At 42.6% G+C, this 144,179-nt stretch overlaps 7 protein-coding genes across 19 annotated transcripts; 1 reads left to right on the top strand and 6 right to left on the bottom strand.

Annotated features, from left to right (window-relative positions):
* Positions 1–30,006: 30,006 nt before the first annotated feature.
* On the bottom strand, positions 30,007–41,103 carry LOC115107564 (potassium voltage-gated channel subfamily S member 3-like). Of its 3 annotated transcripts, none has more exons than XM_029630981.2 (2): positions 40,779–41,103; positions 30,007–32,301 (listed from the first exon to the last, which is right to left on the bottom strand). In XM_029630981.2, exon 2 carries the CDS (start codon positions 32,181–32,183, stop codon positions 30,666–30,668), a length of 1,518 nt encoding a protein of 505 aa, XP_029486841.1. In that variant the 5' UTR covers positions 32,184–32,301; positions 40,779–41,103; the 3' UTR covers positions 30,007–30,665. The 3 variants fall into 3 exon arrangements, with proteins under 3 accessions (XP_029486841.1, XP_029486840.1, XP_029486839.1); XM_029630980.2 differs by lacking the exon at positions 40,779–41,103 and adding an exon at positions 40,056–40,174; XM_029630979.2 differs by lacking the exon at positions 40,779–41,103 and adding an exon at positions 36,092–36,267.
* A 20,398-nt stretch (positions 41,104–61,501) lies between these two features.
* On the bottom strand, positions 61,502–67,438 carry LOC115107563 (uncharacterized). 3 transcript variants are annotated; one of them, XM_029630976.2, is made up of 21 exons: positions 67,347–67,438; positions 67,203–67,273; positions 67,029–67,148; positions 66,828–66,952; positions 66,443–66,586; positions 66,233–66,322; positions 65,984–66,148; positions 65,794–65,881; positions 65,496–65,713; positions 65,193–65,349; positions 64,754–64,962; positions 64,427–64,544; positions 63,951–64,162; positions 63,534–63,648; positions 63,249–63,418; positions 62,757–62,851; positions 62,549–62,679; positions 62,216–62,405; positions 61,909–62,050; positions 61,706–61,826; positions 61,502–61,616 (listed from the first exon to the last, which is right to left on the bottom strand). In XM_029630976.2, exons 1-21 carry the CDS (start codon positions 67,364–67,366, stop codon positions 61,534–61,536), a joined length of 2,784 nt encoding a protein of 927 aa, XP_029486836.2. In that variant the 5' UTR covers positions 67,367–67,438; the 3' UTR covers positions 61,502–61,533. The 3 variants fall into 3 exon arrangements, with proteins under 3 accessions (XP_029486836.2, XP_029486837.2, XP_029486838.2); XM_029630977.2 differs by having other exon boundaries at positions 67,029–67,124; XM_029630978.2 differs by lacking the exon at positions 61,502–61,616 and having other exon boundaries at positions 61,738–61,826; positions 61,909–61,997.
* An 11,267-nt stretch (positions 67,439–78,705) lies between these two features.
* On the bottom strand, positions 78,706–88,908 carry matn3a (matrilin 3a). 3 transcript variants are annotated; one of them, XM_065008658.1, is made up of 6 exons: positions 88,633–88,908; positions 85,744–86,319; positions 83,676–83,801; positions 81,096–81,195; positions 80,657–80,729; positions 78,706–80,576 (listed from the first exon to the last, which is right to left on the bottom strand). In XM_065008658.1, exons 1-5 carry the CDS (start codon positions 88,796–88,798, stop codon positions 80,672–80,674), a joined length of 1,026 nt encoding a protein of 341 aa, XP_064864730.1. In that variant the 5' UTR covers positions 88,799–88,908; the 3' UTR covers positions 78,706–80,576; positions 80,657–80,671. The 3 variants fall into 3 exon arrangements, with proteins under 3 accessions (XP_064864730.1, XP_064864729.1, XP_064864731.1); XM_065008657.1 differs by having other exon boundaries at positions 78,706–80,579; positions 88,633–88,907; XM_065008659.1 differs by lacking the exon at positions 85,744–86,319 and adding an exon at positions 87,160–87,645 and having other exon boundaries at positions 78,706–80,579; positions 88,633–88,903.
* Positions 88,909–93,373: 4,465 nt separating this feature from the next.
* Positions 93,374–106,780, bottom strand: LOC115107561 (lysosomal-associated transmembrane protein 4A-like). 2 transcript variants are annotated; one of them, XM_029630972.2, is made up of 7 exons: positions 106,580–106,780; positions 100,712–100,850; positions 98,390–98,466; positions 97,343–97,465; positions 95,892–95,987; positions 95,461–95,559; positions 93,374–94,368 (listed from the first exon to the last, which is right to left on the bottom strand). In XM_029630972.2, the coding sequence occupies exons 1-7, from the start codon at positions 106,706–106,708 to the stop codon at positions 94,294–94,296; spliced, it is 738 nt and encodes a 245-aa protein (XP_029486832.1). In that variant the 5' UTR covers positions 106,709–106,780; the 3' UTR covers positions 93,374–94,293. The 2 variants fall into 2 exon arrangements, with proteins under 2 accessions (XP_029486832.1, XP_064864728.1); XM_065008656.1 differs by lacking the exon at positions 106,580–106,780 and adding an exon at positions 105,147–105,242.
* Positions 106,781–109,154: 2,374 nt separating this feature from the next.
* On the bottom strand, positions 109,155–116,206 carry LOC115107560 (syndecan-1-like). The gene is made up of 5 exons (XM_029630970.2): positions 115,780–116,206; positions 113,346–113,427; positions 113,099–113,241; positions 112,862–112,976; positions 109,155–112,751 (listed from the first exon to the last, which is right to left on the bottom strand). Exons 1-5 carry the CDS (start codon positions 115,846–115,848, stop codon positions 112,585–112,587), a joined length of 576 nt encoding a protein of 191 aa, XP_029486830.1. The 5' UTR covers positions 115,849–116,206; the 3' UTR covers positions 109,155–112,584.
* A 101-nt stretch (positions 116,207–116,307) lies between these two features.
* Positions 116,308–141,054, bottom strand: LOC115107557 (pumilio homolog 2). Of its 6 annotated transcripts, none has more exons than XM_029630961.2 (23): positions 140,930–141,054; positions 139,075–139,429; positions 138,283–138,351; positions 138,038–138,143; positions 133,273–133,460; positions 132,860–133,032; positions 132,264–132,579; positions 129,311–129,404; positions 128,762–128,869; positions 128,436–128,572; positions 128,125–128,245; positions 127,202–127,369; positions 126,604–126,894; positions 126,186–126,413; positions 125,555–125,822; positions 125,155–125,284; positions 122,851–122,985; positions 122,261–122,398; positions 121,559–121,684; positions 121,150–121,221; positions 119,819–119,940; positions 119,324–119,516; positions 116,308–118,810 (listed from the first exon to the last, which is right to left on the bottom strand). In XM_029630961.2, the coding sequence occupies exons 2-23, from the start codon at positions 139,414–139,416 to the stop codon at positions 118,679–118,681; spliced, it is 3,657 nt and encodes a 1,218-aa protein (XP_029486821.2). In that variant the 5' UTR covers positions 139,417–139,429; positions 140,930–141,054; the 3' UTR covers positions 116,308–118,678. The 6 variants fall into 6 exon arrangements, with proteins under 6 accessions (XP_029486821.2, XP_029486820.2, XP_029486822.2 ...); XM_029630960.2 differs by lacking the exon at positions 140,930–141,054 and adding an exon at positions 140,565–140,799; XM_029630962.2 differs by lacking the exon at positions 140,930–141,054 and adding an exon at positions 140,565–140,799 and having other exon boundaries at positions 122,857–122,985.
* Positions 141,055–141,897: 843 nt separating this feature from the next.
* Positions 141,898–143,811, top strand: LOC115107559 (rho-related GTP-binding protein RhoB-like). The gene has a single exon (XM_029630969.2). It carries the CDS (start codon positions 142,092–142,094, stop codon positions 142,680–142,682), a length of 591 nt encoding a protein of 196 aa, XP_029486829.1. The 5' UTR covers positions 141,898–142,091; the 3' UTR covers positions 142,683–143,811.
* The last annotated feature ends 368 nt before the right edge of the window (positions 143,812–144,179 follow it).

Genomic DNA, 144,179 nt, shown 5'->3' with positions numbered 1-144,179 from the left:
AGTGTATCGATATAATCTTTCTGGCAGTGTAAGCCACTCTTTTTCCTCTCTGGTTCTATTTGTTTTAAAACAGTGGTAATAATTTCGTTCTTCAAAGAAGCCTTTATATTTCAGGTCTCCACCCTGTACCCTGCCTTGAAATTAGTCACTGTCACTAGCCGCCGACCACCCAGTACCCTGCCCTGAACTTAGTCACTGTCACGAGCCGGTGTCATGACGTTGCCCTCTTTGGGTACAGCGAGCACCATCCCCCTCACTCTGTCTCCTACACTCAGGCTGCTGCGACCTCGGGTCATAAATTCCTGGAGGAGATTATCTCCTCATGGCCACAGTATAGAGAGAGAGTGAGTATTTCATGGAGAGAACAAAGGAATTTCTTCTACTTCACAGAACTTGAGGTCCGAACAACATTTATGTTCTGGAGAAGGTATAAAAGATCGGTGAAGAATCCAGCTACGAACTGGTCCGTTTGGTACAATTTTGTGAAACTCATGAGAGACAATACGACCACATTACCATAACGCTGTTTATACAATAGCCTCAGTAATGAGGCTTACATCTAATTGTTGTATAAAATGGATGAGTGAGGATGGAACTGTTTGTGAAATTGTGTTATGTGATTTTGGACTGTTTAATGAAGGAAACTCCAATTCCCTAAAAAGTTTCACTAAGTCCTTGGGATGCCCCCAGGGGCACAGACAGGACCGGGCGTCATGAGACAGCCCTTTTCGATGTTCCGAATAAAACCCCCACCTGGGTTTTCTATCACCAGACCATGTTTCTCTGAATTACGAGAGGACTAAGGTTGAGACCAGCTTACCCCACCACGAGGGGGCCAAGGTTTGAGACCAGACCAGTTTGCCTTCTAGGAATTCGGTATCATTGAACGCGAAGACCGACAACCGCCGAAACATCCATTCTACAACAACATCGCTGAATGTAACTCTGAAGTATCCATTCTGACCACGGCAGAGAGAGAGACGGATAATTCTACAAAAGAAACAAACTTTTCAACAGCGATCAAGAACAACACACTGAGTGTAAATACAGTATATACAGTGGGGAGAACAAGTATTTGATACACTGCCGATTTTGCAGGTTTTCCTACTTACAAAGCATGTAGAAGTCTGTAATTTTTTATCATAGGTACACTTCAACTGTGAAAGATGGAATCTAAAACAAAAATCCAGAAAATCATATTGTATGATTTTTAAGTAATTCATTTGCATTTTATTGCATGACAAGTATTTGATCACCTACCAACCAGTAACAATTCCGGCTCTCACAGACCTGTTAGTTTTTCTTTAAGAAGCCCTCCTGTTCTCCACTCATTACCTGTATTAACTGCACCTGTTTAAACGTATTACCTGTATAAAAGACACCTGTCCACACACTCAATCAAACAGACTCCAACCTCTCCACAATGGCCAAGACCAGAGAGCTGTGTAAGGACATCAGGGATAAAATTGTAGACCTGCACAAGGCTGGGATGGGCTACAGGACAATAGGCAAGCAGCTTGGTGAGAAGGCAACAATTGTTGGCGCAATTATTTGAAAATGGAAGAAGTTCAAGATGACGGTCAATCACCCTCAGTCTGGGGCTCCATACAAGATCTCACCACATGGGGAATCAATGATCATGAGGGAGGTGAGGGATCAGCCCAGAATTACACGGCAGGACCTGGTCAATGACCTGAAGAGATCTGGGACCACATTCGCAAAGAAAACCATTAGTAACACACTACGCCGTCATGGATTAAAATCCTGCAGTGCACGCAAGGTCCCCCTGCTCAAGCCAGCGCATGTCCAGGCCCGTCTGAAGTTTGCCAATGACCATCTGGATGATCCAGAGGAGGAATGGGAGAACGTCATGTGGTCTGATGAGACAAAAATAGAACTTTTTGGTCTAAACTCCACTCGCCGTGTTTGGAGGAAGAAGAAGGATGACTACAACCCCAAAAACACCATCCCAACCGTGAAGCATGGAGGTGGAAACATCATTCTTTGGGGATGCTTTTCTGCAAAGGGGACAGGACGACTGCACCGTATTGAGGGGAGGATTGATGGGGTCATGTATTGCGAGATCTTGGCCAACAACCTCCTTCCCTCAGTAAGAGCATTGAAGATGGGTCGTGGCTGGGTCTTCCAGCATGACAACGACCCCAAGAAAACACAACCAGGGCAACTAAGGAGTGGCTCCATAAGAAGCATCTCAAGGTCCTGGAGTGGCCTAGCCAGTCTCCAGACCTGAACCCAATAGAAAATCTTTGGAGGGAGCTGAAAGTCCGTATTGCCCAGCGACAGCCTCGAAACCTGAAGGATCTGGAGAAGGTCTGTATGGAGGAGTGGGCCAAAATCCCTGCTGCAGTGTGTGCAAACCTGGTCAAGAACTACAGGAAACGTATGATCTCTGTAATTGCAAACAAAGGTTTCTGTACCAAATATTAAGTTCTGGTTTTCTGATGTATCAAATACTTATGTCATGCAATAAAATGCAAATTAATTACTTAAAAATCATACAATGTGATTTTCTGAATTTCTGTTTTAGATTCCGTCTCTCACAGTTGAAGTGTACCTATGATAAAAATGATAGACCTCTACATGCTTTGTAAGTAGGAAAACCTGCAAAATCGGCAGTGTATCAAATACTTGTTCTCCCCACTGTATATTGATTGCAATTATTCCCTAATGAGAGAGCGTTCATGTGCAAAGGATCACTTTCCATTGTTATAATGATCAACTTTGTAGTGTTATCGATCTACCCCCATTTCCCTTCTGTCTAACAAGCCGCCATGTCCGTTTAGCCCACTAAGGCACATTCCCCTATCATTTCTTGTAACCAAATTTACTTTGTTTGTTTGTGTGTGCACTTCTGTGATTATTTAGTTAGTTCATAAATAAATGATTGAGACAATTGATGTATGGATGACTCATAGTAAAGGCTGCGTTCGTGCAGATCAACAATTTACGACATTCGGAATTAGACTAACGTGAGGTAAAATAAATAATTAATTAATTAAGAAGACTAATTGATCAGATATTAAAATATCTGAAAAGTTCTATTAGGAAAATTATAACTTTGTAATCTGAATATTTTCCTTGGTGTCACGTTCGTCATAACGATGAGACCAAGGCGTAGCATGAGTAGAGTTCCAAATAATTGTAATAAATCGAAACTCACTGAACAAAACAACAAACAACCGAACAAAACGTGAAGCTACTGATGTGCACTAAGGCAATTATACATAGACAAGATCCCACAACACAAATGAGGAAAATGGCTACCTAAATATGATCCCCAATCAGAGACAACGATAAACAGCTGTCTCTGATTGAGAACCAATTCAGGCCAACATAGACATACAAAAACCCTTGACATTCAAAAACTAGAGTACCCACTCTAGTCACACACTGACCTAACCAAAATATATAGAAAAACAGAGATATCTAAGGTCAGGGCGTGACAGTACCCCCCCAAAGGTGCGGACTCCCGACCTCAAACCTGAACCTATAGGGGAGGGTACGGGTGGGCATCTACCCTCGGTGGCAACTCCGGTTCTGGACGCAGCCCCCCCTCCTTACGCTGATCCCTCCGCTTTTGTGGAACCGGACAGTGGATCATCGCCGGAGGCTCTGGACTGCAGTTCGTCGCTGGAGACCCCGGACTGGGGATCGTCGCTGGAGGCCCCGGACCGTCACTGGAGACCCCAGACTGGGGACCGTCGCTGGAGACCCGGACTGGGGACAGTCAAATAAGCAAAGCGAAACGACAGTACATCATTACTTTAAGACATGAAGGTCAGTCAATCTGGAACATTTCAAGAACTTTGAAAGTTCCTTCAAGTGCAGTTGCAAAAACCATCAAGTGCTATGATGAAACTGTCTCTCATGAGGACCGCCACAGAAAAGGAAGACACAGTTAGTTACCTCTGCTGCAGAGGATAAGTTCATTAGAGTTACCAGCCTCAGAAATTGCAGCCCAAATAAATGCTTCACAGAGTTCAAGTAACAGACACATCTCAACATCAACTATTCAGAGGAGACTGCATGAATCAGGCATTCATGGTCGATTTGCTGCAGAAAAAACACTACTAAAGGACACCAATAATAAGAAGAGACTTGTTGGGCCAAGAAACACAAGCAAAGGACATTAGACCGGTGGAAATCTGTCCTCTGGTCTGATGAGTCCAAATTTGAGATTTTTGGTTCCAACCGCCATGTCTTTGTGAAATGCAGATTAGATGAATGGATGATCTCCGCATTTGTCATTCCCACAAGAAGCATGGAGGAGGAGGTGTGATGGTGTGGGGGTGCTTTGCTGGTGACACTGTCAGCGATTTATTTAGAATTCAAGGCACACTTAACCAGCATGGCTACCACAGCATTCTGCAGCGATACGCCATCCCATCTGGTTTGCGCTTAGTGGGACTATAATTTGTTTTTCAACAGGACAATGACCCAACACAACTCCAGGCTGTGTATGGGCTATTTGACCAAGAAGGAGAGTGATGGAGTGCTGCATCAGATGACCTAGCCTCCACAATCACCCAACCTCAACCCAATTGAGATTGTTTGGGATGAGTTTGACTGCAGAGTGAAGGAAAAGCAGTCAACAAGTACTCAGCATATGTGGGAACTCCTTCAAGACTGTTGGAAAAGTATTCCAGGTGAAGCTGGTTGAGAGAATGCCAAGAGTGTGTAAAGCTGTCATCAAGGCAAAGGGTGGCTACTTTGAAGAATGTAAAATATATTTTGATTTGTTTAAAACTTTTTTGGTTACTACATGATTTCATGTGTTATTTATTCTACAATGTAGAAAATAGTTTAAAAAAATATGCACTAGGCCTCTTAGTCGCTTTGGATAAAAGATTTTGTGCCATAGCATATATTAAAGTAACAAAGTCGGTCTTGATAGACTGACGGTGTCAGACAGAGCAGCTCCACTGTTCATTATTTTACAATGATGCTGTATAGCCCCATTTGATAGCATCATAGATCAACCAATGGAGTGTCTGTAAGAGAAATGCATATACAATACACTATTTAGTGTCTCAAATAAGGATGCAGAAACTGCTGTACGTACTAGCCTTTGGGTTGAACACCTGACCTGCCTGAGTAAACACTTAGGGGTCACTCTACTCAATCAGACCCGCTTTATCCAGCATCTGCATAGTGGTTGTTTTGGCAATGTCAGAGGTGTAACTGTGTTAGAGCTGTCAAATCCACAAGTGGCTCCTGGCATTGTACCTAAAGTGGACATCCCATGCAGCCTTGTTTACAAGTTTGAACACTGGAATGTGTGATGTAATCTACACCTCCATTTGGCTGATAGAAATCCTCATTGTTTTGTTGAACGGGTGTGGCTTCCTGAAAATGATCAAGAGCAGCTGTTCACCAATTTGACAGCTCCAAAGTAGTTACACTTCCGACCATGGCAGAACATCAGCTATGCGCGTGTCGGCTATCGCTGGTTAACGCTTGATCTCATTGAATGTAGGCCTTAGCTAATTAGGTGGTTAATATAATTTGGCGCAATGCTGGAGGCCAACAAGGTGACGGTTACATTTCAGACACCTCCAGATTGGTTGGAACAATAATGATGTTCAATTAAAGCAGGTAAATAATGTGTATAAATACATTTTTGGCAAGGTCTTCTGAGGGCTATCAAGACATTTATGTGGACAAGAAAACTGCATTGAATGCATTAGGGAATCTATCATTGAATAATTGCTTCTGAAATGCCTTTGGCCTGCCGGAATACAGGAGTCTTTTTGAAATTTAAATGTTCCCTTGACAGCAAAAAGCCAAGGCATGTAATTGATATTAACACCTTGAAACGCAATGTGAAACATGGTACCACATTAACAAATGTTTGGAGAGTTTTGCTGTTTCACAACAGTCAGGCAACACCCGGTTCGTGTTCAGTGGGGTGCACCATAGCATTAGGTTTTGCAAATTACAATGAAAATCTGTGTAGTACCTCCCCCTGTTTCACTCAGTTTCAAAAGTATTTCTTTTTCTTCTTAGGAACACAGCCCAGGACAGCAATACCAACATGGACAGAGGGCAGATGAGCCCTTGAAACAGAGTTGACCTTTGAAAGATGACTCTGCAAAACAACATCATTTGTTACTCGGGATGCCAAGGAGCAATGGTGCCAAAACTCGGAATTCCACCCCCCCCAAAAAAAAATATTTCAGGGCATTTGAAAGGGGGTGGTGCTCACTCCTTCAAGGTAGAATTGATCCATCTATCCAGCCTCTAAAACTTCAGCGCTGACGTTGCATTTAATCTTTTCTATGCCCTTGTAGTAATGGAAAGGCTGAAGTTCTCCCCTGAGGCCTCCTGTGTATGGGAGGGTGTGTGAGACAGAGAGAAAAATTCCCTCCTCCCATGTGCTTGATAGCTTGTCGCCATTAAACATTAACCTTTCTTCATGGAGGGAACGGTTATTCTGTCGCCTGCCTCTCAAAAAATATGAGTGATGACAATGGCCATCTGGGCTCGAAGCTGTGGGGGAATAGAATGGTGTGCATCAGATCGCCGTATTGGGGTACTCTGGCACAATTACAGTGGCAAAGGACAGGAATCTATGAATATCCTATATATCATTATAAAGTAAGTTCCTAATTCACTTTCAGCAGACTGCAAACTGACTTATGCATCACCTTGATAGCGATACAATATAGACGTAACACATTCATCATACTCAATGACAATAGATTTGACAGAGTGCTAATTTGAGAAGAAATACAACACTACAAATTGCGTTATCTCTGTCATAATATGAAGTCAATGTGTACAGGCAGAGAGAAAGATAGAGGGAGAGACTTCCCACTGGGCACAGACGTCAGTTGAACGTCTAGTTTTGGTTTACATTTGGTTGAGTTGTCAACAAACTTGAATTCAGCGTGAAATCAACAAAACATTTCACCATGTCATTGGATTTAGGTTAGGTAAAAATAAAGACGATTACTTTTTGCAAACCCAATCAGTTTTCCACGTTGATTCATAGATTTTGGGGGTTGAAATGACGTGGAACTAGTTTATGCCACGTGGGTTGATCAGGGTCGAGGTCATTCAAATATGTAATGAACAAAAATATAAACGCAACATGTAAAGTGTTGGTCCCATGTTTCATCAGCTGAAATAAAAGATCTGAGAATTGTTCCATATGCACAGAAAGCTTATTTCTCTCAAATGTTGAGTATAAATTAGGGAGCATTTATCCTTTGCCAAGATAATCCATCTACCTGACAGGTGTGGCATATCAAGAAGCTGATTAAAGAGCATATTCATTACACAGGTGCACCTTGTTCTGGGGACACTCTAAAATGTGCTGTTTTGTCACACAACACAATGCCAAGTGCAATTGACATGTTGACTGCAGGAATGTCCACCAGAGGTGTTGCCAGAGAATTTAATGTTAATTTCTCTACCATAAACCGCCTCCAACGTCTTTTTAGAGTATTTGGAAGTACATCCAACCGGCCTCATAACTGCAGTCCACCTGTTTGGTGTCGTGTGGGCGAGTGGTTTGCTGATGTCAACGTTGTGAACAGAGTGGTGGCAATGTGGTTATGGAATGGGCAGGAATAAGCTATGGACAATGAACACAACTATGTTTTATCAATGTCAATCTGAAGGAACAGGGATACCGTGACAAGATTCTGAGGCTCATTGTCGTGCCATTCATCCGCTGCCATCACCTCATGTTTCAGCATGATAATGCACAGCCCCATGTTGCAAGGTACACAATTCCTGGAAGCTGAAAATGTCCCTGTTCTTCCATGGCTACATACTCACTAGACATGTCACCCATTGAGCCTGTTTGGAATGCTCTGGATTGATATGTATGACAGAGTGTTCTGGTTCCTGCCAATATCCTGCAATTTTGCACAGCCATTGAAGAGGAGTGGGACAACATTCCGCAGGTCACAATAAACAGTCTGATCAACTCTATGCGAAGGAGGTGTGTTGCGCTGCATGAGGCAAAGGGTGGTTACACCAGATACTGACTGGTTTTCTGATCCACTACCTTACCTTTTTTCTTAAGGTATCTGTGACCAACAGATGCATATCTATATTCCCAGTCATGAAATCCATAGATTTGGGCCTAATTAATCTATTTCAATTGATCAATTTTCTTATATGAACTGTAACCCAGTAAAATCTTTGAAATTGTTGCATGTTGCGTTTATATTTTTGTTCAGTATAGTTGCTCTAATGAAATTGTCGTTTGTCAAAAGCCGCTCTGATTCCAAACATGGCTGTGACCAATTGTCCAAATTAATGGATTTTTGGTTAATAAATCCTCTTTGGGCTGAGATCCCGCTAACGGGATCGATATGTCAACAGCCAGTGAAAGTGCAGGGGGCCAAATTCAAAACAACAGAAATCCCATAATTAATATTCCTCAAACATACAAGTATTTTACACCATTTTAAAGATACACTTCTTGTTAATCCCACCACAGTGTCCGATTTCAAAAAGGCATTACAACGAAAGCAAACCAAACTATTATGTTAGGTGAGTGCCTAGTCACAGAAAAACAAAGCCATTTTTCCAGCCAAAAAGAGGAGTCACAAAAAGCAGAAATAGAGATAAATGAATCACTAACCTTCGATGATCTTCAACAGATGACACTCCTAGGACTTCATGTTACACAATACATGTATGTTTTGTTCGATAAAGTTCATATTTATATCAAAATATCTCAGTATACATTGGCGCGTTATGTTCAGTAGTTCCAAAACATCTGGTGATTTTGCAGAGAGCCACATCAATTTACAGAAATACTCATAATAAACATTGATAAAAGATACAACTATTATGCATGGAATTATAGATACACAGAAGTCAGAAATAGCATTATAAATATTCACTTACCTTTTATCAAATCAAATCAAAACTATTTATATAGCCCTTTGTACATCAGCTGTACAGAAACCCAGCCTAAAACCTCAAACAGCAAGCAATGCAGGTTTAGAAGCACGGTGGCTAGGAAAAACTCCCTAGAAAGGCCGAAACCTAGGAAGAAACCTAGAGATGAACCAGGGTATGAGGGGTGGCCAGTCCTCTTCTGCCTGTGCCGGGTGGAGATTATAACAGAACATGGCCAAGATGTTCAAATATTCATAAATGACCAGCATGGTCAAATAATAATAATCACAGTAGTTGTCGAGGGTGCAGCAAGTCAGCACCTCAGGAGTAAATGTCAGTTGGCTTTTCATAGCCGATCATTAAGAGTATCTCTACCACTCCTGCTATCTCTAGAGAGTTGAAAACAGCAGGTCTGGGACAGGTAGCACATCCGGTGAACAGGTTATTCCATAGCCGCAGGCAGAACAGTTGAAACTGGAGCAGCAGCACAGCCAGATGGACTGGGGACAGTAAGGAGTCATGCCAGGTAGTCCTGAGGCATGGTCCTAGGGCTCTAGTCCTCCGAGAGAGAGAAAGAAAGAGAGAAAGAGAGAATTAGAGAGAGCATACTTCAATTCACACAGGACACCGGATAAGACAGGAGAACTACTCCAGATATAACAAACTGACCCTAGCCCCCGACACATAAACTACTGCAGCATAAATACTGGAGGCTGAGACAGGAGGGGTCAGGAGACACTGTGGTCCCATCCGATGATACCCCCGGACAGGGCCAAACAGGAAGGATATAACCCCACCTACTTTACCAAAGCCCAGCCCCCACACCACTAGAGGGATATCTTCAACCACCAACTTACCATCTTGAGACAAGGCCGAGTATAGCCCATAAAGATCTCTGCCACGGCACAACCCAAGGAGGGGCGCCAAGCTAGACAGGAAGATCACGTCAGTGACTCAACTCACTCAAGTGACGCACCCCTCCTAGGGACGGCATGAAAAAGCACCAGTAAGCTAGTGACTCAGCCCCTGTAATAGGGTTAGAGGCAGAGAATGCCAGTGGAAAGAGGGGAACCGGCCAGGCAGAGACAGCAAGGGCGGTTTGTTGCTCCAGAGCCTTTCCGTTCACCTTCACACTCCTGGGCCAGACTACACTCAGTCATATGACCCACTGAAGAGATGAGTCTTCAGTAAAGACTTAAAGATCTCACATGGGTAGGCAGACCATTCCATAAAATGGAGCTCTATAGGAGAAAGCCCTGCCTCCAGCTGTTTGCTTAGAAATTCTAGGGACAATTAGGAGGCCTAAGTCTTGTGACCGTAGGAGCAAGCCCATGTAATGCTTTGTAGATTAGCAGTAAAACCTTGAAATCAGCCCTTGCCTTAACAGGAGGCCAGTGTAGGGAGGCTAGCACTGGAGGAATATAGCAGCCGTATTTAGCACTAACTGAAGTTTATTTAGTGCTTTATCCGGGTAGCCGGAAAGTAGAGCATTGCAGTAGTCTAACCAAGAAGTAACAAAAGCATGGATTCATTTTTATGCATCATTTTTGGACAGAAAGTTTCTGATTTCTGCAATGTTACATAGATGGAAAAAGCTGTCATTGAAACAGTCTTGATATGTTCATCAAAAGAGAGATCAGGGTCCAGAGTAACACCGAGGTCCTTCACAGTTTTATTTGAGACAACTGTACAACCATCAAGATTAATTGTCAGATTCCACAGAAGATCTCTTTGTTTCTTGGGACCTAGAACAAGCATCTCTGTTTTGTCCGAGTTTAAAAGTAGAAAGTTTGCAGCCATCCACTTCCTTATGTCTAAAACACAGGCTTCTAGCGAGGGAAATTTGGGGCTTCACCATGTTTCATTGAAATGTACAGCTGTGTGTCATCCGCATAGCAGTGAAAGTTAACATGATGTTTTCGAATGACATCCCCAAGAGGTTAAATATATAGTGAAAACAATAGTGGTCCTAAAACGGAACCTTGAGGAACACCAACATTTACAGTTAATTTGTCAGAGGACAAACCATTCACAGAGACAAACTGACATCTTTCCGACAGATAAGATCTAAACCAGTCCAGAACTTGTCCATGTAGACCAATTTGGGTTTCCAATCTCTCCAAAAGAATGTGGTGATCGATGGTATCAAAAGCAGCACTAAGGTCTAGGAGCACGAGGACAGATGCAGAGCCTCGGTCTGATGCCATTAAAAGGTCATTTACCACCTTCACAAGTGCTGTCTCAGTGCTATGATGGGGTCTAAAACCAGACTGTATACATTGTTTGTCTTCAGGAAGGAAGTGAGTTGCTGCGCAACAGCTTTTTCTAAACATTTTGAGAGGAATGGAAGATCCGATATAGGCTGATAGTTTTTTAAATATTTTCTGGGTCAAGGTTTGGCTTTTTCAAGAGAGGCGTTATTACTGCCACTTTTAGTGATTTTGGTACACATCCGGCGGATAGAGAGACGTTTATTATGTTCAACATAGGAGGGCCAAGCACAGGAAGCAGCTCTTTCAGTAGTTTAGTTGGAATAGGGTCCAGTATGCAGCTTGAAGGTTTAGAGGCCATGATTATTTTCATCATTGTGTCAAGAGATATGGTACTAAAACACTTGAGTGTCTCTCTTGATCCTAGGTCCTGGCAGAGTTGTGCAGACTCAGGACAACTGAACTTTGAAGGAATACACAGATTTAAAGAGGATTCCGTAATTTGCTTTCTAATAATCATGATCTTTTCCTCAAAGAACTTCATGAATTTATTACTGCTGAAGTGAAAGCCATCCTCACTTGGGGAATGCTGCTTTTTAGTTAGCTTTGTGGCAGTATTAAAAATACATTTCGGATTGTTCTTCTTTTCCTCAATTAAGTTGGAAAAATAGGATGATCGAGCAGTAGTGAAAGCTCTTCGATACTGCACGGTACTGTCTTTCCAAGCTAGTTGGAAGACTTCCAGTCTGGTGTGGCGCCATTTCCGTTCCAATTTTCTGGAAACTTGCTTCAGAGATCGGTATTTTCTGTATATCAGGGAGCTAGTTTCTTTTGACAAATGTTTTTAGTTTTTAGGGGTGCAACTGCATCTAGGGTATTGCGCAAGGTTAAATTGATTTCCTCAGTTAGGTGGTTAACTGATTTTTGTCCTCTTGTCATGTTCTGACCTTTATTTCCTTTGTTTTGTCGTTATTTAGTATGGTCAGGGCGTGAGTTGGGGTGGGCAGTCTATGTTTGTTTTTCTATGATTTGGGGATTTCTATGTTTCGGCCTAGTATGGTTCTCAATCAGAGGCAGGTGTCATTAGTTGTCTCTGATTGAGAATCATACTTAGGTAGCCTGGGTTTCACTGTTTGTTTGTGGTTGATTGTCTATGTTAGTTGCTTGTGTCAGCACAGTTCTCATTATAGCTTCACGGTTGTTATTCGTTTATTGTTTTGTATAGTTTGTATTCAGGGTTTTCTTTAATTAAAAAATCATCATGAACACATACCACGCTGCATTTTGGTCCGTTCCTTACGTAGGCAGAGGGAGTCTGGAAGGGCATCAAGGAATCTTTGTGTTGTCTGAGAATTTATAGCACAACCTTTGATGCTCCTTGGTTGGGGTCTGAGCAGATTATTTGTTGCAATTGCAAACGTAATAAAATGGTGGTCCGATAGTCCAGGATTATGAGGAAAAACATGAAGATCCACAACATTTATTACATGGGACAAAACTAGGTCCAGAGTATGACTGTGACAGTGAGTAGGTCCAGAGACATGTTGGACAAAACCCACTGAGTCGATGATGGCTCCGAAAGCCTTTTGGAGTGGGTCTGTGGACTTTTCCATGTGAATATTAAAGTCACCAAAAATGAGAATATTATCTGCTATGACTACAAGGTCCGATAGGAATTCAGGAAACTCAATGAGGAACGCTGTATATGGCCCAGGAGGCCTGTAAACAGTAGCTATAAAAAGTGATTGAGTAGGCTGCATAGATTTCATGACTAGAAGCTCAAAAGACAAAAACGTCTTTTTTTTTGTAAATTGAAATTTGCTATCGTAAATGTTAGCATCACCTCCGCCTTTGCGGGATGCACGGGGGATATGGTCACTAGTGTAACCAGGAGGTGAGGCCTCATTTAACACAGTAAATTCATCAGGCTTAAGCCATGTTTCAGTCAGGCCAATCACATGAAGATTATGATCAGTGATTAGTTCATTGACTATAACTGCCTTTGAAGTAAGGGATCTAACATTAAGTAGCCCTATTTTGAGATGTGAGTTATCACGATCTCTTTCAATAATGGCAGGATGGAGGGGGTCTTTATCCTCGTGAGATTGCTAAGGTGAACACCGCCATGTTAAGTTTTGCCCAACCTAGGTCAAGGCACAGACATGGTCTCAATGGGGATAGCTGAGCTGACTACACTGACTGTGCCAGTGGCAGACTCCACAGCCTGCTGCCTGGCCTGCACCCTATTTCATTGTGGAGCTAGAGGAGTTAGAGCCCTGTCTATGTTGGTAGATAAGATGAGAGCACCCCTCCAGCTAGGATGGAGTCTGTCACTCCTCAGCAGGCCAGGCTTGGTCCTGTTTGTGGGTGAGTCCCAGAAAGAGGGCCAATTATCTACAAATTCTATCTTTTGGGAGGGGCAGAAAACAGTTTTCTACCAGCGATTGAGTTGTGAGACTCTGCTGTAGAGCTCATCACTCCCCCTAACTGGGAGGGGGCCAGAGACAATTACTAGATGCCGACACATCTTTCTAGCTGATTTACACGCTGAAGCTATGTTGCCCTTGGTGACCTCTGACTGTTTCATCCTAACATTGTTGGTGCCGACATGGATAACAATATCTCTATACTCTCTACACTCGCCAGTTTTAGCTTTAGCCAGCACCATCTTCAGATTAGCCTTAACGTCAGTAGCCCTGCCCCCGGGTAAACAGTGTATGATCGCTGGATGATTCTTTTTAAGTCTAAATTTCTATTTGTCAGAGCTAATGGTGGGAAGCTTCGGCGTCTCAGACCCCGTAACGGGAGGAGTAGAGACAGGAGAAGGCTCAGCCTCAGACTCTGACTCGCTGTTTAATGGGGAAAACCGGTTGAAAGTTTCTGTCGGCTGAATGAGCGACACCGGTTGAGCATTCCTACAGCATTTCCCTCCAGAAGCCATGAGAAAGTTGTCCGGCTGCGGGGATCGTGCAAGGGGATTTATACTAACGTTACTATCTGTACTTACTGGTGGCACAGATGCTGTTTCATCCTTTCCTACACTGAAGTTATCCTTGCCTAACGATTGCGTCTGAAGCTGGGCTTGCAGCACAGCTATCCTCGACGTAAGGCGATCGTTCTCCTGTATATTATGAGTACAGCGACTGCAATTAGAAGGCATCATGTTAATGTTACCACTTAGCTTTGGCTGTTGAAGGTCCTGACGAACCCTGTCCAGATAAAGCGTCCGGAGTGAAAAAGTTCAATGAAAAGAAGTTGAGGGAAAAACTAAAAATATAAATGGTAATTAAAAAGTAAAAATCGTATAAAGTTGTCAGGTAGCAAAGTAAGGTTGGCAACAAAACGCACAGCAACACGTAAACGAGTCTGCAAGTTGTGACCGGAAATGACAACAACACCAACACTTTGATGATCTTCATCAGAATGCACTCCCAGGAATCCCAGTTCCACAATAAATGTTTGTTTTGTTCGATAATGTCCATCATTTATGTCCAAATACCTCCTTTTTGTTTGCGCGTTTAGCCCAGTAATCCAAATTCATGACGCGCGATCACTAGGTCCAGACGAAAAGTCCAAAAGTTCTGTTACAGTCCATAGAAACATGTCAAACGATGTATAGAATCAATCTTTAGGATGTTTTTAACATAAATCTTCAATAATGTTCCAACCGGAGAATTCCTTTGTCTTCAGAAATGCAATGGAACTCAAGCTAACTATCACGTGAACGCGCGTGGTCAGCTCATGCCTCTCTGGCAGACCTCTGACTCATTCCCCTCTCATTCACCCCCACTTCACAGTAGAAGAATCAAACAAGGTTCTAAAGACTGTTGACATCTAGTGGAAGCCTTAGGAAGTGCAATTTGACCCCATAGACACTGTGTATTCGATAGGCCAAGAGTTGAAAAACTACAAACCTCAGATTTCCCACTTCCTGGTTGGATTTTCTTTCTCAGTTTTTTGCCTGCCATATGAGTTCTGTTATACTCACAGACATCATTCAAACTGTTTTAGAAAGTTCACTAATAACATGCATATATTAGCAACTGGGCCTGAGTAGCAGACAGTTTACTCTGGGCACCTTATTCATCCAAGCTACTCAATTACTGCCCCCAGCCATAACAAGTTAAATGAGACACACTTTATTGAAATGGTGCCAAAACTTTTGTCTCACTAATTGTTTTCACTGATTACAAATTAAACCGGCGCTGGTAAGAACTAATACAGAATCATAGTTGATCAGATGGAATTCAACTACAGATGAAAACATACCGCATAAAATGCATTGAAATATGACTCTGTAAGAGAAAAACCAAACGAGTTCCATTTAATTGATTTTCCATTACATTGCTTTATTGGAGTTGTGAGAGGTTGAGTGGGCTCAATTGCAAGGTAAAAACCACCACCCCAGAGATACACTCACTCCTGTGCATAATTCATACAAGGGAGGGTTGTAAACATTGCAATTATGGTAAAATACTCCTGCAATATTTTATATTACACTCCAAGCCCTGATGAGTTTTAATGGATACCTAGATCTTAGGTAAGCAAAGCATGCACAGTAATTAAAAAGTCAGTATATAACTTTCCACTCAGAAATCAATCAATAGATAAATATACACTATATATACAAAAGTACGTAGACACCCCTTCAAATGAGTGGATTCGGCTATTTCAGCCACACCCTTTGCTGACAGGTGTATAACATCGAGCACACAGCCATGCAATCTCCAAAGACAAACATTGGCAGTCGAATGGCCTTACAATAGAGCTCAGTGACTTTCAACATGGCACTGTCATAGGGTGCCACCTTTCCAACAAGTCAGTTCGTCAAATTTCTGCTCTGCTAGAGCTGCTCCGGTCAACTGTAAGTGCTGTTATTGTGAAGTGGAAACGTCTAGGAGCAATAATGGCTCAGCCCTCGAAGTGGTAGGCCACACAAGCTAACAGAACGAGACCACAGAGTGCAGAGCACGTAGCACGTAAAAATGGTTTGTTGTTTGCCTCTGGAAGCAACGTCAGCACAAGAACTGTTCGTCTGGAGCTTCATGAAAGGGGTTTAAATGGCCGAGCGTCGGCTGGAGTGGTGTAAAGCTCACCGCCATTGGACTCTGGAGCAGTGGAAACGCGTTCTCTGGAGTGGTGTAAAGCTCACCGCCATTGGACTCTGGAGCAGTGGAAACGCGTTCTCTGGAGTGGTGTAAAGCTCACCGCCATTGGACTCTGGAGCAGTGGAAACGCGTTCTCTGGAGTGGTGTAAAGCTCACCGCCATTGGACTCTGGAGCAGTGGAAACGCGTTCTCTGGAGTGATGAATCACGCTTCACCAACTGGCAGTCCGACAGACGAATCTGGGTTTGGAGGATGCAAGGAGAACGCTACCTGCCCCAATGCATAGTAACAACTGTAACGTTTGGTGGAGGAGGAATAATGGTCTGGGGCTGTTTTTTATGGTTTGGGCTAGGCCCCTTAGTTCCAGTGAAGGGAAATCTTAGTGCTACAGCACACAATTACATTCTAGATGATTATGTGCATCCAAATTTGTGGCAACAGTTTGGGAAGGCCCTTTCCTGTTTCAGCATGACAATGCCCCTGTGCACAAAGCGAGGTCCATACAGAAATGGTTTGTCGAGATCGGTGTGAAAGAAATTGATTGGCCTGCACAGAGCCCTGACCTCAACACCATCGAACACTTTTGGGATGAATTGGAACGCAGACTCTGAGCCAGGCCATCTGACCACTTCCACTCAATATGGAAGTGGTCAGATGACGTGGTTGCTACGCTACAGGACTGTTTTGCTAGCACAGACTGGAATATGTTCCGGGATTCATCCAATGGCATTGAGGCGTATACCACCTCAGTCATCGGCTTCATCAATAAGTGCATTGACGATGTCGTCCCCACAGTGACCGTACATACAGTGCCTTGCAAAATTATTCACCCCCCTTGGTATTTTTCCTATTTTGTTGCAATACAACCTGTAATTTAAATTGATTTTTATTTGGATTTCATGTAATGGACACACACAAAATAGTCCAAATTGGTGAAGTGAAATGAAATAAATTGCTTGTTTCAAAAAATAAAAAAATAAAAGATAAATGGTAAAGTGGTAGGTGCATACTGTATGTATTCACCCCCTTTGCTATGAAGCCCCTAATAAGATCTGGTGCAACCAATTACCTTCAGAAGTCACATAATTAGTTAGATTGCACACAGGTGGACTGTATTTAAGTGTCACATGATCTCAGTATATATACACATGTTCTGAAAGTCCCCAGAGTCTGCAACACCATTAAGCAAGGGGCACAACCAAGCAAGCGGCACTACAGGTCAGGGACAAAGTTGTGGAAGAGTACAGATCAAGGTTGGTTTATAAAAAAATATCAGAAACTTTGAACATCCCAAAGAGCACCATTAAATCCATTATTAAAAATGGAAAGAATATGGCACCACAACAAACCTGCCAAGACAGGGCCGCTCACCAAAACTCACGGACCAGGCAAGGAGGGCATTAATCAGAGAGGCAACAAAGAGACCAAAGATAACCCTGAAGGATCTGCAAAGCTCCACAGCGGAGATTTGAGTATCTGTCCATCGGACCACTTTAAGCCGTGGACTCCACAGAGCTGGGCTTTACAGAAGAGTGGCCAGAAAAAAAGCCATTGCTTAAAGAAAAAAATAAGCAAACATGTTTGATGTTCGCCAAAAGGCTTGTGGGAGACTCCCCAAACATATGGAAGAAGGTACTCTGGTCAGATGAGACTAAAATGGAGCTTTTAGGCCATCAAGGAAAACTCTATTTCTGGTGCAAACGCAACACCTCTCATCACCCCAAAATTATCATCCCCACAATGAAGCAAGGTGGTGGTAGCGGTATGCTGTGGGGATGTTTTTTATCGGCATGGACTGGGAAACTGGTCAGAATTGAAGGAATGATGGATGGAGCTAAATACAGGGACATTTTTAAGAACCTGTTTCAGTCTTCCAGAGATTTGAGACTGGGACGGAGGTTCACCTTCCAGCAGGACAATGACCCCAAGCATACTGCTAAAGCAACACTCGAGTGGTTTAAGAGGAAACACTTAAATGACTTGGAATGGCCTAGTCAAAGCCCAGACCTCAATCCAATTGAGAATCTGTGGTATGACTTAAAGATTGCTGTACACCAGCGGAACCCATCCAACTTGAAGGAGCTGGAGCAGTTTTGCCTTGAAGAATGGGCAAAAATCCCAGTGGCTATGTGTGCCAAGCTTATAGAGACATACTCCAAGAGACTTGCAGCTGTAATTGCTGCAAAAGGTGACTCTACAAAGTATTGACTTTTGGAGGGATGGGGGTGAATAGTTATGCATGCTCAAGTTCTGTTTTTTTGTCTTATTTCTTGCTTGTTTTACAAGAAAAAAATATTTTGCATCTTCAAAGTGGTAGGCATGTTGTGTAAATCAAATGATACAAACCCCCCCAAAATCCATTTTAATTCCATGTTGTAAGGCAACAAAATAGGAAAAATGCCAAGGGGGTGAATGCTTTCGCAAGCCACTCTACATATCCCAACCAAAAGTAATAGATTACAGGCAACATCCGCATCAAGCTAAAGGCTAGAGCTGCCGCTTTCAAGGAGCAAGACATTAATCCGGATGCCTATAAGAAATCCCGCTATGCCCTCAGGTGAACCATAAAACAAGCAAAGCGTCAATACAGGATTAAGATTGAATCCGACTACACTGGCTCTGACGCTCGTTGGATGTGGAAGGGCTTGAAAATGATTACGGACTACAAAGGGAAACTCCAGATGCGAGCTGCCCAGTGACATGAGCCTACCAGATGCGCTAAATGCCTTTTATTCTCACTTCGAGGCAAGTAACACTGAAGCATGCACGAGAGCACCAGCTGTTCTGGATGACTGTGTGATAACACTCTCGGTAGCCGATGTGAGCAAGACCTTTAAACAGGTCAACATTCACAAAGCCGCGGGGCCAGATGGAGTTCGAGGACGTGTACTCAAAGCATGTGTAGACCAACTGGCAAGTGTCTTCACTGACATTGTCAACCTCTCCCTGACGGAGTCTGTAATACCTACATGTTTCAAGCAGGCCACCATAGTCCCTGTGCCCCAGGAAGCGAAGGTAACCTGCCTAAATTATTACTGCCCCGTAGCACTCATGTCAGTAGCCATGAAAGGCTGGTCATGGCTCACATCAACAGCATCCTCCTGGATACCCTAGACCCACTCCAATTCGCATACCGCCCCAACAGATCCACAGATGACGCACTCTCAATCGCACTCCCCACTGCCCTTTCCCACCTGGACAAAAGGAACACCTATGTGAGAATGCTGTTCATTGACTACAGCTCAGCATTCAACACCATAATGCCCACACAGCTCATCACTAAGCTAAGGACCCTGGGACTAAACACCTCCCTCTGCAACTGGGACCTGGACTTCCTGACGGGCCACCCCCAGGTGGTAAGGGTAGGCAACAACACATCTGCCATGTTGATCTTCAACACTGGGATCCCTAAGGGGTGTGTACTTAGTCCCCTCCTGTACTCCCTGTTTACCTATGACTGCGTGGCCAAACACAACTCCAACACCATCATTACGTTTGCTGACGACACAACAGTGGTAGGCCTGATCACCGACAATGATGAGACAGCCTATAGGGAGGGGGTTAGAGAACTGGCAGGGTGGTGCCAGGATAAGAACCTCTCCCTCAATGTGAGCAACACAAAGGAGCTGATTGTGGACTACAGGACCGGTTGCATCCTGACCGGTTGCATCACCGCCTGGTATGGCAACTGCTCGGCATCTGACCGGAAGACGCTACAAATGGCAATGCTTATGGCACAGTACATCACTGGGCCAAGCTTCCTGCAATCCAGGACCTACAGTTGAAGTTAAAAGTTTACATACACCTTTGTCAAATACATTTAAACTCAGTTTTTCACAATTCCTGACATTTAATCCTAGTAAAAATTCCCTGGCTTAGGTCAGTTAGGATCACCACTTTATTTTAAGAATGTGAAATGTCAGAACAATAGTAGAGATAATTATTCCAGCTTTTATTTATTTCATCACATTCTCATTGGGTCAGAAGTTTATATACACTCAATTAGTATTTGGTAGCATTGCCTTTAAATTGTTTAACTTGGGTCAAATATTTCAGGTAGCCTTCCACAAGCTTCCCACAATAACTTGGGTGAATTTTGGCCCATTCCTCCTGACAGAACTGGTGTAACTGAGTCAGGTTTGTAGGCCTCCTTGCTCACACATGCTTTTTCAGTTCTGCTAACAATTTGTCTATGGGATTGAGGTCAAGGCTTTGTGATGGCCACTCCAATACCTTGACTTTGTTGTCGTTAAGCCATTTTGCCAAAACTTTGGAAGTATGCTTGGGGTCATTGTCCATTTGGAAGACCCATTTGCGACCAAGCTTTAACTTCCTGACAGATGTCTTGAGATGTTGCTTCAATATATCCACATCATTTTCTTTCCTCATGATGCCATCTATTTTGTGAAGTGCACCAGTCCCTCCCGCAGTAAAGCACACCCACAACATGATGCTGCAACCCCGTGCTTCACGGTTGGGATGGTGTTCTTAACGATGGTCATTATGGCCAAACAGTTTTATTTTTGTTTTATCAGATCAGAGGACATTTCTCCAAAAAGTACGATCTTTGTCCCCATGTGCAGTTGCAGTCTGGCTTTTTTTATGGTGTTTTTGGAGCAGTGGCTTCTTCCTTGCTGAGAGGCCTTTCAGGTTATGTCAATATAGGACTTGTTTTACTGTGGATATAGATCATTTGTACCTGTTTCCTCCAGCATCTTCACAAGGTCCTTTGCTGTTGTTCTGGGATTGATTTGCACTTTTCGTACCAAAGTACGTTAATCTCTAGGAGACAGAACGCGTCTCCTTCCTGAGTGGTATGACAGCTGCGTGGTCCCATGGTGTTTATACTTGCGTACTATTGTTTGTACAGATGAACGTGGTACCTTCAGGCGTTTGGAAATTGCTCCCAAGGATGAACCAGATTTGTGGATGTCTACAATTTTTTTCTGAGGTCTTGGTTGATTTCTTTTGATTTCCCCATGATGTCAAGCAAAGACGCACTGAGTTTGAAGGTAGGCTTTGAAATATTTCCACAGGTACATCTCCAATTGACTCAAATGATGTCAATTAGCCTATCAGAAGATTTTAAAACCATGCCCTTTTTTCAGGAATTTTCCAAGTTGTTTAAAGGCACAGTCAACTTAGTGTATGTACACTTCTGACCCACTGGAATTGTGATACAGTGAATTATAAGTTAAATAATCTGTCTGGAAACAATTGTTGGAAAAATTACTTGTGTCATGCGCAAAGTAGATGTCCTAACCGACTTGCCAAAACTATAGTTTGTTAACAAGAAATTTGTGGAGTGGTTGAAAAACTAGTTTTAATGACTCCAACCTAAGTGTGTGTAAAGTTCCTACTTTAACCGTATATAATAGGCGATGTCAGAGGAAAGTCCATAAAATTGTCAGACTCTAGTCACCCAAGTCATAGACAGTTTTCTCTGCTACCGCACGGCAAGCGGTACCGGAGCGCCAAGTCTATGACCAAAAGGCTCCTTAACAGCTTCTACCCCGATTGGCCACCAGACTATTTACATTGACACCCCCCCCCCCATTTGTTTTATACACTGCTGCTACTCGCTGTTTATTATCTATGCATAGTCACTTCACCCCTACCTACATGTACAAACTTCCTCTAACCTGTACCCCCGCAAACTGAATCGGTACCGGTACTCCCTGTATATAGTCTCCTTATTTTATTGTGTTACTTTTTTATTATTTTTTACTTCAGTTTATTTGGTAAATATTTTCTTAACTCTTCATGAACTGCACTGTTGGTTAAAAGCTTGTAAGTAAGCATTTCACGGTAAGTTGTATTCAGCACATGTGACAAATAGTTTGATTTGAATCGCCCAACATTATTGCCTGACCTCACTCATGCTCTTGTGGCTGAATTGAATCAAGTCCCTGCAGCAATGTTCCAACATCTAGTGGAAAGCCTTTCCAGAAGAGTGGTGTCCACTCTCTGTTATAGTAGAAAAGGGGGGGACCAACTCCATACTAATGACCATGATTTTGGAATGAGATGTTCGAGCAGGTGTCCACATACTTTTGGTCATGTTGTGTATGTTGGATGTCTGACCGTATTCACTGTCAATAGCTAGATGGGATCTGATGATTGGACTTATCCCCCCTCCAATCCTTATAACCCTTCTCTTTATTAAAGAGCTACAGATGAGAATGTATAGGCTCTGTTTGAAATGCCACCCTAATCCCTCTTTAGTGCACACTACTTAGGGTGCAAAGGCATAATATACTATCTTTCTATGTGAGTTGTGACCCCCACTTCTCTCTGCCACCCGCCCACCTTCCTCCCTTCCTCCCTCCCAATCATTAGCAAGGCTCAGAGAGTTCTCCTTCCCTCTTTTTAGTACCTCCATAAAAGCCTTGATCTCTCCACCTCAGACCACCGTGTAGAGAGAGAGAGAGACAAAGTGTGTGTGTGTGTATATGTGTGAGACAGAGAGAGTGTCACTCTATCATCTGAACTCATGGCAGCCTGGCCACTCTCTCATATACATTTTTCAACCTATTCATTTTAGCCCAGCACGTCTTGGCTCGGCTCAGCTCGTTCAGATTGGTTCATCAGGATTGTTGGGGCCAGATTAATGAGGTGTACATTTATACCGCGTCTGGGCTGCTGATGCATGCTGTGTAAAGGGTATGACCCAATCTGTCCCTGACTGACATCTGATGATGTACAGTGTAGGTAAAATGGAGATAAATGTGATGTGGATCAGTGAAATATCTCCCGAATTTCCCCTTCAAAAGTTGCTTTAAACTTTGACTGTTGCATTTATAACTGATTTCAAACCTCTTCATATTCAATATATGCCATTTAGCAGACGATTTTATCCGAAACGACTTACAGTAATGCGTGCATACATTTGAAGTATGTGTAGTCCCGGGAATCGAGCCCACTATCATGGCATTGCAAGATCCATGCTCTACCAACTAAGCTACAGAGGACCACTCTTCAGTTTCACTCTAATTATTTGACTTAGAAAATAAATAATGACATAACAACCCCTGCTGCAACCTCACACAACCTTTACTTATCTGCCAGTACAGTTGAATCAGCAAGCGGTAAGTACCAAAAGCCCCAAGAGATGGGGGTGTTTTACTGTAGCGGGGCATGTGGACTCCCCCATGGGAGTGTATAGTAGGGCCCATCTGGGACAAGGCATTCTCACTCTAATCCCCAGCCTCTTAATTGGTGAGGCTTCCTGGACACGCCTCTGATTGGAGGACAGTAGAAATGTCTGTGCACCAAATGGCACCCTTTTCCCTGTATACAGTAGTACACTACTTTTGACCAGAGCCATATGGACCCTGGTCAAAAGTAGTGCACTAAACAGGGTATAGGGTTTCATTTGGGACGTACCCATGGTCAAAGAGGTTAATTGAAAAGGCCTTACTTGTTTTCTTGTCTGTGATGAAGTGAAATGAGATAAGTCACACTCACGGTTCAAGGAGACGAGGTAAGGAGAAGGTCTAAAAGGACTCGAGGGGGGACCTGAAGTTCAGTTAAAATATTAAGCTAATGCTTTTGGGATATAAACATCAAGGAATACTTATGTATGAAGGGAAAATGTAGTTTATGGTGTTGCACCAACAACAACCGCAGCACAAGCTGTGGTCACTGTAGTAAATAATGATTAAGTGGCACAATAAAAAATGTTTCCAAACCCAGTGTGACAAAATGGAGCTGGGAGCTTTCCATCTGCACTGAGAAAGTAGAACTGAGAAAGGGCAAGACAAAAACAATGTAAACAGTTTATTTCTTGCAACACAAGCCTATAGCTAACAGACAACCATCAGTAATAGCCTTTGATGTTGGACTGAATACAAAGTACACCGATCAATATTCTGTTTATTAGGCTGGAGTCCAGAAATGTAATAATCAAAACCTTACAAAGAGTCATCGGACCAAATCGGAAAATGAATGCACAAATCAAACAGCTTCCTGGCACCAAACCTTGTTGTTTTCTTTCCTCTTAACCCCCAAAAGGAAAAGTAGTACTGTATTTTCTTCCCGCTACTCCAGACCTAGGTTCAAGTACTATTTGAAATCTTTCAAATACTTCTAGCGTTTGCTTTAGTTTGAGTCAGCCCGAAGTGCCAGATGGGTGGGGATTGCACTTTTGTGACTAATCTATTGGTTCCATTGTGCAGGGCAAGCTCAATCAAGCCCAGATAGTCTTTGAAATGATATCAAATAGTATTTGAACCCAGGTCTGCTCTACATCTGAGTTCAGCCAAGCACCACCGAACACTTTCCAGCTCATTACGACTTCAAAAAGACATAAACATATGAGGTTGGCTGAGTGCTTTTTCTCGGCTATAGGGCCATTATCTCGCTGTGGGCTAATACTGTATGCTGCTGAACTACAGGCAGTGTGTTCTTGGAAACGCATTTTATATATACCATGATATAATACATTAATGTTTATATATCCATCTGGGTCATTGTGTGCTCAAGTGAAGTGAAATCCAATGTTTTTTTATGGAGATGATTGGCACAGGTCTGTTTGAGTTACCTCAGGGGATGTGCCACCTCTATCCATCACATCTGACGGTTAACTGGTCCTATTAGCTCTGAGGAATGTGGCCTGGTATTTCTGGTATATTCTGTGGGTGAAATACAAACCCACAAACAGTAGACACATAACATAAGGACAAACACACACACACAATGTGCATTCCCCTCTGCTCAGGGGTCAGTGACCTTTTCCCAGTCCAATCTTGGAGAGCTAAAAAGGTAACAATAGTTTTTGCAAACCCCGGGGCACTTTTTGTACATTACATTACTGTATGAATTCTGGTTCTTTACCGCCCTGAAAGGAAATAGCTCTTTAGGAAATGGAGAATAGATTTTTCTGATATACAGCTGCACTCATCGATATAACTTCCATTGAAACTGAGCCATATACTGAAATATTAATATTCTTGATGGATGACATGAACTCCCATTTTCTTACTCTGTAAATCAACTAGTAAACAAGACAGTGGTTGAAATAAATGTCATTCATGTCATTCCTGCTTTACGATATTGTCACTGTGAAAGGACAGTGTTTTATCCTTCTTCGTAACTATGTCTGAGAAACCAGATTGATAAAACATCTTACCCATGCACTATATCCAAGCATATAAAGGAAGGGAACGGAATGGTTATTTGCCACTATAGTGTATGCATTTGGGGGGCCGCCATCACAGATTCGATGGGTTTGCAATGTTCACATTCATCAATATAAAATAGTCCCATGTGTCAGAAGGTTTCCCCAGTCTCCCATGTACTTCATTCTCCCGTTCATCAACAATACCAACAGAGGCAAACTTTTTGTTTAACATGTCGAGCCATGAAGCCAATATAGCTCCACGGCCTTTATAAAACAAGGCCGACTACCCTGAAACACACTGACATCTGAGAAACAACAACCATCTTTCTGTTAAATCCACTAGGACCACTTGGTTAGAAATTGAAGAGTCGCACTGCACTGTTGGGCATTGATTAGAAATAAAAATCATAATGGAAATAGCTGCTACAAATTCCTCCTACACTTTTTATTCCCTGAAGAACCTTTGGTTTTAATGGCCATCTTGACCGCAATGTCTTTGACTGAACTTTTTCTAAACTTAATGACACTACATACACTATTAATTGAATGCCATTAAACCACTACCACATCCAAACAGTAATGGATGTAAAAATCCGATTTCTTATGAAAGAGAACTGCGTATGAACGGTAAAAACAAAAACCCAGACTCTATACATATATATATATATAAAAGAGAGAGATGACTCTGCATAAACCCATGTACTGAAGATTTACCTGAAACCGAGAAAACACACAACATTGTCTCAAAGTTAGGGTTGCAAAATTCCAGGAACCTTCAATAAATTACCTGGTTAGAGGAAATAAATTACCTGGTTAGAAATCGTGGTTAGAGGATTCCCAGAAGTAATAAGCAGGAAATCCAGAATCCTTCAACCAGGATTTCTGAGGAAAAAAAAGTGAATTTATTGAAAGTTCCCAGAATTTTGCAACCCTACTCAAAGTTGACTTAAAGTTATTGACCTCAACGTGAAGGTGCATAAAATCATTTAAAGATCCTTCCAGTCTATGCCTACTAGCTGTGGGTCGTGTTCATTAGGGTGTGCAATGGAAAACGCATTGAAATGACTGTTGCAGTGGTTTGGATTCATTGCCATCTGAAACTCCAGGGATGGTTTCTATCAGAACCAGACTGACCTCACTGTCAACTAAAACACAGAATCAAGGAGAGTTTATTTGATAACGCACTGTGATTAAAAACTCATTGAAACCAAAGGTTGTACTATGAATGGTTGTACTAACTGTTAAGTCATATGTTGGTAGTTTGGCATTTGACATCAGCAGAAAATAAGTAGATTAAGTGATTAAGCAATTAATATAGCTTAAAAGGGATGATTTGCCCAAATTACATATTGGTTATCCTGTTAGCAGTCCTTGGACAAGGAGAGACAGCAATCAATGCTTTGGTTTGGTTTACCTGGCTGCTGTCACCAAAAGATTGCTAACTTTAGCATTTTTTTGTACAAAAACCAATGCAAGTCAATATCCCCAAAGTTAGCATACACTATATATACACAATTATGTCAACACCCCTTAAAATTAATGCATTCAGCTATTTCAGCCACACCCGTTGCTGACAGGTATATAAAATCGAGCACACAGCCATGCAATCTCCATAGACAAGCATTAGCAGTAGAATGGCCTTACTGAAGAGCTGTGACTTTCAACGTGGCACTGTCATATGATGCCACCTTTCCAACAAGTCAGTTAGTCAAACTTCTGCCCTGCTACAGCTGCCCTGGTCAACTGTAAGTGCTGTTATTGAAGTGGAAACATATATGAGCAACAACGGCTCAGCCGCAAAGTGGTAGGCCACACAAGCTCACAGAACAGGACCGTCGAGTGCTGAAGCGCGTAGCACGTAAAAATCATCTGTCGGTTGCAACACTCACTACCAAGTTCCAAACTGCCTCTGGTAGCAACGTCAGCACAAGAACAGTTCGTCGGGAGCTTCATGAAATGAGTTTCCATGGCAGAGCAGCCACACACAAGCCTAAGATCACCATACGCAAACCAAGCGTCGGCTGGAGTGGTGTAAAGCTCGCTGCCATTGGACTCTGGAGCAGTGGAAACACATTCTGATGAATCATGCTTCCCTAACTGGCAGTCCGACGGACACATCTGGGTTTGGCGGATGCCAGGAGAATGATACCTGTACGAATGCAGTGCCAACTGTAAAGTTTGGTGGAGGATAAATAATGATCTGGGGCTATTTTTCATTGTTCGGGCTAGGCCCCTACCTATCGCTTCAGCATACAATGACATTCTAGACGATTCTGTGCTTCCAACTTTGTGGCAACAGTTTGTGGAAGGCCCTTTCCTGCTTCAGCATGACAATGCACAAAGCGAGGTCCATACAGAAATGGTTTATCGAGATTGGCATGGAAGAACTTGACTGGCTTGGACAGAGCACTGACCTCAACCCCATCGAACCCAACCCCCCACAGCAATTGGCCCAAGCCCCCCCCCCCCCCTGCAAAATCTGGATCCCTACAAATCAGCCGGGCTAGACAATGTGGACCCTCTCTTCCTAAAATTATCCGCCACCATTATTGCAACCCCTATCACTAGTCTGTTCAACCTCTCTTTCGTATCGTCTGAGTTTCCTAAAGATTGGAAAGCGGGACAAAGGGGGAGACACTCTAGACCCAAACTGTTACAGACCTATATGCATCCTGCCTTTCTAAAGTCTTCAAAAGCCAAGCGAACAAACAGATCACTGACCTTTTTGATTCCCACTGTACCTTCTCTGCTATGCAATCTGGTTTCCGAGCTGGTCATGGGTGCACCTCAGCCACGCTCAAGGTCCTAAAAGATATCATAACCGCCATTGATAAAAGACAATACTGTGCAGCAGTCTTCATCGACCTGGACAAGGCCTTCAACTCTGTCAATCACTGTATTCTTATCGGCAGACTCAACATCCTTGGTTTCTCTAATGACTGCCTCGCCTGGTTCACACACTACTTCTCAGATAGAGTTCAGTGTGTCAAATTGGAGGGCCACAGGGCTCAATTATTGGGCCGACTCTTTTCTCTGTATATACCAATGATGTCGCTCTTGCTGCGGGTGACTCTTTGATCCACCTCTATGCAGACGACACCATTCTGTATACATCTGGCCCTTCTTTGGACACAGTGTTAACAAACTTCCAAACGAGCTTCAACGCCATACAACACTCCTTCCGTGGCCTCCAACTGCTCTTAAATGCTAGTAAAACCAAATGCATGCTCTTCAACCAATCGCTGCCCACACCCGACGGCCCGACTAGCATCACTACTCTGGACGGTTCTGACTTAGAATATGTGGACAACTATAAATACCTAGGTGTCTGGCTAGACTGTAAACTCTCCTTCCAGACTCACATTAAGCATCTCCAATCCAAAGTTAAATCTAGAATTGGTTTCCTATTTCGCAACAAAGTCTCCTTCACTCATGCTGCCAAACTTACCCTTACCGATCAACTTACCGATCGCTGCAGCTGTACACAGCCCACCTGTAAATAGTCCATCCAACCAACTACCATCCCCATATTTGTTTGTTTCTCTGCTCACCAGTATTTCTACTTGCACATCCTCATCTGCACATATATCACTCCAGTGTAAATTTCTTAATTGTAATTACTTCGCCACTATTGGCCTATTTATTGCCTTACCTCCTTACTTCATTTGCACACACTGTATACAGATTGTTCTATTGTGTTATTGACTGTATGTTTGTTTATCCCATGTGTAACTCTGTGTCGTTGTTTTTGTCGCACTGCTTTGCTTTATCTTGGCCAGGTCGCAGTTGTAAATGAGAACGTGTTCTCAACTGGCCTACCTGGTTAAATAAAAAAATTATAATAACAATAGCCTTTGGGATTAATTGGAACACCGACTGCGAGCCAGGCCTAATCGCCCAACATCAGTACCCGACCTCACTAATGCTCTTGTGGCTAAATGGAGGCAAGTCCCCGCAGAAATGTTCCAACATCTAGTGGAAAGCCTTCCCAGAAGAGTGAAGGCTGTTATAGCAGCAAAGTGGGGACCATATTAATGCCCATGATTTTGGAATGAGATGTTCGACAAGCAGGTGTTCACATACTTTAAAAAGTCTGAAATTGACTTTAGCTAAAACATGCTAATTACATAAATACATGTTGCCTAATTATTATTTTCAGCAAAGCTATGTCTACTGAGGGAGAGGAGCTTCTTAACACCTTGACAGAATCCTTTGTTTCTGGAAATCAGTTATCTTGCTCATTGCACCATATCATTGTTCTTATGGCCGGGAGAACACCACAATGATTACTACGTAAATGTGCCAAAACCTACAGTGGTTTGGGCTCATTTCCCACATTTCTGTTCTACTGGGACAGCAGCTCATCCTTCCAGAGAAGATGACACATGACAGGAAATCAGTGAGAAGAAGCCAGAGAAACGTATAAGGAGTCAAGAACCCTGCCTAGGAGTTGAACGGGTAATGTTTTTTTTTTACAGGATTTTACGACTGTTATGACTTTTATTCTGATGTAATCCCAAAGTGGATTTGTTCGAAATTGTTTGATTTACTGTACCGCTAAGTGTAACCACTAATTTAAAGGGAATACGTATTTCACAACTAATTTGTGTACATTCCTAGTCCATCAATGACTTAAAACGCATGAAGCAAAGGCTCCGATCGATGTCAAAATAAAGAGACATAATTCAGCTTTCGCAGGTCTGATTTTATTTGATTAGTACGTCCATACGGCCTAACCCAGGGAGCTAGCATGCCATCATATATTTCTAAGACAATGTCTCAATGACTTTCTAATCAAATGACCTGTACATCAGTGCTTATAGCATGAGAGGTTTTGGAGAGAGGTCATTTCTGTCTCTTTATCTACAGTAACTGTGGTCTCAAAGTAATGATCCACTACCATGATTGATGACTTGTCTTATGTGTTTTTATTCATGCAGAGATTGAAACATCAATCGAACCCGGAATCTGATCACTCTTTCTTTTTTTCTCAAATCAATTTAGTTTTTCTTTGCATATGCAAACCTTTACTGAACTTTTGAGCGGATAAATCTGTACGATATAATGCAAATTCCTTAACATACGCATGCAACGTTGCAATATCTGACCTAATAGATGAATTACATTCAAACCTTTATAAGGGGGATCCAAGTCAGTCATCTGTGCCCTCTCAGTTCAGGGATATATTTATCAGAATAGAAAAAATCCCATGGCCACAGTGTTGTGAAAGTCTAGAGTCAGCCATGAAAGGAAGACATATTAAGAGTTAACGATGGAGAGCTTGATCCTGAGAACCATAAAGGGCTCCTTTGAGGTGTATTGAGCTTTCTAAAGCCTCAAGCTTCATTTCGCTGCCCCATTGTCCAGAGTGTCTGTGTCACACACCTCCTCTATGTCCTGTAGGCTGGAGGCATCCGTATCATCCCCACCGCTACTCTCACTGTTCTTGAAGGCGAGGCCACCCATGAAGGGGTACACGCCCAGACTCTGTGCGTAGAGGTCTCTGATGTTATGGTAAGGGAGCTCCAGGTCATGTCTCTCGGACGCCTTTTGACTCAGACACAGGCCCTCCTCAATGGCTTTGTTCCTCTGGTAGTACTTGGAAAACTTGTTAAAGATTATGGTGATCGGCAAGGCAACCACCAGCAAGCCGCAGAGGATGCACAGGGTGGCCACTAGCTTCCCCAGCAACGTAACCGGGCAGGTGTCACCATAGCCCACGGTGGTCATGGTGATGGTGGCCCACCACCAGCCCATGGGTATGGTGCCCAGCTCAGTGTCCTCCTCCTCTTTCTCTGCTGAGTAGATGAGCACGGAGAAGATGGAGATGCCCACAGATAAGAAGAGGAGAAGCAAGCCCACCTCGTGGTAGCTATGGCGGACAGTAGCGCCAAGCGCACGCAGACCCACCGAATGGCGGGCCAATTTTAGGATCCTGAAGACGCGCATCAGCCGGAGGACCTGCACCACCTTGCCCACGTTCTCAAGGTTCTCGTTCTCCTCGCTGTTCTCATCATCCACCGTCTCAAAGGCCAGCGTGATATAGAAGGGCAGGATGGAGGCCACGTCGATGATGTTCAGGGTGTTGCTGAGGAACTTCCTTGGGGAGGGGGCTACGATCAATCGGATGATGAACTCGGCCGAGAAGCAGACGATGCAGACCACCTCCAGGATGGCCAGTACGGGGTCCTCGATGTGTCTCTCGTTCTCGTCCAAGATCTGAAACTCGGGCATGCTATGGACGCACATGGCCACGATGGAGGTGAGCACAACGCTCAGCGAGGCCACAGCGATGATCTTGGATGAGAGCGAATGACCGGGGTCCTCTAGCCTAATCCACACGTAGCTCCGCACCTCGGCACACCATGCCCCCTTGAACTTCTCAAGGTCCTTGTCCATGGCTGAGAGCTCTTCGAAGGACGAGTCCAAGCTGGGCGGCTGCACGTCGTCACTTTGGACGTCCCAGTCGCGGTCCTCAATGTACTCCTTGCGCTCCTGGAACCAGTTGCTGCAGCAATCCCCTAAGTGAAGCTCCTGGATGCCCCAGTACTCAATCTCCTGGCTGAAGGAGAAGACGCATACCTCCTCCATGATGTGGATGCGGCCTGTGCGGTAGAAGTTGATCACGCTGATGAAGATGTGGGGATTGCGGTCAAAGTAGTACTCGCGCTCGGTGGCACTGTAGTCGTCGCATAGCTCCAGGATGGCGTCCTCACTCCGGCAGTGCAGCAGGCGGCCCAGGCGTGTGTGGGGGAAGCGGAGCAGCGTCTCCTCTGCCACCTCGTGCCGGACACCTCCCACGTTGAGGTATACCTGGTCTTCCTCATTTCCGCATCGGTGGAGGACTTGCCCATATCCCATGTTGGTGATGATGAGCCATAGGCCACATGGGCAAGGAGGGGGAAGTGCTGGTGGGAAATGTAGTTTGGGATGATCAGCCTCCGGTGGCTAGCGGTGAGGTTAAGGCTCAAGGGTCCATCTATGAGGAGGAGAAACATTCCAATTATCAATAGTCATTCTACCACCCATTTTAAGTTTAAGGAATAGGGTTGTTCCATGTGATATCAATGACTTTCTGACTGCACCCCTTTTGATTTGAACAAAACCTTCCATACATGTTTTCCCATGGTATAAGTGGTCAGAAAGTGACTTTTAGGGCCTGAATGCCATAACCTTTAGGAGATGAAGGTGCTCATATTTCACACTGCACCCTACCATTAGACATCCATGTCTTCATCACTGAAAAGGATAAACGGATGAGTTTGATATCATTTGAAAGCCTACAAACAGGGTTGTCAAACAATTAGATAATTTCTTGAATTAAAAAAACAAACATTTTTATAATAATGTCTTTAACCTTTAACATCAATTATCAAAAAGCTTCATCAGAGGTGTTTGTACCCACCATCAGTTGAGACACAGCGTGTTCTTGAATAGGTGTCATGTTTTGGCTGATAAATGTACTAGTGTCAATAAAATGTACATTTCTACTTTAAAATGGTACCACAAAGATGGTTGTAGGTCCACACATCAGATTATGTTGACTTGAGTGGGAATATCCATAGTCTTCAATGAAACTGTCAATTTTGAAACATTTACATTCAAATTGACATTTGACAGCGGGTGGATATCTTTCTGGTAGTAATTAGAAGTTCAAATTTCAATTAAATGTCAATGGTGTACCATCTAAATTGCATTGGTCTGAAGGGATAACTCCATTCTATGAATTCTGTTTCTCTGATTGAAATAACACCCTCCGTGTCTTCACGAACATGCTGTCTCAGCCAACACAAACACCTCAGATGATGTACAATAGGGTCTAACATACTTTTGGTCATGTAGTGTATGTTGACACCTGCTCGTCGAACATCTCGCTCCAAAATCATGGGCATTAATATGGAGTTGGTTCCCCCTTTGCTGCTATAACAGCTTCCACTCTTCTGGGAAGGCTTTCCACTAGATGTTGGAACATTGCTGTGCGGATTTGCTTCCATTCAGCCACAAGAGCATTAGTGAGATTGGGCACTGATCTTGGGCGATTAGGCCTGGTTCGGAGTCGACGTTCAAATTAATCCCAAAGGTGTTTCATGGAGTTGAGGTCTGGGCTTTGTGTAGGCATGGCCCGAACAATGAAAAACAGCCCCATACCATTATTCCTCCCCCACCAAACGTTACAGTTGGGACTAGAGGGTCTCGGAGGGTTGAGGGGAAGCTCTAGGGAACTGTTGGGGGATCTTGGATGATTGGTGGCCTAGCTGTTGGGAGCTTGGGCCGGTGGCCAATAGGTTGCTGGTCCGGCTCCCCGATTTGACTTGGTGGGAGATCTGTTTGATGTGCCCCTGGGTGGGGCACTTGACCCTGGTTGCTCCTGTGGGTTACTCTGGATGGGAGTGTCTGCTAGATGACTGAATGTAATGTAAATGTTGAGCGGTTTCACAGCAGGTAGATTGAATATTAAAACATACAATCAAATCAAATAAAAATTAAATATTTCCGTTCACTGGCCTAGCCCAAACCATGAAAAACAGCCCCAGACCATTATTCCTCCTCCACCAAACTTTACAGTTGTCAATATGTATTGGGGTAGGTAGCATTCTCCTGCTATCTGCCAAAACCCAGATTTGTCCGTTGGACTGCCAGATGGTGAAGCGTGATTCAGAGAAGGGGTTTCCACTGCTCCAGAGTCCAATACACCACTCCAGCCGACGATTGGCATCGTGAATGGTGATCTTAGGCTTGTGTGTGGCTGCCCGGCCATGGAAACCAGTTTCATTAAGCTCCAGACGAGCTGTTCTTGTGTTTAGAACTCGGTAGTGAGTGTTGCAACAGAGACCATTTTTACGTGTTACGTGCTTCACCACTTGGCGGTCCCGTTCTGTGAGCTTGTGTGGCCTACCACTTCGCGGCTGAACCGTTGTTGCTCCTAGACGTTTCCACTTCACAATAATAGCACTTACAGTTGACCGTGGCAGCTCTAGCAGGGCAGAAATCTGACTAACTGATTTGTTGGACAGGTGGCATCCTATGATAGTGCCACTTTGAAAGTCACTGAGCTAGCTCTTCAGTAAAGGCCATTCTACCGCTAATGTTTGCAAATGGAGATTGCATGGCTGTGTGCTCGATTTTATACACCTGTCAGCAACGGGTGTGACTGAAATAGTCAAATACACTATTTTGAAGGGGTGTCCAAATGCTTTTGTATATATAGCATATGTGAAAAATCTGAGTTTACACTTTTTTTTGCATAAATGTTTATTACAAAACATTTTCAGTCAATTATAAAATAGTTTGACAACCCTGTTGGTAAGCTTTCAAAAGATATCAAACTAAACCGTTTATAATTTCCAGTAATGAAAACGTGGATGTCTCATGGTAGTGTGGGGTATGCAAGAACTTCGAGCACCTCATCTTGTTTTGGTGTTCAAGTCCAAAAAGTTAATTTATGACCACTTCTCCCATGGGCAAACATGTTTGGAAGGATTTGTTCAAATCAAAAAGGGTACAGTCAGAAAGTGACTGAATTCATATAGAATGAGTCAATTGCTGTATAAACGTATCTGTCCTCTTGAATCAGCCTGGTGTCATAGACTAGACATAGTACATGTAAATCCAGGACACTGAAATAGTATGATATGTTACGTTTGGTATGGTTAGACGTAGACGTATAACACATCTAGTAACCCAAAGGTTGCATGTTTCAATCTCATCACGGACAACTTTAGCTGCTAATTAGGTCATTAGAAACTTATAAACTACTTACTACATTTGAACTATTTAACATGTTAGCTAACCCCTTTCCCTAACCTTAACTATTTTAGCTAATCCATCCCCTAACCCTAATCCCTTTAACCTAACTCCTAAATTTAACCCGTACCCCTGCCTAGCTAACGTTAGCCACCAAAGCTAGAATTCGTAACATATACGTTTTTGAAAATTGGTAACCTATTGTACGTTTTGCTAATTCATAACATATAATATGAATTGTAATTTTAAACATATACGAAATGAGTTATGGACAGCCACAAATGAATACATACCATACGTGACATAACATATCATACTAAATGGTGTGGTTCGGATTGATGTACTGAATAATACGAAATGCTCTGAGACCAGGTTGCTTGAATAGCATTCCTAGGACACATTTGACTGCTTTTAAAACCAATAATATATTACACCATGAGAAGTTTCTGCCCTGAGCCCACCAATGTTTATATCAACATGCAATGGCTAGCATCAATGGGAAGAATATAAGAATAGAGTGCGTGTGTGGTGTGTTGATAGTACTGAATCACCGTTCGATGCCTATCACTTCCTCAACTCAAGCAGGCTAAAGTACTAGATTATCACCAAGGGAATCGAATTACAGGCCCTCAGCACCAGAGAAATAGGATTTGACAACAGGATGAAATGGGATTTAACATCGAGCAATTATTTGAAAAATATATCTTGTTTTTTTGCGGACAAAACTATTTCGACAAGTGTTATTATGGACCCCTTCATCCGACACCGGGCCGCTAAAGGACTATTTTGGTTAGACTTGAATGGCGACTAACTTTTATGTAAAATTAAACCTGATAGGCTACAATTGTTTTATTTAGCATATACTTGTTTTTCTCTTTTACATTTGCCTATATACTGTCTCAAATACCAATTAGACACAATGTAGGCAATCAATTCTATTATATTCTATATTAGGCAAGCATGTTCAAACAAATCGACATGGGCTCCCCGATAAGTTCAACATGATAATAATACATAAAGCATACCTGCTCCTGTGCACTTTCTTTCCATTAAAATAACTTTCCGAGTACTGATTATCCGATTATTCTCATCTCCAAATAAATAGTAGTCCCATGCTTCAGAAGGAAGTATCCCTAAACCGAAACGTTGTTGGTGCTCGGAGCGCGCCCGCAATAATGATCGGACGGGGAGTGTAAGCAGGCTGAATCACGCAGTCCGCTACTCCGACAAGAACGCACCAATAAAAACGGCGCGAGGATTTTGTGGTCCAAAGCCAAGCAATGGTTTCCTTCAATCTCCGAGAGGGGAGGTGCATCGGATTTGGTGGAGATTTTAGCCTTATGATTAAGTGTACAAATGTATTTTTAATGCCTCGTTTTTTATTTCAGTAAAACAAATCTGTAAATATTTGACCTACATCGTTGAATTTTCCGTTTTCACCTTTAAACCCGCATAGTGATTGTCTGGCCCACCATTGATGGGCAGATAATCAATTAGGAGTGTCACCTGTTGTGCTGCTATATAAGTATGAGTGTGAGGTACAGGAACTATAGGATATACCTTTGGTCAAATATAGGTCACAGCTATAGCATGGTTCTGAGACAAATGAAACGGCTGTTCTACAATGGGTCATTTTCTTGGATCTGGGTTAGTAGCGGGCCTAGAAGATCCCTATGCAACCTACACATTGGACTTGTCTTCATTTTCGATTTAATCATTTTTCAAATGCCTTACAGGTGGTTTTGCCTATTGATGGTAGCTGGGAGCATACAAGCACAGACACATTCTACAAGTAAGATTACCGTATATTCAGGCACTAAATGTTTGACAACATTTGGACTCCCATTTCCAGATGACCTCAACCCTGAATGCCTGGGGAACATTATTTGTTTGATTGTGGATCCCCTTTACAGGAGGTTTGAAGTTGACGTTATTGTCTTCAGTTTGACTCTTTGAATCTCTTTCATAATTCATGCATTGTAATTGTACATGTATTTGCAAACTTATGCTTACACCCTCGCCAACCCTTCCAGATGACCCGAAAGTCATAAACCTGATGCCCAGCCTGGCTACTCTGTGTGGAATGAGCGTGAAAATGGACCCGATGGGCAATGTCATGTTTGCTTCTGTTCTCCTCTGAGCGAGTACTCTGTCAGTGTTGCCAACTTAGCGACTTTGTTGCTATATTTAGTGAGCATTCAGACCTGTCTAGCGAAACATTTTCCCCCCAAAATAGACTAGTGACAGATCTAGCAGTGTTATTGGAGACTGACGTGAAAGCACTTAAGGTTCTTACTCTTCTCAATGAGCAGCGGGCGCTGCCGTGGGCCCCACCCCGTCCCAAAGCACTTCAGGCGGCCCAGTCCTCGCACAACAGTCCCTCCCAGCTGCAGTCAAAGCAGGAGATGTTCACCCCTCCGTGTCCAGACTGCAAATGAATCGTGCATGCGGGAAGCCGCCGCTGGCTGATCTCGCCCTGGCTTACATTCAAGGCAGGATGTAAAATGTTCTTTGTCTAAAATAAAATCGCTGCACAAAAATAAATCACTGCATTTGACTCACACAGCCTCAGTCACTTACTCACCTTGTCCACTGTGTGCCTCTCTGTGACATAAGCTAAACATCTAGCTGGCTAGCTCATGTCTCAGTCTAAACTGTACGCTCAAAAATACAGAAAGCAGTGAGAATCAAACCCTGAATTCAAAGGCTGGTTGACGCAGTTTATTGAAGATGCTACACGGGCACACTGCCTGTATTGTAAGGTTGATTTCTACACTTAACTTAGTGATGTAAAAAAACATGACAACTCAAACATACTCAAAAGACAAAGCCTTAAAATGGTTCCAGCCAAAACAAGCTGCCATTTATGGTTAAAAAGGCCACCATGGCATTAGCTATCGCTGAACACTGTACCATGCTGGCATGTGATCACATTGGAGAAGCATGTAGAGCTGCTTTCTCAGACTCCACTGCTGCTACCCACTTCAAAATGCACAGGACAAAGTGCACCAACATGATTAATGGTGTTCTAGCACCATACTTTCTGAAAAAGTTGGACGCAGATGTGGGTGACCAGTGTTTCAGCCTTGATGAGTCCACGAATGTAAGTGTTAAGTACCTGAGGGTTGTGATAAGGTACTTTAGTGACACCAAGCAGACAATTGTATCAACATTTCTGGGGCTTGTTGAGTTGGAGGGAGGAGATGCCAAATCCATAGCCCGTGCTGTTGTGGCTTTTCTCGAAGTGATGTCTCCTGGGGATAGGGACTGACAATGCCTCTTATGACAGAGATTAACAATTGGGTCCATAAAGAGCTGAAGGATAAGTATGGCCTCATATCTGATTCTTATTCGCTGTGTGTGCCACTCTGCAGCTTGCTGTAAGTCATGCTTCCAATGACACCATCCCTTGTAGTGTGGAGTACTTGGTACGAGAGACTTAACTGGTTTTCAGTGTCTCCAAAGCGCAGGGAGACCTACAAGGCCATATATGAAACCAACTGTGGGGAGAAACCTGTACAGATATCCAAGGTGTGTGTCACACATTGGCTCTCCATTGAACCCGCGGTTTTATGCATTTTGGACCAGTGGGAGGAGCTTAGGCTGCATTTCGCAGTCACCAAGTCCAGTGAACACTGCTACATGGCTGAGGTTTTATACTCCATGTACAGTGATCCTCAAAACATATTGTATCTGACTCTTTTGAAGGTAGTGCTAGGTGAGGTACAGTTGGCCATCAAGGCTTTTGAGGGAGAGCAAGTAGATCCTCTTAAGCTACTTGACAGCTTGGTTAGCCTGATCAAGTCTGTGAGCAGCAGGGTGCTGAATCCACTGGCAAATGTTGATGTACTCAAAGGGCCAATAGATGGATACATCAGTCCCAAACCATACCTTGGTTACCTTTTTGAGTCAAAGGCAGCTGAGCTCCAACTTGCGCCTGAGGATGAAAACAATGTCCGAAAGCGGTGTGTAGCCTTCACCATCTCCCTCACTAATGAGTTGAGGGTGAGACTGCCAGACAACATCGAAGCATTGCAGTATATGTCAGTTTTCAATGCGGAGGAAACTCTAAAGCACAATAAGAGCCCTGGAGAAATAGAAGAAATAGCCAAGCTCCTTGGCTACTCCCTTGCAGAGATAGACAAGATTGTCCAGCAATGATGTGCCATCCATCTTAGTAAATGGAATGAGACAAAAAACACACTGGGCTTCTGGGGTGAGATTTGGAAGTTCAGGGATGCAGCTGATATCAACCCGTTTCAAGAACTTGCCATGGCTGCTGTGTCTGTGTTGTCCTTACTACACTCGAATGCTGAAGTTGAGAGAGTATTCAGCCAGATGAGTGTGGTAAAATGCAAACTTAGAAATCGGATGTCCTTGCAGACCCATAACTCCATCCTGTACATTCGATATGGACTGAAGCTGTCTGGTGAGACTTGCTATGAGCACCAGCTACCTGATAATGTTTTGCAGCTTTTTGGCACATCAGCTGCTTACTCATTTAAGTCAGCTCCCTCAGTTGCTGAACCTGCCATAGAGAGAGAGCCTTGACCAAAATGACGATGACCCACTCTTTCTGTGAGCCAGCACAGCCTGTGTGTGTGGAGGGGCCCTAATTCACCTGAATTAGGGCCAGACTAGTTACCATAATTTTCTCACATTGCCATTGACAGTTTTTTCTATGGTCTCTTTTTGGTCCATTTGGATTGTATACATTTTTTTTTTTTTTAATGTTATGGTTAAAAATGTTAATGTTTTATTGTGACTTGTTGTAGGCTCCTAAGTGGACCATAAGGTTGAAAACCAAACCAAATTAAGAAAAAAAAAAAAAAAACTAAGTAACTCCACCAGAGTCTCTCTTTTGGGTCACTTTTGCCGGTCCCAAGCCTAGATAAAGGAGGAGGGTTGGAATTGTGACAAAAAAAAACACAAATCGACAGAAGAAAGTTCTTTGTAGTTCTAAACATATTTAGGGTGTTTTTTACTCACTTTTTTTGTCTCTCCCACCACGTTATTCCTCTCTCCCACAGCGTCCATCACAATTACATGCACATGGACAATTATGCAAATTAGGTGGTCATTTAGCGACTTCTAGGACAGCCAATAGCTGCTTTCCTTACTGAGGAGTTGGCAACACTGCTCCGTGTACAGAGTAGGCAAAACCTGTAGCTACACCCTATGGGCTTCCCGAGAGATTCTGTGTGACCGCACCTACACGGAGGTAAGTGAGCAGAGCATGCCCCAATGGACTACTGGGGGCCAATGTTACGCCAAAGGCCTTACATGTTCTGTTTTAAAGACATATGCGTTGGAAGCCAAATACTCAATCTACATGTGACTCGGTTATTATTGCAGTATGGTTCTAGAGACATACATCCCACTACTTTCATATCGCATCAATAATTGCCAATGCAAAATACACACTTGCTGTACACTTAACAGTTGCAGCGGGCAGTATTTTTCAGTAACATGTTTGTGGCGTCAATGTTGTGTACACAGATGTTAGGAGACGCAGATGACTAATTAGCACAGATGACTGTCTTGTCTGTTTTCTGTAACAAGGCGGTGTGTGAGCCTTAACCCTACAATGGTATGTAGTAATCAAACCATGTTTTTTGATATAAGATATTCCTTATGTTTCTGAAACCGTACTGCAGCGACTAGTGTTAACCTTTTTAGAGCAATGTTAACACTAGTCGCTAAACAACTCACCTGGCTAGAAGATGTTATCGTCAATAGGCGCTTAAGGTAGTTGACGGCTGACTGGGCTAGCCCCTATGGAGAACTGTCGCGCTTGTCCTAAATGCCTGTAGGAATGATCTGTCTAGCTCTACAATTCTCCACTTTAGTTTATTCTGCAACAAAGCAGAGATCTTTGCTTTTTCTCAACTGTTTTTGATTTCACTCACCACCTCAAAAGGCTTACAGAATATAGTCAGAGGAACATTGGCTCTTCATTGCGTTTTTAGGAGAGCAGACTCAAATTGACAAGACTATTAAGAAATTACCGTAATTTCCAGACTATAAACCACTACTTTATTCCCACGCTTTGAACCTCGCGGTTTATACAATGACGAGGCTAATTTATGGATTTTTCCAGCTTTCACAATATTCATGCCGCCAAAAAACTGAGCACCGTCACATAATGTGACGTAAATCGAGCGCGCTCAAACTTCCCATCATTCTGATTACGGTAGTAATTTTGTCACCCTCATCATGGCAAAGACACGGAGAAATGCATATGATGCAGCTTTCAAGTTGAAGGCGATCGATCTGGCTGTTGGAAAAGGAAATAGAGCTGCTGCATGGGAGTTTGGCCTTAATGAGTCGATGATAAGACGTTGGAAACAGCAGCATGAGGAACTGACTCAGTGCAAAAAGACAACAAAAGCTTTCAGAGGGAAGAAAAGCAGATGGCCCAAAGTATTTGCAGCCACTCGACATCAGTGTAAATCGTGCATTTAAGGTGGCGCTCCTTGTTCAGTGGGAGGCTTGGATGACAAGTGAGGAGAAATCTTTCACTAAAACGGGCCGCAGGCGAAGAGCATCTTATGGTCAAGTCTGCCAGTGGGTCCTGACAGCGTGGAGCATTGTCAAAAAAGTCACTATCATCAACGGGTTTCGAAAGGCTGGACTGCTGCGTGTTGAAGGGGGCAGCATGAGCTCAGCGGGGTATTTGCCTCCGGATGAAAGTGACGAGAGCGACAATGAAAACGATCCAACATCGGATGAAGCAATTCTGAGGCTATTCAACTCCGACACCGAAGGAGAAGACTTCACTGGTTTCAGTGCACAGGAGGAGGAAGATAGTGACCAATGACTTTCTTGGTAGGCTACTGTTTTAATTTTTGTTACAAGCCGTGTTTCGTTTAAAGGCTGTGTAAAGTTAATTTGTTTCAATGTACCGGTAGGCACCTGCGGCTTATAGACATGTGCGGCTTATTTATGTACAAAATACATTTTTTTTTAAATAATTCAGTGGGTGCGGTTTATATTCAGGTGCGCTTTATAGTCCAGCAATTACGGTAGTTTCCTATTTCCTATTGTATGGGAAGGAGAATATATTGCCATATACTCTATGGGGAGTTATGGCCTTTCTCCCCTAGGTGTAGGTCAGGAGTATTCCAGTATTCCAAACCGTCCTTGAGCTTAAGGCAAGGAGCGGCAACCTCAGAGGTGCTGAGGTAGCCATGTTTCTTTAATTCCACTGCAAAAAGTTGGCACCGAACAGTTTGCCTTTAGTAAGAACTTGGTTAATTCATGTTTCCATTTCCTAAAACAGGATCTTGCTTCAGGATGCATGACAGCAGTGGTCTTCAGTCCTAACAAGAAGGTCATGAAGGTGGGTGAGCTCCAAAGAAAGGGCTATGCAATAGGCAACACTCCCACACAGCTAGTGTTGAGGAGCCCTGATAATGCAGAGGAGACTTACCTACAGGATGTAAGCAGACTTTCTCCACTTCCTCCATGAGCTAACTGTTAATCCCCTATGTTTTCTATGACTGGGTTGTGTTCATTAGAGCAAACGTTTGGAAACCAAGTGGCCCTACCTGAACTTGTCAAAGTGTTAGTTTTTACTACACAGTGCCCTACTGAGCACAGCCCTGGTGTGGTTGCCCACTGAACAGGTTGCTGGGGTTCCAATGAGGCTGATCTCAACCTTTGAGCAGAAGTAGCTGGTGACTCGAATAGATGCCACTGCTGATTGTACAACACCAGGTTGAGTGAACTATTGGCACTACATTCATTTGTTGCTTGGTCTACATAGGTAGTGTTCAGTTGGGAGTTTTGAAACAAAGAACTACCTGAATTTGTCAAAGGGCACATTTTTTTATTTGCTACAAGGTTCCCTGGTCTACTGAAGATGTCCTTGGAATCTTGTTTCAATGCAGGGGCAGTGGCCTTCACTCCAGAAATGATCACCTGGTACATACCCAGGCACCTAGACCCACTGATCTCCTCTGATGCCTTCACCATGTTGGCGGTATACATGAGGATTGATGCCAAGAGACTGGACGCTGAGGAAATGGCTGCCAGAAAATACTACTTTTCAGTCAGTGACGCACTTGTCAGTGCTTTGCAGTAACACTTCTCCCTTTGCCTTCTTTCAGGGGAAAACTCTTAAACCTGTCTTGTGTAAAATATCTTATCAAGCAATATTACTAAATGATCACTTGACTATCTAACCGAGCCATATTCAGGATGACCACTACTTCGTCACCTACACCATTGAGTCCATGCTTGAGTTGCTGTGGATTGAGGAGAATGCAAACAAGGACACCAGATACAAAGTCCTCCTCCCTATCACCACACCTCTGGCCAGGCCTCCACAAGTTCACAACTGAGTAAGGTTTAGATTCAAGGTGCTGTTGGGATGCTGGGTCCTGTTCATTAGGCACTAAAAGGTAGACACTGTACTGAAACATGGTGGGATTATCCCCAAAATGCAGGTTTCTGCTAAGCATTTAAATGATTTATTTTGTGCCAATGAACAGACACACCCTTGGATGCTGAGCAGCCAGTGTTTGTGTTTGAGTTGGGGACTTTCAACATTGATGTGGAGCTGCTGAATGTCACCTTTCCCATCGGTATGCTAACTGTTGCAGAGTGCAATGCCAGAGGCTTTAATGTTCAGGAGCACAGATCCCTGGACAACACCTTGAAGACCTTCACAATGGAAGTTCCCTTTTCTGACCCAGTGGTCTTTAAGGAGGTACTTTTCGCTCTCTAAACACAAAGCCGCATTGCCTAATAGGTATGGGTCAACAAATTGAGCGACTCTCATGCTGTCTTGACATGCAAATGGTGCTTGATTTTAAGATGCGTAGTAGTTGAGGAATGTGGCAACATTGCTTTTTAGAAAGATTATAACTTGTTTTCTTATTCTTCAATGTACTTGACATTATCCCTTGATATTGAATAGTTACAACGCTATCAGTTGACCATTGCTTTTAATTTACAGTTGAAGTCGGAAGTTTACATACACCTTAGCCAAATACATTTAAACTCAGTTTTTTACAATTCCTGATTTTTAATTCCAGTAAAAATTCCCTGTTTTAGGTCAGTTAGGATCACCACGTTATTTTAAGAATGTGAAATGTCAGAATAATAGTAGAGAGAATGATTTATTTTGGCTTTTATTTCTTTCATCACATTCCCAGTAGGTCAGAAGTTTACATACAGTCAATTAGTATTTGGTAGCATTGCCTTCAAATTGTTTAACTTGGGTCAAATGTTTCATGTAGCCTTCCACAATAAGTTGGGTGAATTTTGGCCAGTTCCTCCTGACAGAGCTGGTGTAACTGTGTCAGGTTTGAAGGCCTCCTTGCTCGCACACACTTTTTCAGTTCTGCCCATAAATGTTCTATATGATTGAGGTCGGGGCTTTGTGATGGCCACTCCAATACCTTGACTTTGTTGTCCTTAATCCATTTTGCCACAACTTTGGAAGTATGCTTGGGGTCATTGTCCATTTGGAAGATCCATTTGCGACCAAGCTTTAACTTCCTGACTGATGTCTTGAGATGTTGTTTCAATATATCAACAATTTTCTTTCTTCACGATGTCATCTATTTTGTGAAGTGCACCAGTCCCTCTTACAGCAAAGAGCCCCTAAAACATGATGCTGCCACCCACGTGCTTCGTGATTGGGATTGTGTTTTTCAGCTTGCAAACATCCCCCTTTTTCCTCCAAACATAACGATGGTCATTATGGCCAAACAGTTCTATTTTTGTTTTATCAGACCAAAGGACATTTCTCCAAAAAGTACCATCTTTGTCCCCATGTGCAGTTGCAAACCGTAGTCTGTTGGAGTCATTCACTTGTATGTAAACTTCTGACTTCAACTGTATCTACAGAAAAGACCGGAACAAGGAGTCACATCCTTCACTCTTCAATTGATCTACGGCCTGGTCATCTTGCCGGAGTACGCCCCTTTCTCTCACCTGCCGTTGTGTACGCCGTACCGCAGGACGTTGTGTACGCCGTACCGCAGGACGTTGGTATGGAACTGGGTTCTCTGGACTATGCACCACTTATATTGACTGTTTCCTCTTGTTAACAGTGATTGCCGTGAATGCCATATTTGACTTGAAACCATGTTTTCTTTTTTCCCATGCAGTCTCTGCAAAAAGGGTTCAGCTGTGTATTTGGAACCTGTTCCCAACTTGCCAGGGTCGTGTTTATTAGGGCGCACTGTAGAAATCAATGTTTTATCATGGACAAGTTCAAGTAGTGCCTCCCTGTTTTTGTACTTTTAGTTCCACCATCAGTCACTGGAAAAAGTTCTCCTGCTCAGTTATCACTTTGAACTATGGCAACCAGGAGCCCTTCGTGGTTGTGGTTGGCAAGCGGCTGCTGACCAAGGAGCTTGCTCAACAGTATTTAAGAGGGTGACTCAAACATCACTATCACAGTGCCCTTCTCTTCACCAAATACAGTGTTTGAGGTATGACGCGCTCCCTGAACACGTTAAGCTAAAATTCTAAATGAAATTGACTAATGAATGCCCAAACTGTTTCCCAGTCTGTTCACTCTTCATTTATCAGGAGCAGACTGGATGTGACTGAATCCCTACAACATTACCATCAAATACTTCACCCTGGCTTGCAGCTTCAAAACTCTAACTGGTTGAGGGGAAGACTAACGCAGAAACTTAAGACTCGGAAGAATATCAGTTAGTGGTTACACAAATCATAACATTTATAATTAATATTTGTATGCTTTCATCGCCAGTTGCTCAATAATCTAACCTCCCATCTTCTGCCAGTCATAAGCTCTGGAATTATGGGTGCTGCAGTACCCCCACCCCAAACATCTTCCTGTGGCAATACTACCAGTGTAGGCATGTTTCCCTTAACCTAATGAGGGATGGTAGAATACTTGACTGTCCTGCTGCTACGTGGTCAATGTCACCGACACGCTTTCCTTCCTCACCAATGAGACTGGGAACGGTCAGCTTATATTCAGAATGAGACTCACTCATGGTAAGTGTGCACTAATTTCAATTTGACACCTGGCCTCTACATTCTAGTCAGTCCTGATCTGAGGATTGAATATTCCATCATTGGCATAAATTTAGCAGGTCTCCTTCACTGCATTTATAGTCTTGATAAAGTGCAGAAATGTAAGCAGTATGGTCAAGGCTTAATCTTGCCTTCTGATTGCCTGGGTGGAAATATTTCCAACCTGTAATGCTTCCACTTATCCAACCAGCTCCGATCTGCAGAGGAGTAGTTATGGAGGTGGTTGGTGAATTCAGCAGAAGCCTCTTGTTGATGTAGCATTTGGTATAGATTTTCATTTCATTTCATTACAGTACAACGGCTTGATTTGTTTGATCGTAGCTAGCTACATATCTTATTGGATAAGTTCAAGTACCTCCCTGTTTCATGGACACTAACCCCCCCCTGGTTTTCTCTGTGTTCCAGATTCCTCGTATAACTCCTTCCACCAGGAGGAAGACTACCCAGTGGTGACATACCTAAGACAGCCTCTGTACTTTGAGGTGGAACTTACCAGGTCCACTGACCCCCAAGGTGGTGCTATTGCTTGACCACTGCTGGGCCACGCTCAACAAGGACTGACTCCCAATCCAGATGGAATCTCATTCATGGGTAACTTGTTCTATTTTTGACCCAGATAAATGTTTTGGGTAGTGGGTTACTTTGGATTTAATGCTGACTTAAGCGTTCCAACCCTGATGTTCACTTTTTTTGAGTGCATTATTTCAATCTAAATGAACATGGTTGTATTCAGTAGATCTTTCTAAAAAGTTATCAGAATATGTAGGTATGTTAATTCCTTGAACCTGCTTTGTAGTATATCTCCTCCGGTAGGGCCAGCCATAACAGGCTATTTCTAAAGAATTCAGACCAAACCACCATAAGACTTCATACACAAGGTGGTTTTGGTTACAGCTTTTTTTATTTGTCTGCTTAACTTGGTTCCTGTCTCCACTGGCAGCTGTGAGAAACCGGAGGCTCTGTACCGTGTGGTCTTCCACCCAGTGGTGGCTGACTCCAGGGTCCACTTCCCCTCTCGCATCAAACGCTTTGAGGTCAAGATGTTCTCCTTCGCCAAGGATGTGAATTTATCTTAGTGGCCACAAAATAGTTTCTGTTTAGGTACATTTTGTTTGAGTGGTAATCTTCCCTTTGTCTATTTGGTTCGTAGCTCTTTGTCCATTGTGTTGAGCTCATCTGTGACGTCAGTAGTCCCTCTGGCCTCTGTGGTGGACAGTGTGTGAACCAGGACAACAATGAGGAAGGTATGGAATGATTTTCAGACTCTGTCAAACACAACTGAACTAACAGGTTTTTCTCTCAACAGGGCAACGACCTCAAAGACATCTGAGGAGCATCCCATATGTTTAATCTGGACAGGTTCTTCGTGTGTAAATGTCCTAATGTGAGGAAAGTTCAAATAAAGTGTTCTACATTATTTGGTTTGATTCACTAGCACCTCAATCTATCAATTTCTCTAATTTGGATTTTCATCAGGCATGGCAGTGTGAGTGGGTCAGAAACGGTAACTTAAAGATTAAGGTAGCTTTAATGCTCATCTGGTTATTTGCATTCAACACCAAGGCATATACTTTAGTCATCTGACATGCATAAATCAACCCCTTTTTGTAATTCTGCAACTCGGAACCAGTTTTAAGCTGCAAACCAATTTTCCATTTGAGGGAAAAGTAACTTTTAAAATAAATATTTGGTATAAAAGCAGAAGAGAATTCCAGTGTAGTAGGAAGAAGTGACTCGGTGTTCCAGCATGTTGTCCCCCCCAAAGTGATGCCAGCAGGGTGGTGATGCTGAGCTCCAAGGCTGTGGATGGATGCGAGCCCTGACTACAGAGGTGATGGTCTTTCAATTTTGGAAGTAAACCGATTCCAATTTTTCTCTTCTGAGGCATGTAGAATTGGCATTTTGGTTTACTTCCTGAATGAACTTGACCTAATTCGACGGTCCGTGTGTTGAGTTTACTGCTGTTAGTGCTGCTGAGTCCCAGGGTGAGACGGCGTGGAGTACTGGTATCTAGCCTGAGGCAGCATGTGATGAGTCAGGTCAGTCATTACACCAGTCAGTGCTGCTGAGTCCCAGGGTGAGACATTTACATTACATTTACCATTTTACATTTAAGTCATTTAGCAGACGCTCTTATCCAGAGCGACTTACAAATTGGTGCTTTCACCTTATGACATCCAGTGGAACAGCCACTTTACAATAGTGCATCTAAGTCTTTTAAGGGGGTGAGAAGGATTACTTTATCCTATCCTAGGTATTCCTTAAAGAGGTGGGGTTTCAGGTGTCTCCGGAAGGTGGTGATTGACTCCGCTGTCCTGGCGTCGTGAGGGAGTTTGTTTCACCATTGGGGGCCAGAGCAGCGAACAGTTTTGACTGGGCTGAGCGGAACTGTACTTCCTCAGTGGTAGGGAGGCGAGCAGGCCAGAGGTGGATGAACGCAGTGCCCTTGTTTGGGTGTAGGGCCTGATCAGAGCCTGGAGGTACTGAGGTGCCGTTCCCCTCACAGCTCCGTAGGCAAGCACCATGGTCTTGTAGCGGATGCGAGCTTCAACTGGAAGCCAGTGGAGAGAGCGGAGGAGCGGGGTGACGTGAGAGAACTTGGGAAGGTTGAACACCAGACGGGCTGCGGCGTTCTGGATGAGTTGTAGGGGTTTAATGGCACAGGCAGGGAGCCCAGCCAACAGCGAGTTGCAGTAATCCAGACGGGAGATGACAAGTGCCTGGATTAGGACCTGCGCCGCTTCCTGTGTGAGGCAGGGTCGTACTCTGCGGATGTTGTAGAGCATGAACCTACAGGAACGGGCCACCGCCTTGATGTTAGTTGAGAACGACAGGGTGTTGTCCAGGATCACGCCAAGGTTCTTAGCGCTCTGGGAGGAGGACACGATGGAGTTGTCAACCGTGATGGCGAGATCATGGAACGGGCAGTCCTTCCCCGGGAGGAAGAGCAGCTCCGTCTTGCCGAGGTTCAGCTTGAGGTGGTGATCCGTCATCCACACTGATATGTCTGCCAGACATGCAGAGATGCGATTCGCCACCTGGTCATCAGAGGGGGGAAAGGAGAAGATTAATTGTGTGTCGTCTGCATAGCAATGATAGGAGAGACCATGTGAGGTTATGACCGAGCCAAGTGACTTGGTGTATAGCGAGAATAGGAGAGGGCCTAGAACAGAGCCCTGGGGGACACCAGTGGTGAGAGCGCGTGGTGAGGAGACAGATTCTCGCCACGCCACCTGGTAGGAGCGACCTGTCAGGTAGGACGCAATCCAAGCATGGGCCGCGCCGGAGATGCCCAACTCGGAGAGGGTGGAGAGGAGGATCTGATGGTTCACAGTATCGAAGGCAGCCGATAGGTCTAGAAGGATGAGAGCAGAGGAGAGAGAGTTAGCTTTAGCAGTGCGGAGCGCCTCCGTGATACAGAGAAGAGCAGTCTCAGTTGAATGACTAGTCTTGAAACCTGACTGATTTGGATCAAGAAGGTCATTCTGAGAGAGATAGCGGGAGAGCTGGCCAAGGACGGCACGTTCAAGAGTTTTGGAGAGAAAAGAAAGAAGGGATACTGGTCTGTAGTTGTTGACATCGGAGGGATCGAGTGTAGGTTTTTTCAGAAGGGGTGCAACTCTCGCTCTCTTGAAGACGGAAGGGACGTAGCCAGCGGTCAGGGATGAGTTGATGAGCGAGGTGAGGTAAGGGAGAAGGTCACCGGAAATGGTCTGGAGAAGAGAGGAGGGGATAGGGTCAAGCGGGCAGGTTGTTGGGCGGCCGGCCGTCACAAGACGCGAGATTTCATCTGGAGAGAGAGGGGAGAAAGAGGTCAGAGCACAGGGTAGGGCAGTGTGAGCAGAACCAGCGGTGTCGTTTGACTTAGCAAACGAGGATCGGATGTCGTCGACCTTCTTTTCAAAATGGTTGACGAAGTCATCTGCAGAGAGGGGGAGGGGAGGAGGATTCAGGAGGGAGGAGAAGGTTGCAAAGAGCTTCCTAGGGTTAGAGGCAGATGCTTGGAATTTAGAGTGGTAGAAAGTGGCTTTAGCAGCAGAGAGAGAAGAGGAAAATTTAGAGAGGAGGGAGTGAAAGGATGTCAGGTCCGCAGGGAGGCGAGTTTTCCTCCATTTCCGCTCGGCTGCCCGGAGCCCTGTTCTGTGAGCTCGCAATGAGTCGTCGAGCCACGGAGCGGGAGGGGAGGACCGAGCCGGCCTGGAGGATAGGGGACATAGAGAGTCAAAGGATGCAGAAAGGGAGGAGAGGAGGGTTGAGGAGGCAGAATCAGGAGATAGGTTGGAGAAGGTTTGAGTAGCGGGGGAGAGAGAGCGAAGGTTGGGACGGCGCGATACCATCCGAGTAGGGGCAGTGTGGGAGGTGTTGGATGAGAGCGAGAGGGAAAAGGATACAAGGTAGTGGTCGGAGACTTGGAGGGGAGTTGCAATGAGGTTAGTGGAAGAACAGCATCTAGTAAAGATGAGGTCGAGCGTATTTCCTGCCTTGTGAGTAGGGGGAAGGTGAGAGGGTGAGGTCAAAAGAGGAGAGGAGTGGAAAGAAGGAGGCAGAGAGGAATGAGTCAAAGGTAGACGTGGGGAGGTTAAAGTCGCCCAGAACTGTGAGAGGTGAGCCGTCCTCAGGAAAGGAGCTTATCAAGGCATCAAGCTCATTGATGAACTCTCCGAGGGAACCTGGAGGGCGATAAATGATAAGGATGTTAAGCTTGAAAGGGCTGGTAACTGTGACAGCATGGAATTCAAAGGATGCGATAGACAGATGGGTAAGGGGAGAAAGAGAGAATGACCACTTGGGAGAGATGAGGATCCCGGTGCCACCACCCCGCTGACCAGAAGCTCTCGGGGTGTGCGAGAACACGTGGGCAGACGAAGAGAGAGCAGTAGGAGTAGCAGTGTTGTCTGTGGTGATCCATGTTTCCGTCAGTGCCAAGAAGTCGAGGGACTGGAGGGAGGCATAGGCTGAGATGAACTCTGCCTTGTTGGCCGCAGATCGGCAGTTCCAGAGGCTACCGGAGACCTGGAACTCCACGTGGGTCGTGCGCGCTGGGACCACCAGATTAGGTGGCCGCGGCCACGCGGTGTGGGAGCGTTTGTATGGTCTGTGCAGAGAGGAGAGAACAGGGATAGACAGACACATAGTTGACAGGCTACACAAGAGGCTACGCTAATGCAAAGGGGATTGGAATGACAAGTGGACTACACGTCTCGAGTGTTCAGAAAGTTAAGCTTACGTAGCAAGAATCTTATTGACTAAAATGATTAAAATGATACAGTACTGCTGAAGTAGGCTAGCTGGCAGAGGCTGCGTTGTTGACTATGTAGGCTAGCTGGCAGTGTCTGCGTTGTTGACACTACACTAATCAAGTCGTTCCGTTGAGTGTAATAGTTGCTACTGTGCTGCTATTCGGGGCTAGCTGGCTAGCTAGCAGTGTTGATTACGTTACGTTGCATTAAAAGAACGACAATAGCTGGCTAGCTAACCTAGGAAATCGCTCAAGACTACACAATTATCTTTGATACACAGACGGCTATGTAGCTAGCTATGTAGCTAGCTACGATCAAACAAATCAAGCCGTTGTACTGTAATGAAATGAAATGAAAAATGTGATACTACCTGTGGAGCGAAGCGAAATGCGACCGGATTGTTGAGTGCGGAAGTTCTGTTCGGTAGACGTTGGCTAGCTAGGAGTGTCTCCTACGTTAAGGACGACAAATAGCTGGCTAGCTAACCTCGGTAAATTAAGACGGCGTGGAGTACTGGTATCTAGCCTGAGGCAGCATGTGATGAGTCAGGTCAGTCATTACACCAGTCAGTGCTGCAGCAAGACTGGACTCTGTTGGGATCCTCCCTGTGAGGTGTTCACAGTAAGGTTGATACTGCGGGATAAGGTGATCCTCTGTGCACATGCTGTGACACTATCCACTAACCGTGTTGCTTTTTCCCTCCCGACAGTTGTGCAAAGTCCTGTTGAGTCTTTCAAGGTGAATGCTACTCGTCAGAGGGTAGGACCTGGAAATGTAAACGCGTGGCTACTTTCCCCATTCCAGACACACACTACAGCTTATCGCTAGTGTAACACGTGATCAGTGTTCCTGGCAGATGCCCTCATCCCATGCTATTGTGCGTAAGACTAGTTCATCAACGACTCAAAGTTGGCCGTTGTGGGAGTGACTATAGGTGTGAACTTAATGTAAAGTGTTTCATTTAATATTTAATCACAACTGTGGCTCTGTGCTTGTGGGGTTGTCCACAAGCACAGAGTTATATTGTAAAGTATAACTCTGCTTGTTATATATATTGCAAAGTTATCCAAGTTATATTGTAAAACATGTTTTTAAGTGTGGTTAGGTTAAATCATGTGTTAAGAGTAGAAATGGGCAGTGTTTGACTTTGGCTGTGTTAACAGACTACCACTTGTTTACCGGGAAGGTGTGAGGTTGGTAGATTAAACCTATGCGCTGGTAGTTTCTGTTGGCTAATCCGAATACAAAGTTTGAAAGTCCACCAGACTACTCTTCACATCTGGGCGGAGTATCAACTGAATATTCATGAATATAAACTTCACTGATTGGTAGCTGTTCAATAGACAACTTTCCAAGTCAAATTTGCACTCAATACTGTATGGTCCTGCCTGACAAATGCACAATTACACTTTTTGTGACTATTGTAATAGTCTCAAAAGGAAAACAACAGAGTGTCATAAATGATGGATCATTAGCTTATACATTAACTTTCACATCTAGATGGTGGGTGTGGAGCCAGAGACGGCAAGGGTTCAAACTGTAGAACCCAGTTCCTACATTTGAATATAAAAATGTATAAAACAAAACTATGGTACATTTTATTCCTGGGACCCTCAGGATGACAAATCAGAGCACGGTTACTGAATGTAAGTACATTATTTACCTTAAGAGGTGAATGTATCGAACCAGTTGCCGTGTTAAGTTTTTTTATTGTTGTGCACTCTCAAACAATAGCATGGTCTTTTTTCACTGTAATCTCTACTGTAAATTCGACAGTGCCCATATAAGATGCGTCTATGTCCTGGAAAGCTTGCTGTTACTTACAACTGTCATGCTAATCACATTAGTGCACATTAACTCAACTGACCTGATATAGGAACACCCATAATGTAGAGGTTAAAGGACTTTGTATATTTAGCCCCTAGTCCTGCAATGAAGTCATTGCAGATTCTTTATAATTTGCCTAAAATTCAAAATGTTGTCATATCCAATATGGCTGCCATAACATTTAGAGGTTAAATCACCTGTAAATATGAATTATGTAACACTCATGCCTCAAACACCTGTCTGCTTTTACTGTAAGTAGTGTTCTGTCTTAAGTGTTTCATAAGGGCTCTTGGTATATCATGGGAGTGGCACTGCCATACCTGTTTGAATAGCTCAAGCAAACTAGTTTTTCAGTGTGTTTATGTTTTAATCTCATTCACACTCACAGTATATTATCATATAAGTATTTCACAAGCACAGTAGAGTAACTAAGTTACAGGAAAGCAACCTGTAATACAACAGTCAGCCACATAATACCCTGACTACACCCGACGTGAGCGTTGCAACATAAATTTAGAAATCTATATTATTCAATTATTGCACACACACTGCTCGTGTGCGTCAACAAGCGTCTGTGTTGCCAAGGGCTACGGTGCAAGTCCTGCCTCTCCCATCTCCTCATTGGTGACACCAATGACATGCCATCTCCTCATTGGTTATACCCACGTGGGTGATTGAAAGACCAACTATGTTGTCGGACGTGGACTTTGTGGTAATACTATGAAAGTTTAGATGCCAATCACCATATAAGTTCAAAGAAGAAAAAGCCTGGAAGTAGGAGAGATGACTGGAAACATTCGGTTGACCGTTTTATGTGTGGATTAATTGTCGGAGTAGAGGACCTTGTGCATTTCAGGTAAAATAACAACTCAATGTTTATATTCCAGGACAAATTAGCTAGCAACAGCAAGCTAGCTAAATTGGACAAATTAGCTAGCAAGTGCTAGCTAAATTGGACAAATTAGCTAGCAAGTGCTAGCTAAATTGGACAAATTAGCTAGCAAGTGCTAGCTAAATTGCCAATAATGTTTAATGCTGTTTGACCTGTCCCCAAATTAATATAATTGGTTCAGAATTTATTTTGATATTTTAACCTGTGTCATGATTGCGTTTGGTGTGGGGGGACAAAATAAATGTATGCATGATGGCGCACATGCACAGCCGGTTTGGGTTCCTTCCAGACATCCCCGCTTTCCAGGGACAGTCCCCGTTTTTGGTGGCATGTCCCCAGAAATGTCCCCGTTTTTAACTGTGCGTTAAAAACACCGCAAAGTGAAATAATATTTTACATGGCAAGAAAGACCAGGCAGCAGAGCCTACTGGTTGACGTCTCAATCGCGTTGTGCTTGTTTTGGCCAACAGAGGGGGCTACTCGCTATAGCAGCTTCATTCACTCTTCTACTAACTACTTGCTCGCACTAGTTTTAGAGAAAACTGCTGTGGAAAACTCGGCCAGAAACTAGTAAGTGTCAAAGTGAATCCACAACATCACCACAAACGTCTTCAAGCCAGGTACAATCGTTTGAGATACTAGCTAGTAATGTTATGTCACAAATTATTATATAGTGTAAGGAAGTGCTATTTCTTATGCAAATGACCAGCTTACTGCTATCACATTGCTATAACTGAGACAACGTATTTTCACAGTAAAACATGTTAGGTCCCATACAGGATAGCTCCCGCACACACACATTACACACACTAACTGCCGAGGACACACAGATAAGACATACACCCACACATTGGGAGGAAGAGACAGCCTTGACTTGCAGACACAAGCACACACACACACAATCTCCTTCCTAGCCGAACATTGTGTGACTGAGAACGACACGACGAGACCCGGAGGAACGACGGACGGCTCAACAGGACCAATCCAAGAAGACAACACCTCAACTGTGGCCAATCAAAAGCCAGGGACTTTCAGACTCAACCCACTTTTTTGTACTGTACATAACATGCTTACAATCTGTTATCGGGGCTCTTTCTGATGGTTCTTTAGTGAGGCCAAATGAATGAGCCCGTATACGTTGTACCAGATATCTTTACTCTGAATAAACTGTTGCTTGTCATATAATTGACCACCTTGTCCGAATCGATCCTTGACTGACTCGCCCTATCTACATATCCCATCATCAACAATAGATAGCATATTTAACCTTATAGAGCAGTAATCTATGTAGACTAAGTTAGTAAATTATCTAGCTCGCTAGCAACTGTCATGGTAACGTTAGCTAGGTTAAAAAGCAGCCCATCCAACGCATGTGAATGTTTTGAAATTATACTAAATGAATGCACAATTAATTGAGAATATTTATTTGTAGATTACAATTTTAATGGTTTGGCATTATAATAAGTAGTTTGAAAATAGAATTTGAAATTTTCATGGATAACGTTAGCATAATGTTTTCTGTTAGAGAGTGGAGAGGAGGAAGACTGGATAGGAAGAAGAGTGAAAGAGAGAGAGGAGGAAAGGTAAAGATATGATTACAGAGCCCGCCAATTTATTATTCCAAACAATGTTTTTGAGATGAAATACAAAAATGATGCAAGCAATGGGAATCTGTTAACCAAAGTATTTGATCTAATAGTGTATTATTTATTATTACAGATTGGAGAGGAAGGAGAAGGAACAATTAAGGGAGTAACAAAAGTGAAGTGAGGAGAGTAGAAGAGTGAGGTGGAAAGGTGAAGAGAAGGAAATGAAGAAAGAGAAGGAAGATGAGTAAAGAAAAGAGAGATTGGAGAGAATAAAAAGTTAAGAGTAAGAAGAGTGACACAATGAGAGTGAAGAAGAGCAGACAGAGGTACAATGGTTCTTTCCAAGAAACGGAAAATGCCATTTTAATGGCAACATGAGAGAATTTCCGTTTATACGCTCAGGTCAAGACGATAGAATGGTTCACAGAAACCTTTGTTATTCCTCTTTTTCCAATTGGCAGCGGGGGAAGAACGGCAGTGGTAGAACATCAACAGACGAAAAAGCATAAAGCCTCTCTGATTGGCCGTGTTGGTATGCTCTCTGTCACCACATTCTTCAAGAAGGTAGAGCCTTCCCAAGAATGATGCCAAGAAGTCTGCTACCTTTTTATAAATCCAGACAAAGGTGTTTGAGTGTAAATGGTGGGCATGTTGGATTACTAACAGCTGAACATGGTTGTGCTTTATACCTGGGGTAGAGATACCTTAAACAAAAGCCTTTGAGTATTGGGCACTAGTGTACTAATGATAACTATGAAACTGAAAGACTCAATAGTGAAAATGAAGACATCAGTGGTTGATGGGGCAAAGTTAGTACAATGCATATAAAACATTCAACCGCCACAGAACAAGGCAGCAAGAAGCAGACTAGCCTCTACTTCTTGTAGAGTTGTACAGTGCCTTCAGAAAGTATTGACACCACTACTTTTCCCACATTGTTACAGCCTGAAACTGAATTTATTATAGAGATTTGTCACTGATCTACACAACATCCCTTAATGTCAAAGTGGAATTTTGTTGGTAGAAATGTTTCAAATTAGTAAATGAAAAGCTGAACTGTCTTGAGTCAAGTATTCAACCCCTTTATGGCAAGCCTAAATTCAGGTGTATAAAATGCGCTTAACCATTGTGTTCAATAGTGGTTAACCTGATTTGAATGACTAATCATATCTGTATACCACACAGAAATTCTGTAAGGTCTGTCAATCGAGTAGTGAACTTCAAGCACAGATTCAACCATAAAGACCAGGGAGGTTTTCCAATGCCTCATAAGGGCACCAATAGGTAGATAGGTAAATCTAAAAAGCTGAATATATATCCTTTTAAGCATTGTGAAATTACGTTTTCACGTTACGTTTTCATTACGTGTATCAAAGGTGATTTTAAAACCGTAATGGTTGTGATAAGAGAACTGATGGATCAACATTGTTACTCCACAATACTAACCTAAATGGCGCAGCCACGGGTGGGCAATGGCGCAGCCAATCAGAATGAGTTTCCCGACAAAAGGGCTTTATTACAGACAAATACTCAGCACCCTCAGACAATCCCGCAGGTAAAGAAGCCCGATGTAGGTCCTGGGCTGGCATGGTTTCACGTGGTCTGCGGTTGAGGCTGGTTGTATGTACTGCCAAATTCTCTAAACCGATTGAGGCAGCTTATGGTAGAGAAATGAATGTTAAGTTTGGTGGACATTACTGCAATCAACATGACATGTGATGGAAGCATGCAATTGTGGCATCTTAATTTTAGGGGCCTTTTGTCCCCAGCACAAGGTGCACCTGTGTAATGATCATGCTCTTTAATCAGCTTCTTGATATGCCACACCTGTCAGGTTAATCTTGGCAAAGGAGAAATACTCACTAACAGGGATTAACAAGTTCAAAAAAGAGAAGCTTTGTGCATATGGAACATGTGATTTTTTTATTTCAGCTCATGAAACTTTACATGTTGCATTTATCCAGTATTTTTAATCCATTTTGAACAGGCAGTAAAGTGGATTAAATCAAGGGGTATGACTACTTTGAAGGCACTGCGTATAAGAGGTAGCTGGATACTTTACATGGACCTATTTAAGAATAACAGGCTAAGGCCTAGTTGTGACAGCATGGCTAGAAAGGCCTCACTTCACACTTGATGTTCACTCACAGAGTACAGAGAATGAACACTGAAAATTGACATTGATTAGAGAAATAAAGTGGGACTGGAATTTATTTTTTTAAATCAAGGTTTAATATAAATGTTACAGGTTGAAAACTACACATTAGGAAATAAATGCAGTCAACTGATTAAGAATGTTAGTGTTAAGGTAAGAAGCATAGCCTTACGCTTAAAGGACAGGGGCTTATAACCCACATGGCTCAACTGCCATGTAGGGCCAGAAAAAAAAGGGTCTGGGGTCAATGGAACAATGACTAATTGGCGATGCGATTTGTTGAGGCAAGGTAGGAGTGGCAGTGCTTGACTTGGGCGGGAGCTCAGAGCGGAATACCGTCACTTCCTAATGTCTGAGCGCCTGTTCCTCAGATTAGCGCAAAAGTATTGGAACGCCTGCATCAGTACTGCCACCTTTTAGGCCAAGTCAAGCACTGGTGAGTGGGAATGTCCATTGACAAGTGATGGAACAGTAATAGGGCCCTCCTAGCCAATGACTGATACCTGGAGTCCGAGTTGCTACAGCTGATGTCAAACAATAGCCAGGGTTTAGAGGAATCCAGTAATATATCTCAAATGTTTGTTTATTCAAGTAGCCTGACATCCAAAATGAAAGAGTTCCCATTTTAGTTACACCTTTCCTGAAAATGCGAGTCAGATTTAGTAATGAGGCAGTAGACAAAACGACTTGGCCTATTGAAGTGCTTCACTGACACATTACAGCTTCCCTTCCATTTTGAGGGGAACCAAAATTGGCAATTGAGCAGGCATCCCATTACTCAGCACAATAACGCTGGTACACACAGAACTTTAATGTCAAGGAAGGCTGGCCATGTCAGACAAATTGGAAGTAATTCAAAGCCTACCTATGAGGTAACAGAACATTTGTCCTGCCAGTCAAATACACTTGCACCCTTAGTTGAGAATTATTCATACATTGGGTTGTCACAATTACAAAACCCCTTTGTGTATAAAATTACAACTAATTGCATGGGCAATTTTACAACTATGAGCTTGCTGCCAATTTGACCCACTTGAGCAGCACCAATTTTGCAAAATTGGGGGGTGATGTCAACTGATGGGATTCAGATGACTTGTCACAGGAAGTCAAGTGTGTACCAACCATTGTTAGGTGTTTGTGTTCAGATTCTCCTGCTGGAAGACCAACAGTCAGACAATTGGAAGATTAAGGGGTTGCAGTGTACAAGCTACCAATTACATATTTTGCACTTAAGGCCCCCCTAGTACCAGAGGCAAAGCAACTGTGTCAAACCGCCATGTGATTGGAGCGAGTGTTTTCACTGCGTTGGTGAACAGGAAGACCAGAATTCGGTCTTGAACTTCCAAAACTACCTAACACCTTAATCCAGGGGAAATTAAGATGTTCAATGACCAAATGAATTAACTTGCCCCTACAAACGAAGGTGGAATAATGCTGTGGGGTTGGCAAAGTCAGCTGCTTAAGCTCAGTCCAAAGGTCTACCAAGCTACACCCATTGTGGGAGAAAAAACCCAATTGAAAACCTACAGTAACAGCAGTACAGCAGGCAACTCTCAACTTGAAGCAAACCAAATTGCTAGGAAGGTACAGCAAGCTCAGGACTAGATGCATTTCTTGCAGTCTTTGGCAGAACCTATTTGACCAAGTATTGCACCTGGGTGTCAATAGTCCATGCCTTGGTGATTCTTAATTTTTCAATGTTAAACCTCAGATAACCCCCCTACTTCTCCATTTCTGCCTGAAGACATCCCCAAAATCTGCCTGTAGCTCAGGCACAGAAACAAGGGTATGCATATTCTTGATTTCATTTGAAAGAAACTGAAGTTTGTAAATGTGAATTGAATGTAGGAGAATATAACACAATAGATCTGGTTTAAATACAATAAACTTGTATCATCTTTAAAATGAAGACAAATCAAACATTCAGATCGGATGGGGACAATCAGTGAAAAATAAGAGGGCAACCAGTACTTGTGCAAAGTTTCAGAATGTTTACTTCCAAAAATAGTGTGCTATGATTTATCATGAAGTCACCCAAGTGTCCCACACAAGTAGCCCAAATGTACCCAAATTGGTGAAGTTAAAGTTATTCCATTCTAAACATCCCCCAAAATGAAAAAAAAAAAAAAAAAAACACATTTACAAAATAACAATTTCAATATTTTGAAGACCCTCAGTCCTCTACACAATATTATGCTGCGGATGCCAGGTGCCATAGCACCTCCATGCCTGCAGAAATACATTTGGGTAGATGAACACTTGTGGCAGGAGCTGGATGAACCAGCTTCAGTGGGGGATGGACCCCTTGGCACTGGGGGCTCCCATTGAGTCAGTGTCACTGAAAGAAAATGTTACGTTAGAATAGTTTCACATATGAGCCCTGTATCAGGTATAATAAGAGTACAGGGTACATAAGGTTGAATATACCTGCTAGATTTGTCTGATTTATTTTATGACATCAGCTAGATCAGTCTTTAGATTAGACCAGCTGTATCTACAGCTGTCTCCATTTCACTTTGGCTATTGTGGGCCTGCCCTCCCCACAGCCTCAAAGCCATTTCACAAATAATATTTTTACTCATTTCAAAACAGCATTAGCATGAGAAGAACTTACTATTCCAAAACGATGTCCTCGCTGTTCAAAGAAAATATTCCTGTTTGGGATTCGCTAAATGAATCATCGATGAAGCTCTTCTAAAATTGTGCACATCTTGACTTAAATCGCCACACTGATTGATATAAACAGCTGAATATGCGCTTTACCAAAACACTGTGAGCAACATGCGTTGCTCCTTCCGGTATGAATTGTCAATGAACCTCTTTTTCACTGGAGTTTACTACATGGGTTGGTCTTCCAACAAACATATTGCCGTTTACCTCAGCTCATTAGCTATCTACCCAGCTAGATTAAGCCGATCAGTGGTCATTGGGTTAAAATACACGCAATCAACTGAAACAGCGGGCAAATCATTGGTGCACAATGTTATTACTAGGCTTCAAAAGCGTTCTTTCAGTCAATACTTCCCACAAAATGACCCTTCAGGTTTGGTTGTGTTAATAAAAACCAGTTGAGTGCAATGAAACCAAACATGACTGGAAAAGTTGTGTATTTACCTCGAATGTGTTGTCGAAAATGGAATGACAGAATTCACTACACAACGTTCACAAAATGTTGTTAGGCTATAAAAATGGAATTTAGCAAACAAAATACCATTCATTGTGTAACAATGAATTTTGGGATTGCAAACAGAGGGAGTTCGTCAGAGGTAAACTATTTATTTTATTGCAGTTTGTGATTGTTACCCCTGTGCTGGTTGAAATAGTTTATGGGGCTCTCTCATAATCACATTGTATTCTTTTGCAGTAAAACCTTTAAATCTGACAAAGCAGCTGGATTAGCAAGATTCTAGGTTTTCGAAACATGTGAGACACTTGCATTTTCATGAATGTTTAATATGACTATTTATGTAGCGATCACCATATGTTGTTTAATTTCATCCCGCTACCGGGTTCCATGTGCAGAGAGGTTAAGGTAAATGTTGACAAACTAACGAGTAGAACAAGCTGCAACTAAATTTAGAGTTCTTAGCTACAGTGCCAATATTGTCTGGCACTACATGCTGTTGAAGTGGCCTAGTGAATAGCTATTGAGTCTAATTACATGGAACAAGCTCTGCAAAAAGAGTTAGTGGAAACAACCAATGTGGTGAGACTTAAACAGAATAAGATTTATTATATTTCAGAACAAGTTGGAGTCAGAGAGAAGAACAGGTCCAGATGAGATCTGTTTCTTATACTGGCTGGCATCTGCAGCGCTAAGACCTAGAACAAGAGCAGACACCAACTTTAGAGTCTGGAGGACATACTGATAAGAGCCATCAGTGGCCAGAAATAAGACAATAGAACCTTACCTTTTTTTGTGTCAGTTGGTCCGAGAGAGTTCGCATAACTCAGGGCATTTGCACACTGGCCTGAACAGATGCCATCAGGTTTGGTGGTGTCACAGAGGACTGAGTCACAATGAACAAAGAGCTATGGAGAGAACATCGTATTTAAAATATACCTCAGGCTAGCATCTAAGAGAAGAGACTTTCTAGAGGAAAGTCTGAATCACCTGTTCTTTCAGAACTGCATCATCCTTGGTGAAGGTGAACATCTTGATTGAGAAGCGTTTGATGTGAGCTGGGACCTGAATCCTTGTGTCTGCAACGACGGGATGGAAGACAGTGAGGTAGAGGTCATCAGGATTCTCACAGCTGAGAGTTGGAGTGGGCAAGAGAATACAAATCATGAATACTGGGCTGTATTCATTCATAACACTGTTTTGGGCAAGTAATCCATTCATGTCAGCCAGTTTACTAGTGAATGAGACTACTTATTCTGCCTAAAGTGAACCCAGAAAAAAAAAACATGTGCGCTACCTGTCAATGATGAGGTCCCAGCTAGGAAGAGAAGTCCTGTCCTTGTGCAGTGTGGCCCAGCAGTTCTCCAACACCACCTCTATTTTAGGGTCAGTGGACTGCATCAGCTCCACCTCAAAATACAGAGGCTGTCTCAAGTACTTTTCCACTGGGTAGTCCTCCAATTGGTAGAATAAGGCATAAGAGCTATCTGAAAGAGAGCCAGTGAACAGAATCTACATGAATGTTTATGACATTAACATGATTTCTTAATTTGTCAAGAAATGTAGTTAAGTTTAGAACAAGTAACCCAAGCAGTCTGATTTGGGACAGTCGCACTTATACTCATCTTACCCTGAGACAGTCTGATTTGGACCACCAGATGTCCCACCCCAGGATCTGCCACAGGGTTAGTGCTCCTTGGGCTAGCACGGAATGCCATGGTCTTTGTGTAGTTGTGCAGGTAGTAGCAAGAGATGGTGTGCCTGAAACATGAGGGCCAAACAGTGACAAAACGCACAGGATGGAAAAACATTCACAACATAGTGGCATGTATTCTTACCGATACTCTTGAGTGAAGGGACCTTTCCTACTTGGTTTGCCTGTGTTGTATGGCAGGGCAATTTCATTCTCATACACCATGACATTGTCAAAGAACTAGAAAAATAAGAATTAGATATGCAATATTCCAGTGCAGTTTGAAGAATGTCATTAACGATACAGATGTCAAATCATAATACATGGGTCCATGTGCATAGTGTCAGTAGGTGTGCTGATCAAATCCTAGATCGCGCATTGTGTCCCACACAACTGCGGTCATCATGTATGCATGGTCCCTTTAACCATATCTACCTCAGCCTGACTAACCGGTGTCTGTACGTAGCCTTCCTACTTCTCAAGCATTTCTACCTACCGGTCACCTAATACCTTTTTGGCACTATTGGTTAGAGCCTGTAAGTAACATTTCACTGTAAGGTTGACACCTGTTGTATTCAGCGCATATAACAAATAAACTTTGATTTGAAATCCACATAATCTGATGAGTCAGTCTTACTTTTCTTGTGGTGCCACAGGAGTTGAGTTTGAAGGAGAAGAAAGCAAAGCGGTCATTGCTGAAGGCTGGTTTACATGACTGGTCCCTCAAGGTCAGGTTCTCAGGGTTCAAGTTGCTAACAGATTCCACCTTAACCGCCAGTGCAGTCGCCGTGCCGTTGGCGTAGCACTCTGAAATGTGTTCAAAACAAGTACAGATAAGTCAGTCTCTATTGACCTAATGTGAAGCTGCATTCTGGTAATATTTTAAGCAAATGTGTTAAAGTGACATTAAAATAGAACAAACCAGTTGTAGTCAGGGGGAAGTAGCAGGCAAGTGAAAGGTCATCTAGTTGCCACATGTTAGGCATCTCCAACAGCAGCAAGTCCACTCTGGCTCTGATAGATTTGAAATTAACCAACTGGAAAGCAACAGTTCCTTTTAGTTCAGGGGTAGGTAACTAGATTTAAACAGTTCCTTTTAGTTCAGGGGTAGGTAACTAGATTTAAACAGTTACTTTGAATTAATGGTCAGAACATAATTTAACTGAAAATAAACCAAGAGCACATTTGACAATGTAACCATCATTTAAAACTCCTTAAAATAAACTTTGTGGGGCAAATAAAATCACCTTGTTGCCAGCCCCTGATGCATTAGGCAGTTCAATAGTCATCCGAGGCATCGTGCACAGAGTTAATAGTAATCATGGATCAGAACACATACCTCAAATGCTGCGGCAGGTGCAGTGAAGGGCACTACGATACTGAAGTGTGTGCCGTTGCCAGTGAGACTGTACAGCTTTGCCAGCTCAATATCCAGCTCCCTCCATGAACCAGCATGAAGCATCATGGTCTGGAAGTTATCCTGTTGGCTCCCGTATTTAACAGAGAAGGAGAAGTTCTCCTGGTCGCAGCTGCCAGTGATTGTGGGAAGAACTAAGACAGAAAATGCAGCTAAGGAACAAGTTGATCTGAAGCACTGGATGGGTGCTCATCCTGGGCCCAGTTTCCCTATTGGATAGGATTAAGTACATTGAAGTAGAAACAAAAATTGTTGCCTTCTATTCCTATGCATTTAATCAAGTGAAATGCATAGGAATAGAATCTGCATGGAAGTCAACAATTGACTAGCTTTAATCAGATACCTTACTGGGTCCTGTAGTCACTGAATCTATTGGTATTTAACCTAGGTGGCCTTACCAACATCTTCCCGGGAGGCCTCCAGCTCAGCAGGGTGGGGGAAGGGTGTTTGGTCAGGCAGGACGAGCAGACCGAAGACCAGAGGGAGGAAGTACACAGTTGTAAGGGGATCAGGGTTCTGCATATTTGAAATAGAAAAGAGCATTACATGTTGGTCATGTCACACATGAGGCAAGTTTCAGATGCAGAATTTAGTCAGATTTACTGTGAGCCAAAACACCAAGTTGCCCTTCACAAAATCCTGTTCATATATACACACCACATAAGCAATGATCTTTTACAGACCGAGTCAGTCATTTCAGTAGTACATTGACCGAAAGAACATACTTGTTTCAGGACTAATTCATCTGAGAAGGGCACTCTTATTGAGAAGGTCTTGGAGCCGTTAGCAAAGTGGTGCTCCTGGACATCGAAGCCTCTGGCATTGCACTCTGCAACAGTTAGCACCCTGGTAGTAAAGGTGATGTTCATCAGCTCCACATCATGGAGGAAAATCCCCAGAAGGATGTCAAACACTCTCTGCTCATGAACTGTGTCTGGAAGAGAGACCATAGCATGGGTTAAAGGTAAACAGAAGTTAACAAGTATTCCAGAAATGGATTAAAGTACACCTGACAATGTAATATTTTATACCAGGGAGTTCAGTTACCTCCTTGGAGACTGGGACAGCATCTGCTAGAGTGGAGATTACTGCCAGACTAAGTGTTTGAACTGTAAACCATCCTGAAGAGAACACCTGCTTTCAGTACCAGTGAAGCAGACTTACTGTCAATAACATGTGGAGGTCTGGGCATCAGAGGGGTTGTGATGGGGAAGAGGACTTTGTATCTTGTGTCAGCCTGTGTGTTTTCTGCCCTCCACAGCAACTCAAGCATCGGTTCAATAGTGTAGGTTATGTGGTAAGCATAATCTGGGGCATGACTCTGCAATCAATACATTTTTTATAAATCAAGCAACTCAAGACATGTTTTGTTCATTAGGCAGATGAAAATACAGTGAAACAATTACATAAACACATTATATGGGCTAGAGAGTTCTGGCCTAATGAACAATATGCAAGTAATCCGACCTTGTAGTAGCCGTCGGGGGACCCCACTGGAATCTCAATGATGACGTGAGACTCTGTGACAGACAGCTTGTAGTGTTTAGCAGCCATCTTGGTTTTGTCCAGCCTCTGGCCATAGATGCCCATGTGTGTCTCCAGAATCTTAACAGCACTAGAAATCAGCGGGGTGATACGGCGAGGCACATGCCAGGTGATGACCTCCTCAGTGAAGACTACACCACCTGACCAATTGGGCAAGATACAATCAGAAATGTGCTGCTTTTGTATAAAGCCAGAGATCCCCTTTAGAAAGCATATGTACCAGTAGGACAGGCAGCAGCTGAATCCACAATCAAACTGCCAATCTTGTAAGTGGACACACTGAAGACCTCCATAGGAACTCCAGCCACCTGGTGAGAAAATAAATTATTAGTCACATGGCATGTTCTAACCAATATGTCATGATCACAGGGAAGTGAACCAAGAAAATTGCTTAGGCCAGTGATGATCACCTCTACGGAATAAGTCTCTGCCATGTTGTAGGGGCTTCGGATCACCAGTCTTGTTTGGGTCATCATTGCACCATAACCAGCCCGCTGAGCATCAGTCAGCAACATGACCTTGGGGTCAGGAGTGTGGAATGTCATCTTCCAGATGCCATTTGGAGCAACGGCGGCCTGTGGTGGAAAGGAAATAGTAACTACAGACAAGAAATGGAGCCATTCCACGTGTATAAAAAAATGCATCTTAAAATGACATACATCAGGGATGGCATTTTCCCAGGAATCATGAACCTGCTGGCCAGCAACCATTTTGACAGGGGTCTCTGGAGTGACCATGAGGCTTGACACCTGAACAGAGCAAATCACCAAGGCTTGATCAATAAATTATACCCCAAAGTATTACACCCCCCTTAAAAAAATATATAAAAATAGTAAAACCAAATCTAGGGATACTCCCAAGGGCCTCACCTCCATGTAGTTCCTGTCACAGAGAATTTCCCGGGAGGCCCAGGGGGAGTAGCTGCACGTCTCGGTCACATCATGCTCAACCTGCTCTGAAAGGCCATCTCCATACAGTCGGAGTCGCAGGCCAAAGGTGAACACCACATCCGCCTAAGGAACAAATCACTTAGTACTGGGTCCCTTTCATTAGGCATGCAGCATAAGAGTAGCCAAAACAGGGAGGGACTACCTGGAATGCCAATTTTCCATTATGGGCAACTTGGCATATTTTGCCCTAAATAAATACTTTCCACAAGTTGAAATGTATACATCAGCTGATAAGACTAAGAGCAAGGTTGTCAATGGACCAGGTAGTTGTCATTTAACCACATTATCCCTTTTGGAAATGTACCTGGTTGTCAACATAACAGCCCAACAAGGATGCGAAGACTTTGGTGTTGCCCCAAGGGTCAGACTCAATGCTGTATCCACACTGGGCAGCCAAGGTGTGCGACAATGGTATGATGTCAGTGCCATCTGAAAGAACAGTTGCAGATTACACTTAAAAATAATGTTCACACCAACTTTTAATGACTTCAGTACTTAGACTCACCGATGGCATCAATTTCTAGCTGGCTACCCACAGCCAGAGTCTTGTCCAATGTTAGCCTCAAGACATTGCCAAGACACGCAGACTGCAAACCATTATCTAGAGAGAAGATACCAGTAAATCCTACAGAGCAGCATTAGTCAGGTACTCAACTTTATACAATTAGGAAGAACTTACTTGAACTAGGCTTGGAACTTGGCCTCCGGAACTGACCAGAGACAGCAACACTCAGCAAAATCCATGGCACACTAAAATGAGAGTACCACATATAAATCAAACATTTATGAAACATTAAAAACTAAAAAACACTAAGATACTTACAGATGTCTAAAAACACACATCACACCAAATCGACACTTTGGCTTGTAAGCAGCAACAAAAACCCACACGCAGCACCGAAGGCAACTGTACCACTGGAATACTGTGCTTGATCCCCTCCCCAGGTGTTTTATCTGGTATCCAATCACACTGGCCACAGGTGATAGTCATTATCAATCAATGGCCCACACTCATAGTTAGTTAGCTGTAATCAGAGGACAGAACCGTCAGATTGAAACGCGTTGGATATGCTTCTCTTTCATGTAGAGAAAGTAACAATTTTAGCTCTATAAGTTGTATTTATATCTGAAATGTTATCAGGGAGGTGATCAGCGAAACAATGAAAAGTAGGGCAAAGGGGATTATGGATTATGTCTAGATGTGATACAGGTTTTGTCAAATTGAGTTCAAAAGTAGTTTTTTTGTGCATTTTAGCTAACCCTTTTCCTAACCTTAACCTACTTCTCCTAACCTGCTACATGAATTATTCTAACCTGCTGCATAAGTTCTCCTAAAGCTGCTACGAAAAGTCAATTTTGACAAAAGCTCTCTCCCTTCTAGACAAAATCGGTTTTACTGGCCTATTTCAATAATAGCATTAATAGTTTACACAGGCAGCCTAATGCTGATCTTTGTCCAGTAATAAGTATTTTGATCAATCAGATCAGCTCTTTTGCCAATCGTTGGCAAAAGATCAGAATTGGGCTGCCTGTGTCAACGCAGCTAAGACATACTATTCAGGGACGTTGTCAAGTCACAAAAACCTGAAGTCCGAGTCTGGCCCTAAGTCCCTATTGTCTGGGTCCATTGTACTTGAGTCAAGAGTCCCTTGGTAGTGCTAAAAGCTGCGGTCCAACCAGTGCTTGACTTGGGCAGGAGCTCACCGAAGCTGAGTATCGGCACCTCAAATTTTCTACTGATTGAGGTCCTGTTCCTCTTATAGAATATTAGCTAAAAAAGTATTGTGGATCGCCTGCACCCAAATATGAACAGTACCTGCACCCAAAATGAGTTCCGGAACCTATTTCAGTCCAAGTCAAGCACCGGATCCAACCCTTTTTTAAATCTAAATTCTGTCCATTGTAAGGATGGTAGCGTACGAGACGAGTCATGAAAATTGTGACTTGAGTCTGAGTCAAGTCCGAGACGTTTTACTATTACTCATTCATTCAGAAAAATCACATTTCGTCATGTTGTATATTGCATACCAAAAATGCATTGATCCTAGGTTACCGATTAACAAATTATATAACGGAACTGGAGCTTGTTATTGAATACTGTACACCTTATTGAATACGCTGTTCACCTAGCATGTGGGAGCCAGAAGCAGTATGGATTAATGCTTATATTCACAAGTTTATGTTCATGATTGTACGATGATTGTAAGACTAGCATCAAACTATCACAAAGAAACCTATTGTGGTTTGCATCAAATTATATCACATCATTTATTTATATTTAACCCTTGTGTGGTGTTCGGGTCTGTAAATGATACAATTAATAATTTTTTGGCCTTGGCTCATTTTCTGATTTGGCCTTGGCTCATTAATATATTTTCATTGAGTGCACACTGTGCACCCCCCTACACATTTATATTACATATGTGGTGTTCGGGTCCACTGGACCCAAGGGTAATAAAAATGTGGAAAAGTGTGTGTGTAGGTGAAAACAAGTAAAAATTGAGAAAAAAAAGGTTTGCTGTGTGCCTTCACTCTGTCCTCCTCCCCCCTGGGCCTGCTGTTTCAACATAGCACCAAGAGCCTGTCTGTCTCCCTGCCTGTCTGCCTGCCTGCCTGTCCTCCACTTTTCTCGCACTCTTTACTCTTTGTAGTGTGTGAAACTACACAGTGTCTTGCGGGAACCTGCACAATGTTATAACATTATTTCGATACATTATTTCCAATATATTGTAAAGACATTCTGTATTTTCCCACACTCTATCCCAGCCAGGTGCAAATTGGGGGATGGACACAACAAATAAATAGCTGTGTGGCTCCTCACCACAATCAGTTAGTATGGCAAAACTCATCTCTGCTCAGGGGGCCTTAGACGGCGCTTACTCATGTGCAGGACATAAAGTCTTCTTATGAACCGCTCATCCAAGACACCATACAGAAAATCATTCTGGACTGCACTAATTTGGAGAGAAGGCATGTTTTTGGAGACAGATGGAACGAGATGGACCAAACTTATTTACATGCATACTTTGGGGTTCTTATCCTTGCTGGTGTTTTCAGATCCAATGGGGAATCCACAGAATCCCTGTGGGATGCAGAAACTGGCAACATCTGTGCAACATCTCTGGAAAACTTCCACATTATTTCCAGGATTATCTGCTTCGATAACTGAGACACCAGACCAGCTCGGTGGCAGAGACAAGCTAGCTGCAATCAGATCAGTGTGGGACAAGTGGGTGGACGCCTTCCCCTGTTTTACAACCCTGGGCCCAACGTTACTGTTGATGCGCAGCTTATGTCATTTAGGGGCCGCTGCCCCTTCAGGCAGTACATACCGTATAAACCCGCAAAATATGGAATCAAGATCTGGGCTGCCTGTGATGCTGCTTCATCATATGCGTGGAACTGTATTCGGGGAAGCCAGATGGAGGAGCCTCTGAGAAGAACCAAGGGATGTGGGTTGTGCTGACCAACTGGCAGGTGTCTTCACCGACATTTTCATCATGTCCCTGATTGAGTCTGTAATACCAACATGTTTCAAGCAGACCACCATAGTCCCTGTGCCCAAGAACATGAAGGCAACCTGCCTAAATGACTACAGACCCGTAGCACTCACGTCCATAGCCAGGAAGTGTTTTGAAAGGCTGGTAAGGGCTCACATCAACACCATTATCCCAGAAACCCTAGACACACTCCAATTTACATACTGCCCAAACAGATACCCAGATGATGCACTCCACACTGCCCTTTCCCACCTGGACAAAAGGAACACCTATGTGAGAATGCTGTTCATTGACTACAGCTCAGCGTTCAACACCATAGTACCCTCAAAGCTCATCACTAAGCTAAGGATCCTGGGACTAAACACCTCCCTCTGCAACTGGATCCTGGACTTCCTGACGGGCCACCTCCAGGTGGTGAGGGTAGGCAACAACACATATGCCAGGCTGATCCTCAACACTGGAGCCCCACAGGGGTGCGTGCTCAGTCCCCTCCTGTACTCCCTGTTCTCCCACGACTGCATGGCCAGGCACGACTCCAACACCATCATTAAGTTTCCAGATGACACAGTGGTAGGCCTGATCACCGACAATGACGAGACAGCCTACAGGGAGGAGGTCAGAGACCTGGCCGGATGGTGCCAGAATAACAACCTATCCCTTAACTTAACCAAGACTAAGGAGATGATTGTGGACTACAGGAAAAGGAGGACCGAGCACGCCCCCATTCTCATTGACAAGGCTGTTATGAAGAGGGCACGACATAGCCTATTCCCCCTCAGGAAACTAAAAGGATTTGGCATGGGTCCTGAGATCCTCAAAAGGTTCTACAGCTGCAACATCGAGAGCATCACTGCTTGGTACGGCAATTGCTCGGCCTCTGACCGCAAGGCACTACAGAGGGTAGTGCGTAAGGCCCAGTACATCACTGGGGCTAAGCTGTCTGCCATCCAGGACCTCTACACCAGGCGGTGTCAGAGGAAGGCCCTAAAAATTGTCAAAGACCCCAGCCACAGACTGTTCTCTCTACTACCACATGGCAAGTGGTACCTGAGTGCCAAGTCTAGGACAAAAAGGCTTCTCAACAGTTTTTACCCCCAAGCCATAAGACTCCGGAGCAGGCCTATCAATTCCTCTAAATTTGTGTTCATGGCCGACACACCCCTAGTGTCCTACGAGTCAAAGAAAGGTCAAATGTGGTACTCCTGAGTACGCTGCATAGGGATGGGAGAATCTGTGTCCAGGAATATCACAAAACAGGAATCATGGATTACAATGCCACAAAAGGAGGGGTGGACAATTTAGACAAGCTGGTGACTGGCTACAGCTGCAAAAGAAGAACCCTACGCTGGCCACTTGTGATATTCAACTTCTTGGACATCTCTGCGTACATCACATTTGTCATCTGGATGTCGTTGAACCCAGATTGGAACAGAGGGAAGGTCCAGAGGAGACCGCTCTTTCTCGAGGAGCTGGGCATGGCATCGGTAAGAACCTGAAATCTAGAGGCGGCAACATATCCCAAGGACCCCAGCTTCTGCAGCCACCGTGAGGAGTATTCAGGAGGATGCTGGTGCCCCATCTGCCCGCCCCACAACTACAATGTGTGAGTGATGTTCTTGCATGTGTGTGTGTCTGACTCTCCTACCTTGGCCTGCTGTAACTATATATGTGAGTGAGATGTTAAAACTCCTGAACTAAGTGTTTTCATCATTCTAGATTGCACCCGGTAGCAACAAAAAGTGCTATGATGTGTGTGGACCCAATGAGGACAGGAAGACGATACACATGCAACAAGTGCAAGAAATACATTTGCAACACACACAGTAAAACTGTCCCTCATGTGGTGTCTACACCGGCCTTAATGCGTGTTCAATTGGACTCATTTATCATTTCCATAAAATACTGTATGTAAAATGTGTCCTTCCAATTTGTTCAGTTCAAAGATCAAGATAAACATGATTTATTCCACCCATGTTCTGATTATAAATGATTTGTTTCAAAAATCACATTTTATATATATCTATTATTTTTTAAATAGTGCTTTTATTGGTAAATGTGATCTAGCAGCGGTAAATGGCAAATATTAACCATGTATGCAGTCTATATTGCTTGCAATTTATGTCAACATCTACGGTAAGTATTTTTTTACATAAATTGTTATGCTGTATCATTTTAAAGACCCAATAATGTTGTGGTTCCATCAGACCCACGAACATTGGGTGAATAACAGAAACATTGTACACCACCCAAAGGTTAAAAAAAAACATGTGCTGTATACATTACAGCATTATCATCTTAATTAGTATGAGGGCAACAGAGGTTGTTCATGGTTGTCAAACACTGGAGGTAAATTATTTGATAAGGATGGGTATGTTGTGAATCTACACTTTATATTTACCATAATCTAATAATTGATCTTATCCCAAAAAACATAAGCAACATCATACATGGGCACATTTTTGTGCCAATACAAATTGAAGACATACTGGCAATTACTTTGTTGAGATTTCTTGTCATTAGAGTGTAGCTAAGGGGAAAATCTAATACATTCTCAATATCCCCTATTGATCTTGTGCTCTTGGTCCAACAGTGTTTGCTGTAAGCTCACTTTGGCATCTTCAAAGTTAGGGTTGAGTTCTAGAGCCCTCTTGAAGTCCATCTCTGCATCTTGGAAAAAACCTGCAACAAAAAAGGTAAAACATTTATCCATTCAATTCACCAGGGATGTATTCATTACTGAAACTGTTTAAGAACCAAATGGAACAAAATGAGGGAGCACCTGCATTTGTCAAATATAAACTCTTGTTTGCTTATTCCGTTTGTAGTCAAGTTTCCACAAAACGTTTTGCAACAGAATATGCTTAATGATTACCCCAGGCTACAAGAAACATTTCACATAAGGAAAACCAGCAAGACTGCCTTGCCAGCACAAGTTTGTTCAAATGGATGAAATAACCCCACCTAGTGACGAAAATTGGGACTGCAATACCTTTTTTCACCATTGGAATTCAGAATCTCGTCTGTTGTAGCCACTTCATTACACGACATTTCATTACCTAATCTATAATGTATCAGTCCTCGGTTGTAGAATGATACTTCAAACTGGCAGTTGGCCTCAATTGCAGAAGTGTAGTCCTCCATTGCCTCACGAAAATCCACCCTGAAGTACTTTATCTGCCCACGGTTGTTGTGAGCAGTAGCAAGGTCACTGGCATCACAATTTCTGAAATAAACCACAGTAAAAGAGGATGTTAACATTTAACGTTAGCTAGCTACTGTATTCCACATAGCTAAATCAGCACGGAATTCACACATGATCTCAATCACAACGTGTTACCTTGTTTTCCAGCATGATGCGAGGAACTTTGTATATAGTTCTTCTGCCTGCTTGAAATTCCGTTTTTTAAACTCAACATTGGCGCGTTCAAGAGTTTGACATCTGTCTTGTTCCATTTAATGCATAAAATGTTTGGAAGGAAATCTGTTTTCCGCTTCAGAAACTCTTACCGGAAATGAGTATTTTTGTGGACAAATACACTAACACGCTTGGTGCGTGTTGACGCCAAGGGGAACGTAGCATGTATGGTTATTTAAAATATTTATTGATCTAACATTATATTACTAAATAAACACCATATTTATTGTACATAACTGCTCAATAGATTAGCTATTTAAATATAATCCAAATGTTCACCTATTTTCCTTTCTTGTAAAAACAGGTGGCAGAGTTGACCACATTATTAGTTGATTATGTGTCCATATTATGGTTTTCTTGTGATTTGTCTATCCCCTTCATTTGTGTATTTTTTTCATCTTCGATTTTTTTTGTACTTTGCTGAGTAATGCACATGTCTTATACATAAGCAGTTAATTAATGTGATATAGAGCTCGCCTGCTTGCAGTCCTAAAACCCGGAAATGAGTGACTTCCGGTTCGTTCCGCCAGCCATATGGGAAAATTGAGAAAGTCTTTTGTGTTTTTTATGGCGAACTACAACCTAAAAAGGTGGGTTTACGCCACCAACTGGACGGATATTTTTTTTTAAATAAGTAAAAATGAAGTCCATACATGATAGTTTTCCTTAACTTAATCTACTAAAAAATAAAAATAGTACATTGACAAAAACTCCCACTTCTTCCATCAATCCTCCATATTTCCCTTCTCACCAATACGAAAAAGATTGCAATACAACTGCAGTATGCTTCAAATACTGTGTGCAAAATAACCCTTTTTTTTACTGCAGTAATTTTTCAGTGTAACTGCAGTTAGAGTGCAGTTTACCAGCAGTTGAAATGCAGTACACTCCAGATATTCTGCAATTACTGCGTACAAAATATCACAGTCAACTGCAGTAACTGAATTTTTTACTACAGTTTCAAAACTGCAATATTTTTTGTTACGGGCAGGCTCTAGCGCCTGAGAGGGTGGTACGGCTTGTGACAATACTTCCTGCGACTCCTTTCAGTCCTAGGAACCACATCTACAATTATATATATTTTCCTGGACTTCCTCTCCACCTTGGTAGTGACATTAATCCCCATAGCTATAAAGGCCACAAAGTCCATCTTCTTACCCTTTAAAATATCTGCTGGTGAAGGCCTATCCACCACCATGGACTCGACAGTAGTACCATTCGAACCCTCAACCCTTTTAACAGCCATTGCATATGAAATGCTCTGGACAGCCCTGACAATGGCCACCTCATTGTCTTTCACCCTTGTTGGGCATTCCAAAGACATGGCTTCATGGTTTCCACCACAATTGCAACATGTCACATTTTCATCACTTTTAAAACACATTACATCATCTTTTCCACAACTTGGACATCTCGGCTTCTCCCTTCTGCAAACACTTGAAACATGTCCAAAAGCGTTACAGTGATCACACTGCATTGGTCTTGGGATACAGTATCTGATTCTCTATGTTATATTCCCCAACTGGACCTGAGTAGGGAGAGACTCCATATCAAACAACAAAATAGACTTCACTTTTTCTTTATTCACCACACGAGTCATCCGATGTGCATCAATCAATGCAAGAATATTTTCCATCTCTGTAACATCGGCTTCCCACGAGACGCCAGATATTACTCCCTTGAGGGGTGCCCTGTCCCAAGAGACACACACAACATGTAAAACTTATCAAATCGGATGAGACGCAACACACAATCCTTCTGATCATCAGAAGTACAAAATAAATCTAAACCAGGCCGCCTCTTGTAATCCTCACAGCCTTCACTTTACCCAGCACTCTCTCTACCAGTCTGGATATCTCAAATGGATTCTTCAAGATTGGTAATCCGATCAATTGCTCCTCATTAATAAACCATACTCCAACAAGGGACATTCTCAGCACTGTACGCTACTTTGCCGAGTTTTCAGTTATTTTAGACAATAGTCTAATTCTCCTGGATTCTACCGCCATTCGATTCAAGTTCCACACCAGCGTTCGCTTCCGCCATCTTTTCCATGAATGGCGAAAGAATAGGGTTTTGGAATTAACGCTGAAAATATGGTCAAAGGTTAACACAGGTTTAGGAGATTTTGTTCTATGAGATAAAGCAGCCAGTTAACATGACCTTTATGAATTACGAAGCCTTTAAAAGTTCACAAAAAGTGACGTGAGCTGATGAAGATTCTCATAGAACAAAACATATAAGATCTCCTAAGCCTGTGTTTACCACAAACCTTATTTTTGGCATTTATCCAAAACACTACAAAAATGCCATTAATTTTCCCCATAGGCTTTGTCCAACGAACCATGGCGGAGTTAGTGCCTACAAAAAATAGCCATTATTATCTCTATAAGCCAACATTAGTAGGCCTATGGTCATAGAGGTTGCCAGCTTTAAGTCCTAAAACCCCAAAATGAGTTACCTCTGGTAATTTCAGCCATTCTTACGGCAAAAATTAATAGCGAAAGAATAGGGTTTGGGGATAAATGCAGAAAATAAGGTCTGAGGTTAAGACAAGCTTAATGTTTTATTATATGCGATAATATCAGTCAGTTAACATTACCTTTATGAATTATGAAGCTTTTGTGCTTTTTAAATGACATCAATTCTTCAACGTTCACTAAAAAGTGACGTTAGCTGATGATCTCAGAACAAAACGTATAAAATCTCCTAAACCTGTGTTTACCACAGACGTTTATCCAAAAACTGCATTAATTTCCCCATGTGCAATATCCAACGAACCATGGTGGAGTTAGTGTCTACAAAAAGATGCCATTGCTCTCGCAATGGAGAAATCAAATCATAATTCGGTAGTATACATCAGTACAATACAGATGTTTTCCATTTGTAACATGGTCTATTGCTTCCGTCTGAAACTCAGACTAAAACGTTACACTCAGGAAAGGACGCTCACAGACAAAAATGTGAGCAGACTTTTTCTAGGTGAGAAATTCACAGAATGATCTGAGATAGGTCACGTGTCGTCCTTTAAAAAAAAAGAAAGTACCTTAAGGAACTATGGCCTGTTCAGTAGCCACTTCCTTTACAGCCCATCTACCTTCAGAGTGTGTGGTCGGGTTCAGGCAGATCAAAGGGAAGACACACAGAGGAGGAGAGAAGGGCACTGAAGTAGTTACTGGGGAATAGACTGATGACAGCCTCTAATAAATAGCCTATAGAGAGGCATGTCTATAGGCACACAATGCACTAAACATAAAGGTTGTCCTGGTAGGCAAGGCTAATGCACAGCAGACCACAGAATAAACAGAAAACTAATACACTACCTGTAACGAACAAGATGGGAGACAGAGAGCTTGTTTCAAGCGCAGAAGGTGTTTATTGTTAAAGGACCACAGGAGGCGCCAGGTAGCTGGGTCCAGGGGCAGGCAGAAGGACATACACAGGGGGTCCAAAAAGGCAACAGTACAGTCAGGGAAAAGGCTAGTAATGTTGTCAGGGAGATCAGGCAATAGGTTGATAACAGGAAAATCCGATAGGCTAAAGTACTGGCAGGGAATAGGTGTCGTTAAGTGAGGCCAGCAAACACTATCACACACGGGAGGATTAAATTACAATGAAAACCAGCCCTCCAAATTGAAGTGTGTCACAAAGCAAACAATACCTCACAATGATGGGGTTCAAAGAACTGAACTAAATAGTGTGTGATAATGACATACAGGTGTGTGAACAGGGGATCAGAATTCAGGTGTTTGGGATCTGGAGAGTGAACTCTGTTCAGGGGATCTGTGTGTTTGAGAATGTGAGCTGGAAAGTGGGCTGGAAAATGAGCTGCATTCAAGGGATCTGTGTTTGAGAGTGTGAGTTGGAAGCAGACGTTACACTACCTTGATAGAAAAGTAGTTATACTACTACTTTCAAATGCTGTGTCGATGCTCATTCAGCCATCACCTTTTTCATATTTGCTCTTTGCAGGTTGGCCTCAGTCTACACCGTAAGGAAGGATATGTGTGTGTGTGTGGGGTGGGGCACCCGGCAACTGGTGCATTTTTCCAGTGCCCCAAACATTGTTGTTTGCTGTGAGAATTAACACAGAGTGTCAAAGTCCACTCATGGTCTGGCAGAAACAGGGCAGGCATCAATCAGCCCCTCACCATCAAAGAACTGCGTTATAAATCAATATCACTGACAACTTACCATCCAGCCATAGCTGTAAACTGTTTGACGAACTGTTAGGCGTGTTGAATGAGGACAGGAAGAATCAGCAATACTTACATTATGGTTTTGAAATAAAATTATGTTTACCATCAAGGTTGAGGTCAATTGTATTTTAATTCAAGTTGGAAACTTCCTGAATTGAAATTAATTTGACCTCAACCCTGCATGACATCGTTGATGACTGGTTGAGGCGTTGCACTTTGTATTGTTTTGAATAGTAGACAGGGGAGAGCAGGCTTCCACTTAGGGGTATCAGGCTTTGGCTTAGTTTGGATATATGTGGGTCAAAGGTTGAAGGTCGTGTCTTTGAGGGGTTCCATGTCAGTGTTTCCCTTAGATTTTAAAGAGATCCGTGCTGCACCACCCATGGCTGTCGTAAAACGCTTCCAAAGTTGGGTGTATGTGTGTGTGTCCTTGCATGTGGGTGTATGTATGTGCGTTCCCTCCCACCTAAGTATAAGGGAAACATTTTTACGGTTGCCACTGTTTGAACAAAGACTGTGTTGTAGACCGTGTAGCCACTGAAATAGCAAGCAAACAGAAAACAGCTGGCTAGTAAAATAATCCAAACTAGACCTGAGGTAAATGTTTGACTGAGTACCTCACACAGACATAACAGACAGATCAACTGTATTTCTCAGGTGATTCAGACAAATGAACAAATACTGATTCCAGACGGAAAATCTTCAGCGCCTTCTTCAGCTCTTTTAGCGATGAGCAATTTGCCAAAAGAACATGCGGTGACCCAGTTCCATTGAGGAGGAGCCGCAGTTCAAATATAGAGGTCACATGTGGTTGAAATAAGGTATTTGGAGGCACTTGTGCTAAATTAGTCCATCAGAACAAGGTAATTATAAATTCCATTGTACAACCACATTTCAACCGCATGTGATCTCTATTTGAACGGGGTCCTCTTCAATTGAACTGGTTCACGGCGTGTTTGCACCTTGACCATTGCCAAAAACTTCTGAAGGCACTCTTTGGAATGAATGTTTGTTTATTTCTCAGAATCACCTGAAAAATATGGTTATTTTTATTGTAGGTTATAGTAAAGTTACATCTCACTGAGATTCAGCAGGAACAGAATATTGTAAACTCTTTCAAAACTCCTGCATTGCTGGATCCATGAATGGAAGGATCGTTCCCCTTCTTCCAATGCTATACGTTTCTGAAAGGTCTCACTGCTACCATACAGCCAGAGTACATTTTAACACAGTGTTAACATAAATATCGTTGCTGGACTTAAATATTTGCCTTCCTATACTGACACCTAAGCGTAGGGAGCCCAGGTTTATATAACAAATACCACATAGAGCTTCTTTTGTATCTACATGTAGTGTACAGAATTATAGCAGTATGTATCGAAAATGTGAATACCGGTATGTACAAAAGTAATGCACTTGCTACCACCAGATAGTCACTAGTCAGAGTGCGGGTCAAACTTGGTGTGCTGCTAAAAACACGTGTGACTCTTTGTTTTGAATCTGAGATGTTGGTGTCATATATATATTTACACACACACACTCAGTTGCCAGTTTATTAGGTACACCCATCTAGTACCGGGTCGGACCCCCCTTTGCCTCCAGAACAGCCTGAATTCTTTGGGCATGGATTCTACAAGGTGTGGCGTTCAAACTTTGTTCAATTGTGATTAAAGGACCTAACGTGTGCCAGGAAAACATTCGCCACACCATTACACCACTGCAACCAGCCTATACCGTTGACACCAGGCACGAAGGGGCCATGGACTCCTGCTGCATACACCAAATCATAACTTAACGTGAGGCAAGAGGAACCGGGATTCATCAGACCAGGCAATATTTTTCCACCCCTCAATTGTCCAGTGTTGGTGATGGCGTGCCCACTGGCACCGCTTCTTTTTGCTTTTAGCTGATGTGAGTGGAACCTGGTGTGGTCGACCAATAGACCATCCATGACAAGGACCGACGAGTTGTGCATTCAGAGATGCCGTTCTGCACACCACTGTTGTATTGTGCTGTTAATTGTCTGTTTGTGTCCCGCCTGTTAACTTGCACTATTCTTGCCATTTTCCTTCGACCTGTCATTAGGTTTTTAGAGGCTGTTAAGGAAACTGAACCATGGAGTACTGTTTCTTCTGGTCTAGACTACTTTCAAAGGGAGAAACAATCTAACAACTTGTAAAATACTGAACTTCCCATTTAATATTCATCAAGTAGTTCAATGGATAAAGGCACTGTGCAAAATAACTTCCTCCCCTGGTCTTGATTGCCACATATTCAGTACATTTGTTTTTTTATTCTGGCGTACACAGCACACATGGGGGTGTACATTTTCCTCACATTATAGCGTTCAACATTTTGCACTGACACAACCTAACAGAAATACCTTATATGGCGGCACAAAAAACAAATGACATATTTCTACCAGATTGGAAATGATCATATAGTATAACATTTCTAAAATCTGTTAAAATAAAACAAAATCTTAAAAGCACTGCCTCTCACTGACTGGTCCCTACTGAACATGATTTCAATTTCTCAATATACTTCAAAGAAACTTCCAAAAACAAATTTCAAATGTGTTAGCTGTAGCAGAGTTGATGAAAATGAATTAATACAATAGATGTATTTAGCACATTTCTAAAAGGTGCATACCGTTATATACTGTAACGTTTCGTGGGAACCTGATGCTCATATATGGACAGACTGACACCATTAGCCCCCATAATTCCCTGATACAGTCCTGACCTAAGACCAATAGCTTGTTTAAAGAACCATGGACTGACATCATTTCCTTCTAGCTGTTGCAGTGTTGTTTATCCAAAGTTCCACTGTCTGTTGTTGTCGATATCCTCCGATGTGATGGAGGACAGCAGTAGCAGTACATGCCTGTGTTGCAGTGGTCCGTGACTGACGGCGGGGCCATCGGAGGTTGGCTGACCCTGCTGAGGGTAAACAAATACACAGAGGTCAGAGTTGGAAGGTTTCAACCTAGTCTTCCTTATAGGGAATAGTTACTTACCGTTTCTTCCTCAACTTAGACAGGTCCCAAAATGTTCTCAATCTGTTCCACCCTTCCTGTCATGTCAGCTAGTGAGAAGAGTAAAGGCAATTCTTTTTCCATGGTAAAACATTAGGAGTAAGCTAACTTGAATAAAAGGTTAATAAACAGTTACATCTGAAAAACTCATATTTATAACCTTTTCTTTTCATTTACATATATTTTTGTTTTTACAATTGATCTACAACATCAGATTATCCAGTTGACAAAGTAGCATTTGCTTCCACAAATCTAAACTGCATAATGTCATGGTAGATCATGCAACCCAGCCCATTAATTATAAAAGGCATTCAAGATAACCCATGAATTGCTTTGAAGGAGGCATACCACTGAGTCTTCAGCCTATATTGAGTTCTGCGGTCAGTTATTTTCCTACTGTGAACTAACAGAAAGGATATGTCTGGCAGTGATCTCCTGGAGGGCGGCCTGTGTCTGCATCTGGAAAGCCAGTCTGGCTTCACACTTACAAGGGTCCTCCACCACCACCACCGCCTTAATCTCTTCAAGTTGAGACAGAGCAATATGTCACGTTAGTGTTAAATATTACATAATGTATGTACATACAGTTGAAGTCGGAAGTTGACATTCACTGGTTGGAACCATTAAAACGAATTTTTCAACCACCCCACAAATTTCTTGTCAACAAACTATAGTTTTGGCAAGTCGGTTAGGACATATACTTTGTGCATGACACGTAATTTTTCCAACAATTGTTTACAGATTATTTCACTGTATCACAATTCCAGTGGGTCAGACGTTTACATACACTAAATTGACTGTGCCTTTAAACAGCTTGTAAAATTCCAGAAAATGATGGCATGGCGTTAGAAGCTTGTGATTGACTCAAATGATGTCAATTAGCCTTTTGGAGGTTTACCTGTGGATGTATGTCAAGGCCTACCTTCAAACTCAGTGCCTCTTTGCTTGACATCATGGGAAAATCAAAAGAAATCAGCCAAGACCTCAGAAAAAAAATTATAGACCTCCACAAGTCTGGTTCATCCTTGGGAGGATGCCTGAAGATAACACATTCATCTGTACAAACAATAGTACGCAAGTATAAACACCATGGGACCACGCAGCCGTCATACCGCTCAGGAAGGAGATGCGTTCTGTCTCCTAGAGATGAACGTATTTGGTGCAAAAAGGGCAAATCAATCCCAGAACAGCAGCAAAGGACCTTGAAGATGCTGGAGGAAACCGGCACAAAATTATCTATATCCACAGTAAAAGTAAAAGTCCTATATTGACATAACCTGAAAGGCCGCTCAGCAAGAAAGAATCCACTGCTCCAAAACAGCCATAAAAAAGACAGACTACGGTTTGCAACTGCACATGGGGACAAAGATCGTACTTTTTGGAGAAATGCCCTTTGGTCTGATAAAACAAAAATAGAACTGTTTGGCTATAATGACCATTGTTATGTTTGGAGGAAAAAGAGTGAGGCTTGCAAGCCGAAGAACACCATCCCAACCGTGAAGCACGGGGGTGGCAGCATCATGTCGTGGTGGTGCTTTGCTGCAGGAGGGACTGGTGCACTTCACAAAATAGATGACATCATGAGGTAGGAAAAGTATATTGAAGCAACATCAAGACATCAGTCAGGAAGTTCAAGCCTGGTCGCAAATGGGTCTTACAAATGGACAATGACCCCAAGCATACTTCCAAAGTTGTGGAAAAATGGCTTAAGGACAACAAAGTCAAGGTATTGGATTGGCCATCACAAAGCCCTCAATGCTATAGAAAATTTGTGGGAAGAACTGAAAAAGCGTGTGTGAGGATAGAGGTCTACAAACCTGACTCAGTTACACCAGCTCTGTCAGGAGGCTTACAAACCTGACTCAGTTACACCAGCTCTGTCAGGAGGCTTACAAACCTGACTCAGTTACACCAGCTCTGTCAGGAGGCTTACAAACCTGACTCAGTTACACCAGCTCTGTCAGGAGGCTTACAAACCTGACTCAGTTACACCAGCTCTGTCAGGAGGAATGGGCCACAATTCACCCAACGTATTGTGGGAAGCTTGTGGGGGGCTACCTGAAACGTTTGACCCAAGTTAAACCATTTAAAGGCAATGCTACCAAATACTAATTGAGTGTATGTAAACATCTGACCCACTGGGAATGTGATGAAAAATAAAAGCTGAAATAAATCCTTTTCTATACTATTATTCTGACATTTCAAGTTCTTAAAATAAAGTGGTGATCCTAACTGACCTAAAACATGGAATTTTTACTAGGATTAAATATCAGAAATGGTGAAAAACTGAGTTTAAATGTATTTGTCTAAGTTGTATGTAAACGTCCGACTTCAACTGTACAGTAGATAACACCACACAGGAGGAGCCTCTCACTCAATGTTGTTATACTGTTGAGTTCCATATACTAGTTGGGCTTGCAATTGTTCTTCTACAGACCAGGGTTGTGTTCAGTAGAGTACATCGTAGCAAAAGGTGTTTTGCACTGGAAAATAAATGTGTTCTTATTGGACTAGATCAGGTAGTGTCTGGAACATTTTCTCCCTACTAAACATGACCATGTATAAGTACTTTACCTACGTTCAACTGATCCTCTTTGATAGCAGTAGACATACCCAAAAACTAATCCCTTACCTATCCTGGTTTTGCTCTCGTGTTCTCTAGTAGGCAAGACGATCAGCACAGAGAGTTTGGTTCCATTTGCATGGCCGTGACAGGAACACAATGCTATGACAACGTTGAAGCAACCTAGCGAGTGTTACAAAGTGTTCGGCAAATGGAAAACCAAAGGTGAATCAAGTAGTAATATTGATTGTGCACCAGTTTGATTTTAAAAGCGGAATGAAGACTTATGTGCTGCTTATAAGAAAACAAACAAATTAGAGATCTTCTGTGATCACCATCCATAACGGGTTGAGCATCTGAGCAGACTCAACATAAAGTTCAAATTATATAAAGGAGGCATATTTAGAATACAACCACAGTTAGCCCACTGACTCTTACGTTTCAGAGTACACGTTTTCTGGTCCAGGTTCAAGATATAGCCCTTCCGACACTTGCAGTGATGGGACGCGTTGCTGCTGACACATATGTGCTCACAGTCGTGTCCCATGGCACAGGGGTCCACACCTGGAATAAGCCGGGGTTAAGGGAAGGAGCTGACAAGCTAGCAGCATGGGTACAATTTCATAGGCTGGCATCATATTTGAAACTGTTAGTTTGTATGCATAAGGATTCTGTCTAAGTAAAGGTGATCTGGGGTAGTACTCTGAAGAAGCCATACTATCAAACATACTTACCTCACTGTATCTAATGGTCATTTATAACTAATTTATTCAATTTCATTCCTGGATGGCAATTTGATAGAAACGCTCATTTGTGAAGATACCATAACAAACTGAAGTAGGATAACATATTTTAAGTATATATACATATATATATACATACACACACATATAGGGACACATTTTGCCATAGCCTGTTTGATGAAATTGTGGATGCAAAGGACACTTGTATTATCTGAGTTCCAGTGGCAATATTTGCAAGCTTCAAAAATCTGTATGGAAGTATATATTGACATAGTGCCAGCTATATACTGTGGCTGGAAAGCTGTTGGACCATACACCTTCAATGCAACTCAGCCAAGGTCCTTTGCAAACATAGTGGGGAGGTTTACGTGTCTGACTCTGGGAACATGTTTTCTTGTCCGCGTTCAAGAGATACCCTTCCCGACACTCGCAGTGATAGTTGTTGCTGCTGCTGCTAACACACATGTCCTCACAGTCGTGTCCCATGTCACAGGGGTCCCAACCTGGAATAAGTCGGGGTTCAGTGAAGCCGCCATCAAGCTACACACAAAGCAGCATGGGTACAATTTCATAGGGTGGTAAGTTTGGAACGGTTATAGCTTGTATGCATTCAAACGTGATCTGAAGAAGCCATATTATCAAACATACTTACCATATATAAACGCTGGTCGTTTATAACCCATTTATAATCTAATTTCTCTAAGAAAACGTCATTTCTGTATATAGTATAAATAGCATAACAAGTATAGATACCATAGCAAAATGAACTAAGACATGTTTTTGAGCATATGTGTGTAAGTGCAGAAGGTAGAGACATGTTTCCATAGCCTGTTTGATGAAATTGTAGACGCAAAAGACTGTTTGTTGTCTGAGTTTCAAGCTTCAAAAAGGTGTATGGAAGTATATCAATAGACTATTGAGATAAGGCCAGCTATACACTGAAGGCCACCTAATGTGACTGGAAAGCTGGTGGACCATACACCAACTCAGTCAAGGTCCATTGCAAACATTGAAGGGGGACTGTTAACATAAAAAATAAATACATTTTAAAAACAATATTAAAATGTACACAACATTCAAGTTAATAAATATTAGAATGTTATGAAAAAAAGTCAATTTACTATTCAAAATGACTGAAGATTTTAGAACAGTATTCTGATCATTTTAAACCAAGCTGTACGATTGACAGGTTCAAAGCAATCTGTGTGGCATGATGCTTTGATTTCTCATTGGTCAATCGTTAATGAGCAGTTACCTCTTCGATCACCTTGCACTTGTTGAAGGACCATCCTGTCTGTTACTAAAAGTGAGGAACCATACCTGACTGTTCACTAGAGACCAAGATTGGCCAAAACTCTTGGGGCGGGTTTCCCAGACCCAGATTAAGCCTAGTCCTGGACTAAGAGGCACTTTCAATAGAGATTCTCCATTAAAATAGATATTTAATCTGTGACTAGGTTTAATCTAAATGTGGGGAAACAAGCCCAGAGTAGACCAAATGGCCGAACTACTTTCCAATGGGCTGGAATCTAGTACCAGGGTATATAAACCTTTAATCCATGTGAGGTGTGTTTTTTCTCTTTACCATTTGGTCAACGTATAATTTACACTTGAATAGAAACCCTAAGGATTCAAAATTAAGTGCTAAAGAGAAGACAGATGAAACCACCCCTGTAGACGGTACACGGTCCCTACACATTCTCGGACTAAAACCAACGTTTACGGTTTAGACTAGTCTCCTCCTCCACCCTGCTCAGTCATACCACACAGGGTCTCCCTGAATTTGGAGGTGAGCTTCTCGATGACGCCGTAGGTCTCCACGTAGAACACGTGGTCTTCCAGAGGGTTGCTGGCCATCAGCCGCAAAGAGGTCATGTCGGCTCGGTCCACCCCCACCGCGTAGATCTCGATGCCGGACCCCCGGGCAGCCGCTGACACCTCCTCCACCTGGTCCTGAGGACGCCCGTCTGTCACGATGATGGCCACCTTGGCGATGTTCTTTGACTTTGGCCGGGCGCCTGACTCTTCGGTGAAGGCCTCGGTCATGGCCGACTTGATGGCCAGGCCAGTCATGGTGCCGGCGGCGAGGGGCTCGATACGGGTGATAGCCTGCTTCATGTTGGGCTTGTTCAGGTGAGCCTTGAGCAGGAACTCGATCTTGACCGTGCTGGCATAGTTGACCACGGCCACACGGGTGGCTTCTGGTCCCACATCCAAGGTGTCGACCATGTCGGCCAGGAAGATCTTGACCTTCTCAAACTCGCCGGGGCGCACGCTGCGGGAGCTGTCGATGATGAAGACCAGGTCCAGGGGACGGCTCCTGCACGAATTGTCTGTTGCTGGTGGCAAACCAGAAGCATTGCAGCTCTTAACAAGATGGCCATATGTTCACCAGTTTATTTCATACAAACTCATTTCATTGACACACACATGTAGCCCTAGTTTGTGGATTGAAAAGCGACATTCATTCATATTAGTGTCCATGAAGAAAGTTGAAACAATTCAGCTACACAAAAAAAGGACATTTCTCATGGTTGTTTGGGGGATGCACAACTCTGGTTGCTTGAGTTATAGGATGAAAGAGGGGTTTGCAAGGCCATGAGTTGTGCATCATTTCAGTTAGATGGTTTAGAGGTTAGTTATTACAGTATATTATGCCTTTCATGGAGCCATACTGTATCCTTTCCCCTCTTAACCGTGTCAATAGTTCAGGATTGGACTGTGAAAGGTCAAATTGAATGGAAAGGCTTCATTAAGCTTTGACATCCCAACTGGTGCAGAATTTTAATTGATACCAGTATCCTTCTTTAATCATCCTTTTGTCAAAACTGATTCGTTTTTTTTCCACAAAAAAAAAAATCCTTCTAATGCAGTGAAAAGTATTTAAATGTATATCCAGTTATTCATAGTTTTTCTGTTCCAAATTATAAACTGCGGAGAACAAGAAAGTATTTTTTGACTTGTCCTGGAATGCTTCACCCCAGTATTGTATGGTGTTTTGTCATTATTAGATTGCAAATAACATAAATTCTGGCTGGTTGATTATGTGATGAAATGATCAATGAGAATGGTTGATTATGTGACAGTAGTCCTGTGCTATTATAAAATAAAAAGACAAGAGCTGACCTGGACAACTATGGATTGAATTGGTTGGGTAGGAAGGGAAACCTGGCTTCTACCTGTCTCCACACTGGCGGTGGTGATGACGACGCCGCTTTGGGTACTGACAGGTAGTGTTGGCGGCACAGGGGTGGTGGTCACCTCCAGTGGCAAGGTGGTCATCACCGGTTGCAATGTAGTCACTGATGGTAGAGTTGGAACTGTGGTGGGTAGGTACACCACAGGGGTCGTTGGCACTGTAGTAGGTTTAGGCTGTACCAGAGGTAAAATGTGTGGACATTTACCTTTGAATTTGTGGTGGTGGCTCACTGGTGGGAAAAAAACTTTAAACGGGTGGTGGTGAACTACTGGAGGTGAAAGGTCTTGGTATAGGTTGTACACCACCGGTGGCGCTCTGTGTTGGTAAGGTGGTAAGGGGACAGAGGATCTGGGGTAAGCCACGGGTGGAGATAGAGGGCCAGGTTGTTGGTAAACCACGGGCAGGTGGATCCCTGGTGGCTGGTGGTGGTAGTGATAGCCTCTATGCCTGTATGCACTGGCGTGAACTAGGGGCCACCAGAGGAGAGGAGGAGCGGTAGAGCAAATTAGTTAGTCAGCAAATGGGAAAGCTGTGAGTCTTTATGAATTATAGTTTCGAAGCGAGTTTGTATGAATGATAGTTATGCTTCGATGTGAGTTTGTATAAATTATAGTTATGGGTGTGTTGTTGATGTGAGAATGAACTCCGCTTGCTTTAAGAGTTAGCATGAGAATACTGATTAGTTTTTGAAGCATGAGTGACATTTGAGCTGGTAGCCGCTTGGCTTGTTTCGAACCAGCATAGAAGAATATCGCACTTTTAAAATGTTATAAAATGTAAATTACTTACACATGCATTTAGTCTTGTAGCACATATAGATTTGACAGATATGGTATCGGTCTTATAAACTTGGATGTCATTGTTTAGCCAATAAAGCAAAATCAAGTATAATTTGTCCATTTTGAAATTGTATGGTTAAAAAAAGTCAAGGTAAATCTATAATGAGTTATTGCCCTGTTGAACTGCATGAACATGGAATGCATATGTCCAAGTACCTTAGTACACGTATTAGAATTTCCACATAGCAGACTAGGGTTGCAAAATTCTGGTAACGTTCCCAAAAGGAATCTCCAACCAGGATTTATGGAAAACCAGGTTAAAAATTACTGGAATTTTGCAAACCAATAGCAGACCGAATTATCTACAATTCAAGGAGTGGCTATAATAAAACCAATTGTTCCGTGCATATTTTACGCACGGAAACTTGGTTGGTTCCCAATGAGGAGAAGTATACAATTATCGGATTAATCTCTCGTGGACAGACTACGAGTCGTTGGCACGAGATCTTGATCGGATTAGACAAATAATTGAATTCAAAAAACTCATTTCAATTTTGGCGGAAAATGTACTTGGCTAAACAATCAAGTGATATTCAGTGTGTATCATGACACAAAACACAAACACAAATAGAAAGGTGTATCCGGGGGACCGACACCTTTCTCTGTAAACCTACCTGAAGGAGCGAGCGTCCGCAGCGGTGGCCGGGCAATATTTCTACGTTGAGCATAACTTTGAGCAGTAACCTGCTGTGGATCGAATCCATTCAAACTGTACGTTCCGTATACATCAGACACAAAGAGGAAAATGCAGTAGACGAGACTCCCGAATAAAGACTTCATTGTACCAATGTTTTCTTCTCACGTCCGTTCAAGTTCTTGCCGGTTTACCCAGTCAGCACAAATGTCTGAAACTCAAATGTTTAGGAGAGGGACTTGGAGGGTCAATTTGAAGACCACTGACTAAAGCACGTGTGTAATTATTGTCCAATCCAGATGCAAGACGGAAAAGAGCACATTTTCCCCCTCCCCAAACCAAACACCATTTTGGAAGGGTCAGTGATGTGCAGGATCCTTGTTTTCAGGAGGTCAAACCAATAATCACTAAGCTATTTGATTTTTAATTTTAAGACCTCTTGAAGTATCTAAAACATATACAGTACCAGTCAAAAGTTTGGACACACCTACTCATTCAAGGGTTTTTCTTTATTTTACTATATTCTACATTGTAGAACAATAGTGAAGACATCACATCTATTAAATAACACACATGGAATCACGTAGTAACCAAAAAAGTGTTCAACAAATCAAAATATATGTTATATTCTTCAAAGTAGCCACCCTTTGCCTTGACAGCTTTGCACACTCTTGGCCATCTCTCAACCAGTTTAACCTAGAATGCTTTTCCAACAGTCTTGAAGGAGTTCCCACATATGCTGAGCACTTGTTGGCTGCTTTTCCTTCACTCTGCGGTTCAACTCATCCCAGACCATCTCAATTGGGTTGAAGTCCGGTAATTGTGGAGGCAAGGTCATCTGATGCAGCACTCCATCACTCTCCTTCTTGGTCAAATAGCCTGTAGGTGTGTTGGATCATTGTCTTGTTGAAAAACAAATGATAGGATGGCGTATCGCTGCAGAATGCTTTGGTAGGCATGCTGGTTAAGTGTGCCTTGAATTTTAAATAAATCACAGACGGTCACCAGCAAAGCACCCCGACACCATCACACCTCCTCCTCCATGCTTCACGGTGGCAACCACACATGCAGAGATCATCCGTTCACCTACTCTGTGTTACAAAGACACAGCTTTTGGAACCAAAAATCTCACATTTGGACTCATCGGACCAAAGGACAGATTTCCACCGGTCTAATGTCCATTGCTCGTGTTTCTTCGCCCAAGCAAGTCTCTTCTTATTATGGTGTCCTTTAGTAGTGGTTTCTTTGCAGCAATTCGACCACAGAGGCCTTATTCACGCAGTCTCCTCTGAACAGTTGATGTTGAGATGTGTCTGTTTCTTAAACTCTGTGAAGCAGTTGGGCTGCAATTTCTGAGGCTGGTAACTCTAATGAACTTATCCTCTGCAGCAGAGGCAACTCTGGGTCTTCCTTTCCCGTGGTGGTCCTCATGAGAGCCAGTTTCATCATAGCACCTGATGGTTTTTGCAACTGCATGTTTTTTCCAGATTGACTGACCTTCATGTCTTAAAGTAATGATGGACTATTTGCCTATTTGAGCTATTCTTGCCATAATATGGACTTTGTATTTTAGAAAATAGGGCTATCTTCCATATTTTTAGGGGTGCCCATGTGACTGGGCATCAGAAGTGTCCGGAGGCGAGAGACACAGGTTGAGGTTACCTGGGGTAAAGTAGTGCAGACGTTGTCGTATGCAGAGGCATTGAAGAAAGTAGAGGAAGATGGGTCAAGGGGGAGGGATCCTGAGAATGTGTGTGTCAGTAGTAAATCTGTGCCAGCACAGAGGGTTAGGCCAACGAGCAATATATGGTTCAGTAAGATTGGCTTTTTAGCATTCATAGCAATGGTTCTCTTTTTATTTAACTGGTCAGTTAAGAACAAATTCTTATTTACAATGGATGGCCAACTCCGGACGACGCTGGGCCAATTGTTCGCTGCCCTATGGGACTGCCAATCACGGCTGGATGTGATGCAGCCTGGAATTGAACCAGGGACTGCAGTGACGCCTCTTGCACTGAGATGCAATGCCTTAGACCGCTGCGCCACTCGGGAGTTGAATTCCGGGAATATATATATATATTTTTTTTATCACTTTCCCCTTTTTCAACGCAAAGTATAAGGAATTCATACCCCAGTCTAGTTGGTGGCGGTAATGCAACATTTATTGAATGGCAACAGCCCTTTAAAACTCATCGAAGAAGTCTGGAGCTGGATTTGTCATTAACATAGATTGAGGGGAAAAGAACTACGCCAAAAAAAAGAGCAGAGATCATGAAAAGAGGATGGTGTACAAGGAATAAAGTGGAACCTTATTAATAAATATGGAGTGGGTGATTGCAGAATTCTTCTAGAAGGAGAAGATGGCGGATAAGGAATATGGAGTAGAGGATTGCAGAATTCTTCTAGAAGGAGAAGATGGCGGATAAGGAATATGGAGTAGAGGATTGCAGAATTCTTCTAGAAGGAGAAGATGGCGGATAAGGAATATGGAGTAGAGGATTGCAGAATTCTTCTAGAAGGAGAAGATGGCGGATAAGGAATATGGAGTAGAGGATTGCAGAATTCTTCTAGAAGGAGAAGATGGCGGATAAGGAATATGGAGTAGAGGATTGCAGAATTCTTCTAGAAGGAGAAGATGGCGGATAAGGAATATGGAGTAGAGGATTGCAGAATTCTTCTAGAAGAAGATGGCGGATAAGGAATATGGAGTAGAGGATTGCAGAATTCTTCTAGAAGGAGAAGATGGCGGATAAGGAATATGGAGTAGAGGATTGCAGAATTCTTCTAGAAGGAGAAGATGGCGGATAAGGAATATGGAGTGGGGGGATTGCAGAATTCTTCTAGAAGGAGAAGATGGCGGATAAGGAATATGGAATAGAGGATTGCACAGAACTTTTGGAAGAGCAGGAGAAGCAAAGTAAATGTGACGAGAGTGAGGGGGAATTCATTTTGGTGGCAGGTGCAGTGATGACCGATGAGCGGGAGCTGAGTGTAGAGGGAAGCGGTGCGGTGAGGACGATTGACGTCGAGCAAAAAGAGGGATATGTGCTCTAGTAGCTCAGAGATGGAACCTGACGGTAGTATGGATGTAGTACCTGCACTGAGGACCTCTGAGTTTGGGCCTCATCCCCAAGGATGGAAAGGATCATTCTGGCCCAGTGGGAGTGAGGTTTGTGGAGAGAATGGATCCTTGAATTTTGGCTGATCCATACATGGTGTCGGGTTGGGTGGAGAAGAGATTGGGGACTGTTGAGTTGGTGAACGGAGTGGATTAGTGATGATTTACTGTGTTTCTTCAGTCCAGAGGGAGCTGGCGCTCCAGATTACACGATTAGGGACAATACATGTGACTTTCTTTACTTTCCGGAGCAGGGTGCCATTGAAATGAGTGATAACGTGCTGGCATTAAGTGTTGAGGGTCAGTTGAAATTGAACATTCCTGGTGTCTGGTGATGCCCGCTGTTTGGTGCGACACAGATCCGGTGGAGAGCGTGGGAAATATAATACGGGAATTGCGCCGAAAATACTACGGTGTTTTAGGTGTCAAGTTTATTGGCATGTTGCAACAGTGTGTAAGACGGAGATTCATAGATGTGAGTAGTGTGCAGGAGGGCATGAGACGCAGGAATGTGTAGTTGTGTGTGTTAGCTGTGGGGGTGTCCGTGGGGCTGGAGATCAGGTGTCCGATGAAAAGGCAGGTTGAGGTTGCCAGGGTTAGAGTAGTACAGAAAGTGTTGTCTGCCAAAGCAGTGAAGGGAGTGGTAGAGGAGCAGAGACCAAGAGAGAGTGATGGAGAAGTATCTACTTCAGTTTTGTGGGCTTTTTAGCATTCATAGCCATGGTTGTCAATTGTACTGCAGAAATGAATGGCCTCACACTAGTACAGTAGGGGGCGGTGCATGCACCTAAAAGTTGGATGTGATCCACCAACGAAATCCAGAAGAAATTTCGCCACAGATGGAAACCACAAACCTATCTTTGATCTCCAAAGTTTGGGATTTTCCATAAATTGCGGCCGTGAATCCACCATATAAATAGTTGAAGCTCACGTAATATGGATAACTATTCAAAAGATAGCTGATATGCATTTTTCTACATTGTAAAAGACAAAGTGGGGCAGTAATTGCTATCGCGCAATTATGTCAATTTATAAAATGGCAAGATATTTTTTACAGACTAGCTCAACAATAAGTGAATTTACAAATGATCCAATTATGATAATTCCCCCCCAAATGTAGGTACAAAAACAAAAGTTCCCCTCCTATTTTAATTAGCTCCATGTCTCAGGTGGCCAAGTAGACACAAGGCTGTTTGGCTTATCTCGGTCACAAAGAGGAAGAACTTTGCAGCCTTTTCTGTTAATAAACAATGCTATGCTGGCAGATGGTAACATTTAAATAAAACCCAGTCCCAAAATAATTGTATATCATAGGAAAAGACACCACATTCACATGGATTTTAACACAGAGGGCAGTTTGGATTTGTCACTTTAAGCCCAAATATATAATAATTTGACTAAGTCAAGTTTTTGACTTAAATCATTGTGCAACATCACAGTTAAGCGCTGGCTGTCATCTTTCAGCAAAAAAAAAAAAGGGGGGGGGTGACTGGTATGAGCATTTAACCGGAGTACAGAACCAAATAGGTTCTCAACAAAAAGTAAGGATGTTTCTTTGCTCACATCAGGTTAAAATGGACTCAGTCGGGTAATGGATACAAAATGTTTTTGAATGGTTTATTGAAGCTATTTGTTTCCCACAAGGATCAAAACACAATGTAAAGAAAAAGGCAGAAAGAAAGAGTAGCACGGATCCACTACTGTTCACACTAGCCGTTCGTTCCCTTCAGGTGAACCTTACGCTCTCCTTAAAGGGACAGTCCACTTAAAAACCAAAGTTTGTCTGATTTCAGTCCTCCAACGCGGACTTTTGTTAAGTCTTATTATTTCATCTTGACATTGGACAAATTTTGAGGTCTGAAAACATCTGCCAACTGTTCGTGTACTATGCCTTTAACCAGCAGTGTCTGGACGCTTCGAACTGCAACACAATACACTAACTTGACTAAGCTAACAACGCAAGGTCACAAAGGCGGTGGCGGAGCATGAACATGGGACACACAGGTGGCGAATGGATGTCCAAGGCTAAATAAATGAAGGGATAAAGAGAAAGTGCTTCAAACATCCCAATCAAACTCTTAGACAGAATCAAATCTAGATATTTTAACAAGCAAAAAACAATTCAAAGATAAAGATGAGTTATCATAAGTGGATTGTCTTAAGAGTATTCCTTTTTACATTCACGCGTTATAATATCAATCTATAAGGAAAGGATATTGTTTTTCTAAAGCTGGACTGGTGAAAGGCATTGAAGCAATGGTACTTTCACAATATCCCTTTTTTATTAAGGCATCAAAAGACGGGGCTAGACAAGGAACGAACAGTCGTAAAGCTTTCATCGCTTTATACACTACACGGCATCTGCCCCTCTCACTTGTCTACAATATTACGGGGGTTTGAATGTTAGCAAGACTTTATAAAGAGTATCCCTCCTCTCTAGAAATGCATGGTGGAGTCAAAATGACGAGCTCTGGGTGGCCCACACATACATATAGATGGGGGTAGAGGGGAGGCACGGGGTCTTCAGGCAGGCATGTAGGGGGGAGGGGGCTCTTTCTCTGGCATCTTCATTGCCATCTCGTAGGTAGGCAGGATGTACTGAGGAGAGAGGGAGAATTATTTTAATTTATCAATCAATTTATAAATATACTGCACACAGTGAGAGGACCAAAGCCATGGACATAATCATATTTGAGACATTTGATATTTTTCTAGATATTTCATCCGTCTAAGACTTGACTTTTTCCACATTTTGTTACATTACAGCCTTATTCTAAAATTGATTAAATACATTTTTCCCCCTCATTAATCTACACACAATATACCATAATGACCAAGCAAAAACAGTTTTAGACATCTTTGCAAATGTATTAAAACACATGCCTTATTTACATAAGTATTCAGACCCTTTGCTATGAGACTCGAAATTGAGCTCTGGTGCATCCTGTTTCCATTGATCATCCTTGAGCTGTTTCTACAACTTGATTGGAGATCCTTGATCATTCAGAGCACTCAGGACCTCAGACTGGGATGAAGGTTCACCTTCCAACAGGACAATGACCCTAAGCACACAGCCAAGACAACGCAGGAGTGGCTTCGGGACAAGTCTCCGAATGTCCTTGAGTGGCCCAACCAGAGCCTGGACTTGAACCTGACCAAACATCTCTGGAGAGACCTGAAAATAGCTGTGCAGCGACGCTCCCCATCCAACCTGACAGAGCTTGAGAGGGTCTGCAGAGAAGAATGGGAGAAACTCCCCAAATACAGGTGTGTCAAGCTTGTAGCGTCATACCCAAGAAAACACAAGGCTGTAATCGCTGCCTAAAGGTTCTTCAACAAAGTACCGAGTAAAGGGTCTGAATACTTAAGTAAATGTCAGTTTTTTTATTCTTAATACATTTGCAACTTGTTTTTGCTTTGTCATTATGGGGTAGTGTGTGCAGGTTGATGAGGAGGAAAAACAATTGAATCAGTTTTAGAATAAGGCTGTAATGTAACAAAATTTGGAGAAAGTCAAGAGGTCTGCATATTTTCCGAACGCAATTGAAAACACCTTGCATCCTTGAACGGACTCAGCATGTGAAAGGTATGCCCTCTACTGGTTATGCCACAGTATGCTTCAGAGGTTTGATCACGTGTGTCATTGACAATTAGTTTGGGACCTGGAGAGCAGGCTTTTCAGACACAAACCTGGGGAGGGGCCATGAAGGTAGGGTAAACAGCACTCTCCTGCACATTCCTGTTGTTGATGTACTTGTAGCAGTTCCACACACTGTTGATCAGGTAAGCCTGGGGGGGAGGCACAGCCAAAATGTTAAGTCTTTCTACCTGAGCCAGTGATGCTCAATCCTAGTCCTAGAGAGCTACAGTGTGCAGGCTTGTGTTCTAGCCCAGCTCCAACACCACTGATTCATCTCCAGAAGCTCTATCAACCATCTACTGAAGACCTGTCAGTCAAGGTCTATCATCTGTCTACTAAAGTTCAGCCAATGGATTGGGTAAATCAGATCAAGATCTCAGTTACCACTAACAAGTGCAGTAAATCTAAATATTCTTGGGTATCTGGATGGGGGGAAAATAAGTTTAGTATTCAAATGAGTCCATTTTCCAGAAACACACACCTTCGTGATGATGAGGAAGGCGAAGAACACGAGGACGAAGAGCAACAAGCAGCTGGAGTCCATGGAGAGTAGGTTGTCCTTGTAGGGGAAGTCTGGCTGAGACGAAACACACATTCAGCATGTACAGAAACGAAACACCCCATAAAACCAGGGATTGTACTGAAATATGGGCCTACAGAGCATCTTTAGCTTCAGTTCCATTGAACATCCCAGTGTTTTTTCATTTCTCATTCAGATGTCAAATCCATCTGATATAATGGCAGCAGGTCTAATGTAAAGACAGTGGAGACGGTAGTGAGAACACATTGTTAAGCCTCCAGGGGGTATGACAGAGTAGGGCCAATAAGTTTGCCAGCTAAGTTACCTAAGCATTCTGCAATTACTTTGTTTATTCTGAATATAAAACTATATTGAACAAAAATATAAAAATATTACTGAGTTACAGTTCATATAAGGAAACTTGAAATCAATTCCAGAGGCCCTAATCTATGGATTTCACATGACTGGGCAAGGGCTTTCCCACGGGTGGCCTGGGAGGGCATAGGCCCAACCACTGGGGCTTTATTACAGGCAGAAATACTTATCAGCCCCCCCCCCCAAGATGATGCCGCAGGTGAAGAAGCCGGTTGGATGTACTGTGTTGGAGGGCCAGTAGGAGGCACTCTTTCCTCTGGTCTAAAAAATATCCCAATGCCCCAGCGCAGTGATTGGGGACACTGCCCTGTGTAGGGTGCCGTCTTTCGGATGGGACGTTAAACGGGTGTCCTGACTCTCTGCGGTCATTAAAGATCCCATGGCACTTATCGTAAGAGTAGGGGTGTTAACCCTGGTGTCCTGGCTAAATTCCCAATCTGGTCATCAAACCATCACGGTCACCTAATAATCCACAGTTTACAGTTGGCTCATTCATCCCCCTCCTCTCCCCTGTAACTATTTCCCTGGCCAATTGCATGCTCCCTGAAAATTTGAGACGTCTGTGGTAGTGTGAAAAAAACTGCACAGTTTAGAGTGGCCTTTTAATGTCCCCAGCACAAGGTGTACCTGTGTAATGATATTTAATCAGCTTCTTGACATGCCACACCTGTCAAGTGGATAGATTCTCTCGGCAATTGTGAACTGCTCACTAACAGGGAGGTAAACAAATGTACACACTATTTGAGAGAAATAAGCTTTGTGCGTATGGAACATTTCTGGGATCTTTATTTCAGCTCATGGAACATGGGACCAACACTTTACATGTTGCGTTTATATTTTTGTTCAGTATAGAAATTGTAAAAATAATTCATTCAACAACCAGCCACCCATATTGTTTTGGTTTAATTCATTGCTTTCATTGTTGGGGAGGTGGCGGACTAGCCGACAGGCCAGGGGGGGGGTAGCAGACTAGCCGACAGGCCTGGTGGTGGTGGACTAGCCGACAGGCCTGGTGGTGGTGGACTGGACTGACTCACCAGCTCTGTCATGTAGTCCTTGATCCGGGGTAGGTAGGTGAGGGAGCTGATGGCCACCAGACAACTCAGAGCAAAGTCAAAGAGCTGGTAGCAGAAGAACGGGATGAGCCAGCCGTCACGATGCTACATGGGGAGGAAGAGTAAACACACGTCATTGACCATACATGTAAAAGAATGGCCATTTCACAAGAGTTTGTCTGGGGGTTTGTCAAGCAAGAAGCATATCTAGCCCTAGCAAAAAACCTGATCTAAATTTTGGGTTCTAAGCAATGTTGAGGATGTCACAAAATTCACAGGCATTGAATCAATCTATGTACATCTGTTCTTAGGTCATCAGGACTGGGTATTTAGCAAGGGAGGCTACAGCCAGCAATGGAACTACTCTGACAAACACTGAATACAGGGCATCTACAAGGGTAACCTAAGAGCCTGTATTCACAGCTAAGGCATAACGCTCGTTGCTCGCACAAAGATCAACCAAAACCTAGACAATGCGTCATGAAGCTCTATTCAGGTCCACGTCACATATCCATCAAACCTGTCAGTGTGGATGCCCATCAGGTAGGCCTGGTGAGGTAAAGATGATAACATTAGAACAACGTTGTGTAGCAAACTTTCCGCTCACCCTGGTGGGGCTAGTTGAATGCACAAGCAAGGAGTTTGCATGCAGTGAATCTGTTAAAAAGCATTAAGACATAAAAAATATATATTGTCCTTTCAGACACCAGGAAGGGACAAAGCACTGCCATCAGAGTTGTGTTCATTGGGGCACATAGGTTTTAAAACATTTTGCAACACAAAGCTCAAAATTTGTGTTTATTATTGGATAACTCCAGGTAGTTCTTCCCCGTTTCAGTTCGCTTTCTTCCATAATGAACTTGACCATGGTTGAAGTTCAGTGAGAACTATCTTTTCAACTTCCTATTTCTCCCACTCCTCCAGGGGTAATTGTCATCCCCGCTGTCACAACTTACATTTGTATGCTGGGCTTAGAATATATAAGACATTTGATTGACACACATACAAAATAGATGGATAGAAACTTACAGTAATGGCTCCATAGACCATCATGGCGCTGATAGTGAGCATCAACAGAGAGATTGCGAATCCCACACAGGCATTCTCTATAAGCACAAAGAGAGAAAGTCAGAGACTAACAGAGTTCATTCATTAGGGTCAAATACTTGTATATTCAACAAAAAAAACTCAACTTGTAGTAAGTCTTGAAATTAACGTCAGTCAAAGACATTGGGAGAATCATTTCCTAAATCTAAAAAATATTAACCCAAATGTTGAATTATCTATAACTAACAATTGAATATAGTGGTATTGTGCACCTATCCTTGTGAGCCATCATGGCTGCCTGGTCTGGGCCAGTTGCATCCCACGATGGGGCCCCACAGAGTGCATTCATGCAACTGTCAGTGAGAGCGTTACTACAGAGGCCCAATTGATTTGTGTGTAACTGAAGTGTCTCCAGGGATGCATTGCCTACTAACTCACTCTCTTTTAGCATTAGTGTGCTCTGGGGAGCCCTAAGCTTCTCCCACTCAGGCACTCAGTAGCATCAGTGAAGACAATGCACAACAACACAGGCTACGCTAGGCTAATTAATAGACCTGCCATCTGCTGTGTCGGTCAATTGCTTCTAACAGCCTCGTGCTGGGCACTAAGTGAGTGAGTTGAGGCGAGGCGAGGCATGTGTGGTTCACTCCAGACTATCAGTCAGACAGTCGTTCTAAAGTTGTGCAGGAAGCCGTTTCTCTTCAGAGTGTAACATATCCGATTGTCGTAACGGTAACTGATGCAATCTGCAAGCCATTCCTTCCTAGTAGGGCATTTATGAATGTGACTGAATGAGAAGAGGAGTGTGCAGTCCATGCAGAGCTTCCAAATTCAGTTCTGAAGCTGTACATAGTGTGTGTGTGTGTGTATCAGAAGGGTCGTCACTGATGCAATCTGTAGTCCAATCCATTACAGTAGATCGTTTAGCATTACGTCCCGTGTCTGAGGCCAGGCTATACATTCATCAGCCTCTGGCAGGCATTCTGGATCGGGGCATCTGCCAACACCAACAGGATAACTGTGTACCTTTCTATGCGCGTGTGAAATATCTGATATTACAGTGAAAGATATCAGTGAAAAGAACAGATGGAAACAGTAGTCAAATACAGAACTTTCATTTTTAGGTAATTGTAGAAGAGTATTCGGATGGAACAACATCTCTTATTTGGGGCTTCTCCATTTGTTTTCAGCTCTGTTAGAATACTTCAGAAAGGTATCCTGCCTTCCTACCTACCTGGAGGTAATCACAGATCTGAAATGGTTGGATTGGCGACAGTGATAGGGCGCTAACGTTGTTTAATACCGATCCAATTGCTTATAGATCTGTGCTTACCACAAGGACACAAGAAAGGAAAGATGCATTTTCAAGCCCTCTTCTAACAGGGGCCCTCTAACACACCTTGTACTTTGATATCACAAAAATATCACACTGCAGGTCACGGCGGTTCAGTCCCTCATGTTTTGTCTGTAAACAATATCCTTTATTTAGACCGTAGGTGGGAGTCCTAGAAAAGGATAGACAGCATTGAAAGCGTCATACCGGGGATTCGTGCCTCTAACGCGGGGCGATGTCATACCATTGCTTGTCCGAAGTCGGCTGTGTTGGCTCCAAACTGGCTTGCAACTTTCTTAAAACACGTCAACCAAGTGGGAAGAGGCTGTCTAGAAATGGCACCCATGAAGCCACAGCAGTGCCAGGCTTTGTATTTACATAGTGCGCGCATACCCCCCCCCTCCCCTTCTTTTGGCACAGCCCTGCTCTGTGTGTGCGCGTGTGTTGTGGGGGTGGTTCAGTCGCTGCCCACAAGCGCCAAGCCTCTTCAGCTCTTACTGAGTCACTTTCTGGGAAATGAGGAGTCCTTGTGCAACCAAGCCAAATAAACAACGTAACCGCACCGAATAAACTAAACAACAGCCAGCCACAGAGAGCACAGCTCAGCGCTGCCCAGCTCCAGGTTATGTATTAAAATCCTGATTCTACAGGCTTTGAGCCTGTGACAAAATAAGAGTTCTAGCTAAATCAGTCCATATAGGGCTGAAAGATTAAAGAAGCAGGCATTTGGCAAAAGTTATCAATGCTGGATGAGAAGGGGATTGGTGTGTGTGTGTGTGTGAGAGGTATGAGGTACCAGTCCAGAAAAAGTACTGCAGCTTTGCTAACAAATAACAACATCGGGAGACTATGCTAAATCATGCCAGCTACTGCCTTTTGGGAAGATAAACATAGATTATCGTGGATGCTGTCAGTACTGGCCTACGTAGACAACTCAAGTTGAACCAAACATGAAGATACAACGAACTAACCCTTTAAGACATTCCCCTCCACCTGGAGGGTGTGGCTAAAGTAGTGCTCGATAACCTCATACTGCAGGTCCACAGTGGGCACGTTCTCTGGGTGGGTCACGGCCACGGTCAGCAGAATGCCCATCAACAGGTTCACCACCTGGAGAGACAGAAAGGCATTGTTACATGTCCTTCAATGCATAGCCTGGTCCTAGATCGGTTTGTGCTGGTTTGCCAACTCCTATAATGTGGCGTGAGTGACATAGGAGTTGTCAAGACATTACAAACAGATCTGAAACCATGCTAGGATACAGTCTGTTGTAGATGAGAACATTGATATTTTGTGACATACTAGGTTTCTGTTTCCACAGATAAGCAACAAATTACACTTCATTTTATTTGAAAAAACCAAGGCGCTCTCATTAGGAAGAGCCTAAATAATAGTTATTATTACCAGGTGGTTTGTATGGTTGCTAGGAGTCCTTTTTCCCTAATCTGTTTAATGGACTTTCCCTGTCAAAGTGTATGTTATATTTAAAATATTAAATCCCTCTCACACATTGCATAATATATTTAATGATTAGACTTGTGATATAGGCTTCGGTCATCAATGTATCCAGAGGTTTTGCCAACAACCGTTGTGAATGACGACAGATGGATCAAATGGGTCTTTTTACACTTGTCAACTGTTGATGTTAAATCATGCACTGTTACCCATCTTCACTGTGCAAAACAAAACACTGGTGGTTACGATCCCTCCGTAATTCTCACTTCTTATAATACATATATCAAATATTAAAATTGTTTAAAAAACACGAGACGGAGAAAGTGAACATGTATTGAAGAAAATCCCGCAGGTGAAGAAGGCGGATGTGGAGGTCCTGGGCTGGAGTGCTTAAGTGTGGTCTGTGGTTGGTCTGCGACATTCAATTCTCTGGGAACAGCTCTGGTGAACATTCCTGCATTCAGAATGCCAATTACACGCTCCCTCAACTTGAGACATCTGTGGCATTGTGTTTTGTGGCCTATTATTGTTCCCAGAACCTGTGTAATGATCATGTTGTTTACTCAGCGTCTTAATATGCCACACCTGTCAGGTGGATGGATTAGCTTGGCAAAGGAGAAAAACTCACTGTGTTGTAGAGTGGTGGCCTGTTGCCAGAGAATTGAATGTTAATTTCTCTACCATAAGCCGCCTCCAACATAATTTTAGAGAATTTGGCAGTACGTCCAACTGTCCTCAACTGCAGACCATGTGTAACCAAGCCAGCCCAGGACCTCCACATCCACCTTCATCACCTGCGGGATCGCCACCTGATGAAACTGATTTTGCACAACCAAAGAATTTCTGCACAAACAGTCTCAGGAAAGTGCATCTGCGTGCTCATCGTCCTCACCAGTCTTGACCGGACTGCAGTTTGGCGTTTTAAGCGTCAGAGTAGGATTCTATTGCATTGACTGGCAGGACTCAGGCCCGTACTCTACACAAATCAGTGCACCATAACAAATAAGAGCTGCAGTCGGGCCTATATGCAAAAAGGCACTTCGCCATATATGGATCTGTGCCATTCACTTTGAACTGGACTGTGTTTACAACATGAGCGGTTGTCAGTAGATGTGCTTGTTTTGAGAGCAAAGCGACAGCTACATGTAGCGGTGTGCACATTTGTACATATCCTTTGCTACTTAGTGAGTTATTACATAATTTGTAGTCAGCAATGTGGGAGTGTTTGCCTCCTCCTACAAGAGTACAAGGTGTGCATTTCTAGACATCTCTGAAGCGAGTCGTAGCTTTTTTTTGTCATAAAAAGGGACAGTGTTGTATTTTGAGGCAGGCTTGAATAAGCTAAGTAGCCAATAGGCGGAGGGTAGTATACATTTGTCTGATTTTCTATAATAATGGTATGGGAATTATGATGCATTTTCGTTCATCAAAGAACAACATTTTCAGTCACCTTGTCTGAAAAACAAGTAGATAAACCAGCTAATGTCAAGCCCTGCATGTTTTTTTTTTCTTCAAAAAGTCTCAAGGAATGTAGGCCTACATTGACCACCACACTGCTACTGTAGGCTTAACGATAGAACAGCTATTTCCATGTTAAAATGTTATGGGCCTACATTATGATCAAATAGCCCCAGTAGCCTACTTGATCACTGTTAAAACTAACTTAAAGTGGGTACAACCTCAGTGTTCACAGTAAGTGCACGCCGGAAGTTGCACAGCATTTTAAATGTTCAAGTTTGCGCTCGGCAGACCTGAATCTTGCTCAGTGATGAAAAACATTTGAGGGAACATTGGTTATGCTATGGGCAGGCATAAGCTACGGGCAAAGAACACAACTGCATTGTATCGACGGCAATTATGAATACAGAGATACCGTGACGAGATCATGAGGCCCATTGTCGTGCCATTCATCCACCGCCATCACCTCAAGTATCAGCATGATAATGCACGTCCCCATGTCACAAGGATCTGTACACAATTCCTGAAAGCTGAAGCTGAAAATGTCCCAGTTCTTCCATGGCCTGCATACTCAGCAGACAAGTCACCCATTGAGCATGTTTGGGATGCTCTGGATTGATGTGTACAACAGCGCGTTCCAGTAAATATCCAGCAACTTTGCACAGCCATTGAAGAGGAGTGGGACAACATTCCACAGGCCACAATAAGCAGCCTGATCAACTATATGCAAAGGAGATGTCCCAATGCATGAAGTAAATGTTCACACCATACACTAACTGGTTCTCTGATCCATACTCCTACTTTTTTTTAAAGGCATAAAAAAAAAAAATCTGTGACCAACATATCTGTATTCCCAGTCATGTGAAATTGATAGATTAGGGTCTAATCAATGTATTTCAATTGACTGATGTCCTTATATGAACTATAACTCAGTAAAATATTTTAAATTGTTGCATGTTGTGATTATATTTTTGTTCAGTGTATCCAGCTAACTAGGTACTGGTAGCTAGCTACCACTAGCTACAGCACCGGCACCAGATGTGCATGGGAGGGAGCTGGAAGGAGTCGGGTGTAATTGCAGACCGAAATTCAAGGTGTTCCTGTATATGCAGGAATGTCTACATCAGAGCTGCCAATTCTCACACATTGGCTGTGAGACACGCACATTTGACCCTCTTCAAGCCACACCTAATATCTCACACATTGAAAACAACTGCATTTATTTTCCTAATTTGTACATTAGCGCGTTAACTGTGTTCCAAATTTTTTGGAAATCAAAGCATCTGCGCCTACAATTTAACATCATGAGCGGGACCACTATCATCGTCCTGTCTTGCCACAGCACTGTGAACCACAGCACATTGAAGCAAATGATTGGTCTAGTTATGTGAAGGATCAAGGGGATTGGGTGCATGTTTTAAAGAAACACCCCTCAAGATTAGAGTGGAGCTGAGTTTATTAAACTGTAAAAAGAGCAGCATGGTAGCTGTGTGTTATGTCAAATGTCAACAGAATTAAGTTGTTACTCCCGTCCATAAATCTACTGCAGAATGCAGCCTTTTGACAGCATGTACTAACGTCAACTTAACCTGCACTTGCATTAGTTCCCTCATTTGTTTATTTTTTACCTTTATTTAACTAGGCAAGTCAGTTAAGAACAAATTCTTATTTTCAATGACGGCCTATTGGCATTTAGGCTGAGATAACAAAATGGGAGCAGACAGACCTACAGTATGTTTTAGCAGGGAAGTTTGGTAGGGTGACCTGATTTGGAACTATGACAATAATTGTGTCAGATTGTGAACCCAAAAGTGTACATGTGATTCTAAAGAGGATGGAAAATTATTTGGTTAGGGTGTAGTGGTAGATTTATGTCTTATTTTTATTATCAATTTATTTAGTCTGATCAGTAGAACAATTCTAATTCTTAACAATGGGCTAAAATACAGGAAAATTACTCTGCTTGTCAGCAAGAACACTACTGTTATTCCCCAAACTTGTATTATTCCATTTTGCTAGTGGAATTACCCATTTGAAATATGATATACCTGTTGTGTCTTTCAAAACGAATTATGTATTATTGTAGCCATTCATGGACAGTTTTAAATAAGTCATACAAATAAGCAAAATTATGTTAAATGCTCCAGGAATTAAATATAATTTTTACAGTTTAGTATTGTGCACATGCTAGGCAGAGATGGTAGGGGGACTCACCTCATAAATACATATTTTGTCTGTGTAGAGTAAGATGATGTCAAGGATATTCAACTAGTAGACATAAACCTCCTAAATATTGATATTCATTCAAATGTCCTTGAAAGTTGGGTGATTGAGAAATTAATTGTTATAACAAGAACATTTTCGAACACCCAGCACTTGGAAAACATAGATCAGGGGTGACCAACCCTCCTGGATAGCAAGCAGGGTTTTCTTCCAGACCTATTTTAAAGAGATAGCTAGTTCACCCAAATTACAAAATGTTTGTGTCCTTACCTTGAAAGCAGTCTATGGACAAGGAGACTGCAATCTATGATTTGGCTACCCTTTGCCATCAACCTTTACAGGATCGGTGGGTCCCCCACGGGACGGTTGAGCTAATGTAGGCTAACGAGATTAGCATGAGGTTGTAAGTAACAAGAACATTTCCCAGAACATAAACCTATCTTATATTGTCAGAAAGCTTAGATTCTTGTTAATCTAACTGCACTGCCCAATTTACAGTAGCTATTACAGTGAAAGAATATCATCATATATTGTTTGAGGAGAGTGCACAGTTATGAACTTGAAAATCTATTAATAAACCAATTAGGCACATTTGGGCAGTCTTGAGACCATTTTTAACAAAAATGCAATGGTTCATTGGATCAGTATAAAACTTTGCACATACACAGCTGCCATCTGGTGGCAAAAAAACGCATTTTGTCTTTGTATTATCTTTTACCAGATCTAATGTGTTATATTCTCCTACATTCATTTCACATTTCCACAAACTTCAAAGTGTTTCCTTTCAAATGGTATCAAGTATATCCTTGCTTCAGGTACCGAGCTACAGGCAGTTAGATTTGGGTATGTCATTCTCGGCGAAAATTTTAAAAGAAAGGGTCCGATCCTTGAGAGATTTAAAAATAATGTTTTAACTACTGTGCAGCGCACTACACACAACTTTCTACCTGAGAACAGGGATCAAGCCCGGTTTCCAATCTTCCCACTTTTTCTACCGTCTCCCTAGCTAATTTCATTACAGTCTGAATGCTTCTCAAACCATGTAAACAAAATGTTAGAATTTTTTTTTGCATACTTAAAATTTCATCCCCTCAAAGTGGTCGAATGTTGAGTGTTCATTTAATGTTCAAAGCATCCTGAATACACCTGATCTGTGTTTTTTATTTTTCCACCCTGGTCATAGGACTAACCCAATACGCAGAATTGCAGTAAATTAGCTTTAAAACAGTAACATATTCCCAGCCCCCCTTCTAGGGACTCTGTCAAGGGGCAATGAAATCCATTTAGCAAATCTCACTCCAGTTTTCTTCAAAAGTTGTCAGCCCTGCCCGAATTGCGTGCAGCAATCACACTATTGGCTGAAAGTCCCTAGCGGGTAACGTTGACACTTAGCTAATTAACTAATTTAACTAACGTTAGTTAACTATCCGATTACATGTGCTAGTTAGTTAGCTAATACAGGAACAGTTACATAAGCTAGCTGGCAATATGTTCTAAAGTAGGGCACGCATTCAGATAGCAAAGTGACTTTCTCGACAAATAGTAGCTTCGGTTTAACTTACTGGTAACAAGCTAGCTAGTTAGTTAGTACAACGGCCTACTATCGACAGTGCAATGGCAACGATGGGGTACTGCAACATGACTGCAACGAAGCTAACGTTAGCACAATCTAAAAGCAAGGCGACCATTTGTATAGTACGTACCATGTACCAAGTGCCGAGAATGATGGTTCCCGTCCTGACATGGCAACACCCACAGCATCTCGTTGTGTAGCGCCTGTGTCGATTCGGTTTAAAATGGTGCATGTCTTCCTCTAAAGTAGGGATAAACATCGCTGAAGCTGCGCGATGAAGAAATCCTGCACCATCAACAACGGACAGTGTTATGACGCGCCCACTTATATGACTGGCGTGGTGAAAGAAAACACAAACTATACCCTGTTTTGATTGACAGACAATTTAGCCATTAGTAGAGCTGAGATGGTGAACGTCAACAAATCAGCTGCCACAGCTCACACTGACAAATACTCAGAACTGTCCCCTGTGGCCCAGGGGTTGAGGGTGATGATGGGGAGGGAATACAACACCACCATCAGTTTCCATTCTCTCACATCAGTTTCCCATCTCTAAAAGACGATATGCTCTCCAAAAAATAAAACAAACTGCTCTTTGTTATTCAGAAAATGTTATTGTTCTACCCTTACACACTTAACATCTCTCACCTCTGCTTTTTGGTGATTAAACGAGTTACAATATGCAGAGAATCTATAAACATGAATAGAATCCATAACTAAAGTGGATTTGCATACAGTATTCAGGTCAATGGCAGGGCAATGCAGAAGTCTTTTGGTGTGTTTGGCTATTGTTGCTGTTGTTTTTGTTTCCATTTATCCCAGTTAATGCTGCAATGATGGAATGATGGATAAATGGTAAAACAACAATGAACTACAGTGCCTTCAAAAAGAATTCACACGCACGCCTTGACCTTTTCCACATTTTGTTATGTTCAGCCTGAATTTTGAATTTATTAAAATGAGATTTTGTCTTACTGGCCTACACACAATACCCCATTTATTGTCAAAGTGGAGTGATGTTTTTAGAAATGTTTACAAATTCATGTAAAATGAAAAGCTGAAATGTCTTATGTCAAAATATTAATCTCCTTTGTCATGGCAAGCCTAAATAAGTTCAAGAGTACAAATGTGCTTAACATGTCACATAATGAGTTGCATTTAATGGCTACCTCATCTCTGTACCCCACACATACAATTATCTCTAAGGTCGCTCAGTCGAGCAGTGAATTTCAAACAGATTCAACCACAAAGACCAGGGAGATGTTCCAATGCCTCGCAAAGAAGGGCATTTAAAAAGCAGACTTGGAATATATCCCTTTGAGCATGGTGAAGTTATTAATTACACTTTGGATGGTGTATCAATACACCCAGTCACTACAAAGATACAGGCGTCCTTTCTAACTCAGTCTTCAGAGAGTAAGGAAACCGCTCAAAGATTTCGCTATGGGGCCAAGGGTGATGGTAAAACCGTTACAGAGGTTAATGGCTGTTCAGGAGAAAACTGAGGATGGATTAACAACATTGTAGTAACTCTACAATACTAACCTAATTGACAGAGTGAAAAGAAGGAAGCCTGTATAGAATAAACATATTCCAAAACATGCATCCTGTTTGCAACAAGGCTCGAAAGCAATACTGCAAAAAATGTGGTAAAGCAATCAAGTTTTTGTCCTGAATACAACGTGCTAAGTTTTAGGCAAATCCAATACAACACATTACTGAGTACCACTCTCCATATTTTCAAGCGAAGTGGTGGCTGCATCATGTTATGTTATTTCATTTTCAATACATTTGCAAACATTTTTAAAAACATGTTTTCATTTTGTCATAATGAATTATTGTGTGTAGATGGGTGTAATAAGTCAAGGAGTATGAATACTTTCTGAAGGCACTGACTGTATGTAGCACAAAGACCATGTATGCCAGACTAAGGGTATTACATGTGACAAATTCAACTGAGATCCAGTCAGATTATTCCTACTTTGAGCCCTAGATGGCAGGACAGCAATAGTGAGACCAAGGTTTTCAAGACAAACTCTGAAGTCAGAGGCAGCAATGTGTTATCAGGGCAATTTGTTCAGTGGTGAAAAGTAATTAAGTAAAAATACTTTCAACTATTTCTTAAGTATTTTGGGGTAGTATGTGTACTTTACTATTTATATTTTTGACAACTTTTACTTTTACTTCACTACATTCCTAAAGTAAATAATGTACTTTTTACTCCATATATTTTTCCTGGCACCTAAAGGTACTAGTTACATTTTTTTATGTTTAGCAGGACAGGAAAATGGTCAAATTCACACACTTATCAAGAAAACATCCCTGGTCATCCCTACTGCCTTTGATCTGGCGGACTCAATAAACACTAATGCTTAATTTGTAAATGATTTCCAAGTTTTGGAGTGTGCCCCTGGCTATCTGTAAATTAAATGTAAAAAATACAATTATGCTGTTTGGTTTGCTTAATATAAGGAATTTGAAATTATTCATACTTTTACTTTTGATACTTAATTATATTTTTGCAATTACATTTACTTTAAATTTACATTTACAGTAAATATTTGTTTACTTTTACTCAAGTAATATTTTACTGAGTGACTTTCACCTTTACTTGAGTCATTTTCTATTAAGGTATCTTTACCTTTAATCAAGTATTAAGTACTTTTTCCATCACTGCATAGACTGAATACTAATTTAGCAGACACTTGTATGCAAATGTTTTTTAATGAGTGCAGAAAACGCATTAAGATATAAGCAGAACAACAGTTATGGTTCACATAACAATATTCCACTCACATGGACCTATAAATATACATTTAAAAATGTCTACAGTTTCTCTATGAACATGTGAAAATATCTTAGAAATGTGTTTTTGCATGGTAAAACATAGAAACTGGTACAGAAATTTAGTAATATAGTTCTTTATGACCTCGGTGATTCAGAGTCAGAGAGATAGATGGTTATTATATGGCTCTGCTTTGTGATAAGGTGCTTCTCACTGTTGCAACACAAGGAGTGTATTGTGTTAGAGAGGTCAATTTCCGCTCCTATTTAAGCAATAAGGGATTAGACATAGGACAAACAACTACAAGGTACACTTTAGTCTCAAGGCCACACTATATTAATTACATTCAACACAGTTGTATGTAAAGTGTCCATTACATCAAGGTGTATAATATCCACACAGTACACACATGTTACAGATAACATAATTACAAATGTGGAACAGTAATACAAAATGTACTTTGATTTTAAATAAACCTGTTCCTTACTCTAAAAAAAACTTGAAATTACATGTGTAGGATCTTAATGTGACCAGTTTCTCACAGCAGGAAAATAAACCTTAAGCAAAAGGAAATCTGAATTATTGTGTGGATTATAATTAAGAAATATTTGTTGAGATTGATTCATTTTTATTAAGGGCAAATATGTATTAAAATTGAAATTAACTTTAGAAGCCTTTTTGATAACACTTTACTAGACACCCAGCGTTTATGACACGGTCATAACCATGTCATAAAATGTCATAACAGCTGACATAACTTGTCATAACCTGTCATATGGTCATAACACTGTCATGACTCATATATTTACACCTGTTGTGACATATACACTGAATAAAAACAAACACAACATGCAACAATTTCAAAGATTTTACTGAGTTACAGTTCATACAAGGAAATCAGTCCATTGAAAAAAATGAATTAAGCTCTAATCACATGACTGGGAATACAGAAATGCTGTTGGTCACAGATACCTTAAAAAAAGGTATGGGCGTGGATCAGAAAACTTGTCAGTATCTGGTTTTGCAGCATTACACAGCTCCTTTGCATAGAGTTGATCAGGCTGTTGATTGTGGCCTGTGGAATGTTGTCCCACTCCTCTTTAATGGCTGTGTGAAGTTGCTGGGTATTGGCGGGAACTGGAACACGCTGTTGTACACGTCGATCCAGAACATGCTCAATGGGTGACATGTCTGGTGAGTATGTAGGGACATTTTCAGCTTTCCGGAATTGTGTACAGATCCTTGTGACATGGGGCCGTGCATTATCATGCTGAAACATGAGGTGATTTGATGGTAGCGGATGAATGGCACAACAATGGACCTCAGGATCTCATCACGGTATCTCTGTGCATTCAAATTGCCAACGACAAAATGCAATTCTGTTTGTTGCCATTGGCACCAGGGGACACTCTGTTAACAACATTGACATTAGCAAACCGCTCGCCCACATGATGCCACATGTGGTCTGCAGTTGTGAGACCATTTAGACGTACTGCCAAATTCTCTAAAACGACATTGTAGGCGGTTTATGGTAAATAAATTAACATAAAATTATCTGGCAACAGCTCTGGTGGACATTCCTGCAGTCAGCATGACAATTGCACTCTCCCTCAAAACTTGAAACATTTGTGGCATTGTATTGTGTGACAAAATCGCACATTTTAGTGGCATGTTGCCCCCAACACAAGGTGCACCTGTGTAATGGGCATGCTGTTTAATTAGCTTCTTGATCTGCCACACCTGTCAGGTGGATGGATTATCTTGGCAAATGAGAAATGCTCACTAACAGGGATGTAAACAAATTTGTGCACAACATTTGCGAGAAATAAGCTTTTTGTGCATATGGAACATTTCTGGGATCTTTTATTGTGACCAGTTAAGGTCACAGTTAGGAAAACTTCAGACACTAAAGAGGCCTTTCTACAGACTCTGACAAACACCAAAAGAAAGATGCCCAGGGTCCCTGCTCATCTGTGTGAATGTGCCTTAGGCATGCTGCAAGGAGGCATGAGGACTGCAGATGTGGCCAGGGCAACAAATTGCAATGTCCGCACTGAGACACCTTAGACAGTGCTACAGGGAGACAAGAAGGACAGCTGAAGGACAGTCCTCTCAGTGGCAGACCACGTGGAACAACACCTGCACAGGATCGGTACATCTGAACATTACACCTGCAGGACAGGTACAGGATGGCAACAACAACTGCCCGAGTTACACCAGGAATGCACAATCCCTCCATCAGTGCTCAAACTGTCTGTAATAGGCTGAGAGAGGCTGGACTGAGGGCTTGTAGGTCTGTTGTATGTGCTCTTCTCTGATGAGTCACGGTTTTGTCTCACCAGGGGTGAAGGTCGGATTCGTGTGTATCGTTGAAAAAATTAGCTTTACACCGAGGCCTGTACTCTGGAGCGGGATCGATTTGGAGGTGGAGGGTTTGTCATGGTCTGGGGCGGTGAGTCACAGCATCATCGGACTGAGCTTGTTGTCATTGCAGGCAATCTCAACGCTGTGCATTACAGGGAAGACATCCTCCTCCCTCATATGGTACCCTTCCTGCAGGCTCATCCTGACATGACCCACCAGCATGACATTGCCACCAGCCATACTGCTTGTTCTGTGCGTGATTTCCTGCAAGACAGGAATGTCAGTGTTCTGCCATAGCCAGCGAAGAGCCCGGATCTCAATCCCATTGAGCACGTCTGGGACCTGTTGGATCAGAGGGTGAGGGCTAGGGCCATTCCCCCCAGAAATGTCCGGGAACTTGCAGGTGCCTTCGTGGAAGAGTGTAGTAACATCTCACAGCAAGAACTGGCAAATCTGGTGCAGTTCATGAGGAGGAGATGCACTGCAGTACTTAATGCAGCTGGTGGCCACACCAGATACTGCCTGTTATTTTTTATTTTGACGCCCCCCCTTTGTTCAGGGACACAATATTCCATTTCTGTTCGTCACATGTCTGTGGAACTTGTTCAGTTTATGTCTCAGTTGTTGAATCTTATGTTCATACAAATATTTACACATGTTAAGTTTGCTGAAAATAAACACAGTTGACAGTGAGAGGACGTTTCTTTTTTTGCTGTTTATTATGTGTCATGACAGTGTTGTGACCATATGACAAGTTATGTCAGCTGTTATGACGTATTATGACATGGTTATGACCATGTTATCTGTTATGATGCTGGGTGTCAAGTAAAGTGTTACCGTCTTTTTAAACCTCGAATACACCACAAGTTTGCATTTTCTGCTGTGAATTTTCTCCTGGCGCAAACCCAACCAACTTCTTTCTCTCAAAAATGAACTCTTCAAACAAATCTGCTGGGTTGAGACATTATTTTGTCTTTGAGGGGAAGTTAGGCAATAAACTCCTCCTTGGTCTTCGGTTTCTGATATCCTCCGTTAGATGTGTTTTTCTGGTTGACAGTGTAGCCTCCTTCATCTTTCTTCTTCATGTTATAGACCATGAGTGTTAACAGGGAGGCAGCCAAGGCCAGTCCCACCACTCCTCCTGCAATAATAGCTGCAAAGAGGAAGAATAAGAAGGTTGTGCTACTTGTACCTCAGCGCATCTGTCAGTTGATATGGAGGAAATAATATACCAAATAATATACTCAATAAGTTGGATGTTACCTGCAAGAGCTTCTTTGTTTGCTAGAAGACCCCCGCTCTTTGCCACATTGCCAATGGCTGATCCGTTGTTGTCATCTAGCTTAGGCCTTTTGTCAAAGGTCAAGTCTGAGTCCTCCTAAAGACACAGAAAAGATGGGATACTCACTCGTTTTTTCACCTCTATCAAGAGAGAACATATTTTGCTCATAGTGAATTTTTAAAAGACTAATCAATTCTTAAAATACTAAAATGACCTACTGATATTTTATTTCTGGTGTTGTCTGTCATTATAATTGGGATGGTTTTATCCTCTTCATCAATGGCATTGAACATTAAGTCATCTTCACTCATTGTCATTGTAAATGTTGAGATAGTGGTAAACCTCACTGAGCCTTTGGACACTGAAGGGAGTGGAAGCAGAAATGTTTACTAAGAAATGTGAAACCCACAGACATAGACAGACAGACACACACACACACACACACACACAAATGAATAGGATTACCTTCTGCCCGTTCCCCTGAACCTGAGCCAGAACTTTCCAGATCATGTCCCGATCCATCCAGGTCTTCTGGAGGAATAGAATACTGAGTACAAGGAAAAACAACACACGTACAACTTCAGTGTGGAAATGACCCCAGAAGTCCAACATAAGGCCAGTGTCCACAGAAGCCAATAACTGTGTACCTCTATTCCAGTGTTGTGGAGTAATAAACTATATGTAGTTTAACTAGTCATTTAATTACATTTTACAGTAGCTTGGTGGTAGTTGAACTAAATTCAATTCTAGGTTGTGTTTTCATTAGTTATTTACTTTTTTGCCATGTAACGGTGTACAGTGCATACGGAAAGTATTCAGACCCCTTGACTTTTGATTATAGGCTCAAAATGGCCAGAAACAAAGAGTTCGCTGTTCTGTGAAGGGAGTAGTACACAGCGCTGTACGAGATCTTCAGTTTCTTGGCAATTTCTCACATGGAATAGCCTTGATTTCTCAGAATAAGAATAGACTGACAAGTTTCAGAAGAAAGGGCTTTGTTTCTGGCCATTTTGAGCCTGTAATCAAACCCACAAATGCTGATGTTCCAGATACTCAAGAAGTCTAAATAAGATTGTTAAAAAAAAAAAAAATTGCAAAAGAATCCCAAAACCTGTTTTCATTTTGTCATTATGGGCTATTGTGTGTAGATTGAAGAAAAACAAATGTAATATATTTTAGATAAAGCTGTAACATAACACAATGTGTATGCACAATGTGTATCTAACTACAAGAACTATGCACTTTCTTTTGCTAAAACAAAATATCACTTGAAACATAATTGTGTTTAATAGGCTAAATTCCACATTGTTAACATATGACCCCAAAGTGATCTGTTCTTGTGATTTGTAGTCTGACATTTCAGATTTACATATAATTTTTCAGAAAGTAGTGAACTACTTTTTCATAGTCACTTTAGTGAAGTAAACTATATGTTTCTTTAGGATAGCTTCAGTGTAGCTTAACTTCTTCCAGTGTGAAGTAATTGGTAAACTATACTTTCAGAGTAGACTCCCCATCACTGCTCTGTATCATTACCTCTCACTGGCGAGGATTGTCACAGAAACAGAAAACAAGGAGTATTTATCACATTTTCATGGTAGTTTTAATGATTTACTGGCTGAATAGTATTTACAGGGTTAACTTTCATGCAACCCTTTGAAACCATGTCATACTAGATTAAGGACTGCAAGAGGAAAGGCTAAAACAATATTGTCTCAATAACACAGAGCTGTGAGTCAGCCAGTGAATCATGAGGTCTGAAGTCCAGTGCTACGCCAACAACTCGTCGCCCCACCAGCAACACAACATGGCCGATACGTAATGACTCAGGACGAGGCACTGCCGGCAAGCTGCCACTGTCCTATAAAAACAACCCGAGGGGACAATACATGGACTGTAGGGACAACAGCAGTGGCTGGATTTTTACAATGTAAATGAGTGTCAACACACTACAGATTAACCCAGTAAGATAACAAACAGAACATTGGATCTTTTGTATGCCAGGAAATGGTTGGTAGAAGAGTGATTCACAACAGAAACCCCCATGAAGTGTCAGACAGAATCGACTGAGTGGCTAGAGCCTAGAACTAATAGGGGCATCAATTTGGAAAATAAAATGTTTAATTTTATGTTTCTTATGACATTGTTTTACTAATTGAAGATATAGAATTAGGCCAGGATTTTCTCAGTATCATGGTGACATCACCAACTTCACTCCTGCAGCCGTGAAATTCATCTCTTCACAATAATGGTTAGTGATGTACACTCAGTTTAATCCATGACAGTATCATCACACATGAACAAACACTTAAAATGTAACAGTAATCCTGCATATTGAGAAGAAAAATGACACCGATGTACTTTTCAGATCGAAATCTTACAATGTTTCACCTAAAATGTGTATGTGATTGAGTGGAGTCCATACTTTGTTAGGAGGCTTGGTCAAAAGGTACACAAGTTGTATTCAAATTCCATCCCTTGAAAGCCTGTCTGAGAGCTGATCCCCAAGCCGATCAAAATCTTAATGAAGTTCAACTGCCCGATATCTTATCAGTTAATGCATAATTGGTGTTAGGTCTAATGATACAATTCCAATGGCATACATACTGTAAATACTTACTTCTTAACTTTGCATTGATGGGAATGGGATCGTAAGTACGCATTTCAAGGTAAAGGCTGCACCTGTTGTATTCGGTGTTTGTGACCAATAAAATTTGATTTGATAAAATTCACAAGCAATCGATCACAAGGTATTCATATTTCAAGCTGCATATATATCCCAAAGCCTATGTTCATTCACTGCAGTCATAGCAAAGGCAAACAAGAAAAGTACACTGCACAAATCGACATTCATGACAAGTAAATGACATTGACATGAGAAGTATACCAGTCTACTCACCGATGTGGTTATTGCAGGTAAACATGTGCCCATAGCAAACAGTAAAGTGGAAATCACTAAAGTCCTCATTGTATCTTGTCGTCTGCAGTGATTTTATTACTACTAGTGTAGGTCTTAAAATGTATTTTCCGTCTCATAGTAGTACAGGTGTACGTTAAACCTACCTGTGGCGGGATTCAAGGCCCCGCCCTCTGTTTACAGAAGCAAATAGTGAGAATGTCTGAGTCGGACACAGGATCAGAGTAAGATTTTTTTTTGACTCAAATTAAATTGTGTGCTCTGCAGAATGTAGACAGACATTCAGCAACCGGTTTAGAAACTACTTTAAAACAATTGATATTGAAAATTAGTCTTGAGTATAAACTGGAGACTGGCAAGAAGCACCATCTACTGCTCAAAACAGGTGATAAGCAGGTCAGTTAAATCCAACTTTATGTTCCAAATTCAAGTACTGTAGCTTGCGCAACACCAACTTCCTAAAAGAAGATATTGAAATATTTTTTTTTAAAAAGGCACAGAAATAAATGATCAAATGTTAGAACGGTTTAATCATACAGCCACAATTCTGCTTCCAAAAAATGAGTATTTTTTTCTTCATCTAAATGTCTGGAAATGTACATAAGGCCACCTGAAAATGTACAAGACTTTGACAGTGTGACAAAACTCATATGTTCATATTTATATAATTGACAATATCTTACATTTCTTTTGCTTACAAGGTAGCTGTTCCAAAATACAGCACTCTTCTGTACAAAAATAATTCTGTCATATCCTGTGAAGTTTCCATGGCAGCAGAGGGGACCAGAAGCAGCCTCATTTTAAGTACAGAGCATTGGTGTTCCTTTAAAACTGTCACACGTCAGAAAGACAATATAAACAGGAGACGTTATAAAGCTCCGCATACAAAACGAGGCCGACCTTTCTCATAACAGATTTAAAACAAAACCATGTCAGATCGAGAAGCCATAAAAAGATTGTTTTAAAATAACGCTTGATCAAATAAAACTGTATACATTATATTTGAGGGGAAAGGAGTGATGAATATACACACACACATACATCAAAATGCACATTTAGGCAATTTTCCCCCCAAAAGTGTAAAAGACATCCATTTACAGCATCAACGTTTACAAATGTACAACTGTACAGACAAAATAAAAAGCATCACTACCAATTTATCAAGGCCTGTCAAACACCACAATTAAACTTACACACTTATCAACTGCACATATACTACATGTATTCTACAATTATTCATATGAAGCAAAAGCCATTACTACTAGCGTCACAGAGGAGTTGTATAGCTTTTTAGATGGCCCCACTACTCACCCCACCTAATTCACTTGAATATTCAGACCAGAAGAGAAATTTAAAATGAGGAATAACTAAATTAAAACAACCTCATGACGGTCGGTCTCGCATAAAACCATCCTGTTATTTTTCCTAATTTCATTCCCAATTCTACCCTCCGCTTTACATACTTGGGATGAGCCACTTCAAAAAAAATAAACAAACTCTTACCCCAAGCCCCCTAGCCAAAAAAGCAACCATTTAATATTTACTCATACACAAAGATGCTATACATTTTTGCTAAACTATTTCTACGCAAGAGATGAATATTCAGTACATAAAGATACCGCTTCTAGGGCAGTGTTCATCTCAAAACTACAAGACAGATAGATGTTCCACAAAACATGATAAAGAAATCAGTCAAGTTATTAAAAACCTGTTACAGCATGCCTATGCTTACCCCCCACCCCCCACCCACACACGCCCCGCTACGGTCATTTACTGGAAAGATTACAACCAAGTTACACTTCCACTATACAACCCAACCTTGTGCTCTGCTTCTGAAAGAGAATAAACGTCCACGCTACCCGTGTCTGCTGTAAGCCCAAGCAGCCATTGAATGATCTGCGAGAAAAGAAAAGACCGTATAGGTGGGATTTAGTGGAATCACTGCTTACAGATGCAACAGCATATGTGCACTGTTGAATAACCATGCCATTTGTCGCCCGGAGCCAACTAGTCAAATCAAGCAAACAGTGTGAGAGAAAGAGTAGGCCAGTCTGCAGAAAAACAGAGGCATTTTTTTTTTTATATTGCGGCGATCACAAGCCGGCAAGTGGATGACACTCCACTAAAAATGAAGCACAAAGCATTGTAGGTGTTCAAGTAGAGACCAGTGGATGACTAACTCATTGGCACGAGAGACATAGTAATCGTCAGTGGGACAGATGGGTTTCATAATCTATCCATACTATGCAGTGCAAGAAGTAGAAATGGATCCATCAGCTGCTTTGGCATTGGGATCATTTTGTGGTAGTAGAAAGATAATTATATATATATATATATATATATATATTATTTAAACACCTGGCTTTTAATTATAACAGCTGATAGTAGTAGTAAGTCTGGGTACAAAAACAAATGAAAAATTGTTTAAAAGGATCACTCAAGTTCGGCCTTATAAAGTCACTTGCTGGTGTAATTGTAAGAATTGTACATTATCAGCAAATGCGTTTCTTTTTTTTTTTTTTCTACAGAGAATTTACAAGGTAAAAAAACTAAATGTACAGGATTATATAAGAAAAACCAGCCAGTTACATCATAAACAAATTGTGTGTGAGGGGGGGGGGGGGCTGTGCTTTACCCAAGAGATTGCCTGCAAAACTGTCTGCTACCCTCCATGGTGGCCACAAGCACTGAGGGTAGCATTAGAGTTGCAGAGGTCAGATGTCACAGCATTTCACAGGTGACATTTAAATCTTTTTGGTAATTCAGAGGGTGTCAAAGGTCAGCCCTGATGGCTCAGGAGCACCTCTTTACATAACTAGAAATAAGGTTAGGGGGGGCAGCTCCTACTCTGGCCTTTAGTCAGTGGACACAGAAGGCAGGACTACATGAGGCCGTTGGTGGGCCCTCCGATGGGCCCCAGGTCAGAGCTACTCTTCATGTAGTATTTCTCTAGCTTGGCCAGGATGTGCTTGCCGTAGGTGTACTTGCGCAGGGTGGCAATGTGGGGCCGGATCTGGGGGAGCAGAGAGCAAAGATTAATTATACCATTTTTGGTGGGACTGGACCAATGAGGTTTAAAAGTTGTTCTCGTCTTAATTTAAAAGACAATGCAGTCTGCGTTCCACTTAAAAAGTCTGCCATTGAAGGATACTAAAACTGATGGGACAGCAGTCTGGTCAACATTCCACATAATACTGGACTTCACAGAGCACGTGATTAATTAACAATTAGAACAACTTCAGAGTATCCCAACCATGTTGCACCCAAAATCACCAACCTTTGGTTGTATGACAATAAATTAACCTGAATAAATTAACCTGGCTTAAACTATTCTGATTTAAATGAACAGGTAATAGGAGACGTGGGATGTGCTCACTAGGAACCAAAGCCAAGCAAACAGGCCAAAACGGGACTAACCTGAACTTCTCCAATGAGAAACACAAATTTTCGTAGCAAAATGTTTCCCGTTGTGAAACGTATTGCACTAATGAATTCACCTCAGAGACGATGGTATATCTCAACCTACCTTGTGCATGATGATCTTGCGCTGGGCGGGCTCGGCCATGTCGATCATCCGCTGCACCACGTAGTTGGCATACTGGTCCTTCATCATGGTGTACAGGGCGCTGTGGGGGCCGTCCTTCTGGCAGCACACCTCGTCAATCAGCAGGGCCCGCTCGGCACGGGACGAGTGGATCACGCACTTCTCCACCACGTTACTGAAGGAGAGACGAGAGGCTACATGGGCCGGTGTCCTGGACACAGTCAGCCTAGTCCTGAACTAAAAACCAACTCACTGGAGAATCTACATTGAAAACCACCCCTAGAAGTCTCAGAATGTGACTTGTCTCACTCAGTGGAGGCTTGTGTCACTTTAAAAATGGCCTCATTGTAATGGCTGGAATGAAATAAAGGGAAAGCACATCTCTATGGATCTCACTCCCACCAGCTATGAAACTGTATATAAAATGAAGACAGCCCCTGTGATTAGTAATGGGAGAACGAAAGGGTTTTGCCTTACCTTGCAAATTTGTGCTGGCTCAGGAGGAGCACTTTTCCACGGACCTCTGCCACAATTTTGCTCTTATCTTCGGGTCTGCCGTGCTCCAGGACATGCTGGATGACGTAGTTGCCGTACTGATCCTGCAGAGGGCGATGGAAACAGAAGACAGTGAGCGTGTGTGGGATCACGTTTCCCATTCCCCACAAAGGAAAACAATCAATGACATAATCTTGTAACGGCATTTAGTTCACCCCCACTATGGATTCAATCATTTACAGACAGTTGAGACAGATTTTCTTTTGACAGAAATCTATCATGACAACGCCGCAGAATTGTATCAATAGCACCACATCATTACCACAGATTAAGGTCAAAAGACCAGAGAGAGGCTAGTGATTCGTATGGGACACAGGCCTATACAGGTCCACGAGCAAACAGCTGCATCTCCCTTCAGGGATGGCTGATAAGACCGTTATGGTTGTGAGGGAAAACAACCCAATACACCTAAACCTGTGCAGGAAGACAGACACTGAAACTCACCTGACCAGATAATAACATCAATAGTGCCAACATTTGACAATCTTAAATGATGACAATTCCTCACGAAAACAGATAAATGCCAAAATGTTACAACTTCAAATCATTATTTCTCACTAATGCTTTAAGATACAAATGTCAAATATAAAGTCTACATATATATATTTTTTTAAGTACATGTTTTGTCCTGGATTCTTGGGGGAGAAAAAAAAAAAAAAAAAAAAAATAAATGAGTATCATGCCCCCCCCCTATTTGATTTACAAACCTCCCCCACCATTTGGCATAATTGCGCTACATGGTCTGATGGACTTTACCCCTAAGTTCCAAGAACCCACAATTGAGTTCAAAGCCTATCAGACAATCCATGTCAATGTTGGGGGAGGGGGGTCCAAATTTTGGAAAAACAAATGCTGTCGACTTAGGGAGTCTTTCTACCAAGCAGTGAGGAATAAACATCAGAGAAGGAAGAGAGCAGGAGGGAGGGGGAAAGAGGAAGAATCAGGAGGCGCCCGTGACCTAAGAGAGGGATTATCTAAACAGAGAGCCGAGAAGTGGGGGTGCTGTGTATCCTCTACGTGACAGAACAGATTGTTTAGAAGCAAAGGAGAAAGAAAAAGTGGCGAGGGAGGAAGAGGCGTGCTCTGAGTTTAGAGGAGGAAAGAGGCCTGCAAAAGAGGGATAGAGAGTTTAGTGACGGTAAAAAGGCCTTTACTGTGTTAAAGCACACTGGTTGTTGAGAGAGAAAGAGAGAGAGGGGAGGGAGGTGACACGAGGACAACGTCCGCGTGGGAGGGAGGCGAATTGCTCTGACCTTAAACAGTGCGTCGCTGGAAACTGTATAATATGTTTTGGGTGTCATCTCCAATGAAACGCCTTGATATTTCTAGATGGAATAAGTGGGGGGGAGGGGGTAAAATTAACATAGGTCAGAGGTAGAAATCATTGACAGCATTCATACACTTATCCTTATCTATCATTAACTGACAGGGCTCACAGTCATGTTCGTTAGGCACCAAAGGGAAGAAAACCTACTGAAACAGGGAGGGACTGCCGGGACTTGTCCAAAGAGAAAATCAGACACAACCCAGGCTACACAGCAACACTAACAATGAAAACGTCACAAGAACTACAACACACACACAAAGCTCATCACACTGTCTGTATCTGGGTGACTTGGGCCTAGTTATGAGGAGACCAGGGGCTTAACTGGCTGCACTTACCTGGCCGAGCTGCTCAGAGTGCTGGTGCAGCTCCTCCAGGATGGGCAGGGTCTGCTCCTGGGTGCAGTGCTCCAGGATCCTCTGAATCACCCTGCAGCCGTAAGGGTGGGTGGACAGCACAAACACCTGCAGGGAAGAGACAGACAGCACACCTCAACAAAATGGGTGGCAGGATCCCTCAGGTCTAGATAAAGTAACGCTTCAGATAAATGGAATTAAGCAGAACATTGATTAAATGTTGATATGTGAAAATTTGTTCAATAAAAAAAAAAAAATGTAATACTTGAAAAGGGCCAAATGGGCCAGTCCATATATTGAATCCTAAAGAGAAAACATTTATACTGTGCGTCTGGGTCAATTTTAAACAGATTAAGATTTCTCTGAAACGGGCAGGTACTGTTATTGGCGCTGGTCCAAAAATAACAGATTTTAGTTTCCAGTTGTAAAAAGTGTTGCTGCGGAGTACCCTGCTGAACACGAGCCTATTCACTCTGGCTATGTACTCCGATTTCAGAGCACTCTCGTCTGAGTGTGCCAGCGCACAGAATTACTAATGAATTTACAAACGCACAACACCCATTGAATATGGCCGTGTCAGTAAACGTCAGCAAAAAAACAACAACAAATTGTTGCCATAGGAATCTCTCATTTTCTGTTACAAAATGTTTTTCCCATTGCGTGCCCTATTGAATGGGCTCTCACCTGGCCCTGGAAGGCGTCGATGATGAACTGCAGGGCCTGGGGCTGGACACACTCGATACACTTCTGCACCACATGGTTCCCGTTCTGATCCTTCACACACTTCAGCACGTGGCCGTCCAGTTCTCGTACGATGTCACTCTGAGGAAGGGGATAGAGGGAGAGGAGTCATCTATCCATCCCTCTCTCACATCAATCTATCCATTTTCAACCCGTCTAGGTCATTCCCATAGAAATTGAGTCATTCTATTATTCTGCTTCTACAGTACATACATCCATTCTCTTCCTTCTAATGGCTCATTGATAACAATCTAATTTCTACCATAGTCCTTAATGTCAAGGCCAATTTCAAAGAAGCTTAAGGCTTTTCAAAGTGGACCGAAAAGGGTCACAGGATCATATTACACAGGTTTCTATCCATCCACCATGCTTACCGGAGAGTCTTATCAGAACTTATCAGAAGACAGCAACTGATAACCCTAGGGCTACGTCATGGTCAAAAGTAGTGCACTAGAAAAGGGAATAGGATGCCATTTGGGATGCATCCTAGAAGCAATAAAATAAATCTAATGAGAAGTGAAGATCCCACTTACAATTACCTGCTGGTCAGAGGAGATAGACTCCAGGGCCTTCTGGATGACCCGGCAGCCGTACATCTGCAGGGCCAGGGGCAGCACATGGCCGCGGATACGCGTGGCCAGAGCCAGCTTCTGATCCGCACTGCCAAACTGCAGAGACAAACAATACTTCAATGACAGCGACTTGAAAGTTTGTTCGTTTTGATTGTTTGAATTATATAATGTCCAGTAATTTAAAACAAATGCTCTTATCCAGATAACTACTTTAGTGGGATACACTTATTGTACGGTTAAGATAATACACGATTAATATTGAACCTGAAAAAGTAAGCCACAAGCTGCAATATCGGTGCTAGTAAAAATCGAATTATCAGACGTGCTGGTTGAAAGCACACTAACAGTTGGTATTGGAGGTCGACCGATTAATCGGAATGGCAGATTAATTGGGGCCGATTTCAAGTTCATAACAATCGGAAATCGGTATTTCTGGACACCGATTTGGACGATTTCTTTTTACACCTTTATTTAACAAGGCAAGACATTCTTATTTTCAATGACAGCCTAGGAACGGTGGGTTAACTGCCTTGTTCAGGGGTAGAACCACAGATTTTTACCTTGTCAGCTCAGGGGATTCAATCTTGCAACCTTACAGTTAACTAGTCCAACACTCTAACCACCTGCCTCTCATTGCACTCCACAAGGAGCCTGCCTGTTACGCGAACGCAGTAAGCCAAGGTAAGTTGCTAGCTAGCATTAAACTCATCTTATAAAAAAACAATCAATCAATCATAATCACTAGTTAAACTAGTAATATCATCAACCATGTGTAGTTATCTAGCATGTCCTGCGTTGCATTTAATCGATGCGGTGCATATTCATGGAAAAGGACTGTCCTTGCTCCAATGTGTATCTAACCATAAACATCAATGCCTTTTCTTAAAATCAATACACAGAAGTATATATTTTTTAAACCTGCATATTTAGCTAAAATAAATCCAGGTTAGCAGGCAATATTAACCAGGTGAAATTGTGTCACTTCTCTTGCGTTCATTGCACGCAGAGTCGGTGTATATGCAACAGTTTGTGCCGCCTGGCTCGTTGCGAACTAATTTGCCCAAATTTTACGTAATTATAACATTGAAGGTTGTACAATGTAACAGGAATATTTAGACTTAGGGATGCCACCCGTTAGATAAAATACCGAACGGTTCCGTATTTCACTGAAATAATAAACGTTTTGTTTTCGAAATGATAGTTTCCGGATTCGACCATATTAAATGACCAAAGGCTGGCATTTCTGTGTGTTATTATGTTACAATTAAGTCTATGATTTGATATTTGATAGAGCAGTCTGACTGAGCGGTGGTAGGCAGCAGCAGGCTCGTAAGCATTCATTCAAACAGCACTTTCGTGGGTTTTGCCAGCAGCTCTTCGCTGGTGTAACCAATGTGAAATGGCTAGCTAGTTAGTGGGGTGCACGCTAATAGCGTTTCAAACGTCACTCGCTCTGAGACTTGGTTCTACACCTGCATTGCTTGCTGTTTGGGGTTTTAGGCTGAGTTTCTGTACAGCACTGAGAAAGCAGCTGATGTAAGAAGGGCTATATAAATACATGTGATTTGATTTGAGTAGTTGTTCCCCTTGCTCTGCAAGGGCCGCGTATTTTATGGAGCGATGGGTAACGATGCTTCGAGGGTGGCTGTTGTCAATGTGTTCCCAGTTCGGAAGCTATACTGTTACACTGGCAATACTAAAGTGCCTATAAGAACAACCAATAGTCAAAGGTATATGAAATACAAATGTGTGTATAGAGAGAAAGTCCTATAAATACTATATGAACTACAACCTAAAACCTCTTACCTTGGAATATTGAAGTCTCATGTTAAAAGGAACCACCAGCGTTCATATGTTCTCATGTTCTGAGCAAGGATCTGAAACGTTAGCTTTCTTACATGGCACATATTGCACTTTTACTTTCTTGTCCAACACTTTGTTTTTGCATTATTTAAACCAAATTGAACATGTTTCATTATTTATTTGAGGCTAAATAGATTTTTATTGATGTATTATATTAAGTTAAAATAAGTGTTCATTCAGTATTGTTGTAATTGTCATTATTACAAAAAATACATTCTAATAATAATCCCCAAAATATTGGCCGATTAAAATCGGTATTGGCTTTTTTGGGCCACCAATAATCGGTATCGGCGTTGAAAAATCATAATCGGTCGACCTCTAGTTGGTATGGTATGATCCAATGATATCACAAGTATCCAGAGTGGCATTGAATCTAACCCGACAACTTTGACCAGTTCCCACCTCAAAGAACTTCTGGATGACGTAGTTGCCAAACACGTCTGTCATCAGCTGGTAGGCTGCTTGCAGGATCTCCCCAAACACCATCTGTCTCTCTGCTGGGGTGGCCCTCTCCAGCTTCTGTTGGATGAACCTGGACACAGGGGGGGGAAGCAAGAGAAAGAAAAGGAGGAAGAGGAGTTAAGAGCAACCTGAGCATTACAGTGATAAGTGTTGTTTTTCAACAGCATGATTGGAGGGCATAATATGCCGCAGAGGTTGTATGAGTCTATGTACCACTGTGTGTGCATGCGGCATGAGAAAATGCATGTTCATTTTATGTGAGTGTGTGTGGTGTGAGAAAACGAGTTCATAGTATGTGAGAGACTGTGTCCATTCAGCCGTGTGTCTATTCGTCACCCACCTGGAGCCGTGCTGGTCCTGGGAGAACTCCACCATGTGGCCGGGCAGGTCACGCAGCTGCAGGTTGGGGAAGCGGTTGTTGCGGAAGTCCTCCAGCAGGCGGCTGCGCCCGCTGGGCATGACGTCTGAGCGGCTGTAGCGGGGCCGAGACGGCGGGAACAGCTGGCTGCTGGAGCTGAACAGGCTGGAGGTGCCCCCCGCACTGCGGTACTTGGCCTCCGCACCGGGCGCCGCCGAGATGTAGCGCCCGCTACCGTTCGTCAGGCCGCCTGGAGGTTGGGAATACCAGGAGGAAACAAAGGATGAGGGGGTGTTGCCATAGAGATAGAATTTCGACCCTCAGTACGTAGCTTGAATGGGAATTCCCCATCTGGTCACTATTTCTATGCGTGTCTAGCCATCCACTTAGAGTGGTGTTGAGTAAAGTGAACTAGACAGATTATAATGTGAGAGACAGATTATATGTGAGAGAGACATCTCCATATGGTGCAAAACCATTTCATCTTTTGAAGAGTGACTGACAGGGTGGCGACAAAACTTAATTGTGTATCACTGCATGAAGTTTTCTATCTGCCTGCCCATCTTATGTTCATGTCTATGCTCTCCAACGCATTTATTACACCTGGTCTTACCCAGGTGAAGACTGGAGGAGGAGCCATGAGAGGAGGGCAGAGAGGGTGGGGGTGTGAGGGGGGAGTGGCCCGGTGTTAGGCCAATGGGACTGGGCGAGGAGTAGCCCAGGCTGTTGTAGAAGGGCTGACCAATGGGGGTGAGGCTGCTACCACCGCCACGCTTGTACAGGTCCGAGTTGGCCAGCAGGGAGTCCCGGCGAGAGACACTGCTGCTGGTGGAGCTCGACACTATGGGAGAGAGAGATGAAGAGGGGGAAATAAGGAGACGGGAGAGAAAAGGAGGACAGCAGGGCATCCAAAGAGGGGGGGTACAGAATCTTTGGAAAATGCAATTAATTGTCAAGAGTGCATGACATCACATCTTATGTATGCTTTTTGTCATATGAACAATGAACCTGAAGGTTCCTTCTCCACTAACCGGAGGAGCCGAAGCCTCCGAGCGCCGAGCCCAGGCCCACGCCCAGGGAGCCGCCGGCACCGCTGAATCCTAGAGACGAGGTGGGCGGTGGAGCCTGGGAGGTGTGGGAGAACAGGGAGCTGCTCTGGGAGCTGGCCGGCACCGACCCAGAGCCGTAGAAGGAGCTGGAGGGTAGGCCCTGGTTCTGCTGCTGCTGGGGCTGCTGCTGGGGTTGGGACATGGAGCGGTACAGGCCGTTGGGCTGGGGGCCTGACATGTTGTTGCCCGAGCCGGACGCTGACGCCGCAGCCGCTATATAGACAGAGGGGAGAAAGAGGGATGGAAAGAAAAACCAGGTCACCACGGTTCAGTATGGTGCCTATTTGGAGTAGACATGGGGTGGGGGTGAGCACTATTAAAACTGCTGGATAGCCCTGTTGGTATGAGCAATTCATCCACGTCATTGTAAGATTGAGATTCGATTATAAAGCCTTGCTCAACTTTCACAAGCTAAATACAGTAATATTGTGTTCAAACTATCAACATGGCGCTCATTCCACTAGCTGCTAAGCCGCCTCCCATTAGGAGAACACTGGGCCAGACAACCCGTGGTACTCACCAGCCTGCGCTGCGGCCTGTGGGTTGATGAGGAGCGGGGTTTGGACCAGGCGGACGGGCCCTCCTAGACCACCGCGGGCCCCAGGGGCCATCACCAGGGTTCCGTTCTGGTCGTAGTAAGCGGCGGGGGCCAGCATCTGGTAACCTGGGTGGGCAGGAGACAGACAAACTGAGGGGAAACACACTGTGAAAACCAGCCTGGCGAGTGTGTGTTTGGTCTATGAAGTTGCGTGTGGTCTACGAAAGGGCTGAAGACGTGTTATCTTACTGCACCAGAATCAGAAGGGAAAGGCAGTTTGAAAGAGTGTGTACACAAACGTATTCCAGAGGGAACATGAGACAAGCATTCATATCAAATTACCCCCCACTAAAGCACTACACAGACCTGTTAAGCCTGTTAGAAGGGGCTAAAGGGAAACCTCAACATGCCTTGAAAGGCAAGGCATAGATGCACATAATGCTGAGTCAGTATAATATATTCACAGGCTACTCTTCACCTCTCACCCCTTGGGTAAACTCCAGACCTGTACACGACTGGCTGTGTTGTACTTTTCACACTAACGCACCAAACCAAACGCTGCCTGCTCGGATATCCTCTTTTGACATTGTCCTTTGTTCCTGCAATTATGTGGCTGCTTAACCAGGCCTGCTCAGTAGAGCTTGGTTTGGCTCAGTAGTGTTCAAATCAAAATTTATTTGCGCCGATTACAACCTTACAGTGAAATGCTTACTTACAAGCCCTTAACCAACAACGCAATAAAGAAAAACAACAAATAAATAAAGAGCATCAGTAAAATAACAATGCTATTGTTACCAGGGGGTACAGGTACAGAGTCTATGTGCGGGGGCACCGGTTAGTCGAGGTCATTTGTAAATGTAGGTAAAAACCTGTGTGTGCTCAACTAACACTACTCAGTCACTGACCTGGCATACCAGCGTAGGCGAGGGCAGGGTTGGCAGCGGCAGCTGCTGCCAGAGACTCCTGCTGGCTCTGCTGGCCCTGACCAGGGGTGAGAGGGCGCTGGTTGTTCCCGGGGCGCATCACCTGGAGAGAGAGAGAGAGAGGGAAAGAGAAGATCAAGGGGTTACACCACAACCGCACTTAAAATGACTTGAGTCATCTGAGGGAAAATGTACAAGATAAATCATGGTCACTTCCAATACACCTTCGGCTATAACGCTTAACCCTTAAATTAATTCTCTAGTTAGCTGCTGTTAATTGGTGAAATGACTACCTGTTGCTGTCCTGGCCCCGGTCCTTGATTGGATCCCTGCTGGTTAGCGTTGTGACTGGCAGCCTGTTGCTGGAAGAGGTTGGCAGGGTACACGCCCCAAGGAACACCATAGTACTGGGGAGGAACCACTGTAGGCCCTAAGGGAAGGGAGTCCTCAGTTACTACTACCAAACCTGTGGTATGAACTTGCAATTCAATTTTATACAGAAGATTATACACTCACGAAGCAGTAAAGCAGCTTTTGATGACAGTACCCACTCAGAGTGAAAGAGGTGCTATGTATGAATACAGTTTGTGTGTGTGTGTGTGTGTGTGTGTGTGCTAACCGGCAAGTGTAGCTGCTGCGGCCAGTCCTGCAGCGGTGTAAGGGTCGGTTCCGGGGGGTCCAGTGTTGATGATGTATGGGTTTGGCACGAACGCGGGAGCAAGGCCGGCTGAAGAAAACCTCCAGTTAGCAGTGTGTCCAAATCGAATAACACATCATCCGATATCAAATTGCCGTCAAAACCACAAACTACATTTAAAAAAATATATATATAGATATATTTTTTTTTAAAGTATGGCATTCAGGACATTTTTACGTACAAAACATTCAGACGTAATACTACACCAATAAAAGGGAATACTACCCAATCTGGCACAAATATGTGTGTGTGCAGTTTGGAGCCAAATAATGAATAAATCCACAGTACATTACTGTATATAGTAATCAAAACTACAATCATAATTTAGGGGGTGCTTGTATTGTTGCTGGGCAGCAGCCAGGGTAGAACCTACCAAGGTGTTGTTGCTGGGCAGCAGCCAGGGTAGAACATCTAGAACCTACCAAGGTGTTGTTGCTGGGCAGCAGCCAGGGTAGAACATCTAGAACTTACCAAGGTGTTGTTGCTGGGCAGCAGCCAGGGCATACTGTTGCTGCTGGGCAGCAGTGAGCTGCTGGACAGTCAGATGGTTGGACCTCTGGAACAACTGGACAACAAACAGAACAAGTTAGACACATTAATACCCAAGCTTCCACTACTCTCAGGGACAGGGAAGCAAACTGGTAAGGACCCAAAAAGGTGACAAACTACTTGCACAGAAACATGCATTTCAGATTTTTTTAAATTACACACATTTGATCAATCTCAATATTCCTAACTATCCAAACCACAATAAACTGTATTGTCCTGGGGTTGGGGGCGTTGGACTCTTTGGTCTGGGTTTAAAGTTACAGTATGTAACTTTTTGGAAGAGTCGACACAAAGAAAAGTGAATTATAGATCTGTCACTCATTCAAAGCAAGTCCAAGAAGCAGATCCTCAAGGTAGATGGATTATTTAAAATATGTTATTGGACAATAAACAGATATGGCTTATTAACCTATACGGTCCGAATAATGATGATCCAAGCTTCTTTGAAAATATAAGAATTTAACACTAGACTCTATTAGTATGGTGGGAGATTTTAATACGGTCTTATATAGCTCTATGGACCGGAAAGGAAATCACACTACAAACTATCACCCTCAGGCACTTAAGGAAATCATGAATGTCATGGATATATTGGAATTAGTGGATATCTGGAGACTTAAATACCCTGACCTAGTGAGATATACTTGGCGGAGGCTTAATCAAGCTAGTCGTCTTGACTACTTTCTTATGCCATTCTCTCTGGCACCAAAAGTTTAAAAAGTGTTGATAGGGGACAGAATGCGGTCAGGATCATCACATAATTTACATATATATTACTCTTACAGAATTTACACATGGGTGAGGATATTGGAAATTTAACCAAAGCCTACTAGATGATAAATTGTTTAGAACTAGGACAGATTAATTTATAACGGACTTTTTCAGACATAACATAGGTACAGCCAATCCCCTTATTGTATGGGACACTTTTAAATGTGCCTTTAGAGGCCATGCAATTCAGTACTCATCTATAAAACAAAAGAAATTTAGATCAAAAGAGTCCATATTAACAAAGGAAACTGAAGGACTAACAGTACAGTTCGATAGCAATAAAAACGATACCATAGAGGCACAGAATAAGTTAGAGGAAAACCAAAAAGAAATGGAGGAAGTTATTCCAGAAAGATCCAGTGTAATATACTATTAAAAAAATCAAGCGAACTGGATGGAATATGGGGGAAAAACATACAAATTATTTTTCAATCTTCAATATAGAAATGCTACCAACAAAAAATGTTAAAATTAAAACTTGTAACAAATGATGGAGTCGTGCATGATTCACCAAATTATATTTTGAAAGATAAGAATATGTTTGTGTTTCAGGCTCCTCCATCTCCACTAACTGAAACTAATTGTATGGATTTTTTCCCTAATAATATTGTAAAATTAACATGTGTACAGAAAGACTCATGTGAAGGCCAAATTACAGAGGAGGAACTTCGAGATGCAATTGGGGCCTTTAAGGATGGATAAACTCCAGGGCTGGATGGCATAAAAAATATAAAAAACTTTTGATATACTCAAAGGACCATTATTAGCATGTTTTAACCACTCATATATAGATGGTAGATTATCAGACAAGCAACAAGAAGGTCTGATATCATTATTACTGAAACAGGACCCAAGTGGTATATATAAAGATCCAGTCCATTAAAAAAATTGGGAGACCTCCTACACTTCAGTGTTGTGATGGTTTGCTTTATCTTGGCCAGGTCGCAATTGCAAATGAGAACTTCTAAACTAGCCTACCTGGTTAAATAAAATAAATGTAAAAAAACCAAAACATTGCACACCAGGAAGAGAGTTGTGTTCGGCTAGCAGTGTTTCTTTCTGCAGCGGTGTTTGCAAATCGATTGATAGAAATCCTTATATTATCATTCTGTAAGGCAGTCAACATTTAATTGGGAAGTTTTTTGGGGGAAAGCCACTAGATTATGCAGACATTAAAGTCATGCTACACAACACAGAGGTGCACAGAAACAGGCGGTACTTCAGAAAGTTGCAGGAAATAAGAAATCACTGATGCATTGTTTGTCGGGTTCACCAAGGGGTCATGAAAAGGGTTGTACCAAAATGTTTGATGTATTAGAATAATTGATTATGCTTATGTTTTATTAATAGAAAGAGAGGGGTTATAAGACCCTTCCCTCACATTTATAGGGTCCTTGACTACAGATTTTAAAAAATATATATATAGATATATATATATATATTAGTTTTATAATTGTTTGCTCACTCTCTTATAATGTGTGACAGACAGAACTCTGCAGGGGAGTGTGGGAGATAAGAGACTACTCAGACATTCCACAATAAATCAACTTTGGGGAGGGGACATTTATTGCCTAGCTTTTAGATAAACACTGAAACTATTGTGTTTGTATAGCTATGGATGCAGGGTTTTGGTCTCAGGAGTAAAAAGGTAATGACGTAGTCAGTGACATCACTAAGGCGGGACTTCAGTTTAATAAAACAACTTGAGACCTTTTGTTTGATGCAGAACTTACTCAGAAACATGTGTGCTATGTTCCTGTTTGTCAACTTTTGCCTGCAATTGCATTAAAAGTTTTTGAATGATTTAATTAAAGATAGCCATAATGCTAATTTCATCAATGAACCAATGATTGACAAGGACGAAGAAGAAACAAACCCTAACATGTTCATGAATTGTGAGAAACTACTGCAACATAACTTATTTTCTAATAAGTTCAACACTTAACTTTCTGTGCTCAGTCAATGATTGATAGGACACAGACCCCCACCCACCCAGGTCTATTGGAGATCAAAACGGCTCAGATCACCAAAAAGTGACAGGTTTACATCAATCTATGCACTAGAGAAATGTAGTCCCTCGTTACTACTTCCTGGTTCAACCCACCTGCTGCTGGGAGTTGTAGTCAAACAGGCCGACGGGGGTGCCGGAGGAGTCTACCTGGATCTGGTTGCCAGCGTAGTCGAACTGGAGTGACTCCACACCCTGCTGCTGCTCCATGTTGCCCATGTTCTGGGCCTCCTGGCTCTGGAAGTCCTCCTGCTGCTGGGGCTTGTTCTGGGGCTGCATGGTCTGGTGCTGGAGGTGGTGTTGCTGATGCTGGTGCTGCTGGTGCTGGACCATCATCTCCAGCCCGGCCTGGCCGGGGCCCATCCTCTCCACCGCCTCGGTGGGGGAGGCCTGGCGACTTCCTGGGGTGGGACTGGAGAAGGGGGGGGGGGGGGCGACGGGAGCAGTACATGTGACGATATGGTCTTTGAGGCTTTGTTCACAACTATCTCCCTGCAAAGTCTCAGACAGACTGCCTTACAAATCGGTTGCTCTTTGAAGCAAAAGGATTAAAATGTCTAATCGGCATAATTCAAATAACTTTCATTTTCCAAAATGGGCTCTATGTGCGGTGACGGATTGGTAAATATAATCTCAAAGATAATTTCAAGGCCCCCCATTCACCCCCAATAACCACTAAAAATGTCCCATACTTGAAGTCTTTGCAGTCTCTGTCCATGCCATTGAGCAGGCCTCTCCCATTGGCCTTGGCCGCATCACTCTCCTCTCCCACTTTCATTTCTGGGCTCTTGTCCTCTTCAAACGGGGATGTCTGATCTTGGGCGTTACCTTTCTCCCTCCCGTCTGGGTCAGCGTCCCCGCCGCACTACAAAAGCAAAAATAAATCAAACATTCAGAAGGCTTGTTCCTCCAAACAGACGCAACGCTCCATCAGAGAACAAGCGGCTAGGCCCTAAGCAATAAGAATTTGATGTTGCATTTCTGGAATAACTCTAGACCTGACAATTTTTGTATCACTACTGAAGCCGATGTAGATCTTCTGTTGGTTCTGAGTGGATTGGCGTAAAGGGCAGAGAGCGAAAGAGACCTTGGCAGAAAGACTTACGTAGCCACCGTTCCTGTAGCGGCCATCCATCTTGTCCCCGGGGGAGGAGCTCAGGACGTACTCCACCATGCTCACGCCCAGGCCTCCGCCCTCAGAGCGAGGGGAGAGCACGGAGTTGGCGTCGCCGTTCCCATGGAAACCCTGTCCGGGTCGTCGCTGCACCATGATTGGTTGGGACACAGAGTGATCTGCTCAGAGGAAAATAGACAGCCAGGAAGGTGAGATATGGAGATTGTCCTGGGTCAATGCAGAGACAACCCTTCTCAAAGAATAGGAGTTTCAGCAGATTTAAAAATAATAATAATTTTAAAAAATTAAAAAGCTATTTGCATGGTCTTCATGGTACCAGTTCAACTATGTATTATCTCAACGCACTAAAATGTTACACTATGCCTTTATGCATAGAAGGAAACTTTGATTTTGGGTTGAATTGGCCATTTTGTTAAAAGCACCATTAATTCTGAGCAAATAGAATTTTATAAAACAAGTAACTTAAGCGTAACTAAAAGTAATCCCCAGAAGTAATTATTAATCACGAGAGGGCCATAAACAATAACTAAACTCAGCAAAAAATAATCATTTTTTCAGGGCCCTGTCTAAGATATTTCGTAAAAATCCAAATAACTAAATAGATCTTCATTGTAAAGGGTTTAAACACTGTTTCCATGCTTGTTCAATGAACCATAAATTCATGAACATGCACGTTAAGACACGAACAGCTTACAGACGGTAGCCAATAAAGATCAGTTATGAAAACTTAGACCCCTAAAGAGGCCTGTCTACTGACTCTGAAAAACACCAAAAGAAAGATGCCCAGGGTCCCTGCTCATCTGTGTGACTGTGCCTTAGGCATGAGGATTGCAGATGTGACCAGGGCAATAAATTGCAATGTCCGTACAGTAAGACGCCTAAGACAGCGCTATAGGGAGACAGGACAAACAGCTGATCGTCCTCGCAGTGGCAGACCACGTGTAACACCTGCACAGGGTCGGTACATCTGAACATCACACCTGCGGGACAGGTACAGGATGGCAACAACAACTGCCCAAGTTACACCAGGAACGCACAATCCCTCCATCAGTGCTCAGACTGTTCGCAATAGGCTGAGAGAGGCTGGACTGAGGGCTCGTAGCCCTGTTGTAAGGAAGGTCCTCACCAGACATCACCATCAACAACGTCAGCTATAGGCACAAACCCACCGTCGCTGGACCAGACAGGACTGGCAAAAAAAGTGCTCTTCGTTGGCCATGGCAAAGAACATTCCTGACATTCCTGTCTTGCAGGAAATCACGCACAGAACGAGCTGTATAGCTGGTGGCATTGTCATGCTGTAGGGTCATGTCAGAATGAGCCTGCAGGAAGGGTACCACATGAGGGAGGAGGATGTCTCCCCTGTAACCACAGCGTTGTCATGGCAGGCAATCTCAACAAGCGCAGTCCGATGATGCTGTGACACTTCCCCAGACCATGACGGACCCTCCACCTCGATCCCGCTCCAGAGTACAGGCCTCGGTGTAACGCTCATTCCTTCGATGATAAACGCGAATCTGACCATCACCCCTGGTGAGACAAAACCACGACTCGTCAAAGAGCACTTTTTGCCAGTCCTGTCTGATCCAGCGACGGTGGGTTTGTGCGCATAGGCGACGTTGTTGCCGGATCTCAATCCCATTGAGCACGTCTTGAACTTGTTGGATCAGAGGGTGAGGGCTAGGGCCATTCCCCCCAGAAATGTCCGGGAACTTGCAGGTGCCTTGGTAGAAGAGTGGGGTAACATCTCCCAGCAAGAACTGGCAAATCTGGTGCAGTTCATGAGGAGATGCATTGCAGTACTTAATGCAGCTGGTGGCCAGACCAGATACGGACTGTTACTTTTGACCTCCCCCCTTTGTTCAGGGACACATTACTCAATTTCTGTTCGTCACATGTCTGTGGAACTTGTTCAGTTTGTCTCAGTTGTTGAATCTTGTTATGTTCATACAAATATATATTATTTTTATTATATTTTCCTATTCCATAACTATTAAAAGTTTGAAATGACTAGTATGCTTTTTAAAAATAAAATGCAACATGTAAACAGTTGGTCCCGAGTTGCATGACAAAAAGCTTATTCTCTCTCAAAATGTGTTCACATATTTGCTTTACATGCCTGTTAGTGAGCATTTCTCCTTTGCCAGGACAATCCATCCACCCACCTGACAGGTGTGGCATATCAACATATCAAGCTGATTAAACAGCATGATCATTTCACAGGTGCACCATGTGCTGGGGAAAATAAAAGGCCACTCTAAAATGTGAAGTTGTCACACAACACAATGCCAGTCCCCAGCTTTGAGGGAGTGTATAATTGGCATGCTGATTACAGGAATGTCCACCAGAGCTGTTGCCAGATAATATAATAATCATTTCTCTACCATAAGCCGTCTCCCATGTCATTTTAGAGAATTTGGCAGTATGTCGAACCGGCCTCACAACCGCATACCACGTGTGTCCACGCCAGCCCAGGACCTCCACATCTGGCTTATTCACCTGAAGGATCGCCTGAGACCAGTCACCCGGACAGCTGATGAAACTATGGGTTGGCACAACTGAAGAATATTAGGGAAGCTCATCTGCATGCTTGTCGTCCTCACCAGGGTCTAAACCTGACTGCAGAGCGGCGTCGTAACAGACTTCAGTGGGCAAATGCTCACCTTTGATTGCCACAATGGAGAAGTGTGCTCTTCACGGATGAAACCCGATTTCAACTGTACCGGGCAGATGCTTCCTGCAGGAATGTCTACCAGAGCTGTTGCCAGAGAATTTAATGTTACTTTCTCTACTATAAGACACCTCCAACTTAGTTTTAGAGAATTTGGAAGTACATCAAACAGGTCTCATAACCACAGACCACCTGTATTTTGTCGTCTGGGCAAGTGGTTTACTGATGTCAACGTTGTGAACGGAGTGCCCCATGGTGGCGGTGGGACTATGGTATGGGCAGGCATAAGCCAAGGACAATTAACAAAATTGGGACAATTTGAATGCAGAGATTCTGTGACGAAATCATGAGGCCCATTGTCGTGCCATTCATCCACCGCCATCACCTCATGTTTCAACATGACAATGCATGAGGCAAATGGTGGTGACACCAGATACTGACCGCTTCTGATCCACACCCATATTCTTTTTAAGGTATGTGACCAACGGATGCATTGTCTGTATTCCCCAGTCATGTGAAATCCATAGATTAGGGCCTAACGAATTCATTTCAATTGACTGATTTCCTTATATGAACTGTAACTTAGTAAAATTCTTCATTTTTGCATGTTGCATTTATATTTTTGTTCAGTGTAGGATAACCAAATAATAAAGTGACCAACTACAAGACTTCACCTTCCTTATAACTGTAAAATTCATATTTGTATGTTTAATGTTAGAATTTTGGGGGGCATATTTTCTAAAGGGCTTTTGATCAAAATGTCGCTGTTCACGTCTCACAGAGCTGTAGCGTGGCTACCTGAACTTGTTAGGAACTAGCCTTTCATCTCATATTAATCTTATCAGTCTGACAAACAAACGATGCATAAAAAAAATGTATCTGTGAATTTTGAGATGAATGGCTATAAATCGATCTCAGTGTGCTACAGCGATGAAGCCACGCTCTCCTGCTGTGCTATGATGTAAGGATTGCAGGCATGTGCTTTGCCAGTGCTTGTGACATAGGGTTCAGCCAGGAGTTGGACAGTCGAAGAGCGAAAGAAATGGTAGGAGGGCCATCCCAGCTTCAAGTGGTTTCAGATTTCACATCCTACTTCACACCGGCTCAAATATACTATGGTGTCAGTAGGAACCAGCCAAATTGGATATAGTGTCCATAAAAATATCAGTCGGAACCAGTACAAGAACCATGCAGATCCCCTAAACAGACATTACATCCAAGAAGTTAAAGCTGAAATGTCACTTTTTAGGTGACTCTGACCAAATTAACATAGGTATGCGTGTTATAGATCTGTCATTCTCATTGAAAGCGGGACTAAGAAGCAGTAGATCTGGCCAATGTTTGCCATTTCTCTGCTTCCGCTCTTAAGTTTTGCTTTTGCGTCTTATTCACTTACAGTTTTGTACACCAGCTTCAAAAAATATATTTTACAGCAGTTTAGATGGTACAATGATGCTCTACACCAGGAATAATGAACTAGATTCAGCTGCAGCCCAATTTCTCTCTTGAGCAGATGGTCAGAACATAATTACAAATAATTTGTAGACTGCAAATTGTCCACAAGAAGCACAAACAGATATATTTGACTAAAACAATCTCAACCTTGCTTACATTTGTATATGATCATGTCATATCTCTTTATTAAGCATGGGTAATAATTGGGAACAGATTTCTTGATTTAAAAATCACTTGGAGCCGATTTCCTGGTGTTAAAAAAAACAAAAATGTAACAGTATTTTATGTCCAACAATGAAAATTCCACACACACTATATATTTATATAGAGATTTTTGTTAGTGCTCAGAAAACCTGGGGGGGAATAAAACCAACCGGCGACAGTTGGGGAACCCTGCTCTACACAACAGTATACTGTTTTGCCACATAAAAACAGAAATTATGATAACTATTAGAATTTTAGCAGCCAGGAAATTGCGGAACGATTTCTGCATAGTGCCTCTAAGAATGTATGCATAAGGGGTTGATAAAAATAAAATTGGTTTTCAAAAAGCCCCGAGGGTTAAACAAACAGACAAACAAACAAGCAGAGGCATAGAAAACCACTCACGAGAAGATCCCCAAGCATTCTCCCGCCATTCCTCTCCAAGGAGCATCCCTTTCCTTCCATCCTTGGACAAGTCATCCGAATCCCACAGTTTTTTTGCTGGCAGGAGCTGTAAAGAGAGGGCAAAATGGCTACTTGGACATTCTTGCATTCTGGGTCACCGTGGGAAACTTCAATGGAAGATGTAGCACAGAATCTATCCTAGTTTTAAAGGGAGGAAATGTGAGATGTGGTGGATCTCAACCTACCTCACCCATGCCCCTGGACTCCAAAGCAAGGGCTTGAAAACCATAGTTCATCTCATCCACAGTTCGAACCTGATAAAAATAATAATTTGGCTTCAGTCAGAGCACATACACAATTCAACTTGGCAAAAATGATATCCTCATTCATGGTACGCTAGTTCTGGACATCATATTGAAATTGGAGGAACACAAATTGATACAACACAAATTGATGCAAACTCCAGCCACACTTACGAGGTTGTCCTATACAACAAAGACTATTATGAGTCTAAATAAATTACCATGTTCACTAAAAAGTAATAAAACCCCTACTACTGTATGGGTTGTTAAAGCATAGGATGAGTTACAAATCTGAATTCTATCCTTAGATAGAGATCACTGACAGAGACCCCCCCCCTCTTTACACAGACAAATGCTTCCCAAGTCAGTTGTTGTTGTCGTCAACAGGCTGGGTGTTTACTGGGAATGGAATATTTCCTTCAAACTTTCACGTGCAACTTTGAAAATTAGTTTAACAAGCCATTAGAATGAACCACTAGGATATTTGACAGGCTAATGCTTGTTACAATGAATATTTGTTGAAAGTGATTTCTATGAAACAGAAGCAAGTGTAGCTTTCTAAAGAGTGGGAAATGTTTGGCTGGTGCAATTTATGTCATGCTCTGGACTGAAACGGCAAGGGTCTCTTGTGGTAAAGTAGTTTCTAGAAAGTATAAGATCTGCTTCATTCAAATATTTTATTATCAAACAGGAAGCTTGTAGCCAAGTAGTTTGGCTCTGGCAAAACCATTGTACCTGGTCAACGTGGTTGCCGTCTCCAGTGGGCCAACGGTGCTTGCTGGAGGTGCAACCTCCCAGCTGTTCCCCAGGCTGCCTCTGGAAGAAGTAGCCCACTGTGGCATCATCCTGAGAGCGCCCACTTAGTGGAGGCTGTGGGGTGCCTGGGATGGGGTTGGGTCCCTGCAGACGGTGTGGCCCTCCGGGACCCTGACCTGCAACCCCCATGGCAGCCAGGGATCCCCCTCCGTGAACTCTGACGCCCCCGGCTTCAGGAGCACCGTTTGTGTGCAGCATCCCGCCTCGTGTCTCCTGCCAGGCCACGTCATTCATACCTAGGATGCTGCATGGAACGCTCATTCCACGGGGAAACCTTTGGAGGGGGAAATAACAGAACATGTGTGAGTAGAGTTGCTTTACATTGCATATGGATAGCACTTATCAAACATAATGTATATACATTAACCTTAGGTTTCTGATATTGAATGTATTTGGGATCCCCCATGCATGCTTATTGAACCAACCACACACATATACACAGTTTTTCTTTGGTCCCTAACAGAGAGTTTCCTTGCTTTGTTTCATAAGTTACAATAACGTTTGTAAATTGACACACTGAAAGGTTTGTAGAACTTCAGCATAAAGCACTAACAGCTAGTGTCAATCTAAGGTAACAATCTTCTCTGGGGACGTTACCTGCCCTTCCTTTGACTTGGCTACCTAGCTTGCTAGTTAAGTAGCTAGCTATTACATTAATACACTTGAGCTCGTTGCTAGCTAGCTAACAAACTAATAAATATTCCGTGTCCGAAAGTCCGTGTAATACGCAATTTGGCCTTCTTAGCCAAACTAGGTAACATCAATCGCTAACATGGTCAAATTTAACTAGCTAGCTATATGCAGTGGAAATCTCTTGGTAATAATTCAAACAATGTTAGGTAACGTTAGATGGATCACGTTAACTAGCTCTCCATCTAGCCTAGCTAAATTAGCTAGCTTGCTAAATAACTTGTTAGCATAGCCAATCGAACAATGAATGTCTGCCCACCGAATGCTCAACTCTTCGGTGTCGGGTGTGTGTTTCGACATATTACAGGCAGCATGTAGCTAGCTAGTTAACGTACTGTACTTCGTTGGATTAGTTTTGCTAGTTTAAAAAAAACTTGTCTGAATGTTAGTTATCATGCGAAATGTATACATTCGCCAACTTACGTTTCCTGGCAACATAACATAGAGATAGTTAACGATTTCTCTGTTCCGGACAACGGGCTAGTTCACTGGAAAAACAACCGTTCGTGAACTACGTTAGCTAGCTATCATTAGCGGTTAGCTACCTGACGTTAGTTAGCTAGCTATACTGACAGAAGCCAAGTTAGCGTTAACAGTTCACCTGTAAATCCAGCGTCAATGTTGAATTTGTTAAATGAACTAATTTAACTAGCTAGTCAGATAACTAGATTTGTTGATGCTACCATGGCTAGCTAGGCAGATTAGGGAAGGCCTCTTACCTTTTCAGTTTGATAATAAAAATAAATAAAATACCCCCAAAAAATTACTAGCTAGCTATTGTAGTTAAATAAGTGCATACAATAAAAACATAGCTCTCCGTTGTTCACACGCCGCTGAACAGTTGTAATCAAACGTTTTTAACCGAGCGAACCATACAAATGCCGTCTGGTGAGCTGCATTAACAAAACACCATTGCTGCTGGGTAACTACACACTCACTAACAACATGGCCCCCCTCCAAGTTCCAGAGGGGCCTTACCCGCTAAACAAAAGGGGGAAATTCTCAACGACCACGGCAATAATCCACGTTTAAAATAGTGAGAATACGTACAACATCGCATTATATACATTTAGAAGATACTCACGCGCTGTCTTTTCGGTAGAAGAGCGATGCTTGTACAAAATTTCAGGGGTATAAATGTATATTGTTTTGTATCCGTGGAGATCGGTGTTTTAATGATTTGGGATTGAACATGCAATATATAGGAGTTTGACTATATCACGCTAGTGCCCTCCCTGCTGCCTATTATGCATATTGTACGCGCATAGTACGTCAATTAAACCCGCTATTTGCAATTATAATACAATATAAAATAATACCCACTCAAAAATTCTCAATTGTTGACATGTGGTAGCATATGCATGATTTATCCGTATCAATAAAAGTATTCTAGGGGGTCGTTTCAGTAAATGCTGATCAATATTTTTCATGGTGGTTAATGAATATAACAATGATTGTTATAATTCTATAGGTGTAACTAAAATCGACGAAGACACACGTTCCTATGCTTCTATCTCTATGTAAATGAGAGAGGGGGGTTGTGAGGAGCATAGATCTGCCTGTGCTAAGGCCCTGAACAAAAAAAACGTGGCCTATGGAATTGTTATCTTGGGAGTTGATGGCCAGTTAAAATATTTTAGTATCAGTATGGTCGAAGCCTTTTCTGCCCACGGTACTATAGCCTATTGTAGTCTACAGTTTAGGAAAGTACCTGTGTGTTTGACAGAAGGATAAACTAGTGGCATATGCCCATGTCAAATGATTTTTCATAAATTAAATTATGTGATTATGAATTATGAAACATTTATTAAAACATGTTTTACGGTGTATGAAATATCCCAAAATCATATTGCCAAATTAGTTGAGCTCTGATTTTATAGAGCTGATCCCAGGTCAGTGTCTGGGCGAGACATGATCCTCGTGGTACGACCCTCCTCTACCGACAAAGCAGGTCTGGGATCCAATCACCTCCTTCTTTCGAAATAATGATCTCACCGCCCTACTTCCGATTGGATTGCTATATTAGGAAAGCACCCATGCTCTTTATAAAGGAAGCGCTTCAGTGGCTGGACAGGGAGCAAATAGTTGAGAAATATCTAATCCAGCGGAGAAACGCAGACGGCTACGTTCAGGGAAGTTTAACCAGGCTCGTACCATAATTTGACTTCTTAGCTAACACAGACAGTTTATACGTCATATTTGTTTAACAGTTAGGATCAAGGGAAAGTATCGGTTAAGAGAAGCAAATGGCAGAGATACGAAAAAAGCTGGTCGTAGTCGGCGACGGCGCCTGTGGAAAGACCTGCTTGCTGATTGTGTTCAGCAAAGACGAGTTTCCTGAGGTCTATGTGCCAACTGTATTTGACAACTATGTGGCCGACATTGAAGTGGACACCAAGCAAGTCCAACTAGCACTGTGGGACACGGCTGGACAAGAGGACTACGATCGCCTTCGCCCGCTATCCTATCCGGACACTGATGTCATCCTGATGTGCTTTTCCGTGGACAGCCCGGACTCCCTCGAAAACATCCCCGAGAAATGGGTGCCAGAGGTAAAGCACTTTTGTCCCAACGTGCCCATTATTTTAGTTGCCAACAAAAGAGACTTGCGCAACGACGAGAATGTTAGGAGCGAGCTGTCCAGAATGAAACAGGAACCAGTGAAAACAGAGGACGGGCGCGCCATGGCCATGCGCATTGGTGCATATGACTATTTGGAGTGTTCTGCTAAAACGAAGGATGGTATTCGGGAGGTGTTCGACACTGCGACACGTGCCTCTTTACAGAAGAGATCAAAACCCTCCAGCGGTTGTGTGAACTGCTGTCTGTTGTTGTGAATGAACAGCTAACGTGAGCAATAATGTCTCTTACGTTAATGTACGGCTGCCAACACCACCAAGACCTGTTGTCATTGTGCTTGAAAAGATGCATGACCAAGTCTGTCTCCCATTAGGCTAAAGACTTTCTTTTGAGCCGGTAGCCATGAGAAATGTAATAATCCTCAGATTGTGGATCATCTTGATCTATTTACCTGATCCCTCAATTGACGCGAATACATACTCTAATACAAGTAGCCAACAACTGACACTCCATGCGATTCTAATTTACTGAATAACTTCATTTGCTAAGCATTCCGGATGCTGCCTGAAATGATGCTGTAGCCTTTGAGGATATTGTTCCAAGGAGCCTACTTGAGTGTCGGGTGCCAAGGCTTGTTGACATGCAACCAGTTAGTCACGAAACGTGGTGATGCCTTAAACTCCACGCACATTTACATGGACAAAAACCCACACTTCCCTTGTCTGTCACGAATGTTGAGTACAATTTATATTTCAACTTAATCTGCCGATTGTGAGTGGTGTTGGTCCTTTAGCTGGTCGACATTTGAGACAAAATATCCACAGGGACTTATTATTAAACCAACTTCAAAACGCAGGTCTGTGTGTGGCAATCAATATGTTTGCTCATGAACAAAGGCATGTGCACAATACCGAAGTACATGCACGTAATGTATGCATGATAACTGGTGTTTACATGGTTTTGTACATGTGCCAGGTGATAGAAATTTCAACTTCAGTATCAGCACTCTAAAAAGTCTAGCTATTTGCCTCAAATTCCAAGCATCTGAAGGACCAACCACACAGGCAACCGGTAGAATAAATTCAAACTTAATTTATTCAACATTCTGTCTTGTAAGGAACATTTCCATGATTGTTTGTTTGTTATGTTTGTTGTTGCTCTCCTAATGTTTTTAAAAGGCTGTTCATCCTGCCGTGTGCATCATTGCATTAACATGACAGGGATAGCACTGCAGCACTGTGTAAAGCATGAATGCTATTATTTCACATACTGTATATGGTGGAGGTTCAAAAAAGATCCCCATAGTGCAATATTTTGTCTTAGTTTCAAGTTTGTCAGTTTATATTGTTTTATGTTTTTAAATAATAAAGATATGATTAGAATGTGTATAGCCTACTGCCAATGGAATTGTATTTGTATGGCCTGCTGCTGTGGATGTAAACTGTAAATGCACATGGGAAAACCTAATTATTTGACTTTGTGCATAATTATCTGTCCCACATGGGAAAACCTAATTATTTGACTTTGTGCATAATTATCTGTCCCACATGGGAAATTTCATAGTGGATCATCATATAAATAATTAACGCAAGTCAGGAATTTTAAGGTCACCCCTGACTTATGGGTCTGGTGTTGTTCAGGGTCACAAAGCAATCCACTTATGTAATGCAGCTATAGCTTATTGATAGCAGCAGTTAACCCACAGCCAACATATTTTCACACTCTCACAGGTGGTATGGAAAGCTATTTTAACA

The sequence above is a fragment of the Oncorhynchus nerka genome, linkage group LG24 (genome assembly GCF_034236695.1).
Source record: "Oncorhynchus nerka isolate Pitt River linkage group LG24, Oner_Uvic_2.0, whole genome shotgun sequence".
Lineage (NCBI taxonomy): Eukaryota > Metazoa > Chordata > Actinopteri > Salmoniformes > Salmonidae > Oncorhynchus > Oncorhynchus nerka.
This window is presented reverse-complemented; position numbering and strand designations above follow the sequence as displayed.

Bases quoted from the DNA above. Each gene is read 5' to 3' on its own strand.
- matn3a (XM_065008658.1), bottom strand. From the start codon at position 88,798: ATGAAGTCTTTATTCGGGAGTCTCGTCTACTGCATTTTCCTCTTTGTG. The intron at 83,802-85,743 runs GTATGACTGAGC...GGCTTATTCCAG, and splicing joins ATTCAGGGAGACCCTGTGTG to GTGTGGACCCCTGTGCCATG. The intron at 81,196-83,675 runs GTAAGAGTCAGT...CTCAACTTGAAG, and splicing joins GAAAACGTGTACTCTGAAAC to AGATTAAGGCGGTGGTGGTG.
- LOC115107561 (XM_029630972.2), bottom strand. From the start codon at position 106,708: ATGTTTATCCCTACTTTAGAGGAAGACATGCACCATTTTAAACCGAAT. The intron at 100,851-106,579 runs GTACGTACTATA...CTGTCTCTCCAG, and splicing joins TTCTCGGCACTTGGTACATG to GTGGTGAACCTGTTGATGGG. The intron at 95,988-97,342 runs GTGAGTCAGTCC...GTTTCGTCTCAG, and splicing joins AGGACTACATGACAGAGCTG to CCAGACTTCCCCTACAAGGA.
- LOC115107557 (XM_029630961.2), bottom strand. From the start codon at position 139,416: ATGAGCGTTCCATGCAGCATCCTAGGTATGAATGACGTGGCCTGGCAG. The intron at 129,405-132,263 runs GTGGGTTGAACC...TTTGTTGTCCAG, and splicing joins ACTACAACTCCCAGCAGCAG to TTGTTCCAGAGGTCCAACCA. The intron at 126,414-126,603 runs GTTAGTGGAGAA...TCTCTCCCATAG, and splicing joins CGGAGGCTTCGGCTCCTCCG to TGTCGAGCTCCACCAGCAGC.
- LOC115107560 (XM_029630970.2), bottom strand. From the start codon at position 115,848: ATGAGGACTTTAGTGATTTCCACTTTACTGTTTGCTATGGGCACATGT. The intron at 113,428-115,779 runs GTGAGTAGACTG...CCTTGTACTCAG, and splicing joins TACCTGCAATAACCACATCG to TATTCTATTCCTCCAGAAGA. The intron at 112,752-112,861 runs GTAACATCCAAC...TCCTCTTTGCAG, and splicing joins AAACAAAGAAGCTCTTGCAG to CTATTATTGCAGGAGGAGTG.
- LOC115107559 (XM_029630969.2), top strand. From the start codon at position 142,092: ATGGCAGAGATACGAAAAAAGCTGGTCGTAGTCGGCGACGGCGCCTGT.
- LOC115107563 (XM_029630976.2), bottom strand. From the start codon at position 67,366: ATGTGTGTTTTTAGACATCT. The intron at 61,827-61,908 runs GTGATTCAGACT...TTCTCTCCATAG, and splicing joins ATGCAGTTCTGAAAGAACAG to CTCTTTGTTCATTGTGACTC. The intron at 61,617-61,705 runs GTAAGGTTCTAT...CTCTTGTTCTAG, and splicing joins ACCAACTGACACAAAAAAAG to GTCTTAGCGCTGCAGATGCC.
- LOC115107564 (XM_029630981.2), bottom strand. From the start codon at position 32,183: ATGGGATATGGGCAAGTCCTCCACCGATGCGGAAATGAGGAAGACCAG.